Source organism: Dichotomopilus funicola (assembly GCF_033296635.1).
Source record: "Dichotomopilus funicola strain CBS 141.50 unplaced genomic scaffold C8A04scaffold_42, whole genome shotgun sequence".
Taxonomy (NCBI): domain Eukaryota; kingdom Fungi; phylum Ascomycota; class Sordariomycetes; order Sordariales; family Chaetomiaceae; genus Dichotomopilus; species Dichotomopilus funicola.
Genome location: NW_026944063.1, coordinates 85,479 through 222,275, shown reverse-complemented (window position 1 = coordinate 222,275; position 136,797 = coordinate 85,479). Strand labels below are relative to the sequence as shown.

General features: G+C 54.9%; 28 protein-coding genes and 1 non-coding gene across 29 annotated transcripts in view; 15 read left to right on the top strand and 14 right to left on the bottom strand.

The window, feature by feature from the left end:
* Positions 1–432, top strand: part of C8A04DRAFT_13099 (lipase) — a gene marked incomplete at both ends in the record, with an annotated part of 1,793 nt that extends 1,361 nt beyond the window's left edge. Inside the window, 2 exons of the mRNA XM_062777579.1 lie at positions 1–127; positions 194–432. The exon at positions 1–127 is cut by the window's left edge and continues 697 nt beyond it. Of these exons, the coding sequence (XP_062636004.1) occupies positions 1–127; positions 194–432 (366 nt within the window). The remainder of the gene's footprint in view (positions 128–193) is intronic.
* Positions 433–1,385: 953 nt separating this feature from the next.
* On the top strand, positions 1,386–4,787 carry C8A04DRAFT_13084 (Rad17 cell cycle checkpoint protein-domain-containing protein; the record flags this gene model as incomplete). The annotated part of the gene is made up of 3 exons (XM_062777575.1): positions 1,386–4,323; positions 4,381–4,671; positions 4,729–4,787. The coding sequence occupies 3 exons, from the start codon at positions 1,386–1,388 to the stop codon at positions 4,785–4,787; spliced, it is 3,288 nt and encodes a 1,095-aa protein (XP_062636003.1).
* A 1,718-nt stretch (positions 4,788–6,505) lies between these two features.
* On the top strand, positions 6,506–7,980 carry C8A04DRAFT_29762 (kinase-like domain-containing protein; the record flags this gene model as incomplete). The annotated part of the gene is made up of 3 exons (XM_062781122.1): positions 6,506–6,604; positions 6,671–7,287; positions 7,350–7,980. 3 exons carry the CDS (start codon positions 6,506–6,508, stop codon positions 7,978–7,980), a joined length of 1,347 nt encoding a protein of 448 aa, XP_062636002.1.
* Positions 7,981–12,153: 4,173 nt separating this feature from the next.
* C8A04DRAFT_29761 (uncharacterized protein) lies at positions 12,154–14,909 on the bottom strand (the record flags this gene model as incomplete). The annotated part of the gene is made up of 3 exons (XM_062781121.1): positions 12,154–12,838; positions 12,912–13,158; positions 13,280–14,909. The coding sequence occupies 3 exons, from the start codon at positions 14,907–14,909 to the stop codon at positions 12,154–12,156; spliced, it is 2,562 nt and encodes an 853-aa protein (XP_062636001.1).
* Positions 14,910–23,582: 8,673 nt separating this feature from the next.
* C8A04DRAFT_38157 (uncharacterized protein) lies at positions 23,583–27,017 on the bottom strand (the record flags this gene model as incomplete). Its single annotated transcript, XM_062784137.1, has 3 exons — positions 23,583–26,401; positions 26,470–26,585; positions 26,620–27,017. The coding sequence occupies 3 exons, from the start codon at positions 27,015–27,017 to the stop codon at positions 23,583–23,585; spliced, it is 3,333 nt and encodes a 1,110-aa protein (XP_062636000.1).
* Positions 27,018–34,224: 7,207 nt separating this feature from the next.
* C8A04DRAFT_38156 (uncharacterized protein) lies at positions 34,225–35,714 on the bottom strand (the record flags this gene model as incomplete). Its single annotated transcript, XM_062784136.1, has 4 exons — positions 34,225–34,501; positions 34,594–35,081; positions 35,284–35,293; positions 35,407–35,714. 4 exons carry the CDS (start codon positions 35,712–35,714, stop codon positions 34,225–34,227), a joined length of 1,083 nt encoding a protein of 360 aa, XP_062635999.1.
* Positions 35,715–49,153: 13,439 nt separating this feature from the next.
* On the bottom strand, positions 49,154–50,642 carry C8A04DRAFT_29757 (uncharacterized protein; the record flags this gene model as incomplete). The annotated part of the gene is made up of 2 exons (XM_062781120.1): positions 49,154–49,990; positions 50,079–50,642. The coding sequence occupies 2 exons, from the start codon at positions 50,640–50,642 to the stop codon at positions 49,154–49,156; spliced, it is 1,401 nt and encodes a 466-aa protein (XP_062635998.1).
* Positions 50,643–50,792: 150 nt separating this feature from the next.
* Positions 50,793–51,745, bottom strand: C8A04DRAFT_29756 (uncharacterized protein; the record flags this gene model as incomplete). The annotated part of the gene is made up of 3 exons (XM_062781119.1): positions 50,793–51,309; positions 51,382–51,656; positions 51,716–51,745. The coding sequence occupies 3 exons, from the start codon at positions 51,743–51,745 to the stop codon at positions 50,793–50,795; spliced, it is 822 nt and encodes a 273-aa protein (XP_062635997.1).
* A 1,567-nt stretch (positions 51,746–53,312) lies between these two features.
* C8A04DRAFT_38155 (ER protein Pkr1-domain-containing protein) lies at positions 53,313–55,147 on the top strand (the record flags this gene model as incomplete). Its single annotated transcript, XM_062784135.1, has 2 exons — positions 53,313–53,857; positions 54,799–55,147. 2 exons carry the CDS (start codon positions 53,313–53,315, stop codon positions 55,145–55,147), a joined length of 894 nt encoding a protein of 297 aa, XP_062635996.1.
* A 521-nt stretch (positions 55,148–55,668) lies between these two features.
* C8A04DRAFT_29753 (methyltransferase domain-containing protein) lies at positions 55,669–56,637 on the bottom strand (the record flags this gene model as incomplete). Its single annotated transcript, XM_062781118.1, has 1 exon — positions 55,669–56,637. The coding sequence occupies one exon, from the start codon at positions 56,635–56,637 to the stop codon at positions 55,669–55,671; it is 969 nt and encodes a 322-aa protein (XP_062635995.1).
* A 637-nt stretch (positions 56,638–57,274) lies between these two features.
* On the bottom strand, positions 57,275–57,696 carry C8A04DRAFT_13058 (uncharacterized protein; the record flags this gene model as incomplete). The annotated part of the gene is made up of 2 exons (XM_062777566.1): positions 57,275–57,401; positions 57,527–57,696. 2 exons carry the CDS (start codon positions 57,694–57,696, stop codon positions 57,275–57,277), a joined length of 297 nt encoding a protein of 98 aa, XP_062635994.1.
* Positions 57,697–58,239: 543 nt separating this feature from the next.
* C8A04DRAFT_13060 (calcium channel YVC1) lies at positions 58,240–61,375 on the bottom strand (the record flags this gene model as incomplete). The annotated part of the gene is made up of 7 exons (XM_062777567.1): positions 58,240–58,350; positions 58,411–59,532; positions 59,595–59,658; positions 59,708–60,025; positions 60,096–60,410; positions 60,486–60,996; positions 61,069–61,375. The coding sequence occupies 7 exons, from the start codon at positions 61,373–61,375 to the stop codon at positions 58,240–58,242; spliced, it is 2,748 nt and encodes a 915-aa protein (XP_062635993.1).
* Positions 61,376–62,241: 866 nt separating this feature from the next.
* C8A04DRAFT_38153 (uncharacterized protein) lies at positions 62,242–63,310 on the bottom strand (the record flags this gene model as incomplete). The annotated part of the gene is made up of 4 exons (XM_062784134.1): positions 62,242–62,267; positions 62,328–62,550; positions 62,630–63,096; positions 63,280–63,310. 4 exons carry the CDS (start codon positions 63,308–63,310, stop codon positions 62,242–62,244), a joined length of 747 nt encoding a protein of 248 aa, XP_062635992.1.
* Positions 63,311–63,632: 322 nt separating this feature from the next.
* C8A04DRAFT_13083 (CBF/Mak21 family-domain-containing protein) lies at positions 63,633–65,404 on the top strand (the record flags this gene model as incomplete). Its single annotated transcript, XM_062777574.1, has 3 exons — positions 63,633–64,249; positions 64,322–65,204; positions 65,258–65,404. The coding sequence occupies 3 exons, from the start codon at positions 63,633–63,635 to the stop codon at positions 65,402–65,404; spliced, it is 1,647 nt and encodes a 548-aa protein (XP_062635991.1).
* Positions 65,405–76,149: 10,745 nt separating this feature from the next.
* C8A04DRAFT_29748 (uncharacterized protein) lies at positions 76,150–78,112 on the top strand (the record flags this gene model as incomplete). Its single annotated transcript, XM_062781117.1, has 2 exons — positions 76,150–76,952; positions 77,008–78,112. 2 exons carry the CDS (start codon positions 76,150–76,152, stop codon positions 78,110–78,112), a joined length of 1,908 nt encoding a protein of 635 aa, XP_062635990.1.
* Positions 78,113–81,571: 3,459 nt separating this feature from the next.
* Positions 81,572–82,609, bottom strand: C8A04DRAFT_29747 (glutathione S-transferase; the record flags this gene model as incomplete). Its single annotated transcript, XM_062781116.1, has 5 exons — positions 81,572–81,786; positions 81,847–82,014; positions 82,083–82,140; positions 82,217–82,441; positions 82,514–82,609. The coding sequence occupies 5 exons, from the start codon at positions 82,607–82,609 to the stop codon at positions 81,572–81,574; spliced, it is 762 nt and encodes a 253-aa protein (XP_062635989.1).
* A 926-nt stretch (positions 82,610–83,535) lies between these two features.
* Positions 83,536–86,873, top strand: C8A04DRAFT_38149 (uncharacterized protein; the record flags this gene model as incomplete). The annotated part of the gene is made up of 8 exons (XM_062784133.1): positions 83,536–84,165; positions 84,239–84,360; positions 84,422–85,117; positions 85,604–85,769; positions 85,894–85,974; positions 86,086–86,246; positions 86,361–86,437; positions 86,515–86,873. The coding sequence occupies 8 exons, from the start codon at positions 83,536–83,538 to the stop codon at positions 86,871–86,873; spliced, it is 2,292 nt and encodes a 763-aa protein (XP_062635988.1).
* A 4,904-nt stretch (positions 86,874–91,777) lies between these two features.
* Positions 91,778–94,136, bottom strand: C8A04DRAFT_38148 (uncharacterized protein; the record flags this gene model as incomplete). The annotated part of the gene is made up of 6 exons (XM_062784132.1): positions 91,778–91,820; positions 92,455–92,519; positions 92,779–92,837; positions 92,918–92,951; positions 93,050–93,263; positions 93,439–94,136. The coding sequence occupies 6 exons, from the start codon at positions 94,134–94,136 to the stop codon at positions 91,778–91,780; spliced, it is 1,113 nt and encodes a 370-aa protein (XP_062635987.1).
* Positions 94,137–94,692: 556 nt separating this feature from the next.
* C8A04DRAFT_t98 lies at positions 94,693–94,787 on the top strand. Its single transcript has one exon. It is a non-coding gene; the product is annotated as a tRNA-Ile (tRNA).
* Positions 94,788–97,391: 2,604 nt separating this feature from the next.
* C8A04DRAFT_38147 (uncharacterized protein) lies at positions 97,392–100,382 on the bottom strand (the record flags this gene model as incomplete). The annotated part of the gene is made up of 2 exons (XM_062784131.1): positions 97,392–100,284; positions 100,366–100,382. 2 exons carry the CDS (start codon positions 100,380–100,382, stop codon positions 97,392–97,394), a joined length of 2,910 nt encoding a protein of 969 aa, XP_062635986.1.
* Positions 100,383–100,844: 462 nt separating this feature from the next.
* C8A04DRAFT_29742 (Arp2/3 complex, 34 kd subunit p34-Arc-domain-containing protein) lies at positions 100,845–102,164 on the top strand (the record flags this gene model as incomplete). The annotated part of the gene is made up of 6 exons (XM_062781115.1): positions 100,845–100,906; positions 101,025–101,266; positions 101,358–101,780; positions 101,836–101,936; positions 101,986–102,034; positions 102,085–102,164. 6 exons carry the CDS (start codon positions 100,845–100,847, stop codon positions 102,162–102,164), a joined length of 957 nt encoding a protein of 318 aa, XP_062635985.1.
* Positions 102,165–102,612: 448 nt separating this feature from the next.
* Positions 102,613–102,909, bottom strand: C8A04DRAFT_29741 (uncharacterized protein; the record flags this gene model as incomplete). Its single annotated transcript, XM_062781114.1, has 2 exons — positions 102,613–102,658; positions 102,716–102,909. The coding sequence occupies 2 exons, from the start codon at positions 102,907–102,909 to the stop codon at positions 102,613–102,615; spliced, it is 240 nt and encodes a 79-aa protein (XP_062635984.1).
* Positions 102,910–104,190: 1,281 nt separating this feature from the next.
* On the bottom strand, positions 104,191–105,738 carry C8A04DRAFT_38146 (uncharacterized protein; the record flags this gene model as incomplete). Its single annotated transcript, XM_062784130.1, has 3 exons — positions 104,191–105,050; positions 105,105–105,560; positions 105,615–105,738. 3 exons carry the CDS (start codon positions 105,736–105,738, stop codon positions 104,191–104,193), a joined length of 1,440 nt encoding a protein of 479 aa, XP_062635983.1.
* Positions 105,739–106,399: 661 nt separating this feature from the next.
* On the top strand, positions 106,400–107,630 carry C8A04DRAFT_29739 (transcription initiation factor IIF, beta subunit-domain-containing protein; the record flags this gene model as incomplete). Its single annotated transcript, XM_062781113.1, has 4 exons — positions 106,400–106,633; positions 106,700–106,967; positions 107,030–107,214; positions 107,277–107,630. 4 exons carry the CDS (start codon positions 106,400–106,402, stop codon positions 107,628–107,630), a joined length of 1,041 nt encoding a protein of 346 aa, XP_062635982.1.
* Positions 107,631–108,136: 506 nt separating this feature from the next.
* Positions 108,137–109,156, top strand: C8A04DRAFT_13100 (uncharacterized protein; the record flags this gene model as incomplete). Its single annotated transcript, XM_062777580.1, has 1 exon — positions 108,137–109,156. The coding sequence occupies one exon, from the start codon at positions 108,137–108,139 to the stop codon at positions 109,154–109,156; it is 1,020 nt and encodes a 339-aa protein (XP_062635981.1).
* Positions 109,157–109,551: 395 nt separating this feature from the next.
* Positions 109,552–110,040, top strand: C8A04DRAFT_13066 (uncharacterized protein; the record flags this gene model as incomplete). Its single annotated transcript, XM_062777570.1, has 1 exon — positions 109,552–110,040. The coding sequence occupies one exon, from the start codon at positions 109,552–109,554 to the stop codon at positions 110,038–110,040; it is 489 nt and encodes a 162-aa protein (XP_062635980.1).
* A 1,112-nt stretch (positions 110,041–111,152) lies between these two features.
* C8A04DRAFT_13103 (uncharacterized protein) lies at positions 111,153–112,130 on the top strand (the record flags this gene model as incomplete). Its single annotated transcript, XM_062777582.1, has 2 exons — positions 111,153–111,527; positions 111,642–112,130. The coding sequence occupies 2 exons, from the start codon at positions 111,153–111,155 to the stop codon at positions 112,128–112,130; spliced, it is 864 nt and encodes a 287-aa protein (XP_062635979.1).
* A 2,791-nt stretch (positions 112,131–114,921) lies between these two features.
* Positions 114,922–118,698, top strand: C8A04DRAFT_13080 (cortical protein marker for cell polarity-domain-containing protein; the record flags this gene model as incomplete). The annotated part of the gene is made up of 1 exon (XM_062777573.1): positions 114,922–118,698. One exon carries the CDS (start codon positions 114,922–114,924, stop codon positions 118,696–118,698), a length of 3,777 nt encoding a protein of 1,258 aa, XP_062635978.1.
* A 14,803-nt stretch (positions 118,699–133,501) lies between these two features.
* On the top strand, positions 133,502–134,815 carry C8A04DRAFT_38143 (uncharacterized protein; the record flags this gene model as incomplete). The annotated part of the gene is made up of 3 exons (XM_062784129.1): positions 133,502–134,106; positions 134,164–134,618; positions 134,682–134,815. 3 exons carry the CDS (start codon positions 133,502–133,504, stop codon positions 134,813–134,815), a joined length of 1,194 nt encoding a protein of 397 aa, XP_062635977.1.
* Positions 134,816–136,797: the final 1,982 nt, after the last annotated feature.

Below are 136,797 nucleotides of genomic sequence, written 5' to 3'. Positions count from 1 at the left end.
GCGTGGGATTGGACGACGGATGTGGTGTTTGCGTGTAATGCGTTTAATTTGGCGAGGGGGTTGCCGGGGAAGGCGAGGAGGTATATTATGTCGACGCCGCCGGCGACGCATGGGGAGGATTTGCTGTGTATGTTTTGCATCTAAAGTGTTTCCCCCCTAAGAAGAGAGTGAGCCAGCTAACACAAAGGAACAGATTACTTCTACGTCGACGACGAACAGACCCCCGTGAGCGACCCGCAGCTGGTCGAGCCGTTCCAGACGAAGCTGCTGGCTTTCTTGCATGGCGAGGACCCCCAGTGGCCGGTGTATGGGGACGATGAGCGTCTGTTCAACATTACGGACTCGTTTGAGGCGACTACGCTGCCGGATTCGCTGCGGGCGCGTTGTGATTTGGTTAATAAGCTGGTGTTTGACCCAGCGAATGGGGCGTAATGAGGTGTTGTGATGATTGTGGCTGATTCTCGTTTCCTTCTTTGTTGAGGTTGAATTTCAAGATTGTTTTGTCCAGTAATCGACAGACTAGTTGACGGAACAAAGACTGTAATCGGTCTCCTTGGAAATTAGTAACATTTCGAGTCTTCCCTAGCTATCCTATCCGGCCATAGAGAAAAGATGAAAAGTGTTGGCCAAATTTTGGGAACAGTAAATGTGATATATAACTCCCTCTGTGACGAAAAGAGGAAAGTTGCAGTTGAGTAAGAGATAAGATCAATACTGATAATCTCAGCCTGGCTTATACCCACTTTCGTTCCTTCCTCCCTTTCAACTCCAACAGCCCTTATAACCCACCTTTCCGCTACCAATTCCCAACAGCTCCCCCATCCGGCAAATGCCCAACCGCGGATGGCGCATTTGGGGGGGCGCGGGCAGCACCGGGCGTGCCCGCTTTCTCCCCTTCGTGAGTTTGACTCACGGTGGGAGCACCATATTAGTAAAATTCTTCGGGATTTTCGTAGCTGTCCACAACCTTAGGGGAGAAATTGGGCAGTGAGCTTTTTGGCTTTTCTTTTTCATTTCCACTTTTCTATTTCTCATCTTAGAGAGCGCCGACAATGGATAAAGTAATTAATTAGTTGTTGTGATACACCCATACTTACACAGTACAGAGCGACGTTCCAGGGTTAGGGTTAATATCAGACGGACCCTGGCTCGCCTGTAACAAGATCCCTGCAGCTGGCCTTACCCCTGCAACGGTTCCCTTTCAGCTCCCCGCCTGCCTGGAGCCTTCTGCATCCATTGGCCTCCCCAAAAAACATCCAACTTCGACCGAACATCAACTCGCAACCTTTCGCCATTGAACCCGCCACCGACCCAAACCGCCGATTCCGCATCCGATCCCATGTAAAGCCAATGCCAACCGACTTTTTTGACCCTCAAGCGTCGTCATGGCGCCGCCTCCCAAGCGACGCAAGCGCGCCATTGTCGAATCCGACTCCGATGACAATGATCACAATAACGAGACGACCACCCCCCAAAACAAAAACACCATCCAACGCTTCCTCTTTTCCTCGCCCTCCAAACCCCAGAATTCACCCTCAAAACCCACCGCCACAACCCCCTCCTCATCATCCCTAAATACCAAGAAAAACCCAACCCTCCTCTCCCCAACTCCAGCCCGCAAACGACCAACCACAACCACCTCCTTCTCCCAAGGCAGCCCGTCCCCAAGCCCCCGCAAACCATCCACCGCCGCCGGCAACAACACCCCCCTCAAATCCCGCACACGCGCCGGCACCCAGCGGAAACGCAAAGCAGCGGCCGAAGATGCGGCCGAAGCCGGCGGACGGTCGGGGAATTTGTTGACGCTGTTTTCGAAACAGGCACGGGCGCAGCAGTTGGCTAGGGATGAGGCGGGGGGTTCATCACAGCAGGGGAATGGGATTGGTAGTGGGGGTAATAATAATAATGGGATTGGGAATGGGAAAGGAAGACGGGATGAGATTGTTAGTGATCCGATTTCGGAGGGGAATGGGAATGGGAATGGAGATGGGCAGAAAGAGGAGGATGACGATGACGTGCCGCTGATGGTGTCGTCGGCGTCGGCGGCTGCGTCGAGTTTGGTTGGGAGGGCTAAGGCTGCGCAGAGACGGTTTGGTGCGCCGGCTGGGACTGCGAATGGGAGTGGGAATGGAAATGGGTCTGTGGTTGGGAAAAAGAGTGCGGGTAGGAATGGGAATGGGGATGGTGCGTCCGAAAACTCGCAGTCGTTTGGGTCGCAGGGCTCAGTTAAGAGTGGGGGACAGCGGTTTCTGCGGCCGACGCTGTCTGCTAATAATTCATCTACGACGATGGCTACGACGACGACCAAGACGAAGCCGGTGGATATTAACGATAACGACGCCCGTCCCTGGTCGGAGCGGTTCGCGCCCGTTAATTTGGACGAGCTGGCGGTGCACAAGAGGAAAGTGCAGGATGTTAGGCGGTGGTTGGACGATGTCTTTTCCGGGCGTATCAGGCAGCGACTGCTGATTCTCAAGGGCGCCGCGGGGTCCGGGAAGACGACGACGGTGAGGCTGCTGGCGCGGGATATGCGGTGCGAGGTGCTCGAGTGGCGGAACCCGGCCAACTCGTACGGGCTGGCCGGGCATGGGTACCAGTCTGCTGCTGCGCAGTTTGAGGAGTTTCTCGGCAGGGGCGGGAAGTTTGGGCAGCTGGATTTCGAATCGGACGACGCGGGTACACCGCCCCCCACGGCACCTCCGCCGGCACCGGCCAGCGGAACGAGCGGGAGTAGCACCGCGGAGAAGCGGCTGATCCTGGTGGAGGAGTTCCCCAACACCTTCATGCGCTCGTCGACCGGGCTGACGGGGTTCCGCAACGCCATCATCCAGTTCCTCGCCGCCAACATGCCCGCGCTGTCCGGGTTTGGCTCGCGCTACAACGCTGAGCCCGTCACCCCGATCGTCATGGTCATCTCCGAGACCCTGCTGACCACAACGTCGGCGTCTGCGGATAGCTTCACTGCTCATCGACTGCTGGGGCCCGAGATCCTGCGACACCCAGGCACGGGCGTAATCGAGTTTAATCCTGTTGCACCGACTTTTCTCAGCAAGGCGCTCGAATTGATCGTGCAGAAAGAAGCGCGCAAATCGGGACGACGGCGGACACCCGGGCCCTTGGTCCTGCAGCGGCTGGGAGAAATCGGCGACATCCGCAACGCCATCTCGTCGCTTGAGTTCCTCTGCCTCAAGGGTGATGGCGAGGCCGACTGGGGGTCCAAGATCGCTTTCACGAAACCTAAGCGCGGCGCCAAGGACGTGCCGGCCCTGACCAAGGGCGAGCAGGACAGCCTCGAGCTGGTCTCGCAGCGTGAGGCCACCCTCGGCATTTTCCACGCCGTCGGCAAAGTCGTCTACAACAAACGCGGCGGCGCACTGAATTCCGCAGAGTCCGAAGAAGCCAACGCAGCAGCCAACGCCGAAATCCTCCCCAGCTACATGACCCACCTCGCCCGCCCGAAACGCTCCGAAGTAGCCGTCGACTCCCTCATCGGCGAGATCGGCACCGACACGCATACCTTCATCTCCGCACTACACGAGAACTACGCGCTCTCGTGCGAGCAGACCAGCCCCGCCGACCCCAACTCCTCCATGGACTACCTCAATGGCTGTCTCGACTACCTCTCTGACAGCGACCTGCTCTACCCGTCGTGGGATATCTTTTTCGGCGGAGGCAGTGGTAAAGGTAGTCTAGGCGGGAACGGTGGGGGCGGCTACGCGGGAAAGGACTCTGGGAGTCATGTCCTGCGACAGGATGAGATGGCGTTTCAGGTTGCGGTGAGGGGGTTGTTGTTCTCGTTGCCGTCTCCTGTGAAGCGGAAGACGCATCCGACGCCGACGGGGGGTGGGGGGTATCGAGGAGGCGGCGGCGGCGGCGGTGGTGGTGCGGGGGATGCGCACAAGATGTTTTATCCGACGTATTTGAAGCTGTGGCGGAGCAAGGAGGAGTTGGAGGGGTTGGTGGATATGTGGGCGACGAGGATGCTCAAAGGGGATTCCTCCTCATCTGCTTCCACCTCATCCGGATCGGGATCAGCGTCGGGGTCGACTGCGTTCCGTCGACCTGTACCGAACGGGACAAATGGGTTCTCCGCGGGGAATAAATCACAAACCTCCATCAACGTATTCGGCTCTCCTCGCAAGAACGCCCCTCTCAACACCCAGCAACAACCCCAATCTCAACTCCAACAGCAACAAACTACCCCCCTCCTCTCCCTAGGCAGCGCAGCCCGCCAGGAACTCCTCCTCGAACGCCTGCCCTACATGGCACACATCGCCCGCCGTCCACGCCCACCCACCGCACGCTCGCTGTTCAACTCCGCCAGTACCACCACCGCCAACGGTAGTAACGCCAATAATAGTTACGCATCCACAATCCTAGGCTCATCAATCCACGCCCGTGACCTCGACCGGATTGTCTCCTTCCAGGGTATCGGCGCTCTCGGCGCGAGTGAGGCGGACGAGGATGATGAAGCCGATGCCGGTGATGAAAACGTACAAGCCAGCGGTCGGGACCCAGGAAGTGGTGGTGGTGATTCGGTATGGGCTACGGATCGGCCGAATGAAGATGGTGGGACGCCGAGGAAGAAGAGGAACGTGAGGAGGGTTGGGTTGGGGGGGTTGTTGGGAGGGAGGGGGAATGGGAGTGGGAGTGGGAATGGGAATAGTGGCAGTGGGAGGGGGGTGGTAAATGAAGAGGATGAAGGGGAACAGGCGGGGGGATTGGGAGGGGGGTTGGGGGGGATGCAGAGTTTGGTGATTAGTGATGATGATATTGAGGATGATTAGGGGGGGGGATTACTGGGAGGAGAAAGAAGGGAAGTATAGGGAGAAGAAAGAGGAAGAGCGGAGAAATGTACCTTATTACGTCGCTGAGATTGCTGGGGCAAATTTTCCCTGCCGGTTTAACCTAGCCTTTTTTTTGCTTTGCTTGAGAGCAATGGGCCACGGACAGAGGGGAGTGATTGATTTGGACGGCGTTTGGTTTGGGTTCGGTTCGGTCTGGTGGGGGGTTGGGGGGATAATCAAAGGTTGTGAGATAGATCGCAGGCAGGCTTTGATATTCGCTACTTAGCTCTCAGCTCTAACGTTATATGTTTCGGTGCATCTTTTGGTACGGTTTCTTCGTGTGTGTTCTCTCCGACGTGAACTTGAATGGCCAGACACTTCCCATCTGTTCCATGGAATGAATGGCTACAGTGCTCCTCTGAAACCTCGAGTGTGGTCTTGTTGCTGTGTATGTAACCAATCTCCAACCGCGCACCCTGACGGCCACCCACCAAATCCCGGCCCCACCGCGATAAGCCCCTCGATAAGCCCAACCCCACCCGTTCCCCACACCCTCCCCACCCCCAGCCAATCAAAACCCTTCCTTTCAAACGCCCCTTTATAACCCCCCAATTCCGGTCCTGCCAAACGGAGTAGGCCCGCTCAGACCGAACTCATTTCCTGCCTTTTACCGGATGTGACCGTGAGTTGGCCTAAAATACTCCATATCCCCAATCTTTGGAATCACAACCTCTCTGGGTGTCCCAGATTCGAATCATATTTTTGGCGGGTTGCGAAATGGGTTTTTGTTTTTTAGCTGAGGGCGGCAGGGGGTTTAAGGGGGAGTTGAGGGTGGTTTGGGATGTTTTGGGGGGGTTTGAGAGGGTTTTGGGTGAACTTGCGGGGGAGTGGTTGTAGGAGTGGTAGTGGTGTTGATGGTGATGTGACGGTCGGTATGGTATGGTATGGTACGGATGGTGTTGAGTTGATTGAAACAGGTCACGGCCCAAAACTGTGTAATTATTCGCCCCGTCTGAACATGACTTTCAAAGCACACTCAATCGAAAGTGCAAACCCATCTCCATTCTTCATTCTCTACCATCCCCTCCAAATGCATTCATCGACGCTTGACAGCAACCCAAAAGATGGGAGCACAGTAAAGTAACGAGCGGGGCACGCGACTGCTCTCACCCCTGCAACCTCGGCTCGGGAAGGTCTTTTATGCACCGGCGGCACATCAAGCACACCCGCCAGCGCCAATGCCAGCGCCAAGTGCCTCGGCCACCTCGGTTTTGGTTTCCCGCCCGAGGACGATAGTCAACAATACCTCCCTCAGTAACATGCAGTGAAGCCACCCGAGACGAGGACAAAACAACAGCAACAACAACACTTGCTACTGCCCATACCGGAAACAAAAAGAGTTCAACTCGCCACCAATTGACAGACTTTGCCCAGTCAATTGGCTTTGCTGTGGTCGCCTCGAGTTGTGCACGCGGGCGAATCAGCTAACTAGCGGTGGCGGGGGATCCAACCTAGTAGCCTAGTAGGCCCGGTCGGACAACAAGTCCAAAAGTGGTCGGGGGTTTGGCCGACAGCACATCTCACATCCGTCATCACATTGGACTGCTGCGAGACGAAACACGGAAACTTGGACGAACACTCGATCTACCTTTGTTCGCTGATATTGGGGTGAATACTGGACTGAGAAGATACCGACAAGACGACCGAGATCCAGCAAGATGGCCGGACGGGTGCGCCAGCCCATTGACGTCGGCGCGCTGGAGCGATGGATCGCCAAGAATGTGCCCCGGATTGAGGTGCCGCTGGACGTGAAGCAGGTAGGTTGAGCGACAGATACGGATACAGTAGAGACACAAAGAAACAGAAAATACTGACCCCAGCAGTTCGGCTTCGGCCAGTCGAACCCAACCTACCAACTGACAGCCGCCGACGGGCAGCGCTACGTGCTCCGCAAGAAGCCGCCCGGCCGACTCCTCTCCAAGACGGCGCACAAGGTCGAGCGCGAGTACCGCATCATCCACGCCCTCGAGCACACCGACGTCCCGGTCCCGCGCGCCTACTGCCTGTGCGAAGACACCGCCGTCCTCGGCACCGCCTTCTACATCATGGAGTTCCTCGACGGCCGCATCTTCGAGGACCCCATCATCCCTTCCGTTTTACCGGAACACCGCCTCGCCATCTGGACCGACGCCGTGCGCACCCTCGCCAAACTGCACCGCATCGACCCGCGCGCGATCGGTCTGGAGGCGTTTGGGAAGCCGACCGGGTTTTATAATCGGCAGGTGGCCACTTGGCGGTCGGTGTGTGATGCTCAGGCTGCTGTGCGCGATGTTGAGACCCGCGTGGCTGTCGGGCCGCTGCCGCATTTCGCCGATCTCATGGCTTTTTTTGCCGATGAGAACCAGCAGCCGGCTGATCGGGGCACGCTCATCCATGGCGATTTCAAGATTGATAACCTTGTCTTTCACAAGACTGAGCCGCGCGTCATTGGCATTCTTGAGTGCGTCCTCTCTTCCTCCCCTTCCCCGTAAAATTAAGTAGCACAGATACTGACAACCACAGCTGGGAAATGTCCACAATCGGCCACCCCCTCTCCGACATCTCCAACCTCCTGACCCCCTACTTCACCGCCCGCCTCGACCCCCGCCGCTCCGTCAACGTCCACCCGGGCTTCCGCCCCCGCGCCACCCGCGGCCTGCCCACCCCAGACGAAATCACCTCCCTCTACTTCACCGTCGCCTCCTTGCCCTCCCCCACCTCCCCGCGCCCATCCTCCTCTCTCGAACTCACCCTCCACCGTCACAACCACAACCACCACGACGACGACCACATTCACCACAGCTCAGGAGGACGAAGCACCAACATCTCCCCGGAACGTCGCCGTGAACTGCAGTGGGCGCAGGCGTTTAATATTTTTCGGCTGGCTGCGATTTGTCAGGGGATTGCGGCGCGCCAGGCGGGGAGGCAGGCGAGTAGTGAGCAGGCGAGACGGTATGGGGATGCGAGGGGGCCGTTGGCCGAGTTTGCTTGGCAGTTGGTGCAGAGTGCTAGGTCGGAGGGGAGGTCGGCTTCTGGATCGGGATCGGGGGTAAGGGGTGATGTGGGAAGGAGAGGAGATGAGCGGGGTGAGGATGAAGGGGGTGATGGTGAAGAGGAGAGGAAGAGGGAGGATGGGGAGAAGTCGAAGTTGTGAGTGAGGGTTGGGGTAGTGTATGTTGTTGTGGGGCGTACATATTTCGGTATATTTTGTTTACTTGCATTTTCCATTTTCTTTCGTCTTTTGCATCGTACAAAGCTTGGCAGTCACGGGCTAGTAGCATCAAAGCGTGGTCAGGTAGCATGAGCATGTTCGTACTGTACGCAGACAGGCCTCGGTCCTGAGTCTCTCCGGGCATCATTCGCACCAGCCTTGACCCCTATAGCCACATCAAAATGTGTTCCATAGCTAGACCACTGATGCAGTATCCACCCATCGCCCCAACTATGACCGCTTCAACTTCAAACACTCTTCCGGCAGGCCCTTAACTCCCCAATTCCCCAGCTATGGCCGCTTCCACACAGACTCACCTACAGGTAATTACCCGACTTCAGACACGTGGTCAGCTTGCTTTTCCGCTTGACGACGCTCACCTAGCTGCATGACTCTCGAAGTCTTAACCCGAACCCGAACATTAGATCCATGTTGTCATGCAAGTGCGGAGGCAAAGACGACCCGCAACTTAGTGGCACTCCGTGGACGTCCCACGGATATCATAATGATTTTATTTATTCTCACTAACTGGCTACCCCTAGTCGCTTTAACCGGGCTCAGACCCTTTCGTACTCCCCTTGAAACTATTCCTTCACAAGGTCAACCGAGCTGACCATCAAAGTCTCGATGTCAACATGCAGATATGAATACATTGTAAAAGTTTGGGCTATTCTTCTCTCTGACTTCCCCGTACCCCCACCAATGAAATAACCTAGAATTACCTGGCATACAGGACTGCGAGTACTTAACTTATTTAATGCGCCCCATCGTTTCGTAGGTGGTCATGACTAAGTGCTAGGATGTTGTGCCCCCTTTATCGTTGTTTGCTATTCACCGATTCCAGACTTGATAACTATACATGCACACTTGCAAACACACACACACCCACGCAACCCAGGACAATAAGAACAACCCTCGAGCGACCCAACCGCTCCAAATGTATGAAAATCTAAGCTACATAGCTGATCATCACAAACTTAGTAACCCCCTTGCCCAAGTCACATTCCCCCCACAGACCACCACCGTCAAGTACAGTTTATCCTCCACTCCAGCTATCTATTATCCATCTCGTTATCCGACCGTCTCTGATAAGTCCCGACATCGTTAGTCCCCGTCCGAACAAAACATCACTCCCAACCCAACCAATCACATCATATAACCATTCCCTTCTCATCACTACGACAACCGAGACTTTCTTGACGGTGTACTCGGGCATCACAGTGCAATCTAGACCTACATATCTTACCTGCCTCCATACTACATACACCACATACTGACTGACACTTGATAACACCTAGACCGCACCACACCTACCTCCATCACACCTACATACCTGTATCACTCAAACAGACCGCACCACACAGGAATTCCCAACACAGAACAACCAACTTGACTCTACGAAAAAAAGACATGTTCACCAAAGCACATTGCAGTCATCAAAATTATTAATAAGCAAGGGAGATTACCTCCATAGTAAACACCAATAATCGATACGTCACCCGTACAGAAGCCAGTGCGAAATACTGCATCGTACATAGTCCCCCAACCAAACTTGTAATTACAACAAAATCATCACCAAAGCACCATCCCGTCAACAAGAACATAGCAATTGAAAGAATAAATGTACAAGATCCTCTCAACAACCACTAATAATAACCTCACACCGCATTGTGTTACCACATCGGGCCCAACCAAACGAGGTAAAAAGCCAAAGATAATCAAGAAATAATCAATCACCCTCAAGCGTCATGTCATGCACAAGCACTGAAGAAATTCCCCTAACTAACACCCCCCACATGCATCTACAGAAGTGAGTCAAGATTATACAGGCGGACGGACACACGGACAGACAGATGGAGCCAGCCAGCCAGCCAGCCAGATATCCCGATATCCAGATGTCCAGATAGATCGATAAATTTACAGATGAGCGGGACCATTTCGATGAACGGGACCTTTGACATGAATGGAATCCTCAAGATGACCTGTATCATCACAATACCAAAGATGAGCAGATGAGCAGATGCAAAGTGCAAATTGTATTCCCTATTCCCTATTCCGTACGTCCCCCTCCTTCTCTCTCTCGCTCGCTGGCAACTGACTGACTACGTTAACTACCCACCCCTTAGCTGCGTCAACCCCAGCCCCACTTCCGCTGCAAAGCCAAAGTCAAAGTCAACGTCCAAGTTAAAAAAAAAAAGAGAGAAAAAAAAACCAGAACGGAATGAGGCGAGGAGCCGAATCAAATCGAGTCTGGCGAGACTCAGGCTCAGAATTGAACGGAGGTAAACTCCCCCTATCAACCCCAACCCATGCAAAGCGCACCCCAGCCATCCGTGAGCCCGAGAACATATGCAAATGTAATGAACCCCCCTAAACAACGCCCCAGCCCACCTTGTCCGCCCCCGCCTACGGGATGTGTGGATAGTGATGTGTGCGTGTGTTCGTGTCCGTATTGTCTGTCCTGCCTGTCTGTGTCTTGTGTGTCCTAATGATTTCCATGTTCGCCCCAACACCCAGTTCCCATCCGATCCCATTCGACAAAGGGAGAAGAGAATACGAAGAAAAAAGGGGAAGGAAACAAAGTGGAAGAGAAAAGCACCCCGAGGACCTCATCTGCCGGCTCCCTCTCACGCGCGTCACCGGTGAGTGGAACACCAGGCGGTGGCTCGAGAAATCCAGGCCAAGGCGAAGGTGAAGATCACGATGTGGTAGGCCGATCCTCGTGTCCGCCATTCCCCTCTGGAAGCTAAAGCAAAGAACCCCAGTCAAAGCACTACCACCGTACCCTGCGTCGAAAAGCAAACCGGCCTCCTAACGTAAACAATGGAGAAACGCCGACTCCATATGGTTGTCCCATCCCAGCGCATGCCATTCCATCCACTCCATGTTATGCCATTATGTGAGGGGTCAAAATGCCCAGCCCAATCCGCCGTTGTGTATCGAGGGGAAGAAAGAGAAGAGAAAATCAAAAAAGCCCGAAATCAGGAAAAAAGGCAAACGCTCTATAGTGCAATGCAACGTATGCGTTCATGTCGTAATCATCAACGAGAATCGAAAGTAGAGAACCCCAAATAGAAAAGGGGGGCAAGGAAAAAAATGGAGGGGAGTGGAAAGAGAAATACCGAGAAAACGCTTCATGATGAGAGAAAGGAAAAACAACCCGGCAGCCTAAAGATGAGGCCACTTCGATTGCCCACCACTGGGACGGTCACCGTCGGTCCTGGACTGTGGTGCGGGCCCCGAGCCATCCTGGCGCGGCCAAAATCTGTTGGTTTGTTGAGCGGGGCTTTCGTTATTTGGCTGGGCCTGCATCTGTGATGGTCTCCGGGCCAGCAAAGTTGAGGACGTTGGATCCGGGCGCGGGGGAGGAGGCAGTGTGTTTAGGCTCCGCGATCGGCCCAAACGGCTCGACGCAAAACCCGTCGCCGTGCTTGGAGTCGCCGCCCGCTCCGGTGCTGGATTGTGGCTTGTCGCTGGAAGAGTTTGGTGCCAGTTCGCCCACTCATTGGCCTCGGACAACGGGCTGTGGCTCATAGGTGGCCCTTGCAGCTGTCTTAGTGGCTGTCTTGACGCCAGTGGCTGTCCTGGTGGCTGTCCTGGTGGCTGTCCTAGTGGCTGTCTTGATGCGAGTGGCTGTCCTGGTGGCTTTCTTGGTGGTTGTCCTAGTGGCTGTCTTGACGCCAGTGGCTGTCCTGGTGGCTGTCCTAGTGGCTGTCTTGACGCGAGTGGCTGTTTTGGTGGTTGTCTTGGTGGTTGTCTTGGGTCCTATCCTCCCGGCCTTGTCTGACTTTGCAGTGGCCCCTCCATGTAACCCCTAGGCTCTGTCCAGCTCGGCAGTGGCCAACCCTCATCTCCTCGTGTCCTCGTGATCCGTAACGGATTAATCGGCCGCCCATCCACCCGTGGCACCTCATCTCCCCACGGTTGCTCATCTACCCGTGGTCTCTCATTCAGCCATGCCCATGTTCTCTCAATTCCCGGTGTGCTCACAATCCGTGACGGATTGATCGGCCGCCCATCTACCTGTGGTATCTCATCTTCCCATGCCCTCTCGTCTCCCCGTGGCCTCGCGATCCGTGACGAATCGCTCGGCCTAGCCCTACTCCAAGGGCCCTGCTACTGCACCTGGGCCTCCGGACCGGCAACATGGGGAGCGTTGGCACGCCCGGCTAGCGCATTCTGGAAGCTGGGCGCGCTGATCGGGGGAAGTTGCTGGGATACGGAAGACGGGGCTTGGGTACCGAATGGCGTGTTGGGAAAGTAGCCGTGTTGGTGTTGATGGTTAGGGTTCGGTGGCAGCGGCGGGGGCGCGTTCGTGCTCAGGCGGAAGCTGGACGGTCCCGGATTGGCAGTCGACAGGGCCGAGTCGAACGGAGAAGCAGCCGTAGCAGGAGGGCGGCCTGACTCGGCAGACTGGTAAAACAGGCGTTGGCTCGGGGCGAACTGTCTCGTGTACCTAGACGTCAGCATCCAGTCTGAATCCTCCGCGGGCGGGACAGGCCAGAGCGAGTGGTTGGGGGGCGTTACACGTTCGCTTGTGGGGCTGTGCTGCCCGGACGGGACTGTGGATGATGGTGCACCCGTCGAGCGCGCGGGGCCGCCCGTGAACATGCCACCTGGGTGGACGTAATGACCGCTACTGTGCCTAACACGCGTTCGTCTCCGGTTTTCCGCTTCCGTCGGGGGAGACCGCCGCTGCGAGGGCCGCGGCACCACCGAGCCTTCAGAGCCTCCTTCCAGCCGGGCTCGATGACGCGAGTACTGAGAGTCCTGCGGCGTGAATAGGCGCAAGACCTCATCCCTGGAATGTTGTTAGCGCTAATTACCTCTCCAACGCATCCAGGGAAACAGATTAGATATTAGGGTACACGTACGGTCCAGGGTGTGAGTTGGTTGGAAGACGAGTGCGCATCCGTAGCAGGTTGTTATATCGCGAATTAGGAACCATAGCAAGCTCGCTAGGCACCTTGTCACGGCAATAAGGGCAACTGTCGGACTCCTCAAACCACTTCTTAATGCAGTGGTCGCCAAAAACGTGTTGGCACTTCGGCAACCTTAGAGGGGCCTCGATAATCCCTTCTGGGCTTGCCTGGCCGAAATCGTTGTAGCAGATGACGCAAGCTAGACACAGCGTCAGTATTCATAAACGATAGCACGGGATTTGGTAGCTAGCCAGAAGGAAGTTATGGGCAAGATGAGAAGGGGGATAAAAGGGCTCGGGGAAACCGAATAGCTTGCTTACTTCTCTCCGTCTCGGGGAGACTGTCCGGATCCACACTCTGGAGCTGCTGCACTGCAATCTTCGACGCCACACGTTTGTTAGTTATCTGGCCACGAAGCACTTGACTGGCGCGTAGATGGTCCTCGGCAAACGTGGCTCTAATATGCGCCAGGTTGATCCCGGACCCGTCGATGAGTCGTAGCATTTGCTCTGCTTCGTCTGCAGACGAGCCAAGATCTTCGTCACTATCCTGGTCTGGCTGTGGCGGACGGCGCGCCGACGCGCTTTGGTGACGCCGGTGTGCTGATGAAAGGGCCGCGGGGTCGGAAGCCATGGCTTGCGACCGATATATGCTCCCAGACGTCCCGTCCGCGCGCCTGAAATCCCCAAGGTGGAAGGCCAGCCAGTCTGCGGAACCGGGCTGCGATATGCCCGGAGTTGTGTGAGAGGAACCGGGGCGCTGGGAAATCTGCGGGAAGCGGGTTGATGTCGGGTCCGATGGAACGGCGCTAGGCGGGGTCACTTCTTGAGAGCTCGAAGAGGGTAGCTGGGGGTTCGGGTGCGAGCCGGAAGATAGGCCCTGGTTCGTATTGGGGTTCAGAGACGGTAGCGTGAAACCCTGCCTGCCGGCAGAGGGCGCGTCCCGATCAGCGCTCATCGTGCTTGAGGGAGACTGGGAAGTCGGGGAGCGGCTCGACTGGTTCGTCTGGGCTGCCTGGCCCGGCGTACTCGGCTGGTTTGTTTGGTTCGGGGTGTTGTTCGTTGTGGTCGCTTGATTCGCCTGGCTCTCGCCCGAGTGGTCGTGCCGGATGGTTGGGTTCGAGATTTGGGGGGGTATCGGGAGGACGGCGGAGGTTCGCGCGTAGGAAGTCGGCCGCGGGAATCCAGGAAAGCTGTAAGGAGAATAGGTGTGGTGGTGGGAGTGGGGAATATAGGGCTGGTTTGGACCACCAAGAGGCTGCACAGCTCCAGGCCCGCTGCCTGGGCCTCCGAAATGTGAGTCTACACCTGGAAGCCTGGGGCCGGAGGGTTGCTGTCCTGGCCCGTGGTTTGGGTGGAAAGAGGGTATGGGCCACGACGTGCCGGGATTTTGAGTCTGGAACCACGCGCTGCTAGCCGCGTGCGCGTCGTAGTGAGGGGTATGTTGCGGATAGGACTGCGGGAACGGAAGTGTGGGTGGCGGTTGTATAGGAGGAAGATGTTGAGGTTGCAGGGGCTGGGGCTGTTGCGGCAGAGAAGAAGAAGAAGTAGGAGGGGGAGGGGGGGGTTGGTGTGATTGTTGGGGCTGGTTGTGTTGTTGTTGCTGCTGTTGTTGCTGCTGTTGCTGTGGCTGCTGCTGTCCTTGATGGTGGGGGTGTTGTGGCCCGTGGCTTCCTCCATGCGTGTTTCCAGGCCCGTTCCCGGACGAATAAAATGTCGACCGGTCTGGGTGTGGCAGCTGCGAGAAATGTGGCAGCTGGTGGTGCATGGGATTAATGCCGGCATCCAGTTGCGGATGAGGCAAGCTCGACCCATGGTATGGCTGGTGCTGGTGCTGGCTCCGGACATATGGGCATCCTTGGTGCTGCAGCATTCCGTGGAAGCCCGGGCCCGCACTCGGAGCCGGATCAGGCTGGTGCATCACATAATCCATCGGGTCCACGGCCGCCATCGTGCCTTCCCGTCGGTGCGGGTACGGTGTGAGAGAGAGGCAGAGGTCCGGTCCCCGAATGAGATCCGGAATGCACCTGCTCGGTTGAGTAATGGCGGGTGGTTCTTTCCAAGCACGAGTCCCGATTCTTGTCCTTTCACCCCGATTCAAGGTCCCAAAACCCACAAGTTGTCCTATCAAGCGGTTAAACCTTCCTCCTGTGAACTGTTTCCTCCTATGCACCCTTCACAATGGCGCCTAACTTCGGTTCCAGCTGGCCTTGACGTCCTGTGAACCAATTTCGCCTCAACTAGCTTGTGGCCCTTGATCTCCTACAATCCCGCAATAGTCTGAACTCCTCTTTGATAAAGGGCCTCCTCTTTTCCTCTTTGTCCTTAGATGTACCAGGGAGAAAAACAAGCTGGCCTTGTCTTGTTGTCTCCAAATCCACGAGCTAATATTCGAGTCGATTTAGGTCCCGATAGTTGTCGGTTGCAGACGAGACAAAACTGTTTCGGTTGCTGGAAGTCAAGAGTCGAGACTTGACGTCTGCGAGGGGGAAGCGAGGAGGTCGGATGGCCGGCCGTTGCATCCGCCTGTCAGCCAGGAGCAGGGGGTATGGGCGGGTGACCGTGGTCGGTTGCGGGTTTCCTGATCTGCCGCCGGGGAGATCGAAGCAACCTATGCCGTGACTTTAAAGCAACAGCATTAATAGGACCCAAACGAGCCAAATCGGCGATCCTTTCTCATTTGGCCCCGTCTACTCCTCCAGTTTCGACCTTTCCCTCAGCCGTGTTTGTGCGGTCGGCCGTTGTATGTCGTGGGCACGGTGGACGTGGGGATGGTGGTGGGAAACGGCCGATAAGATAATGAGTGACCGAGGATCTCGCTGGCGTGGGCGTATTACAGGGGTGCAGTGGTCGAGTTCATTCGCTTGGCGTGGGTGCGTAGGAACGGCGATGTGGTGGGGAAGACCTCGAGCGGTCAAGCAGCGAGCGAGCAAAAATGGAGGGGAAGAGGAGAGGGAGCGATCTGGGCGGGCTGGGGATGGCATGGGTTTTGTATCATCGAGGAAACCCAGAGAGCATGGGCAGATGGGTGAGGAAGAGGGAAGGAGGGGAAAGGACCACGCCAGGGAGCGGAGCAAAGCAAGGCGCACTCATCTTGGGAGAATCAAGCCCCGTTCGCACACAGTCAAGTCACCACGCTGCCCGCCGTCTTCGCGCACTACGTACATACGGTTCCGTCTGCCCTCGCCAGCTCGCTTTGGGCCACAGGCCGACAGGGAAGTGCAGCCACTCAGACCTGGGACGCTCCGGGCTAGAAGGGATCCTCACAGGTCTCGCATCACTTACCGGGGGGCACCAGTTGGGTTGGGCCGTGGACGGTGGGCTGCGGCGTCGGTGGAGAATGCAACGAACAAGTTGCGGAACTGCGGCCTTGTGGGATGTGTGTGCGGGTGTGAGAGGTCCAGAGACAGCGTCACTGGTCAGCGCCCAGTCGAAGCAGGGGGTTCAAAGAAGGAAGGGCGAGGAAAAAAGGTATGTAACCCTTGCATTTTCGCTCTCGCTCGGCGTCGGCTGGGGCCAAGGGACCGGAAAATGCGGCCAAAGGAGGGGACAACCACCGAAACGCCACTGCGCTGCCCCCAAGACAACGCGCCCAACCGCCCGCAGGGCGCTGGTCGTTTGCTCAGAGTCGTCCCGTCAGAACACTGGCAAACTGGCTAGAGACACAGGGTAACAACGCAGCGGCCGAGGACCCCTGCTGAAATGCAGCAGACCACCGCTTCCCAGTTTCAGCCGATGCTGGGCCGATGTTGGCATGATGACAGGGTGACGGGGTAACAAGTGGAATGGGAGTTGAGGTTGTGCCCAGACACGACGGAGGGGCGAGGGACGCGGTAATTACCGTATTGGTGCAACCCCCAACTCATTATTAGCTGACAAGCTGGCCCGAGAGCCCAGCCGATCGCTGGTGTTTTGTGCGTCTCGTTCGCTCCCCGTCTCCCCGGTCCAAGCGGCCGGCCGGGAAACGATAACTGATTTATTAGAGATCAGAAAGCTTTCATTCTCCAATGCGAGTCTTGCTCAAACGAGGAGAGGGGCTGGGCCTGGAGAAGAGGAAAAAAAGGATCGGGCGTGTTAAGGTCCCGACTGAAGCGCAGTTGCCCGAAGCAGCTTGGGCGCTCGTCCGTTTTCGCCGAGCGCCCGCCTCATCAATGTCGAGAATCGGGTTGCTTTTCCTTTGGGCTTCGCTTCACAACCGCTGACCTATGGTCGCAGGAACGTGCCACTTGCCAGCTCTCGATGTTGGTCGGACCCAGGGTCACCCGTCGGATTGGACACCTGCCGTGCGCGCTGGCCGCGAGGGGAAGGGCACGCCTATAAAAGAACCGGGGTGCAACAGGCATTTTACGCCTTTGTGTCTGAGAGCAGCAACCCGATAGTGGGGGGACGGAAAGGTGTTTTAACCCGCTACTGTGAGGTGGCGCCCCTGGCCGGCAGTCCCGTGGCTGCGACGGCTGGAACGGCGGGAAAAAAGGATAACCGCTTGAGAGAGGAGAGAGAGAGAGAGAGAAAAGATACAGACGGTGAGAAATGCTCGCTTCCGAGGTTCCGGGTGTCTGCGGCAACGGCATCCACCGAGTTCCGCCCTGTCATGCTCGAACGCTCTTGATTCGGACACCTACTAACGACAGCCTTAACCTTCGTTAATACACAGTCAGAAACTTGAGACGGCGTGGGATACAATCCAGCGGCGAATGTGTGGATGGCTCGACGGGTCACACGAATGGGGGCGGCGGGGGACTTTTTGAACCGAATCATCAAAATGGCCTGGCGTGCTTCAACGACAAGGGGAGGGCAAAACGGGCGCAACGCTGGTCGGTCGGACCTGTGCTGGCGATCCCGTCGTTTTGTGCTTTGCCGAGTGTTCCGTTCCATGGTTCCCTTTCATTGAACATGCCAATGCCCAACCGAGGCAAGGAATAAAACGGAAGAGAAGTCCCAAATTTAGTCAGATTGAAATCGCCAAACCACAAACACCAAAACTTTCGAAACCAACCTGGAACTTGTGGATAAAAGTGACGAATGCTGACCGCACCATGCCTCGGTGTACTGATACGTAAGGACGGTCGGTATCTTACACAGGCAAGTCCAGGTTGGGCAGGTGGGGTTAAGCCTACGAGCTGCCAGGCGCTTTCCCTCGCCCTAAACTTCAGTTCACCCCAGCGCACCTTCCCTCGCGCTCTCAACGCCCCAAACGGAAGTTCCCATCCAGGATAATAACTCAAGTCAGAGGGTCCACCGCCCGTCCGCGGGTGATGTATCACGCACGTCGCCGAACTCCCCCGAAACTGCAAGTTGGCTTCGCACAGCGCCAACATGTCTCGTATCTCCTGGCTCCCGACCTGCTGCGTCCGTCAAAAGGAAAACGACCGCAGTCACAGTGGCACAATCACGCACCGGTGTTATCGGCCCCATTATCCCGAAACCCAACACTGCCTCCAGTCCACAGGCCAAGTCGGAGACTGGACACAGTAATAATTCTATATTCGGAACACAGTACCTTAAACGACCTCAAGCGCCCAACCTCTGTCGGTTTCCATTCTTCACACGGCACCAACACCAAACGCTTCATGTTGGTCCGCCGCTTCAGCACCCAACGACCGCCGAACCGCCTTGCCGCCTAAGCCCGCGTATGGGAGTCTCTATCGCCGTCGACCCTTGGAGAGCGCGGAGCCTGCGGGGTTCTCTCGTCAGTTCCGCCTGGTCGATGCTGATCAACGCCTATCAGCGGCGTGTTTCATTCCACTTAAGGACACCTGCCGATGTCGGGTACCGGTCTTGAACTAAATTCAAGAACTAATCAATTCGTTTACTGCAGGGCCAAACGATCTCATAGGGCTGTTTTACTCAGTCTTTTGTCAATTTCCTTCTACGTTTCTTCGGCTTCGCCCCCGATGTTGTTTCACAAGCGGCTGCTTTCAGCATGCCAGATGGCATCTTCCCAAGCCAGTCTTGATCCCTCTTGCTTGACAAACGCAGACACAGTATGGCGAGTGTCCTGGAGAAGCTGCCCCTTGCTTGCGCTCGTGGCTGACATGGGTTACCCATGCGATTAGGACTTCGATAATTGGCTGTTTGCAAAGCCAAGGCCGCGTCAGGCTTCCTGATTCGTTTAAGGCACTTCACACCCCAGTGCTGATCGCCAACCCCTGCCTTCTGGACGAAGTGCCCTTCTCTTATCGACATCGAAATCGTATTCTTTGATGACGACGAAAGTTATCCAGTTCCATAGTCTCGATTCGAGCAAGCTGGCAGTGGCAACGAAAGTGGGAAGGTTACCGAAGTTTCCGTATCACTGGCTTGCTGGTGACAGCCAAATTCCCGGCCCTCTTCCCACTGCGGTTACCGAAAGCCCCAAACCCTCCGACAAAAGCGAGTAGTGCTGTGCCGGTGTTTGATGCTCACCCGAAGTTACCCCTCCGCGACCCAACTCCGCAGCCCCTCTCGCCGGTTTTAATGGGCCTAGAACCCAGCTCCCTGCGAGACGGAAGTTCTCAGAGCCTAGACAGCCCAGACAGCCCAGACAACCAAGCCTTCAAATCAGTGGCGCCATTGGCGAACCGAATGACCAGCCTGCAGCAGATGACTTGATCATGGCTGCGTCGAACGCCGACTCTGTTGGTTCGGCTGCCTGCCTCGATCGAACCAGCCTAGCATCGTACTGGCCCTCCAGCTTCCATGAACGGCAATCAAGCGCCAATTTCACCCAAGTGCGGGCAGAGGGTCTCGTTGGAGCCAAGTGTCCACCTCACTCATTACCCGCCTTGCCCGCTCACGCCGCCTCAACAACCCCTCGCCAGCCACGGACTGAGCAGAGCCGCTGCGAGCAAAACCCATCTCCGCTTGCACGCTTTTGGTGGGCACCGCAGGCATGTTTGAACGAACACGCATCCCGGGCCATGAAGGCCGGTCAGGCGAAAATCAATCCCGCCAAAGAGAGATTATGCCGACGTCGGGATCCAGGCGTGAAAAAGCCGTCATCCATGGCTGGGAACGGAAAAGAACAACCGACACCGTTTGCTCTGCTTAGAATCTTTTCATTGCTTTTTTTGGACCGTTTCCCGACGTCGCACCACCCCCACCCGCTTCCACACCACGGCCCTGCAAACAGCCCCAGCCAAAAAGTTATATATCACACCCGAAGCGCCCTTTGTGTTCCAGCATGCTCGCGGAGCCCCGAGCCAGCCCCGATCCCGCGCGACTTGTTGCATATGCTTGCCACCATCAAACACCCGCTGACCGCATCCCCGCTCGACGCCAGGCTGGAGCCTATCTCCGGGAGCAAGAATCCATTACCCGACGAAAAAGCTCGGAGGCTGACCGGAACATCCGGGGATGAAGAAGTAGCCTTGCTTACGACAAAAACTCGTCTTGGGAGGGCTTGGGAGGCGGGCGTTTGACAAACCAGGCTAAACTTACTTAATTACTGATCTCCTCTCAACATGGTTGCAGCTCCCGGCCGTTTCTCCCGACCGCCATCGTCGATGGTCCCGAGCTCCAACCAAAAACCTGACGAAAGCTGACCCGCAAGCAGCGACATGACGCAAGTACGCCCGCATCAACGCCACAAAACGGGCCCCCAACTTGGATCCAGAACATTGAGATCCTAAGCCTGATTCACCACTTTGCAAACGGCCGTTGACCGTCGTATCCTAAAAAACAAAAAAGGCGTGCATATGAAACAAACTCGTTTCTTTTTCTTTCGCATTTTCAGTATCCTGTTTCCTTCCATTCTTACCTTTTTTGTAGCAGCAGCTGGCCGAGGGCCCGGTAATCCTGGCAAACTAACCATCAAGGTCTTCGGGACGCGGGGCCGGCCGACTTTCCCAAAACGGGCCCGTCCCCAGCGCCGGACTTCCGGGTACAAGTGGAGCCCGGTGAGCCCCCGCTGTGCTGACCCCCGAACATGCCCCGGAGCCGAATCAATTACTCAGGTACTTGGTCACCGCATCTGCACGGCGATGACAATTGGTAGCGATCATTTAATGAGGTAAGGCCCGTTGTCATTTATTTTGCCTTCGGGTAATATTCAGAAGCCGAAGCCTCGGTGAGTAAGTAAGCGAGTGAATGAGCAGGTGAGTGGGTAAGTGAGTGAGTCAATGACAGCGGAACTCTGTGAGAGAATGAATACCCCAAAAAGAGTCATGATAAGTCATGCGTTCCAAGTCATGCGTCATCGCCAACAAAAACTAAAGAGGGGAATCAAAACATAATTATCCACACACGCATACATACACAGACACACACAGAAAGATAGCCATAGCTGACCGATCGGCCCGCGTCATGAACTCATGAACCGAAAAATGCCAAATGCCAAAATCAGACACGTAGTCAGTCAGTCAGTCAGTCCCGGTTCCATCAGGCCGCGCTGCCGATGGGGTGGTAACACCATCGATCAACCTGTCAAGCTGTCACGCCTGGCTTGCCTGGCCACTTGCACTCGCTTGCGTTATGGAGCGGGGTGAGGCAGGCAAGGCGGGGCAGTTTGAACCAGCTCTCGCCTTGTCGCCTCTTGCTTTCGCACTCTTTCGCCTGATTGGGAATTTGGCGTGTTTTGGCTTTGGGGAAGTTGATTAGAATGGAGAGGAGGTGTTGAGATTTAGGGAAGAGAGGCTGGGAGGTGTTATAACGTTGTTATGACGCCTAGACTACTATGTAGACAACGGTTTGCCTACCTGACTTATGGATAGAAAGGGCTAATTATTTATTGGCTGTGTGGAGTGTGGAGACAGTGCTGATTGTTGGTTACTCCGTCCTTGAAGTGTGCTCGAGATTTATCTTCCTGTTTACTCTAACTGCGGGAAAACGCGGGAAGTTGATAAGATGATCGGATGATGTAGAGATTTCCAATACGCAATAACAAATTAACTTGTCTACCTTCCTTTCTCCATGCTTTAATCAGGCTCTAGAAGATGCTGCGTTGATGATCACAAGTAACGAAACTGGCTGGGTGCCTTTGGGTTTCGGTTGAGGGGTTGCAAGAGAGCTGTTAGATGACTTGGGTGGTCAATATATGTAGCTAAGCAGATCCATGAGACAGCTCTTCACAGTGAACAATCACATATAGAAGTTAATGTTATTCATCACCGGGTTCAACGTGGCATGACCTAAAGATCTAAACACTCCGAGCTCTGGTGAGGCAGGTCTAAGCAGCGTAACGAGTTATCTCGAGACGAGGTTCTCTTAACAGCGCTGGGATGTTGAAAAATGCTCAAATACATTATCCCAACCCATCTTCATTGCATTCTTTATGACTTTGCCCCTCCCCCCGTCTCTCTATCTCTCTTTTCCCCTTCCCTTCCCCCCACGTTGTGCCTAGCTCCGAGTTCCCCCCTTCTCCCCTTTTCTCAAACCACACACTCACCGCATAGAATAACATACTAAGAACACCTCCTCCAGGAATACTAACCCCTCAAAACAACAGCAACAACAACAACAACAACAACCACCCCACCCCCCTGTCAATCCAACTCAGTTCGACCTATCAAGGACTCCACCATCAATCCTCCAAGGCACACACCCTGAGTAGCCCGACCGGACTTGGTGTCCAGCCTTTCAAGCACCTCTTTCTCCACGCTCCAACACACACGCACATACAAACGCCATAAAACAACGAAATAAACGGCTGGTTGGCTGAGCACGCTACACACACTGATGGTATTCGCCGTGAGAATAGTAATGTACTTGTCACCGAAATGTGTGTGGAAGTGGCTCTCAAATTGTATCTTATGCCCGTTCAATTACTTCTAGATGTAATTTCTTGCATTCGAACCTGAAGGGATTATGTCTACCTATCACAGTTCAAACAAGTGGTTTGCTAATTTGCTTTGACAAAAACTGAACCTCTTTTGTCTGTCATCGTCTTATCAATTCCTTAAAACAACCGAATAGTCTCAGGCCCCCCTGAAGTGCACTAGGTTGGTAACGTTAACGAGCGAGTGAGCGAGCGAATCAGCCAAGTACAAATTCCCATTTTTTTCTCTCACTCTTGTTTTCTGGAAATTTTCTGTATTTGAGTGCACTTATCCATCCCGTACCTCACTCTTCTTCCCTTCCCTAATCCCCTTCCCCTTCCAACGACCAAAACAGATCCCTTGTTTGTCTCTTCCCCCATGTCCACGACCAAAACAAAAGCCAACCGACAAGCAGCGGTCTCCTCGACTAAAGATGTTCCCAGCACACTTACACTCTGTTTCTGCATCTCAGCATCGAAACAAGAGTTCAAAATTTTAGTTACAGGTCCCATTTACAATGCACACAACACACCCACACACCTACATGTACAAACAAGGAGGATGAATACATGGCACCAGAGACTTTCGCAGGTATGGCCTAGACGCCGGTGGTACTTCCGCATCACTCCCTTAATCCCGTCCCGTAGGACACTCACACACACACGATTCCGTCCACTTAGGCGCACCCCCATGAAACGGTAATGGTTCATAAATACTTCTCCATTCTCACCATGCCTACTACCATGCCATGCATGTACACTAACAAACAAATCAGTCCGCCCGCTCCTGACTGGGCCCAGGCTCCTCAGCCTTTTCTCAACCCTCCCATCACCCCCCCAACCATAACCTCCCCAAAGCATACCCCCCTACCTACAAAGGTATCTACACCCCTATTTCTTAAGCCTATACTTCCCCCCCACAATCTCCATCTCCCCCCCAGCAACCTTCTCCCCCAAAAACTCCTGCAGCTCATCATTACTCCAGGGAAACCCCTCCGGAATCAACATCTTCATCATCATGGCCACCTGGAACAGCGGCATGCTCGCGCTCGCATTCGTCAGCATCCCCTGGATATACCGCCAGTACATCTCGCGGCGTTCGCGTTCTTTGGCCGATAGTCCGTCTCCTTGTTTTGTAGTCCCTGCAGCAGACTCATCGGCAGTCTCAGCGTCCATAGGCCGGTTACCATCTCCGTCATCGTCGCCGGCGGGTTGGTCTGTCGTGGAAGAGGTGGGTTCGTGGAGGGTTTCGGCGACGACGTAGACATTGCCGTGAGCACCACCCACGCGGCGGAGCACGCCCTTGCCGACCCAGAACTGCAACGCAGCCTGGATAAGATCCTCATCCATCTGCAGCTGCGCATACAAGTCATCGAGATCCTTCCGCATCGGCTCATCGCTCTCGTCACCCCCCTGGAAAGCATGGACAACAGTCGCTTCCAGCGTAGTGCAATCCACAGTAACCGTGCGATCCTTCAACTCAATCTCCACCCTCGCCTTGCCCATGTGGTTCAACCACGTCAACGTCCGCCTTGACTTGAGCGCCTCATACCCAGCCTCGTACCGTGTCTGCTGATCCAGTACTTCCTGCGGGAGAAGGAAATGCTCCCGGTCCAAGCCCGGCCAAAACAACCGGCTCAGGATCCTCGCGTGATACTCCATGCCCCCCGTATCCCGGCCCACAAGCTCCTTCATGCCCTCCTCCTCCCGCGTGATGAATTCGTCCATCTTCCTAGAATAGATCACGTCCATGACCATGACGTCGCAGGCCTGTAAGCTCGCCTCGCCAAACCGCCGCTTAAGCAGGTTAAGCACTCGCAGCTCCTGATCGAACTGCTCTGTCGTCCCGCCTGCGAGCAACCGATCGGCCATGACGGTTGAGAATTCCTTGATGAACACGTCCTCGCTCCCGAGCGCCGAGATCAGCGTGCCGATGACGTCCTCGCTGCGCTTGGGGCGTTTGTAGTTGGCGCCCGCGTCGATGGGGTCGGGAAGCCAGGAGAGGTCTTGCCAGTCTAGGTCTCCGTCCTCGGACGCCATAGCTGCAGCGCGGCGGGATTGTGTCGAAGGGTCATTATTGAGAAGGAGGGCGAGTTCGACGAGTTTCGCGGGGGCTGCGTAGCGGGGTGGCTTAGAAGAGGGTGTCCCTGCTCCCGTCGGTGTCCCTGTTGGTGTAGACGTGATATGAGAAGGCGTGGCTTCCGTTCCGGGCGTCACGACTGGTGTTCTCTCGGCACGCGAGGTCCGATTCGACGGACCAGGCGTCGTAAAAGGGTCAACATCCCTCCTTTGGTGCTTCACCTGACCCCCCTCACCTCGCTTCGACTGCTGTCCACGTTGCCGCTTCCACGCATCTTTAGCCTTCCTCGCTGCACGCATCTCCTCATGACTGGCGAGCAGACCCGCAACAACAACACGCACAGCATCCTCGCGCTGGCAAAGATACAACCGCAGATCCGACTCGACACGACTTAACAACACCTTGCTGGGGTCAAGCGCGTGCAGCGTCCGGATAATAGAGATGTACGTCTGCAGAATCTGGAGAGTACTACAACCAGGATGCAACAGCCGGGTGCGTAGGGCCCGCGAGAAGCTATCCGTCAGTTGTTTCCGTCGAGCAGCGGTAGTAAGAGTAGCTTTCAAGTCATCTAACGCCGGTCGTGATGCCGGCCAAGCCAGGACGATATCAAACAACTCTTGAATCCGCAATACCGCCAAACGACCCTGGGCTAGGGACTGGTACATCTTGAGGTCTGCTAGTGTTACTGGCAACGGCCCTGGCCCCATGGGGTTCTCCGAGGCACAACTCAAGACCTCCGACGTCAACCGGGCGAAGTGGTTCTCGACCCAGTCGTTCAAAGCTACAAGGCACGGCGAGAGAGTAGGCAACGACACGTTGCGTGATACGGAATCCATCGCAGCCGAGAACGAGCGAGGGTCCGACGCGGACCATAAACCGCCATATGCCCCATCAACAAAGTCGGACATCAGCGTGCCCATGGCCTCCGCGAACAGAGCCTGGAACTGCTCGCCTGTAAGCCCAACATTATGCAGCTGCTGGACAAGCTCCAGCAGCTGTCCTCTCGCAGCCTGCGCTTTGATATCGTCGGGCCCTGGTGGCGCGGGACGAGCCGGTTGTGCTTCTGTCCCGTCATGAACTAAGGCCCCCAGTATAGTCCCCGCCAAACGTGCCAGGACAGCTCGTAGAGAGGGCACCAGTCCTTCGAACGCTGACGCGCTCACAAGGGCATGGAGATCTTTTCGGAAGCGGGAATTCAATAGTTCAGCATCTTTGGCTGCATCGGGGACAGCTTCAGCAAGGCGGGCAAACCCAGACAACAGCTGATTTAGCCCGTGAAAATAGAGACGCAGCGCAGCCTCAAGCGTGCGTATACTGCTCACGACAACCACCAGATGCCGTTCATACGGATCTCTCTTGGCCTTTCCTTTTCTTTTCTCCTCCCTACTTGGCCTTCCCCCATCAGGATCATCATCCTCATCTTCTTCTCCGCCCTCACCACTGCCAACAGCCGCAGCTTCATCAAAACACCCCTTTAGGAGAGGTATCACGTGTTGAGCAAAATGTCGTCGTGTCTGGAGCGCATGCCAAGCCACCACATCCCCCGTGCGTGTGGCTTGGGGCAGCATGGATCCGGCGCTTGCCAGGAGGGCAAAGGCGGAATGGAAATCGGCGTCACTAACACTGCCCCCTTCAATGTTGCTGCCTGTGCCAAGACCTGAACCCGACTCCAATTCTGAGCCCGGTCCTGGGCCCAACCCCAAGCCAGAGCCCGATGAGGCGGTAGCGGCCCGGGCTCCATCCCGATTCCGGTCTCGCCTCCTCGATGTGGTCGAGCGCGGCGCTTGCTGCTGCTGCTGGTGATGTGGTCGCTGCTGGGGTTGGTGCTGCGTGTCGGTCACACCAAACACTCCAGTGCCGCCGCCCTCGGAAGACACCCCGAAGGATTCGTTTGCCGTGGCAGATGAGGGGAGGGCGATCCGAGCGGTTACGATCTGCCAAGCTCGATTGTATGCCGCTTGATGGTCGCCTCCCACATCGGTGATGGGATGAAATGGTGGCTGTGCTGGGGTCTGAGTGTGGAGAGTCTGCTCCTCAGGCGCATGTTGGTGATACTGGCCATAGCTTTCCGAGTGATACTGCTGGCCAGACAAAGACGCCGCTGGCCCTCTGAATGGGTGTCCTGGCCCTGACAAGACGCCGCCGGGTGTTGTCTGGGGCGTAGATCGGGCAGGATCCGTCTGGAAGACAGACTCAAAGACCCGCCGCTGACGGCCCCGCCATTGTGATGATACTGCAACCGGCATCCTCGAACACACCCTCCTCTTGTTGCAAGCTCGCCAACCAAATTACGGGCTCTAGAGGGGCGGCCCAACTGAGCCGTCAAATCCCAGCTGAGAACTGCTGCAGCGAGGCGGGCTAGGCGCGTGGTGACACTGGTGAAGCACAATATCAGGCTCTGTGTCCGTCACCAGCCGCCGTGACAACAGACGCAACTGCAAGGGGCCTCCAATAAGGTAGCACAGAGCACCCCAAACCCTTCTTCCCGCCCGTAGAAGCACCAGCCTTCTTTCTCCCAGCGTGGGCCGCAGATTCGGCCTCACACAGATCCGCAACTACCGGGTGGCGTGGCCTTCTGAGTGGCCGCTCTACACCTTAACCAGGTCCGGCTAAGCCAAACCCAACCCGGCCCGAAACGCTGACCCAACAAGCAAAGACGAAATCGATTTCGATCGATGGAAACGAGAGAAAATTCCCGTCAAACAGCGGGCGGCTGGAACGGTGGCCCAATATGACGGCCACGGTACCGAGCCACGGGAATTACACGTGGTGAGCGTGGCGTCTGTGTCTCCTATGGCCGCGCACTTCTTGGCCCCGCTTCGCTTGTGTCCGTTTGCTGTTGGTCGTTTGTCGGTAGAAAAATCCCCTCTCCCTCGCCTAGTAAGTGGGTCGTCGACTGGCCTCAGCACGCAGAACGGCTAGATTTGCCGCCGCACCAAGGTATTCCGAATTCAGAGTTGCTGCCGAGGACAGGGTGTGGATGTACTGTACACAGTCGAGTAGAAGGGCGAGATTGCCTTCTTGGCCCCCACTGAAACAGTACAAGTTGCAAGGGGTGGGAAAGCTTGTGGGTGGGCAAGGACTGGTGAGATTTGTCACCAGAAACAGCCGGCGACAGGTAAGCGTTGCGTACGCGGATGCGCGCCAGTGCGTCTGTGGGTGTGGGCGTGTTTGTGGTGTGCGTGAGCAGGTGCTGTGAAGGGGTGCGCTAGCTCAGAACGTAAGTGACACGTCCCTGCGGCGAGCCCAAAGTGGTGGAGGGCGGGGAAGGGTGGTTAGAGGGGTCTCGAGGACACCAATGTTTCGCGTGCTGGTCAGCGGCGTATAATTTTTCCCGGAATCCTTCGGCGTGACCGTGGAAACCGGAACGTCGTTTGAGTGCCGGTCTGCGATGAGGTGGGTTGGTGTGACTCGCACCTACGTCTCCTGCGTCTGGGTTGGATGGATGCCGTTGCTGCACAGAAGCCGAAGAAGGTGGGAAGAGGGGCCAGACCGGGGCCCTTGCACTCGTGCTGGAATCAAGGGGGGAAATTCCATGGAATTTTCGATGGCGTCTCCTGCGGGTTGGTCGAAGCGATGGAGGGGAGCGAGGGGTCCTTCTCGATCGGCAGAGTCACCTGCAGGAGTGCGATAACTGGGCGGGCAAGATGTGTGGTCGTCGTGGTCGCCGACTGGGTAGTCAAAGGCAGTTACGACCCTGGGGTTTGTGGCCATGGACTTGTGGCATCCAATCTGTTGTTGAGCGCGCCTGCTGTGTTGCACTGGTCGCGCGGTCCCTGCGCGTTAGGCGCCGGAAGGATCAAAAGGTGCACGTGGAAGCGGCCAATGGGAGCGGCCAACCTGTGCAACTCGAATGGAAAGAACGCGGGATGGAGGGTCCGTGGTGCGCATTCCCCCTGCAACGCGCTTGTTGAGTGAAATGACAGCGTTGCAAGAGAGACGCAATCGACCTAGCCGCGGTAACGCGCGCTAGCGGCGCGTGAAATGAATGCACGAATCCTTCCGAGACGTCCGAATCATATGCGACCCGATACTGCGGTAGACTTTCTATGCATTTACCATAAAGCCTCAACAGATGCATATCCCCATCGAGGTCTCAACCTGGGACAATCCATGAACCGAATTCCAAATCCCCCCAATCCACAAATCCATACATTCTCTTCAACCCTGCCCCTTCTCCCCTCAAACCACGACAAAAGCAGTCAAGTGGGACATGAAGCCCTGCCGCCAAGTGTGCACTTACGGAGACACCTGCAATCTTTAACTATTTTCCTTCAATTCTCAAGAGCCTTCAGCATACACTATGAGAACGCTCGGCTGCGTGGCCCAATTATTCCCGAGCGCATTCCCGCACAACGGCCCCAGGGCTTCCACCCTCGGGATCCCCGCCCCTCATCAACGACGGTACACTAGCATGCTTTTTCCACTACGACGGACATCGGAACTCATGAGTCCCGGTGCGGATTCGTCAGCAGTCCCGGCGATAACGTTACATCTTTTTACTAGTATCCCTTCCGCACCAATGGGTTTTCTCTTTGTGGTAACTCGATCGTTGAGCTAATGGCCGCGGAGTCCTTGTGGGCCGTCGAAGAGCAAGCAAGTCCTTGATTCAGGGACAGGCTATCCTAGCTTCCCGAGAGAGAGGAGAGTGGAGTAAAGGGGGGGGTGGGCGACGGGGAGGTGTGCGCTGAGACGGCACAAGAAAGCGAAGCCGCCTGGCAGACAGACGGGAAGCCCCAAAGTCTGTTCATCCTTCCCAGCCCGTGGTGAGAAAGATCTCTTCTCACTACGCTATTTCCCCCCCGCCGCGCCCGTTTCAACCTGTCCTTTTTTGGAAGTGCAAAGCCTTGTTCTGTTTCTCACCGAACCCCAAAACACGGGGTTGTTCGTTCGTTTTCGCTTCCATACGCGCGTGTCTGGTCTTCTCAACCCCGGACTCTCTCGGTAGCTCCGAGCGATACACGAGTCTACACTACGACAAGACGGGCCCGGAGTTCATCAGTTATTTGTCAGTCGTCGTCACTCTTTACTAGAGGCGGACATATTGTCCAAAAACCTGGCTCGGTCGGGGCCGGAACCCCAATTTGCGAATTGGAGACAAGCGGACGCCGCTCCGCAGAACCCTGTCAGCCCGTGGTCCTGGTTTTTGCCGGATTACCCTTCCCGGCAACCCAAGCACCCCCTGGCCCTGACTCCAGCTCCATGGCGTATCTGCCCCGAGATTTCCTCGGACTCAAACACCCCAAACGCGGCCTTGGCTCGGCAACTTAACGTTATATAATATTTTTGTAACTTCATGACATGATGTGATAATGGGGTATCTGTGCCGTGCCAAGGAAACGTGCCATTCTCGGGTCCTCTCCGGGGGTTTTTGGTCCCTTATACTGTGTATCTATTAGGTGTTGCTGCTACAAAGCAATTGGTAACAAGTGTTAGCTTCGGAGACGAGAGATCTTGAACAAGATATCCAAAAATCCCTCGCATACCGGCCGCGTCACTCAGCTACCTCATTTGAGTTGTATCGGGCTATCCAACCGTCAAACCCCCAAATTCAAGCACTGTGCAGCACGCAAGAAATCCACGAACACCAAAACCAACCACGTGCCGATGAAGCTTGCGGCACAGACCAAGGGACTCTTTCGCGACCAACCACCGAAAGCCAAAAACGGACGTCTTTTCCGCCAATCACCCCGTCGCTTCACGGGCCGGATTGGGCCTTTACCGGCCTTTCTGCTGTCAAAAAACGCCCGTCTGCGGCGTCAAGCCTTCCAGAAGGAAAACAAAAAACAGAAGTCTCAACAAGGCGAGACCCCCGTTACTACCCCGCCATCGGTGATGTGTTTCAGATTGTAGTGTGCGGCCCAGCGACACCCGAAACTTATCATGCTCCGTGTGTTGTATCCGTAGTCGGGGAAGCTCTTACACCAACTTGAGGCTGTGCACTTCTCGCTAGTCTCTCCCTGTTTGTGGTCTTTTTTTCCGTTTGGTCAATGTCGCGGTGAGAGAGAAGAGGTCTTGTGTTGTTGTTGTGAAGTTCGAGGTTCGATTGTGGCTGCGCAATGCCCCACGACCGGGGTCAATTCTTGCTGCCTATATAAAAATATGCCCAACCCCAGTTTGACCCGTTTGACCCCAACCTCTCCCATCGTCTTGATTTCCCCGGAGTTAAAATCTCCTTTCCGTTTCGGCCGAACACCCGGGGCGATGTTTGCCCCCTCGCCCGGTGTCTGTCATGTTTTGTTCCGTGCCGTCACGGCCGGTTGAAGTGGGGTTTGTGCGGCCGCTCACAGCCGGGGGTGCCCGGCCTGGCCGCCATCAAATGCTGTTTTTTCCGTCATGGCAAAGCTATTTTCGGCTCCTGTCAGTGGTGCTTGCGGGAATTGTGGGAATAATTCTGGCCGATAATTACAATTGGTGCTTCGTTGGCGGCGACATCACCAACACCATCGAGACTGGCAAACTGCGCAGCATTACCTAAGCCCATTTGTTTTACAAAGTACATGCCCAGAAACGGAATGAGTGCGACACGCACCGTAGCCGTAGCTGTTGGGTCTTTGTGAAAGTGAGGCGAAGAGTCCGAACATGGAGGTCCATCTTTAGGACAACAGTTAATGTTGAAGGACTCTCGGACGTGTGTAACAAGTCTGGTCGTTCCCTTTCCAATCACACAAGGCGTTGCTGGGAAGCGAGCAGCGGCACGCCTTGCCCGTTCGACTGTCTTGCACCCAGGGCCGTGCGCCGGGGACAAAGTCGGCCCCTGCATGGGTCCATCGATCCGGCTCCGTGGGAGTGGACGAACCTCGACCGGGGAGGGGTGACCCCAGCCAGAAGTTGGGGGTGGACCAACCACAAACCAGGGCAGCCAAGCGAACTTGTTTCCTCGTCTCTTCGTCGTCCTCTGTCAGACCATTTGACCATCAGGACGCCAACAACGAACATAATCCAAGCCTCTTGAGCTTAGTTCTGCAGTTGATGTGTAGATGTCATATCCGTGCCCAGATATACAAGCCGGAAAACCCTTCCCAGTCAAGTTTGGCCCGCAACGGCTACCCCTGCCGGTCATAGAGGCCTGGTCGAATGAGATTGGCGACTAGAATGCCGGGGGAAGCCGTAGCGGCCCGGCGGGTTACCCTCCGGAAGATTGCCCGAGCGCGACCGGGAGGCCCGGAATGGAGGTATCCCCGACGGTGACCAGTCTCTCCGAAGCCGGGCGGAAAAACCACGAGCAAGAAAACAAGAATAATTGTCGACCAGCCGCTTACGTGATGGGTCGATGGTTTTTGACACTGAGATAGTTGAATCGAAAGAGTTCTCAAGACCCTGATCGCGCACACCATGCTTCGTCCATGTTTCAAGGATGAACCATCATAGGCTAGGCTGTGCTCTCCCTTTGCGGCCCCGGCGAGCGACAACCCCGTTGCGGCGCCCAAGATCACAAGCTCACCGACACGGCGCCGGCCCAGCGGTTTGCGTTTGGCTCATTTGTTGATCGCAAATTCTCTCGTGCCCGAGGTGACATCGGTTCAAATCGGCTACACTCAACTGAAGAGACCCACACTAGAAAGCGAGTCTCCATCGGTGATTTCCTGTAGCGGGAAGTGGGGGCGGGCCTTGCTGTCTTACTATTTCCAGCGAGGCTGTGTTCGTGGGAGCGCGGCCAACCGACTTGCTCGAGCCTTTAAAGACCCGCGAAATGAAGCAGATTGTTTTGAAACAGATTTCCTGGGGTTTTCGTGGCGGATTCAGTCAACAGCATTCTCTCAATCCCCATTGGTCGCTATAACTTCTCCCAACCGTGCGGCTCCTCATGAGCCTCACTCGACATCAGAACATGGGGCGGGCGCTCTCTTGAACCTTCCCGTTGTCGACATCGGGCCCCATACCATCGTGAACAAACTCTTTCGGTTCGCTACCCCCCTGCCTTTGTCACAGGATCACGGATGCACCCCTCGATACGGCAGTTCTGGGCTATGCCGGTTCACCCAAAATAGACCATGTCGTGAATCTCGAGATCATACTGGGCGTTAAGATGCCGGGGTTAGAATGGCGCCGTGTCGAAGATCCTCGTTACTTGGACGTCAACAATTCAGCCAATTCCAAAGCAAACTTACTTCGGTACTCCGTATCCGTACCGCCTCTCGTGTATCGATGGTTGTTGCCGGGATGCTGCTGTGGTTGGGTTTCCCGGGTCGGGATTCCATGTGGCTCGGCCAAGACATCTAGCGATTCTCTCATAGCACACACCACACCCATGGAGCTGAGCCGGCCGTGCGAATAGCCGGCCGGGAAGCAGGATTACCTGTATTCGCTGGAGGTCCAAAGTAATTTCAATATCTCGCAGCGGTTGCTGGTGTGGACAAGTAGGATAGGTGGGTTATTGATGGCCGCATTTGTTGGCCGCCCATGCATGCTAAGCGCTGGGGCACCTGGATACAATCTGAAAAATGAAGACGACTGCTCCAATAGGGGTCTGGATAGCCATGATCCCCTTCAACTTGCAGTTCTAGCACCTTTCTGCATACGCACTGCGTCTGCAACATGCGTCTTGTACCGCGAATGAGATGAAGGTCTTTGGTCGCAGGCTCGCAGCAGCGGGCGTGTTGGGCCAACAGCGAGGTGGCATTCTCCCGGTCTGGTGGGATGGCGGTCGGCAATGGTCGGTAATTGGGCAGGTCTTGCGTTCTTTTCCATGGTGTGTTGGCGGGCTGCTGTCGTGTTGGTGCAGAACTTAACCGCTTCGTCCCGGGCGAAGGTCATCTGGAAGGGCCCGTCCGATATGATACGGATTCGGTTACGTGGCCAAAAACCTCGAAAGAGCTTGAGCATACGCTACTACCGTAGGTAAGACTGTCTTGATGGCTCTTGCCGGTTGTCGTATTCTCGAAAGGCAGGAGCTACTAAGGCTGCACGGGGTCAAATTTTCACAGGTCCCTGCACGTAACTCGTAATTTGGAGCGTTCTATTTCACCTTTGAGGTGTAATGTAATAACTTGGTAGCAATACCATGGTAGGTTTATCCCATCCTGCCATTTCCGCCCAGCCGTGCCCAGTCATGACGCTCTGATATAAGCGAGAAACAAAAAGTGAAAAACGAAGGACATTTTCGCCTTGATATGTTCCCTGTACCTGGTATTTCCCATTCCCTTCCTGATGTGAATCCCAATCAAAAAACCCAGCCCCAGTTTCCCCCGAGGTCTAGTAACAAAAACCCCAAGCAAAATAAATACATCTCCCCCACTGAACGAAAGACAGCCTGGTGGCTAAAAAATAATTGCCCTGTCGAAAAATTTATACATCCCCAAAAAAGAATACGGAAGTTGAGATGGTCGAGTAATTGAAGAAAGCGCGAAGTGAAGAGGGGGCGCTGAGGCGGTAATGATGATTTATCTGCCTCTCGAATCGCCGGTGGGTGAGGAGGGGACATCGGACCTGCTGGGACCAAGTCGAGATCGTTTAGTTGGAGCCCTTCTTCTTGCACTTGTCGTGGAGTAAGTGGCCGTTCCTAGCCGTCGTTCGTGTGAATTCGGCCCCACAGTTGGGACATGTCGCCTTCGCCGCTTGCCCCGACTTCTCCCGTTGATGCCTGAGAAGGTTGCTGAAGGTCGAGAACTGCCTCCCGTTGCACCCGTGCTCCCAGCATTGCGGCTTCGGCCGGCTGTGCACCACCCGAACCTGTCCATTGGCGTCTGGGCCCGGTGGAATGACGGGAGGAACAGGGTACATGCCCATACTAGGATCTTGTACAAGGGGCCTGCTGCTCATCTAAAATCAGTACTTGCGCTTCGATATTGAAAGAGTTGGGGGCCGGGGGTGAACACATACCCGTAGTGTGGCGGAAGACCCGGAGCAGTTGAAGTTGGGTAGGACGAATAGTCGGCGAGGTAGCTTTGAGAGTTGTATGAGTTTGTGAACATGGCGGCTTGGTTTTGGTCCTGCAATGGTGGCGAGAATGGAGGCATGTATTGCGGGACTGAAGGTTCGGCGAGTAGGGGAAGCTGAGATGGCGCGGTTGTGTATACGGGCATGCTGGATGCAGCGGAGGTCATATCGGCGAGGGAAACGGGTGGCGAGTAAACAGAAGATGCGCTGTCCGTCCTCCGGCCGCGAGCCTGCATTTTGGAGTTGTGCCGTGCCTGATCGCGCTGCCTCTTCAGTTCCCGCTGCTCCGCCGTGAGCGCTGTCCTGGGCGGGCTCGCTGTAACCGATCGTGACCCGCTGGGTGGTGTGAGGCTGACATCCGAACCATATGCGCCGAGATCGTGGGGAGGCATAAGACCACTGCTGGACTCCATCACTGTTTCGAGTAAGCACTGGACTTGTATCGCGATGGGAAGGTGACGTGGGTGTGATGGCGTACCTGGCCAGGTGAATGACGATCTAGCGGCCATGTTGAACGTCGGGTCGTACGAAACGGCAACGGCACTATTCTCAGGTAAGTAGCTGTTAGGGAGTAGGCCGAGGCCGACGGGGGGTTGCGGCTCGAGAGGTGATGTTGTTGTTGGAGTTAGTTACCTCATAGCTCCTGTTTCAACTGACGAGAGCGGGGGTGATGATGTTAAAACGCCGGGATGGTCGTGCACAGGTTGAAGCCTTAGTAGTGGCGCGCCGTGGGTGTGGGTATGTTCCGTGTCGAACCACTCTGCGTCCGAGATGGTGGTTTCGGATGACAAAGGTGGGAAGGATGAATGTGGTTGACCAAGAGGGGTGGTCAGGTAGCCGGGCGAGTGGGATAGGCTCGGACTTAAGTATGTGGGTGAGGCTAACCCCTGCGAAGACGGGGGTCTGCTGGTGGTATAGGACTCTGTCTCGAAGGAACCGGTCTCGGCAAGATGCAAGTTCTGGAGCAACCCTTCTGTGGTAGAGATTCGATTACCAGCTCTTGATCTGGGCGTTTGTGAGTATGTGTCCTCGAATTGTTGGCTTGATGAGTGTGTTGGGTCCATTGTCTGCTTCAATGTACTTGAAAGAGGGAGAGGTCGACGAGGAGAGACGAGGAGATAAGAAAGAAAGACTTGAACTTGAAAACAGGTTACATACGCTGCTGACTGTCCTGGCGATGTCGATAATGGGGATCCGTTCGTGAAGGCGTGTGATGGGTTATATGAAGTCGAGACGAATGTAGATGCTTCGTTTCGAGGCTGCGTACCAGGTTGCAAGATTTAAACAACGCCGTAGATCTATCTTTGGGGGTTTTAGAATCTCTTGAATGCACCTCAGCCTCGGTGGTCGTGGAGAAGGGGGTACGGACGAGCTTAGCTTATAACTTCAGAGAGGCGGTACCTCCCCACAAGCCATGGTGGTGCATGCGAGGGAGGGGGCCCGGTCAGGGCCGTTAGCCGGGGGTGAATTAGAGTGTGTTCGGTGGGCAAGGGACATGCATGTCAGTCGACGACCAGGGAGAATTCATGGATGCCCATGACAGGGGATACAAGCAGTACATCCAGACCAGGGTATGTCCACAGGGGGTGGGGACCTCTTTCCAGGGGTGTAGTGGGGGAGGGTGTGCCACCTAGCAAAACGCACGCCCCTCTCCCACATTCCTCTCCTACCCTACCCCATGCGATGGATGGTTTGGACACTGTCAAACGGCTTGGAGGAGGGTAATCTAGGCGAATGCATGCAAGTCCCATCCTGCAAACTGGTAAAAGTTGTTTGCAGTGCATTTGTGTTATGAACCGACAAGAGCAAGTGTAATGTACCTACACGTCAAGTGTAGTTGATTGAGGAGAAACTTTGAAAAAAGGCGTATTAGGGATCTGGAACTCGATCTCGGGAGTCTTCTGAGGTCAGGCCATCCGTGTCCGTACCTACCCCCTTGGGGTGTGTACTTTTCTCAGTCGCCCTTTTTGGTTAACCCAGCACAGCGCCGGTTGATTGGATGTTCCCCAGGGCAGGAGGAACACATGAGAGAGGTCGGCGGAGCGGCGGGGGGGCGAAACGACCGTGGCTGCTCTTAGGCTCCAGCTTTTCTCACACTCGCCTGTGGACAGCTGTGCCGCTCGCCGTGCTTGGAACAAGTGAACCCAAAATGTGCCGTGGGCCAAGCAGGGCCGCCCGGCAAGGAGCGAGTGGGTGCAGTGGGTGCCAACTCCAGGGCCCATCGCCCCAGTCCACTGTTGCACGTTGCCCACACATGGCGCGGCTCACGCCGTTCTTCCGAAGCCAGCCGGGGGAACCACCGACCTAGAAAGAGCGTTTTGTTAGGTCGTCCCCAAACAGACGCGCAAAGGTCACCTGTCAGCAGCGTCGGCAAACCCCCTCGCGGCTGTTTGTTCGTCTGGCGCGGCTCGCGTCTGTCCACATTGTTGCTTCTTCCTCTTCTTCTCCTCATCGCAACCCTCCCGCTCTCGGCGGTGTGCTACCTCGACCTGCAGGACTTCCATGAACAGGGATGAACAAGAACTCACACACACCGGTGGATGAAGATGCGAACCCGAAGAGGGGACAGTCATATAACGGGGCAGGATCAAGCGACAGCAGGGGGCGGCAGTCGAGCAAGTTGGGAACGCGTTGGGAAGGTTGGGCAGTTCGAGAACATTGTTCCCCCAGTAGCCCGTCGCGCCAACCAAACCTGCCGCACGTGATAAAAGCGAGGGGTGGGAAAAGGAGAAAAACGCCCAACGATCATCACCAAGATGGTAAACTTAACGAAGTTGTGGAGGTTAGTTTTGCGGCTTACGCAGTAGAACGCCGAATCTCTCCGTATGATATCCTGTTGCCTCATCAAGGGCGGTTCGCTCGAGCTGAGTGCTTTTCTCCCAATGAGGGAAAACAACGTGCTCTGCGGTAGTGGGTAAGAAGGTGGGTGCTGAGCGGCCAGAGCGGGGGGCAAACAATTGGAGGTGAAGAGATGAAGCTGCGAGATTGACGCGGTGCAAAGGATTCAAAACCCTGTCGTCGGGGTCGGGTTGCGCTTGCCCGCCGTGCCGCCGTGCCCGCTTAATTGCATGAACTGATTAAGTGAAATCTCCTGGCCTTTGCAGACTGACTAAAATTCTGACAAAGCATCGGCTGGGGCACGGGCCAATGACGGCAACGGAAAGGCCACCAACACCTTTGCAGTGGGAAAGTGGGTGAGGCGGCAGGGGCAGCCAAGGGCACCCTCACCACCCCTTCCTTGCAAATGAGAACCCGCGCTTGCTTCCCTTTACAGATGCACAAGCAGGTAGGCGCAGCTAGGCCACCACATTTCGCAAGGCTTTTTGAGGGGTAATTTGGCGCGCTGCATGATGGAGACGCCCAAGCGACATTCACGGCACCAACAAACACGAGCACTTCACCACAAACGCCCGGCACTGGTGTCGCTCGGCGCTGATACGCGCGACGGGCGCCGATGGCCGACCTAATCGGGGATGGGAACGCCAAGAATCCCGACCCGCCGTGTCGCTCGGCCCTTAGATGTTTCCACATTCCCCCGTCAGCGTCGCGTTTCTTCGACTACTTGTTCTGGAAGCCAGCCAGGCCTGCCAGGGTCCGGCGCAGCGTGTGCCAGAGTCTGTCTCTTGGCGGCGCGCTCACCTCCTCAAACCTCCACGTCTCCTCCACCGCTCGTCTCGGACTGTTGCGGTTCGCCCAGGTTTACAAATTTAACTACAAAACCTGTGCCATTCACCAGTTCAAAAAAGAAGGTTGCTCCGGCTGACATCTGGAGAACAGAATGCCCCCACAGCGGGTTGTAAGAACAACTTCCCAGAACCTCGGTGGGTATTGCCCCCGGAGCTGGATCCGGTGACTTGACGGCAGTTCTCATAGGCCCCCGAAGAGGTCCCAGGTCCTGCGTATCCATCTTCGCGCTTTAGTTATCCCCGCAGTGGAAATAGGGAGAGAGAAAAGCTCGACGACAAAGCACCACCCTACACGAGACCTGCCTAATGTGGTTGAGTCTTCGGGCACAATGGACAATTGTTCATCAACCGGGCGGTCCTGACAATCACTGGGACTTGTGGCCCTTTTTGAGCCATCCCCCGCTTGAACGGAAGAAGAGGGCCAATAAGAACACGAGCTCCTGCTGACATTGCCTGCCGGAAACGCCGGCGCTTGTCGTGGCCGTTTATTGCTCCTCCCGGACCGGGTTGTGCGCAACAACTGGGGTTTCCCCAGCCTGGGCACGTGAATGTCGAAGGGCAGAACCAGTGCAGATGTCTTCGCGTTTTCGGCAGACACCAGGTGAGAGACGGCGCGTGCATGAACGAAGGCCTTGACGCCGAATTGCGGCTCCTGTCCGTCTTAAATGAATGCTATAGCTCGGTCACTGCACAATAAGTAGCTCACCCACAGGGCAGAGCCGGGCACCGGAGACGGGAGCGTAGGCGAAGACGGTGCCGGTCGGGTCCGAATCGGCTGGCTATGTTGTGCCGATCTCCGGGCTGTCCACTGCTTCCCTGATTGAAATACCACAAGGTCCGCTAACTAACCACAGAAGAAGTCAAGCCCGCAATGATGTCTCAAGTCCAGTGTGACGCTATGAGCTGCTGAAAAATTGCACTCATGGGCAGGGTTCGCCAAGCCTCCCTTTTCATTTCCTTCGAACAGACGATCTCGGTATATGCATATCTGCAAACCCCGTTCCTAACCCAATTGTTGGCCGTGCTTCCACCCGACACCTGCAGTCCACTAACTACACAGTATGAATAACGTTATATCGACAGGTTACAGCCCCGCCGCTCCTTGAGCCCGCCGACCATTGCCGTGGGACTCCCACGTTGCACTACGGCCCCCCGACCGTATTCCCGGATACAGGCCGTCTAGCCTTTTTAGCTTTTTCTCGGAAATCGCGTAGCCCTACCTCCCGCCGGACAAAGGAAGACATTTCTTGACAAAAAGCAGTTTTAAACCCCACAAACGCATATCCCAGCGGTGTCGGTTGGAGGAAGCCAAATCATATCCACAGTGCCGGGGGAACCCCGTCTCGATCTGATATGGGCCTCCCCCATCGTCACCCGCCAAGGGATGGCTTGAAGACAGGGTTCGAATACGGAATGCCACAGCCGCATGGGATACCAATATGGAACAGATTCGGCGCACGAGATTTGAATCGCCCCAGGAATATAGTGGGGCCCCTAGCTGCCCAAAGCAAGCCTCAGCCCAGCTCGAGCGAGGGACGCCACAACCCCCGTCGCGGTTGAGAGGCCTGTTTATTCTGCTGCCTGGCGGCAATCTCCCCAGATCGGAGCAGATCTGAGGAGTCGGACTCGCCAACGGCGCGGGATCCCAAGTGAGAACCCAAAACTTGGGACCAAGGCGGCACAGTGCCGCATTTCTTTGTCTCAGAAACCGGCCCTACGCCGTGGATTCGATGGCTGTGCTGGACGACAACATGAACACCGGCGCCGAATCTTTGCGGGGACCCGGGTTTCCGGCATCACGAGTATGATAGCTACCGGCAGCACAGCACAGCGACGCCCCCCACTCCCTTTGCAATTGATTCGTGGACCCTATCTTCGTGTTTTTCTCTCTTCATTTTTCTCACTCCCATCTTACGAGTTTTTCCCTTTCTCCCCTGTCTTGTCCTGCATGGCGTCTGCAAAGATAATCAAGATGGCACGCTAAGGTCTGATGCACCATGAGGTGGCTCCATTCCGGCGGCTACCAGTCCAATAGCAAGCGCACCGGGCCAGCATCAATTTCGCTGAGCGTTGGTTCACCCACCACTTCGACCTCAGACACGCATGTTGATGCATGGCGCTAGTCTCGAGAGCACCAAGCGCAGCAAGCGCGCGTGTCACGGTACTTCAGAAAGGAAGGACTGTCCACCATTCCACATTGGGGGACGGCACATTACTAGGCGGTGAGAGAATGACTAGGGGTCGTCACCACGCCATCATCACTCATCCGCGTGAAGCCGTGATTCCTGTAGAAATACTACCCAGTGAGCGCTCATCGAGCGGTGCAAGACAAGTGTCTCCCGGGCCGAGGAGCCTTCGGGCTCACTCATTCGGTTTTCCGCCAAGGTCAGCATGCTGTGGGGGCGAAAACGGCTTCCCGAGACGGGAGTAGCGTGAACATGTAATTTCTTCCGATTGGTCCAGTATTCGTCGCGACTGCTCATTGGGGAAGGGACGTGCTGCTGTCGCGGAGATCGAATTGGGCCTTCCCGGTTCCGAACTGAATTCGGGCCCGCGGCACATCCTTATCCCCTCACAATCGGAAGGCGCGGATGGCAACAGAGCGAATTCTCTCACGGTTTTATAACAATATTACGTGTGATCTCTAACCCCATGAACCTCGCCGCTCATTCTCTAATCATTTCTAACCCTTTTCTCTGCGATTTAACCACCGACCTCCGTCGGGTCAAACGACCCCTTCCCTTCGGGCCGGTGGTGCAGGAGACGTTGAGCTGGGCATATTTCTCCGCAAGGCCAGCGCCGCACGAGCGCTTCCGACCCAAGGCGCATCAACTGGTAGACACGAAGATCGCCTCATCAAGGACGAACACCAAGGCAGAAAACGTGACTACGTCGTCCCCCGTCTATTGAATCATTGAAGTGTCGAGAGACAAGCCAGTATGTCCCGTATTGGACATTCCTCCGCTTTTTCGCTTCACCGACTCCCCTGGGGACATTCGACAGTCGCGACGAAGTTGCATTCAGCTGCAAAGTACTTGCAGGCACAATGCAGGAGTGGCAGCAGAGTCAACCCTCCCCGCACCGAGTACGACGGTCGCGCATCGGCGTTCTTCGAATTTGGGATTCTTGGTTGTCGGAAACCATGACGCATACTCGCTTCGGCTTGCCAATGAGAAAAGCCCTCCACGCGGAATGACGCTCAAGGCGTTTTTTATTTTCATCCACTGAAATCTCTCCCCTCTCGCCCTCCGCTATCATCGTCGAAGGATTCACCGGGGAGTCTCGGAAATGCAGTTCAAGTCTGACTACCGAGTAAATCCTGTCCTATCTATCTCACAATCCGGTGCGCCGGTAGAAACTCATTCGCAATCATCATCGCCAACCCTGGAAATGACCGTTGCGAAGACCCATAGTGCCAGAAATGCAGGACACGGTTCTGATTCCGTGTTAAGCCCGATTTCAGCCTGATGACTTCCCAGCTTGTTAGTCTTGTCAGCACATGATCTTCCCTCCACCCGGAAGTCGTAAGTAGACCGATGAAATCGACGCGGCTACGGTTAGCTCATCACTTACAAGCACTCCGGGCGTGCCCATTGGACTGGTGCCAGGCGTACAGCGGCCATTCATCGGCCATCTTTCACTAACACGGCGGACGTTGTGCAAGACTATGGATACACAGTATGAAATCCCCAAAAGGCGCCCGCTAGGATTGTCTTCGGTCGAGGCGCCCTCAAGGTGCCCCAATTACGGTCCCCGCGCGGCTTTGCAAAAATGCTCAAGTGCACACGCATCTTTGGCCATTCATCGGGCCTTCTCCGCTTGCACCGTTGCACCGAGGTCACACCAGCCCTATCATGGAGTGCAATGCAAGGCTGCCCCGCGTTACAGGTTCCGAACGATCCCGGCGGAAACCGCGGAAGCACGGAAGCACGGCGGGAGAGGGGCCGACTATCTCACTCAATCTCAAAAGCAACTACTTCTCGAGATTTCTCCTAATATATTCCCAGATGCTAAGCCGAATAATATCTCTAATCCGCCCAACCGAGGTAAGGAAAGCGAGAATTTGCCATGCCATGTTGCTCTAATGTGCTAGCCCGCTGACTCTCAGCGCTTTTAGCAGAGTTAGCCATTCAATTCCAGGAACATCCACTCCCATTGCCCCCCTCTTGACACATCAGTAGAGAGAGGTAAACCTTGGCAAGTAACGAAACGAACGTGCCCACGACAAGTCCGAGTCAATGTAGAGCTGCGACGTTGCGGTGGCATACATTAGATCTGACGCGCGCCGTGGCCGCATGACCAAAGGGACTCAACCAGCCAGGTCAGCACGCTAACATCCTTCCCGCGACGCAACCTCTGCCGTGTACCGTGGGGCCGACATATCATCCGTCGCCACAAAACGAAGAACCTTGCATATCAAGTCGAACGAAGCGGTGAAACAGGGCTTGTTCCACTCTTCCGCGATGCAAGATCGGGCGATGAGGAACTTGTTCCTTGGGGAAGATGATGGCTCAGCCCTATGAGACGACGGGAAGGGACACGAGAGGTGATGAGCGAGATCATCAACTCCGCCCCCCAATCAATGGCCCGCCCCTCAGCATTTCTTGTCCTTCTTGCCCCGGCTGACTGTGCTCTCGTCAGCGCGCATTGGCGTCCCATCTCTTGGCTTGTTTTGGCGAAAGCAAGTCACTGAGTTTTGTTACAATTGCTCGTCAATCACGTGGCGATTAGCTACGGGGTGACTTGTTGTATCCTTATCGAGGGTAACGTTAGTCTCATTTTGTTTGAACTGTCTCGGACTAGGCGACCCTAGCGAATGAGACTCTTCGCTTCGGCAACCCCATTTCGACAGAGACGTCCGTTGCTTTGTCACTCTCAGTTCCGAGGGTTGTCGGAATAAAATCGAGTCTGTCTTTTTGCCTCTCTTATCGTTGCATCGCAGTAAGATCTTGTCAGATCATTTCAATAGACGAGATCATGTTACAAACTGCGGATAGCGCAAGATGTTACACTGAATGGTTCTCTTCCAGCAACAGGGTTGGCACAAACGATAGCCATACACCCCAGTAGCATACTGAACATCTCAACTCTCTTCCTTTCTCATGCAAGTAAAAGGAAAAGGCCGGTTAACTAGCATCAGGGGATCTAAACTACAACAACCAAACAAAAATAAAAAAGACAAAAAAAAAAGGCCTTTCCCCCACTAACTCCCGGGATGAAACCTCAAAGTCCCCAGATCGCCCACCCAAGAACACGTCCACCGGTACGCACTTACACGCCGCTTCGCTTTGCTCGAGCCCAACAACAGCCACCTCCTGGGCGGGCATGGTGGCACAGGCGGCAAGCGTGTCCAGAGCACCGGCGTAGAAAACGTGTGTGGAATATTTTTGATGGGCTTCTAGAAGGAAACTGGGCCGCTCGGGTAAAACCATCAATGAGCGGCACAGCAACTGACAAGACAACAAGACTCAGATATTCACCGCTCTGGGTCACACGTACACACACATATCTACACTACATGCATACATACAATAACAAACGAACGAATCACGATCCCAATCCTACGGAGGTGACGAATCCGGCGGAAACTGCGGAATCCACGGCAACGTACCCCGGAGGACGCTCACGCAGCGGGATGTGGTGCACCACCACTCGGATGATGACCACGGCAGTACACTACACTAGATTTGTTTTACAAGTAGGCCAGCGCGGGAAGGAACCGCCAAGCATCCCGTCTGTCTGTCTGTCCGTCTATCTTCCTGTCCGTCAATTGGGGCTGTTGTCTCGAAGGACACGACAGAGGATGATGTGTGATACGATCGAATAGGGAACGGGAGCGGGATGGGATGGGATGGGATTGGGTAGGTTGGTAAGGTAGGATATGGTTGGTTGTAAGCGGTTTAGGGGGTTGTTGATGATGACGGCTATTGGTGCTGGGGAAAGGGCAGTGTCGTAGTGAAGTGTGTTGCCCCTATTCTGAGGTCATTCGTCTGTATGATCTCAGATGATCGTCCTGGATTCTGGGGTTCTTCCTCTGCATAGGAGGGAACAACGTTGCGTCTACTATGTGGCTACGTAGGGCTGCTCGTACTGTGGCGTTCAGCTACACAGTACAGAACCTAGGTATGTACGAGGGGAGGATCATAGACAAGCAAGGAAGTGTGCTGGATAACTTGGCAAGCTCCCTGTGACGTCGAAACCTGTGACCCCCCCTCTCCAAAATTCCTACGGCCTGCGTTGTGACTATCAGCCACGAATGAAGCCGTTGGGAGGCCAAGATGCAATGTTCGAAAGGAAGGCTAAAGCTCGTCTATTCGTGGCTGTTCGGTTCGAACACGAGGGGATCGCCATCATGGCGGTGGGACAGATGGGAATTAAGCCCAGTGATGATGATCCCATCCAACTTTCTCTCATCTCCAACCCTCAATCGCCCATTCAGTATTTTGGGTGGGGAGCAGAATGCATTGGATTGGACTGGACTGAACCGGACCAGATTGGGACTACGACGGAACTGCAAAGGGACGGGCCCTTGCATGGGAAGGAGCAATCGTACTGCTGGCTTCTGCTGGCTGCTGGCTTCTCCCCAAAGAAATCCTTCCTCGTGATCCTTCCCGCTAACCGAAGGATTCTTGTCCCTGGTCTGCCGCGACTTGGCTTTGGAGTGTAACCGTTTTTTGTTTCTTGCTTTTTTTTAAACGTTAGCGGAAGCAGGAAGAACCGGAAAACCTTTTTCCGGTGTGTTCGTGTTCGGAGTTATTGTTAAGTCCCTGATTAAAGCTGCCGTTGCGGTAGGATCCTAGACCCGGCAACAACATTTGACTTTCCCGTTTTCTGGGATTGCATCGACTACTTAGCAAAATGTATGGGCTTTTGCAGGGACCGGAAAAGGGCCGTACAGAACTTGAGGGGGCATGGAATGTACACGGCCCGAGGAGAGACAGGGGACATGCTTCTCAAGCGAGGACAGGAGACACGTATGCTGTACACAACGCGTGGAAATGCATGCTGTTACTTTGTCATCGACGACTAGTTCGATGGGAAGGTTATTCGCGGGTTAGGGGGCTGGGTAGCTGGCCGGTAGGCTCCCACATGCCGTGTTCTATGGAGAGGTTGAAACACATGCCGGAAACGGGGGGTCAGTTACTCGTGCATGCCCGGGGCTAGATTGAGGCTGGGGATTGACGGTTCGTGTTTCTGGACTCGCTTCGCTTTACCGATCTTGCTGCCTCGCCTTGGCTTGCATTAAGCTGCACCAACAAACCAATAAACTCTTCCTCGCGACTCCAACAAGACGACATCAACGGATGGTTGACCCGAGATGCAGATTGGCGAGCATGGGAAGGAGCATTTCTATGTGGCTGAGAAACCTTAATGGTCCTACTCGCCTGTCTTTCTCCCACATTCCGGTGTGTTATCTACGTGTAGCGTATCGCTCTCTCTATCCTCTCCACACTATGTTTGTTGTCGAAACACCGGTTCCAATCCTCCATCCGATGTTGACCCTTGTGTTCCACTGCTGCGGATGCCGACCCGTTGTTAGCTCATAGCAAGGGTTGCCAGCTATTTTGAGAAAGAAAAGGCACCGGGACATGGGATGGCTAGGGTTTAGCAAAGAGAAACTCCCGACTCTCGACTTCTTTGGGACACGCTAACACGGCACGGTTCATCAAAACGGCTTGAGACGAATCCTGACGCAGCGGCGTTGGCACTTTTCGAGGACCACTTCTATGACTCGGCCAACCCTAGCCCAGAAAAATTCCCGAAAGTTCTTTTGAAGGATGAATTGGTGGAGACACAACTACGGAACATATCCACCGTCTCATGAGTCCTGAGTATAGTGGATCTCGTCACACCTGTACAGCCCTTCCGCAGTCTTCTAGACCTGTTGGAGATCTCACAAGAAGCTTTAAGGTGATGACGATAGGGCTCAAACATCAGCCGGCGACCTGCGCCACATCGGTCTCTTGTCAAAATTAGATCCACCTGTAGTTTCAGTTCGAGACAGTCTCGAGCTAGCAGCCGACCTCCACAGCGGGCTGTTAGCCCTCAGTGTCACAGGATGGTGGTGGCTTTGTCATGGGGCTTTGATTCCCCTTGTCCAACCCCAATCATGGGGAATCGAGACATCTCGACGTGCCTCTTGACGTCAAGACGGATTCAATGGCCACCACCACGGTTAAGCCCCTTATCTGAACCACATACTCGTGAAACCCACGGGTATCCGGCCATCTCCGCCGCAAATTTGGCTTCAACAAACGAGGCACACCCACCCAAAGCCACTGCCGGCCTTCTCCTCAAGCTTCCCCCAAGCCCATCCATCCCAAGTGAACAATCTAGTCCTGCCGTCCAGCTGTCCTACCCTCCTATCGTCCTACGTCCTACCGTCCTCCCTCATAGCCATAGCCATAGCCATAGCCATGTTTCTTCGAATTCCATCTCCATCCCCATTCCATATTCCTCTATCTCCCTACCCCCTATAGCCACCAACCATATCAAAACCCTCCCCAGCCAGCTCCCGATCCCAATCCCAGCACTCTCAAACAGACAGAAACCCCGTATAAGCCCCGCTATAGCCCTCTATCCCGTCCCTATCCCGTCCCTCTCCCTAGGTCACAGACACACGCGCGCGCGCGCATCCAACAGCCACCTCGTTAAAGTTTCGGCCACACGCCACACGCCCCGCCACCACCCGTTCTCGAAGGATTCCTCCCGAGCCGGCTGGCCTGAGGCCAGAGAGAGAGGCGAGGTGGAGAGGGGGCGTGATCTCCCAAGTGAAGGGTGCGAGAGAGATAGAGGGAAAGCGAGAGTGGCCAGGTCAGGTCAAATCAGGCCAAACCAAGCGAGGCCAGGTCGGCCAGGTCGGCCAGTTTGTCCCACCCAAAACAAACTTGGGCCGACCAAACTAGACAGACCAGACCAAATGGGACCAACCCAGACCAACCTGAGCCAGATTTACCAGACCAAAACCAACCCAGGCCAGCCGACGGCTTAACCCAAAGGCAAAGCCAAAACCACAAACCAATGAGGTCAACCAACCGACAGCTTAACCCAGTGGCAAAGCCAAAGAAGACCAAGCCAATGAGACCCCCCAACCGTGCCTCTCTATTCTGTTCTCCCCAGTCCCCCTCGGAAGCATCTATCCCGGTGTGAGTAGCTGTGGGGTGTGCGGATGGCTCACCGGTGGGTAGGTGTGTGGCACAAACCTTGATTGACAACGGGTTCGAACAGACAGGGCAGGGCAGGGCAGGGTCGGTTAACCGTATCTAGTGTAGCTGGGGATGGATGTGTGTGTGTTGCCACTTTGAGCTCTCTCTGCCTCAGGCTCATACTCGTACTCATGTTCAAGTGCAGGTCCAGGGGGGAAGGGGGGGTATCCACTGTTCATGCCGTACTTCAGGGGCTCAGGGGGCCGCCGTGTACTATTTCTGCCCGCGTGGGATTGTTCAGTCGGGGGGTAAAGCGGGTGACGCGCGTGCGCGGGGGAATGGTCCGGTGTTCCCGGAAAGGGGGTAATTTACTCTAGTTAGTCGAGGGGGGGATTAGTAAAGGAGAATGAGGGGGGGATTATGCTCTGCTCTCTTCAGGGAGCGGGAAGATGAGGAGGAAATGAGAGTGAGTTGGCAGTTAAGGGGTCGTTGAGCCGTGAGACAGCATGCTCTTCTCCCGGGTGATCTGTGTCAAATGGCCGCTTTCCAGGTGAGTTACTAAGATTTGTTGGCCTGGTCATGCGTGCGTTGTTATGTATATTGTTGCTATTGGAAGAGGCCGGAACGCTACGCCGTGGGTGTTCACAGAGTATCAGGGGAGAGATTGAGGACTGCGCTGGACTAACAAACGTATCCGGCTCAACCATACCGAAAGCTAATGGAATAGATTGTTTAAATCTAGCCAAGTCTTTTTCTTCAAAAAAGTACTCTCATTAGTAAACTGAATGTCATTAGCAGACTACCAAAGTGAGCCGAACCCAACCCAAACGTTCAGTGATGCTACTCGTCTTAACACTCACAGCTTTCTCAGACACAAAAAGTAGTGATATACGCCTTGTAGAATTGTAAACAACTAAGCTGAACTCTTTTTACGAACGTGCATTTTGGAATTGAGCCTGTTTCCTATTTTCCTTTTCCTTCTGTAAAGAAGAAGTACATACTTGTCCTAGTCTCAACCCTTTAACCTACTCCAACCCATTGTGATACCCCTATCAACAGACCTCATAGACATGTACCCCTATCAACAGCCCCCATAAACATGGCTTACTCCTGTAAATCAAATGTCTCAAACCCACCATATCAACCCCCAATCCAAGCCAAGCCCTTTGTCTTCTCGCTACCTTCACTCATTACCACATGTTTACAGTTACTCAATACAACCACAGCAAGTAACAATGACCACAGTTAAGCTTCGAGCACAAAACACGCTGGTTCCATGTCTCATCAACGAGGATCCCCTTTTCGGCAGGCTACACGCATGGCTCTATTACACTGTAGACGCACCCTTACCAACGAACTCTATATTGATGTTTACTATGGACGAGGAGGCAGCCCGGGAAGGAGATTGGCAAATATGGATTATCCCATGAACACCATTAGCACCACACAAACAACGTAACATGTGGTGAATACCTACCCTAGGTTCCAATAACGCGATGATTCCAGAACGCACGACGCTGCACAATGTGTAATTATCTAACACTACAACTCAATTTCTACAGAAAAGACTCGCTGAAACTATCCGCTGTCCCACATAATGAACCCGTCCTGTCGGATGGAGAAGAGGAGGGAAGGAAAAGAAAAGCCATGATAAGCTTTCCCCAAATTACCTCAATCCAACTCACCAGCCCACGCCTTGAAAACGGTCGGTTTATCACCGGGCTGGATGCTCCTCAACTTGTACACGATATCCCTTTTGTCGACCGGCTTCTCATGCAAGTTATGAGAAGAACTGATCCATTTGTGAGAACTGTGTACCTCGCTGTTGTTGCCTCCGTGATCCCCTTCCTGCTGTTCCTGCTGCTGGTGACCATCGCCATCTCCTTGCTGCTGCTGCTGCTGCTGCTGGGGGTCGTGGTCCTGTCGGTCGGGGTTGTCGATTCCATCCTGACCCCCGTGGGCTGCAATTTCAGAAAGTGTGGCAAGTCTGGCCGCCCCGGACGTGCTCCCGCCCTCAAGAACATTACCGTATTCCACTGTAAGGGCTGGAGCCCAGAGTTCCGCTTCTTCTAGCCCGCGCGGGCCAGTATCACCGCCCGGGGCATTATCACCGCCTCCGGCCAACCACCGTCGCAAACCAGAACCCGCCGGCAAAGTGTGGCGCCGGGGAGAGAAGTCAATGTGCCCACCATTGCCGCCCTCTCCTTCAGAAACAGGATTACCGTCGCCAGTATCAGGCTGGGCCTCCGTAACCACATTTCCTTCCACCTCTCCCGTTCTCCGCCTCCCCTCCGGGACTGGCTCCTCCCCAATCTCATAGCACTTGCCCATTGACCCGATATAACGCAGCCTCTTCATCTTCTCGGGATGGCGCGTGATGAGTTCGAGTATCTTGTCCAGAACAACACCGGCATAGCACACCGCGCGGCTGCCTGGGTAGTTGTAGACATACTGAATTTGAAGGGCGCGCAGTTCCGGAATGTTTTTGAAACGGGCATATAGGCCATTCTGGAGAAGGCGGGCGAGGTCAGTATTTCCCCATGGCTCTGGGTGCAGAATAGTACATGCCAGCGATCAACAGGCAAGGGAAACGTACCAAATTATTGTTATCTAGCGCAAGTGAGAGTTCGCGCAAGTTCACCATGCTCCCGCTGCTGAGATAGGAAAGCAGCTCAGATTCCAAGGGGAAGTACTGAGGAAAATCAAAATTTGGCTTCAGCTGGTAGCTTCCTTCGAGATAAAGCTTCTGTAGGCTACCTGAGTGGTACATGATCGCACCATGAAGCTCTCTATTGAGCTCGGAAGTGGATTCACGGCCTTCTGAGAGTCTATGCAAGAACAGAGCTTCGAGCGTGTTTGGGGCAAGGGTGGCTTTGACGAATTTGAGCAAGGAGAAGCACGCAAAGTCGGTGCGTATTTCCTTGAGGGCGAGGTGGTATTTGCGTGGAGTGTCGGAGGGCGGCGTGTCCTCTGCTGTTGATAGTACCGTGGGCCCGAACTCATTACGCAACGTAGTCCAGAGGGGATTGAGAAAGGGGGTGCCGATCAGGGTGAGGCTGGTCAAAACGGACCAGTCAAGGGCATGTCGGCAAACCTTATTCACAAACTTATTCCCCTGAAACTCAAACTTTCGCAGCTTTAGTGGCTCCGCAGAGGGCATCCCGTCAGAGGGTAACATAGCCCTGGAAAGTGGTCGAAGGTCGTAAACCTTGCCAAACAGCACGCCCAGAGCACCTCCCAAGCGGCGATCTCCAATAGTACTTTCGCCTGGCCATTGCGCGTGGTGATCGACCTGGGTCGATTGGCCGTCCTACGGCTCCGCAAAATGTTGGAATGACGCCTTTTCAGAAATGCGGACAGTGAGTTCCTCCAGGGTCTCCTTGGAGCGTCCGATGAAGGTCGCCATCTCGTCCAAGTAGCCTAGCTCGTCAACATCGGTGACGGTCAGCCTCTTGAGAGGTGGGAGAACGCTGAAGGTCGGGTATTCGCAATGGTATTCAGAGTAGCGAACTGGCCCCCCGGGGGGCGGGAGGTCCTCATGCGGTCTTGGAAGGTGTCCAAGATAGGTCATGGAATGGATACCTGGATTGAATCTCTTGAAAACCGCAGAATGACCCGGGAGGCCCGCTAGCCTCCGGCGCATGGTATTGTCGTCACAACGCACCCATACGTTGCTTAATTTACAGTCGTTCCCGGGCTGGTGGGCGAGCGAGGACAAGGCCTCAAAGATACAAGACGAGGCACCGGTTGGTATGTCCCAGACGAAGGTCTCCAAATTGACCATCTTGCGGATGGCGCCAGCGACGAGGATACTTAACAGCTCACCACTCCCTCGAAGTCCGTCGTGGCCATATTTCTAGTTGGCACGAACTTCGCGAATGGAAAACTCTTTGACATACTTGGCAAAGTCGTTGTCCGGAAGCCTATGCTGTTGATGTTGTTGCTCGCCGGGAATGGTACGGCTCCTGTTTACGGTACGGGCAAAACTGCTCCCGATACAGAGAGTCGACAAGCCCCGGGTTAATGCATCGGAGCCGGATTCCTCGCGAATCTCAGGATGCCCTAGCGCCCCTGGCCAATTGAGCTCGAAGCGGGAGTAGAGTCGCGGGATGACTAGGTCATAGAACACCGGGTGAGTCCGTACTAGCATTGCCAGGTCCCTGCGTGCTTTGATCTAACGAGTCGAGGGTGGTTAGCGGCCTTCACGGTCTAGAGGGACGGCCACATACGTACATTGGAAACAATGGGGCAAAGGATATCCATGGGCAGGCTCAGGAGGGTTAGGGGGCGGTTATCGTTGCATGGGCCTGGCGGTTGGGTGGGCTGCGGGAGATCTGCCCCCTAGACTGAATCCGGGGTACCGCCTTGAGATGCCATGGCGAACGAAGGTCCACCTCAGGGAAGGCGGAGCGTAAGAACAAAGGGTGTTGGGTATGTGGTGGATGGATGAGGTAAAAAAATAAAGGCGAGTCCCACGAGGTCGTGTCGTAAATAGAGCGGCTGTTCCTTCGCTTTAAGGCTGTCAAGTGGTGGGCATTGGGTCCCCGGCTCCCTGAGCTCCAGGACATTGTTTAATGTTGTGGATAGGTAAGGTAGTCCCTTCTTACACACATGTAAGTACAATAGGTACCTGGTTAGTTGTGAGAAGACTGCAGAAAGGCAGTGGAGATGCCGCACTTCTAGCTGGCAAGAAGCGGAAGGTGGGGTTTGACAGGTTAGGTGGGGACGTCATTGTCCCCGCAATGGTTGGCTCAAAGCTCCGGTGATTGCCCAAAACAGCGAGTTCGCGCTTTGGGGGGTCATGGGCAACTTCCCTTACAGTCCCTATTTCTCTCTTTCAGCGAATTAACAATAATGACCTCCAAACCCCCACACTTTAGGAAGCATCTTCTCGCTTGCTCTATTTTAGTCACCTCCTCACGAGACACTCTGTCGTACTCATACGTCCGTTGGTCCGTCACTCTCCTCCCCACCGTTGCATCGGGTCTTGCGGGCAACGGCAACAGCGGCCCAAATCCCCCGCGTGCGCAAAAAGTGCCGCGCTACCCTGATATTAACTGCGCCTGGTCATGTATTGAAGATCACATTGGCCCCTCCCGTTCTCTCTTTGTTCGCTTGTTCATAAAGAGCGCTCATTTTAAGGCGGTGTTTGGACAGTCGCTTGTGACCCGTCATTGCTCTCACTTACATACCCCTGGAGCCCTGCAGTGCCCTGGTCGGATCCTGTTGCTCCAGCAGCAGCTGCACGCAAGACCCTGAGTCTTGGCACGGCGAAGTAACCCGTTTTCCTTGTTGGAAGTACAAACCGACTTGCCGACCTTGTTCGCGTCGTCATCTCTGCCCGACCATCTCGGCCTACCCCCCCATTCATCCGCCCATCACTAGGTACCGGCCCTTTGTAACTTGACACGCTGTCGTTTGGGCGCAAATCTACACACCACGTTGCCAAAACCCCAAGGTACGTCTACGCAATTCGCTACCGTGTCAACCACTGCCTTTCCAGGCTGCCGTTTCGGGGGAGGATATCTGTACTTAATTGACGTCTTGGCCGCCGGTTTAAAATGACCGCACCTCCGCCAACCCGTGATCACACGCTGACATTGTTACCTCCAGCGCGCTATTTGAACCACAACTTAGTTTAGTGCTCCCGAACCCCCGCGCGCAAAATCGCAATACTGTGCAACGTACTTCCAACACAACGACAAGCTCGATCAATCGATCCTTTTCCCCCGCCTCGCAAGGCTCTCGTTGCGCGAACTGTTCCCGATCCTAAACTGCCTGTACCGATTCCAAACTACCTGTCCCCGTAAAGCAACCCAACCCAAACACCATGGCGTCCTTCATTGAGGACCTCTGGCAGTCCATCTTCACGCCAGGGCCAACACCAACCCTTCTCGTAGCGACCAACGCGACCTTTGCCGCGCTACAAATCATCCTTGCCGCTCTCCTCTACGCAACCTTCAGCATCCACTTCCTCGTCCTCTCGGTCCTCTCAGGGGGGCTATGGGCTGCCATCAATTGGTTTGCTCGCGAGCTCAAGGCGCACCAACAACAAGAAGCGGCAGCGGCGGAGGCGGAGGAGAGGAAGAAGACGAAGAAGCGGGTGTCACCACCACGACTATTGTCGTCGGATGATAGCGAGACGGAGGTCGAGGGGACGGTTAACAAACCCAAGACGGGCTTGCGTAAAAGCGCTGCGGCTGCGACTCCTGCTGTAGCTGCGGTAGTAGCCGAGGTACCGACCGAGTCCCCCGCGGCGGTCAGCACCGAAGTGGAAGCGGCCGAGACGCATGGGGAGCTGAAGCACAGGGCGGTGGAGGAAGAGGTGCCGAGCCCGAGTCAGGGGTCGAGGAGCACGGTTAGCACGGAGGATGAGTGGGAGAAGGTGTCGGAGAATGAGAAGGATAAATAGGTGGATATAGATGCATTTACAGCCTAATTTTGAGGATAACTGCGGGTGGGCGAGACTATGTATGGGGAGCATAGCATGGCATGGCATTGGATTTCATTGTACATAGGAACAACAGAAGTCTAGAGAGAGGTTCTCTGACTCCGGCGGCCGATTTGGGGGCCGAAATGACAGCTCGAGAAGCGTTGCGTCACTCAAGCTTTGGTTAGAGCCGAGGTATTTCGTGGTTGTTTACGCTACTGGGTCGGATGTGACTCGAATACCACGGAGCCCATCTATGGTGGCCATAATACCACTTCCCACATGCTACGAGCCCGTTAGGCTAGCTAAAGCCCCGGGGTGGGCTCCTGTCTTAATCAATCACCAAGAGTGCCGTAATCTCGAAACCAAGCACGCCAAAAGCTCACGAGCTCATGGCGGGGCGCGCAGCTGAGCAGCCCCACTTTCAAGCCCAAGCTTCAAGGCACCGGCACGTGACCCAAATTTTCATATCCAAAAACGCAGGGAGCTCCACCAGCCTTCCATCAACGGGAGAAGCAGGCGCGAGGTCCATCCAAGTCGGTAAAGTTGACGACCCAACACCGACCGACCGTCAACAAATTCCAACCTCCACCAAAGCCACCTCAACCCGCATTGACGTTGGAGTAGGCCGTTTGCCTCTCTACGAGTACGTCGAGATGAAGCTGGTTAGGTAAGTTTTGATTTTTTTTTTTTCTTTTTGGGGGGTGTTTGTGTTTGGGAGGATGAAGGAAGCACTGCACCGTGATTGCGGCCTTGCCTTGGGAGAACACGCTCGAGAAAACATTGCCCATCGCGACGGTCGATTGATACTACGCTTCCCAACCCATCTCACCCTCCGGATACCATCAAGATCCTCCCAACACTGACCCTCTGCTTACTGTACTAGATTCCTAATGAAATGCGCCAACGAAACCGTCACAATCGAGCTCAAAAACGGCACCATCGTCCACGGCACCATCGCCTCCGTCTCGCCTCAAATGAACACCGCCCTGCGCAACGTCAAAATGACGCCCCGCGGCCAAGACGCTATCCCCCTCGAGACTCTAAATGTTCGCGGCAGCACCATCCGATATTATATCCTGCCTGACTCGCTGCCGCTGGATACCCTGCTGATTGATGACGCGCCGAAGCCAAAGAATAAGGCACGGAAAGAGGCGGATCGGGGTGCGGGTGGTGGACGGGGAGGACGTGGGGGGGGAAGGGGGGGACGGGGACGGGGGAGGGGGAGGGGTTAATAAATGAGGAGACAAAAGGTTGTTTGGGTTCTCTCGAGACTTTGGGGTGGGTGGAATGGGGGCTGGGTCATTTGTCTGCCGTGTGTGTAGAACGAGCGGAAGGGTGTGGTTATTGGTACGCCCTTGTTGTAGGGCTGACCGGGTGGGTGTTAGGCTGAAGGAGAGGACGCAAACGGCCTGGTGAACCAGAGGAATGGCCCTTGATGCATCCTGGTCGAAGGAAACCGGGCCCGACTGGTTAAGTTATGCCAGTCCGCATGGTCGACACAGAAGCTGGCGATTGATCTAGACTTCAAACGGTACTACATCTGGCGTTCTAGGGAAAGGCGAAACCAAAATGAAAAAAAGGTCAACGGGTCTGTCTGCTTGATGTGGCATATGATGGGCATGTATGTAACCATTGGCGCTAGCAGCTAAAATAATAACCAACCCCAACGAATAAACCAGCCCCATCTCATCACCATTTGACATCCATCCCCCTTACCCCCATCATATCCCCCCATCACCACTTAAACTCCCCCCTAATCCCTCCATATCCTCACAATCTGCAACTTCTCCCACCCCGCCTGTCTCCCACTCGTTCCCACCGTCTCTGCCCTCCATTCTCTCACATCTCCTCCCTCTCCCCCCATCCCCCGAATCCTCCCCTTCACCTCCTCCGGCTTGTTCTGCGCACACAACAGTAAATACGCCACGCCGCGCTCTGACAACACCTCCGGCAGCGCATCAATCAGTCGATCGGTGACTTCCATGCCGTCCCGGCCGCCAGCGTAGGAAAGGGCGAGGAGGCGGGAGTCTTCTTCAAAGGCGCTGCTTGTGCTGCTGCTGGTGCCGGTGGTGCTGCTGATGGTGTTGCTGGCGGTGGTGGTGGTGGTGGTGGTGATGGTGGTGGTGCTAGCAAGCATCGGCGGGACGTCAGGAGTCGGGACATATGGCGGGTTGAACACGAGTACGTCGACTGAGTGTGGGCGGACGGCGGTGGTGAGGTCGCCTTGGGCCGTGCCTAGGTGGTAGCCGGTGCCTGCTTTGGGCTTCCCTTCCTTATCTTCTGGTTCTGCTGCTGAATCGGAAGCGCTAGTAGTAGTCTCTTCAGCTTCGGGCTCAGCCTCATCAACAGCCCTCCGCACCGTCTCCCGCGTCGCCTCACACGCCACACGGTTCACATCCACCCCCAGCGTCAGCACATCCCGACGGCCGCCAAACAGATGAGAGGCGTGGGCGGTGAGGAAGGCGAGGACGACGCCGGAGCCGGGACCGACTTCGAGGATGAGGAGGGTGGGTGAACTAGCAACAGGTGTGGTAGTAGACGTAGTGGTTGAGGTAGTGGTTGAGGTAATGGTTGAGGTAGTGGAGGGAGGTGAGGAGAAACGGCCAGCGAGAAAGGCGGTTTCGGAGGCGGAGGAGAGGGTGTCGAGGAAGAGGAAGGAGTCCTCGGCGGGTTCGTAGACGCGGGCGTAAGGGACGTGGGAGGTGGAGGGCGTGGGGAGCATCGTGGGTGTGGGTTTCCCTTTTGGGGATGGAAGAAGGGAGTATAAAACTGAAAAGAGAGGCAAATGGTGGTGATGGCTTCACTTTTGACCGATTTGGCAAAAGGGATTTGGCAAGAAGGTGCGAGTTGTTGAGTGAGCGAGGTAGGCAGGAACAGAAAAAATAAATGTGGGGCGTTTGATGTGGACGTCTGTCGAAAGACCATAGCTCCGTGAGTAACTTCAGAATCACACGAAAGCATATGTAGGAGACGGATCCTAATTGTGTACACGTTTAGTCGTGTAGGTGGGCGTGCTCGCAGATAGTTCAATGTTTCAAAATGTAGTCTATACCGGGTGCCCGACCTCCATCATTATGCCACTCACAGCTAATCTACCACGACTAAATATTCTGCGCTATATGGAAACGCGAGTTAGGAATTTTAATATGTCACTAGGCCACTAAGCAGGTTTCACTGTCGGCCAACACAAATTCCAGAAAAAGAAGACACTTGCACCCAATATCAGTTCAAGACAACACACACCTCGCGGTACAACCAAATCTTCCCACATCTCCCATTTTTGTAACCCAACATCGTCCAACACCCCCATTCTCCCTGCCATAATCTCTCTCCCGGTTCTTCAACATACCAACCCACGCTCACATCACACAACACACAAAATCACACCCCGGATCCGTCTCACTCGGCCCCAGTCCCCAACGAACCCCATACGACACCCTCTTGACCATGCGAATCCGATTCCGATCATACTCATTAGCGAGGTCGCTGCAATAACCACGTCAGTGAACACCCCCTTCCCACAAACAATCAAGAACTGTTGAGAAAAGCTCGAATCCTCACACAAGGACAGAAAAACGGGTAAAGGAAAGGAAGGAAAAAAAAAAACAAACCACTTAGGACACCTCTCCCCAAGCGCAACCAACCGTTTCGGCAACGGGTGTGCTTGACCTTCGAAAAAGGACGGGCAGTTGTCGAAGCCCATGCCTGGGAAACACGGTGTGGTGATGACGGCCCAGTGGTGGTTGCAGTGGAAGTCGCGGTAGTGGGTTACGAGGCACATTTTCTTTTTTCTCTCTCGCTCTCCTTCCTTCTTTTTGAACCCTTGGTTTTGCGTGAGTCTCGGTTTGAATTCTGTGGATGGGTGTTGGTTTTAGGGTTGGGTTTGGTTTGTGATGTTTTTGCTTGGGTTGGGTGTGTCGTTGCTTGGTCGGGGATGGTTTCTGTGGGTGGGTTGATGGGGAAATGAGGTTGGTGTTGAGTTTGCGATGGGTAAATTTGGTGGTGGGAACGAGGTGTGCGTGAGGTTGTCGGAATGCAGTGGATGGGCAAGTTTAGGGTATAGTGTGATCGTGTACATTTGGGAAGGAGCGGAGAGAAAAGATACTTCGTACCTTTTTGACAGCATCGCGAGATGCCAACACCACATCCCCGCCAGTTAACAACCTCTTCAATCTCATATGCTGTATATTCTATACCATCAAGAAACTATCCCCACACTTGCTATGCACACAACACCCCAAAACCAACAACGCAGTCCTTTCCACCCCCCAACTCCACGCAATGTAGTACCCCCTTAATCAATAAACCCCCCATGATGACATAATCACTCCTCCTCAGCCTCCCGATTCAACTCGGCCAAAGACATCGACCTCCTCCTCCCCCCAACCGGCACCCTATCCCGTTCTCCCCCTTCCTCATTCTCCTCCTCCTCATCCTCAACAGCAACATCACCCGCACTACTCATACTCATGTCCATCCCTAACCCTATACCAACCCCCGCATCATCCATATTCCCACCCACACCGTGATCACCACCATTCCCACCACCCATCTCATCTGTGTTACCACCCATTCCGGCTCTATTACCACCACCCCCCACAAACCGAACCAACAACCCCTCCATCCTTGCCATACTCGCCTCCAACGCCTCCAGCCTCGAGGTAATATCACTCACTTCATCACTCTCGCTCAGCACCCCCTGCAGCTCGGCACGCAACCCGGGAAAGGGTGCAATACTGTCGCGGCGTTTGAGGGTTGTTGTTGTGGCTGTTGGGGTTGGGGTTGTGCCCAGGGGTAAGCTGCCTGGGATGAAGCCTGGGGTTGGGAGGGGTTGTTGGTGTTGGTGTTGGGTTAGGCCGGGGGTTGGGGGTTGTGGTTGAGAGGTGCGAGGTTGAGATTGGGACTGCGGTTGGGTAGGTTTGGTTAGGGCCGGTGAGGAGGATGCAGACGGGCCGAGTCCAGGCCGCGGATGTGGTAGCGGCTGCTGAATATGCACATGCATCTGGTGCTGCGGATCCAGCTTCGGCGCCGCAGCCGTGAACTGTCTGCGGATCAAGTGGCGGGTCATATCGTCGTCTGCGGCAATATCGCCGAGCACGGAATCAGGCGGGTCGATCTCAAAGACGGTCGAGATATCGCTGTGGGTGGTAATCCGCCAGCGATCCCAGAACCGACGGCGGATGCGGAGGACCGGGTGGTGGTTGATCGACTTGGACACGCTGGGGACTGACGAGAGGACAGAGGAGGGGAACAGGCTGTGCGGGGAGAGTGAACGGCGCTCGGCTACGGCGATGACGAGGAGGATGGGCAGGTTGATGAGGCGGACGGAGAGGACGTGGATTTTGTGGAACCAGCGGGCGGAGACGCAGAATTTGAGCGGGACTAGCACGAGGATGGCGAGGACGTTGAAGGGAGGTGGGTACGCGAAGATGGCGTCGCCTTTGACGCCCTCGAGGGTCATGACGGCGCGGCGGAACTGGATCTCGGCGGGGGCGTTGTTGACGATGTGGCTAAAGGTGGTCGAGAGCATGGACACGAGGATGGTTAGGAAGAGGGTGTTGCCGAGGAAGGCAAAGGTGATCATCAGCGCGGGACCCAGGATCTGGTGGAAGTCGGCCTGCATCAATTAGTCGACTATAGTCCAAGGTTTAACCAGTGTGATACCAAACAGGGACTCACCGAGCGCGAAATGCCAGAGCCATCCAGGCCAAACCAGATGTAAATCATCCACTTGCTGATCGTCCTGCTCACAGTTAGCATTGTAAAATTTTATACTAAAAAAACCCACTCACCCAGCACCAAAATGTCCATTCCCCAGCCAGACGAGCGACAGCAAGAAGCCCAAAAAGCACCAGATCGCCAAGGCCGAGAGCACCGCAAAATCCGACATCATAGACCGCAGCGACAAAAACACCAGATTGTCAGACAGCAGATTGAACGCCAACCGCGGGATCAGCACGGGAGCGCCGATGGCCAGCACATCCAGGGCCTGCTGTCCCGCTTCGAAACTGTCCGCGCCCCAGCTGTACAGCCGGAGGACAAAGTAGACGCCGTAGATGACGCCGAATGTGACGTCTAGAAAGGACCACAGGTTTTGCGCGTAGACGTCCCTATGTTTCTGTTAGCTGTACCCACACAACACACCACACGCAGTTACCCATAGCTAGGGTAGGTACTTACCATCCATGCTCGAGCAGTGTAGCAAACTGATCCAGCACCCACCCCATCGCATACACGGTAAAGCACACCTCCAGCTTGGTAATCCGCTTCGCCTCACGCTCGCTCATGAAAGCGAGGTACAGCACCAGCAGCACGACAAAGTGCGTGATCTCGAGGAAGTTGCGCGTCCGGGGTACCACGAGCCGGTAGTGGTTGAGCAGGGGCGCCTCGCGCGGGTTGTATAGCGAGATGGGCCGTTGCTTGTAGCGGTCTGGGATGATGTCCATGAAGCTGGAGGGTGTGTAGACTACCCGGCCTTCGTAGATGGCGTCCACTCTGCGCAAGTCAGTTTCTCTCTCTCTCTTTTTACTTATCATCCGGGGTGTAAAGGAAGAGGCAAGGGGGGCATACATCTTCTGACAACTCGTACTAGCCAAAAACACCCTACTCTCACTCAAAATCGCCACCTCCAACGCCGGCAACGTCCGATGATGCGCCGTCGATGCGCCCACCTCCCGTCTAATCTCCTCGGGCGCATTCTGGAACGGCTCAAACCCGGCAATCAAAATATGCGCCAACACCAACAAATTTCTCGGTCCCTCGTTATCCTCATTAAACCGTCTCAAAATCCGCGTCGCAATCAACTCGCACAACATCGCCCGCGTGAAGTTCACATTCTGCCGGTTGGTCAGATGCGCCTGCTCGCTGAGGAACTGGGCGCGGTTGACGAGGAGGCAGTACACGATGGAGATGTCGTCTTGCTCGTAGAGCTTGTCGACGAGCGGGCGGATGACGGAGATGTTGAGGCGTACGTCGCGGAGTTGGTCCAGGGAGAGGTAGTCTTCGACTACGGAGATGACGTCGCGGCGGATGCGGTGGATGTTGGTGTATACTGGTAATTCACGGTGGGGGGCGTGGGGGGCTGGCGTTACGCTGCCGCTGCCGCTGTTGCTTCCATTCCCAATCCCATTTTCACTCCCACTCCCACTCCCACCGTCCCCCCGCCGCGCGTTATCAGGTATACTCCCATAACTCTCACACGAATAAACGTCCCCATCCAGCGCGTGGACAAACGCCGCGCGGGGCGGGAGTAACGGCCGGCGCTCGGGCGGTTCCTGGATCCGGATCCCTCCTCCTCCTCCTTGGTGGTGGTGGTGGTGGGTGCTGCCGGTGCTGCCGGTGCTGCTGGTCTGGCGCTCGGCGGCACCGGCGGTCGTGGGAGCGACGGTGGTGGAGTGAGGCTCGGCCGCGTTGTCGGGCGCGGAGACGGTGGTGGGCCCTGAGCTGGGTTGGTCGCTCATTGGGCCCGGTTGGATCTTTCTGCCGTATTCTGATGGGGGGTTTTTGGGTTCAATTGATGGGATTGATGGTGGGATTATGGGTCGGTGATGGTGGTGATGGCGGTGATGATGGAGATGATATACTGGGTAATGGTTGTTATTCTGTAATGGAATCCCTCTCAATCAGGCGGTGATGCTCGAGACGGAACTGATAAGCGTTTCAAGTGATCGACGATAAGTAAAATGACACGGATCATTCATGAATCATCATATTTGCAACATCATGACCTCCTGATTTCGTGTAGGTGAGGGTTTATCAAGCTTCATGGTATCGTCATAAAATGCGGGTTCTTCGTTTGAGGGGAAGTCGTGATGACCGGGGTGGGTTGTCTTTGAAGTGTTTGAGATCCTGACATGGGATGAGAGCTCATGGGCTGCGCCCCACTCTCGCCGACGCTCTTTCTTCTAAAGGAGTGCGAGAATTGACGGTGATGAAAATAGTTAGCTGAAATCGTAAAATATGGAATTGGGGTTCGGCAATTCCTTCATTTTCACTTCTAAATACGCTTGGCTTTACAACGGTTCATGCACTCATTTTCTTGCAAGACAGGCCGAGCGAGAGGAAGTGCTTGACATAGGTAGTGTTCACACCCTGCAGACCTAGGCACGCCAGGACGTCCATCATAGAGCTCAGCTAGCGGAGGCTCGGCGGGTCATCCGATCTAAACCCAAGGAGGAGCTTAGGGTCATTGCCTAAGAGTCACCGTGATCCAATCCATACATGTACGAGACTAAGGAGTTATATTGGCACAGAGGTGTGTATAAACACTAGTACAAAGGGAATCTCGCGTAGCAATTCTTTCTAGCTGGCCAACTGACTAGCCCGTCTATTGCGACTTGGTAGAGACGATCCCTGGGATGTGTTAGCGACTCTGTCTCTCTGTCATATTCTTAGGTAAAAAAAAGGACATACGCTCAACATCCGCCACGCTCTGCTGCAGAATCTGCTGCAGCACCTTGGGGTTCTCCAACTCCGCCTTTACCTTGGCAATGACGCTCTCGGCGAGCTCCTTCTGCTGGCGCTGCTTGACCTGGCTCTCGTAGCGCACCCACGAGTCCAGCACCGACTTGGCCTCGGCAGCCAACGCGGTGCGCTGCTCGAGCTCGTACGCCTCAGCCTCCAGCTTGGCGGTTTCCTGTCCGGAGAGAAACAGAGGATGGTTAGCAAACTTGGACCGGCCCCGGCTTGACAAGAGGCCCGAAGAAAAAACCCACCTTGGACACCTCGAACAGGCTCTTGGTCACATCAATGACGCCCGACATCTGCTGGACATCACCAATGCGAGTCTTGACAGCCTGGGTGTGGTCGGCACGCGCAGCGTTAAGGATATCCTTAATCTTCGCGTTCTGACCATCCGCCCACTCGCGGTACAGCGGGCCACCAAACTTGATGAGAGCAGTCCACACGCTGAGCAGGCAGAAGGCGACGACCGTCTCCTCGTTCACGACGTAGTACTCGTTGCTGAGCGCGTAGATGGACGCGCCGGCCGCCGACGAGAGGATGGCCGTCTTGGACACCAGGCTGTTGCCCGGGATGGCGTCGATGAGCGACTGCGCCTTGGTCTTGGGGTCGGTCGTGGGGACGGTGGCCGTCGTCGACGACGAGGTCTGGCGGGCCGTGACGAGCGACGAGATCGCTGGGAGAGCGCGCGGGACGACGGTCGGGCGCAGGCGGGCGGCCCCTGTGATGTGTAACCGTCCTCGGTCAGCCTATGTCTTTCTTTCTTTTTCTCTTTTCCCTGCGTTTCCTTTCCTCTTCCTCTTCCTCATCCTCCTCCCCTCGTTTCCCTCCACTCTTCCCATTTTCCGTGTCGCCTCAATTGGTCCACGACTCCCTGCTTCCTCGCCTCCTTGCTTCAACTTACCGACTGCGCTGCGGGCCAAGCGGGACGCCATTGTGGGTTGTGGAATATCGGGTGCGTGACGGGGCGGGGGTTGACGTTGTCGTCGGAGCTTCTCTGCTGCCAAGTGCGAATTGAGGTTTTAACGGAAACCCTTGCCCGGCTCTTTGCCGTGAAATCACGTGGTCCGTTGTGGGTTGAAGAGCGATGGCCTTGGCGCCCCGCTGAAATACCGCCGATTTGAGAGGGCCCCACTTAAATTTTGCGAACCTTCAAGGATGGAATCTTTGTCGCAGAAAGAAAAGTTGCAAGTCAACACCAGCAACGACGAAGTATCGATATCCCACCCCGGGTGTTGTAGTCGCATTCTCCTGACAATGCCAGAAGCAGTGGGTGATTCCGGCGTAAAGGCCACAGGAAAGAGGAAACATACAGCAAATGGGGATGTGAGCAAGAAGAAGAGGAAGTCCGAAAACACCCACGACGACGACAATGTCCAAACGACGATTGAGCGGCTTGAATCCGAGATCCAAGAGTCCAAAAAGCATTACAACAACATAGCGACAATCCTCAACCTCGCGCAAGCCCACAATGAGAAGCCGAAAGCCGCATTAGCCGCCTCCGAGGCCCTCTGTCGCATCTTCATCCGCCTGCTCGCGGCGGGCAGCCTAGTGAAGCGGAAGGATGCGTCGGAGAAGGATGCCACTGTCACGAATTGGCTGCGCTCGCGCTTGGAGGACTACCGCCGCGCCCTTTTGGCCATGTTCCAGAGCGCAAAGCTGGCGTCGAACGCTCTAATGCTGGCCATGGCCCTGCTGAAGGCCGAAGCCCAGCACCTCAACGACTCGGCTGAGGCCATCTTTCCGCGCTATTTCTTCTCGGATATTGTGGCCACTATTCTTGAGTCCCCTGTTGATCAGGTGATGGAGGAGTTTTCGGAGAAGTTTGTTGATGAGTATCATGACATTCGCTATTACACTTTTGAGGCTATCAAGTTAGTTGCCATACCCCTACCCCCTTGACTAAACTCGACCACTCGGGACGTTTCCCCACTAACGGCCAGTAGGGCTTACATCAACGAGCGAGAACACAACGTCAGCGAAGAAATCCGGGACACGGTGTTTGAGCTGTTGATCTCCATGGAGGACGTGCCAGACTCGAACGACGACCTCGAAGAATTCTACATCGAGCCGCCTCAGAAGAAGAAACACCCCCTGCGGTCCTTGTCCCAGCACAAGAAGCGGGCGCAGGAGGCCTGGCTAGCACTCATGCATCTCGGTCTAAGCAAGGAGCAAAGAAAGAAGGTCCTGGAAGCCATGTCCGGCTCGATCGCCCCCTGGTTCACCCAGCCGGAACTGCTCATGGACTTCCTAACCGACTGCTACAACACGGGCGGTTCCATCTCGCTGCTCGCCCTGTCGGGTGTTTTCTACCTGATCCAAGAACGCAACCTCGACTACCCCGAGTTCTTCTCCAAACTCTACTCGTTGCTCGACGCAGACATCCTCCACTCCAAACACCGCTCGCGCTTCTTTCGCCTCCTCGACACATTCCTCGGCTCGTCACATTTGCCCGCCGTGATGGTGGCAAGCTTTATCAAACGTCTAGCCCGGCTCGCACTCAACGCACCGCCAAGCGCCATCGTGGCCATCGTGCCGTGGTTCTACAACCTCTTCAAGAAGCACCCCCTCACGACCTTCATGATGCACCGGGTACCACGGACGCAGGAAGAGAGGGATCTGCTCGAGAGCCAGGGGTTGGAAGACCCTTTCTTGCCGGATGAGAAAGATCCCATGGAGACACGGGCGATTGATAGCTGTTTGTGGGAAATTGTGCAGCTGCAGTCTCATTACCACCCCAATGTGGCCACGATTGCCAAGATCATCTCGGAGCAGTTCACCAAGCAGGCGTATAGTCTGGAGGACTTTTTGGATCACTCCTATGGAAGTGTAAGTTTTGCATCCGAGTTACTGGAAGGTGGTGGCGGCTAATGATGTGACAGTTGTTGGAAGCGGAAATGGCCAAAGAGGTCAAGAAGCCGCCTGTTGTCGAATACATGATACCCAAAAGGATCTTCACCAAGGCTGGTGACTCCCCCGAGGAGACTGATAGCTTGCTCGTTAGTCTCTGGGACTTTGGGTCGCCATAGTTGTCTCCAACCGTTTCGCCTGATTGAACGAGAAAGCCAAAGGGGGCATTCGAAACGCCCATATCGACGTGCAGCTTTGCCGACCCATCCTGGATGTCAAAGAAAACTATTGTACGACTGCATCACGTTGTGACTGCTGGTGCCATGAGCCATCCATGTGGTAACCCTGAAGCCATGAGGGGAATGGCAAAACGATAACAACTCACGGCTGCCCGCAGACGGCGACTTCCGACGACATCCCCAGTGTTACGGCCGAGGGAGCACAAAATGACACTTTCCCAAATCACGACATGAATTTGGAGCGTTGGCGTTGTCTTCCACGGCAGACGGGTATGGTACCCCCAAGCACGGGAAATTTATGACTGGACGGGTGTATGGATGAATGGCGGGCGTTTGAAGCATTCCGGTGATACACGCGAACCGAGGTTCCACGCATCTGCTGGGCAACCTCTCACGCCTTACTTTCCATGCTGGATGGGCTAACTTGGTGCAACGGAGGTACAGCGTTGATGTCATGCTCCATATTCCCCTCTTTGTGACCACCAGAGCCGCATGCAACGGTCGGTCGTCTAGTCTAGATGGTTTGGTGGGTGTACAAAGCCTAGTCACACGATGGGTTTGGGTGTTTAGGATAAAGGACTTCGCTTACTTCACTTTACAACGCTTAGCTCCTGCTCAAAGAAGAGGAGCAACTGGTCACAACCTCCGTGGGGTAATAGACACCCTTCCCCGTTGCCTAGAGGCCACGCAATCAAGAGAAGAGTTCACACAACACATGTGTAACCGAGTCACGCCTTGGTGTTTCATGCTGCTTCACTCCCGCACGTTCCGCGACCTCCTGCCACAACTTCATGACATGATTCCATTCACTCAATACCTCTCCCTTCCCCCAAAAGCTACTCAAGCAATAAACATATTGTATGCCTAGGTACACATGCACGCTCGAAGCGCCAGGATCATGTCAAACCCCCAACAAGGCTTTCTCCAGCCCGCCAATGGAGTAAAACCTCCCTTCAGATAGAAAACGCCCCCTCATGAGTAATATTCGTCCCCGTTCCCGACCAACAGCCCAGCTAGGCGTCCTTCGCCACAACAACCCCCAACACGAACCGTTTCAACGCCCACCATGACTCCGCCGTGACTCCGCCGGATCGGAACACGATCCGATCCCCTCTACCCCCTTCCACTCCGTAACTCCCCGCTGTCGACCACAAACAAAGGAAACCAAAAAGGGAAAACATAAACATAAACAATCCCGAAAGGTAAAGACTCGCCGGCCGAGCCGGAGATCACATCAGCTGCCCCAGCGGAAACCGTCTTGACTGGTGTTTCTTTCCCCGGAACCGCCTCACTTACCCCATCCCCGCGCCATCCCACTGCCCACTCTCACTTCCACTTGCACACCCACGTTCACTTCCCACTCCCACGCCCATGCACACTCACTACCCACGCCCACACCCGCTCCCGCTCTCACGGGATGATCACAACCCGAGATGATCACAGCCCGGGAAGAGAAAGGCAAAAAAAGACCCGACCAGCCGGTACCTCACTCCCAGGTACCGCCCGTGCCTAGTCCGGTCCAACGTATCAGAACAAACCTCCACACAAGCTCTCGACCATCAACCCTCGGCGCAAGTGAGCCTGAGCCCTTTCCCTTCCCTTGCCCAGACAGCCCGGTCCAGCCGTTGATTCGACATAGCGATGCCAGCTATGTCCCCCTCTTCCCTTGTCCCTTCACCCCCGCATCCGCACGCCTTCCGAAGAAGCTCCCCCCTGGCGTTGGTTTGCCACTGTCCTCGTGATCGCCCCCTTGCTTGTTGCTTGGGAGAGACATCTGCCTGCCTGCCTGCCGGGTTGGGGTCTATCCATTCATCTACCCATCCACCCACTCGTTCGTCTGTTTTGTTCGTATCATGTTTGTTATGATGGTATTCTGGTGTCTTTCTCGACTGGCTCAGTCCCCCGCACGTCTGGACGTTAATCATGATGTCTTTCTTTCTTTCCTTTCCTATCTCTCTCTCTTTCCGGTGTAGGTTCCAGGTTTCATAGGTCCCAGGCCCCCAGACCCATCAACACGAGGCATCAGAGACATAATACATAATACGATCTAGCCAGTTATATACGGTCTTTTGTTTTGATGCGGGGAGGGGATCTTCGAGAAGGACATCATCGTTATCATTCCAGCTAGCTTGCGGCAATGCACTGCACTGCACTCGTACTATCCGACGGCAACAATAACAAGAGCGAGAGCAGCACTGGCTGGCTTTCCATGCACCATATGCCCATCCTTCGCGCTCATCCCATCACAAGCAAACCAGCCCATTCACCCCATTCCTCCAGTCTTGTCTACCCCACGTCCGTATTGAGCTGAGCCAGTTGGCTCACCTACACTCTTCCCTTCCCCATTTCCACTAGTTAGTTGAGTGACCCTCACTCGTCACTCGTCTATTATCCCATCCACGCTCAGCCCACACTCCTCAAGCCATTGCTCAGCCTCCCTGGCCTTGCGCGTCCCCAAGCTCCATTCATCATCAGCAGCAACGATGATATATCCAAAAGAGGCAAGAGAGATGATAACAACCACCCTAATTAGGAAACCGAATTTGAATTCAGCCTCTCGAGGACTGGTATTTTGCTCATTATTTCCAAGCAGTCATTGCTACATAGTAAATTGATTGGCGAGCCTCCAAATGAACCAACATCGAAAATGTCACCGCTCACAAATCCCCTTTCCCATTCATCACCGACTTACCGATCTATCCATTGGGCATCAACACTACCACAACACCAGAAAAAGAGAACCAAAGAACCCCAAAGAACATTCACCTAAGGTTACCTTCGGAACCATCTCCCGGGCGGCCAAACCCCCCCTTCCCACCACGACCCCTGTCAAAATCTCCACGCCTCACGCCGCGTCTAAGTGCGCAGTAATCTTTACCTTTGTAAGTAGCGGTCAAGCCACACCAACGCCGCCCCTCCCCCACCGCCCACCGCCCGCATTTCTCTTCCCCCCTGAATATACCACACACCACACCACACCGCACCGCGTGTGAAAAAGAGAGTAAAGAAAGGAGTCAGAACTTTAAAATCAGGATAGTAAAAATAAAACGCTGCCGAGGGGGCTAAAAGCGTCGGGGGTGACTCCACCTACCTACCCACCTTACCCCGGCCATAACTATAGCTAGTATGCGCGCAGGTGCCTGCTTGTATTAGCCTACCTCCCTGCTCTGCTCGGGAGGCGAACAAAGGCCATGGAGTCGGTCAGTTTCATCTCATCGGCTTGTCCGTCGGTGGGCGGGGATGATTTGAACGAGGAACGAGCCTCAGACGCGGTCATGATCGGGTTGTCCGGGGAAACGAGGGGCGTGGAACCCGAGACCTAGGCGCCTTCACAGCGGTCTTTCTGGTCCAGTATGACGGTGTCAAGGTGAGAAGCCCGCACCCCGAACGAGCGGTTAACAAGTAGAAATTCAGGCAGTTGGACGGCACGGTTCGAAGAAAGGCGCAGCTGCGTGTATCTGGTTCGTGTTTGGTCCGTTTGGTCGTCCGTTGGTTTGCTTGCTTGAACCGTCTGCTGCTTGCTCCCTGCGTCTACGATGGACGTTGGGACTCGGGAGGACAGTGTAATTCCATCCTGCACCCCCGTTTCCGAGGCGCGGGGCCGGGCAGTGCGGTGTTTACATCTCTCTTATCGGGGTTGTGGTTTGTCTTTCCCGCGCGGCTAGCCCAAGGTTCCCGAAAGGAAGAGGCGATGCCTATGCGCCGCCTTGTCGTCCGTGCTCTTGTTATGGTCTCTCTTCTTCCCCGCTAGAGATCTCGGCCGGCCGTAAACAATACCCAAAATGGCCTCGTGATGGAGAAACACACTGGGCTGGACCGCAAGGGGCGTTAATTCCGAGAGAGAGAGAGACACACCCCCAATCCCCCACAACCCGTGGGAAACAGAACCGGCCAGATGCCGGAAGCTGCCCCCCTTTCACGTTCACCGGCTGACTGCCTGCTTCACCCGCCTGCTTGCCCCTCTCTTCTCGCGCTCTCGTTCCCCCTCGCACAGTTCTTGCCTCCACCTTACCCACCCCTGGGCTTCTCTCCCGTTCCCTGCTCCGTCCAGTGGGGTCCGTTCGGGCTCCGGTGCCGGGAGCAGGTTGTTTGGGGGTGGGGCCGCTCGGAGCCGGCGGGCGGCGAACTGAGTGGGTACCAGAGAGAGAGAAAGGGGGTCGGGATCTGTCGAGGCGCGTCTTTAGCTGAGCCGGCTCGGATGGTATCGGGCTGATCGGTGTGGCGAGCTTGAGTAAAAAAACCCGAGAAGAAATTTGAGATTTCATGGCGGTGAGGGAAAAAAGTCGAGCCCGCCTCTTCGCCCTGTCCGTTCACTCGTCCCCCGCTACGCGGTTTTCCCCTCCCCCGCGTTGACCGGCGCACCGATCCCGTTCCGGGCCCGTGAAAATCCGGTCTCTTCCAGCATGGCTTGTCCAGTCCCACGGCCAGTGTCTCAGCCGGTTACGTCGTTCAGAGACAATAACCCCGCGCTCAAAGAGGGGGGTCACCCATGATTTTCAAGACCGTCCGTCCGGCCATCCGACAATCCGGCACTCCCGACCATCCCGGCTCGCGTCCCAAACCCACTCCCCCGAAACCCGCCGGGGGGAGTCATTGGGGGACTCGCCAATTCCATTCCCAAGCGTCCGTCCTGGTACCCCATTCTAGAGATAAGCTAACGTTAGCGTCCCTGCCGGCGCTCCGATCTGTCTGCCCAGGGTATGGACGCGTGCGTCCTCAGTAAACCGAACCCACGCCCAGCAAGGATCGGCTCAAGCCTTCTGCCTCCATCAAGACATGACAAAGACCAGGGCAACCGAAACGAGTGAAGGAAGCAACAAGCAGGGGAGATCAAAGAAAATCAGAAAAAAAAAAGGCCAAAATGCGAGATCCACCAAACCGATCCTCGGGATTGCTTGGCTCCAGGGGTGTCAAACGCCTGGTCGGCGTTGGGGCTTCTTCACCGCTACTCCCGGTCCACGGCGGGCAAATCAACAACAACATGGGTTGGGTATTCTGGACCTCAAAATTTTCGGAAAAAGTGGTTACCTGATCGAAACGGAGGCGAAATCTCGCCAAACGGTCCAGAGCTCCCGAAAAAAGATTTGAGATCATCGCATCGTCTTGCCACAGCCCGGCCGGCCTTGTTGATGTCTTACAAAAGCCCCTTCGCTTTCTTTAGCTCCCGCTGCGATCACTTTGAGGCGGGGTCGGAGAAAGCTCAGACCACAGCTTTAAACAGCCGTCTAGTTATCAACCAAACAATAATTAGGATGGAGAGGAGAGAGAGCGTGAAAAGCCGGCACCGCCGCTGACACCGCGTCAGCGTCGTCGAGGCGGAAGGGGAGTCTCAAAACGCCTCCCGGGAACGCGCTGATGCCCTGCACTGCTCGCTGCATGTTGCACGTTGAGGAGCTGCAGCTTGCCGCCTAGTAGGCGGATACCGCCTGGCGCGAGGTCCTCTGATCCATCCAGTAATGGGGACTTCCCACCTGACTGCGGCCTGCAGGAATCGCAAGACCAGTGACCCAGACTTCCGGATCGAGACGTCAAGCTCGGTCTCGTGAGCCCATTTTGGTCGCGCGTCCGTAAATATCACCGGATAAGGTCATGAGAAGGTGGGGGCGTTACGCCGTTGACAGATCCAACTTCACCGCTTGGGAAAAGACTCGCGGCGGCCTTGGCGATGCTTGACGTCCTTTATCGAGGGTATCATTACAATCTCGCGGTAGACACCAGTGGAGTTGAGAAATGGAGTCGCGAGCCCTCACCGCTCACTCGATCATCTCGCATCTGTGAGATATTGGGCCCGAGGCTGGAGCTTCTGATACTTCCGTAGGAGTTAGCAAGGTTAAGCAAACAGGCTGTGCTTGTGGACGCAAGGGGGAGGAATCCTTCATGTGAACGTCCGTTAGCCCCGGGGCTCATGGAGATATTCGTAAGACGGTTCAAATCAAACCCCACGAAACTTGAAACAATGAACGAAGTGGCCCTGTACACTGGAGCACCCCTGGGGGGAGGGCGGCTGCTGCTGTCTTGAAGCAAGAACCACATCTCTGAGTCATTTGTCCTCTCAAACTGATTTTTCTGCTTGGCCATCAGACACGGAGCTCTGCCTCAGAAATGAGGAGCAAATAGGAGCACACTTCCTTCGTCCCCCTGGCAAGCCGCCAACCAAATCCTCGACCTGCTGCAGCGAGCATGTGGGCATGGCGAAGGAGCTCGTTAACGAGACCGTATTGGCAGAGCCGCGTTGTTGGGCAGAAAGCGGACGCTTGGTTCGATACCAGATGCGCCCCTCGAGATCGATCCGACGGATGGACCAGCCAAAATCCTCGGCAATACAGTTGGGCGTTGGCCGCATGGGAGCCTCGTCTCCGTCATTGCATGCATACTGCGCGGCCGGACGACGTCTGACGGATTGCATGCAGCGCACAGGGACCAAAGACTGTTTTGACACTCAGGACTGGAACCAACAAATACTGCGTCCGCTGATGGAACAATTTACCAGGTCGATCGGTACGGATGCTGCTGTTTGAGATTCCCGGCAGCGTGAGTTTCCCAGAGCGCCGGTACCGCGGCGCCGCGCGTGGCTGACTCACTCGAGGTCTGGGACAGTCCGGCACGGTGAGCTTTGCCGTGGAAATGACGATTGGTCACTTTCGGGACCGGCGGAACGGTCTCGCAATGGAGCCCCGGGCCGGCACCTTTGTTCTCACGGTGGAGCATGGGCTGCTCGCCGTCCACTAGGAAAGGGGGAGAATTCCATGGAGCCGCTGTCGACAAGCCGAGAAACTCGTGTGAAGAAGACCGCTGTCCTGAGCCATACTCTCAGGTCGTCAACTTCATCAAAGACCGCGGTGCAGGGTCGTCTGTCGAGGAGCCTGAATCTAGGGCGGTTTAAGCAGGCATGGGCAGCCCGGCGTCGCAGAAACCTGCAAACTAATGCTCTCGAGTCGCATCTCCGGTGAAGTAAGGTGAATTGTCGAGGGCATCATTGGGCGGGAAGCTCGCCGGCCAGGCGATGTCGTTGACAGCTGACCAGAAGGCAGGCGGACGAAACCAGGGGCGGCCCGCGGGGCTTGCCTGCCCGTGCCCCTGGCGAACTGCTGAAGATGCTTGCTTGCTTGGGCTCGCGCGATCTAGGAGGACGACGGACGCGCGATGCCCTCGCTCGCGTGTTTGAGAACAGAAACACACCGACTCTTTGTTGGGTTGGGACGGACGCGGGGCTTTGTTTGGGTCGACATAGCGCGGGCCTCGAATATGCGGCCAAACGCACACCGGCTCTGGGCAGGCCTCGCGAGTGGCCAGCGGCCGATTGAGCAGCTGCAAGCGCTCCGGGCTCCGTCCAGTCGACAGACAGGAAAGGCCGAAGAGGTGGAGTTGCTGGACCGTCGACGCGCTTTTCCCAGCCACCTCAATTTTTTTGGTGCATGTTTTTGTGCCCGTTGGGATTGAGGATGGACGACCGTTTTCTGCTTTCTGTCAGCCTGTTGGTCCGACAGCCAACCGTGGGAAGCGCGGGTGATTGAAAATAGGAAAGCCGTGATGGATTCAAAACAATGCACCAGAGAGGAAAGAGAAACAGCGACTGCGGTTTCAGGCAGAAGCAGAAAGAGCCTGTCAAAGGTTCCCGTCGCGATGGGGAAAGAGGGACCCTAACGCGGTGTTGCGGCGGAGGTGAGTGTTGGACCTGGGGAAGGGAAGGGGGGAATTGGCTGCTGGGTGCGGCTTCCGTATCAGCAGCAGCTGACAGCTTCTGGAAACTCACCTGGAAGGCGCAACGGGCCAAGTTGTGGGGAGCCTTCACGTGATGACACCGTTTGCAAAAGCTGTGTGACCGTCCCAAAATGTGGGGGTGGGTCGGCGAGATGGCCGCCCGTTTCTCACTCTCACACACTCACTCACCTTTCAACCATGGAACGTTCACTTTTCCCTGACTGGTTGTTCCAGCCGTTCCGGTCTTGCAGTCACATTCACCTGTTTCTGGCACTAGGAATGATTGGATCGCGGAGGTGAGCACGGGTTGCCGCGAGGGCCCGATTTCCCGCTGGTTCCCATCCGCAATCGTCCGTTCTTGAAACAGCAGCAAGGCTCCGTTGATGCGGGCAAACGGATAACGTTGCGGCCACTCGAGGTTGCTTGGAGAGCTGTTGCCCAGCTGCACGCTTCTGCGCGCGTGGTGGAGATTCAGGCTGCTGGCGGGACGACGATGACGGAAAATCGTTCGCATCGCGGCTGAAGCAGTGTCTGGCATTGCATCAGCGAGCAGCTCACCGCTTGGCCACCTCGGACGCCCATGCTCGTGCACCACAGGATCCCGGGTTTTCAGCCCTCAACACCATCACGCCCATCACCACAATACTATGTGCCGTTAGAATGGGTCATGCTGCCCCCCCCACGGTCACGGACCGCGGTGCTTGCGAGAGGAGAAACAGAGACAAGCATCTGCCTTCAGCGACTCGGGCTCATCACAGCGTCAACCCCCACCCCACTTACCGTAGCTGCTTGCGCAATGGAATGACCGCCGTCTCGGATAGCGGCTGGATCTGGATAGGCGGCGGCGACCTTTCGACCAAGTTCGCCCGGGGGCCGTAACGGGATCTTCCTCACGGGGTGCTCCCGCTGCTCACGAGGCTCGGCCAGGCCCTCGCGAGTCCGTTGCTTTGGGTGTGGGAGCAACCGCTGGCCCGCGACAGGCGAGTGGCCCAACTCCTGTCTTGGGTAGCGATGCCCCCAAGGTCCATTTCTGCCCAACCTGCTCTGGGGCGGCCATTCACAGTGATTCTTTTCGCGACAGCCCAATCATGAGGGCAGCGCCCTTCAGCAGCGCTCGTCCTGCGCGCCGTTCGTCGCATCCACCCCCTGCTGGTACCCAGTAGTCTTGTTCCTCTCTGCTTCCTCCCCCCCCAAACGCGAGGGCAAGCCTCTCTGGGCGTCGCCCGCGGACAGTCGGGGGCTTTGACCGTTGACGCCCCCGTCGATGCATCGATTCCGCACGCCGAGCCCCGGTTGGGCCGCTCCGCAACGGCAGCTAAACATTCACACCCGCAACCCGCAACCGGCGGACGATCACTGATTCGATCTCGGATACTACCGTATTTGTCTGCTCAAGGCATCGTGCTCTTCACAGTCGACCAACGTGACGGCCTGCGGCAACATGACGATGGTTCCTATTGGAAATCACCGTCAACCGATCGCCATGGCAAGGCGCTCTCTCTCTTGGGTACCGCCTCAGTCACAGCAGGTCTCCTCCAGGTTTTGCGCACGAAACGGAGGGTGCAAGAGAGAAGATCGCGCAACACGCGGTGCTCCGTTGCGGAAAACGCCCCACGCGGCAGTTTCGCGACTGGCCCAATCTCATCCCGCAGACTCTCTTTGTCTTTGTTGATGACTCCTCAAGAGAGCTTAGTGAGTCGACGGCGCACACCCTGGCTTTGGCTTGTCTCTGAGTCTGACGGAGCAAGCGTCATCAGTTTCGCTCTCTCTTCTCTTGTTTCCCAACAAGGGTGTGCGACGGTGCGCGCTGCCCAGAACGGCACTCTTGAGACCCTCCCCCGGTCCCAGATCGGATGTCTCTGGTCGCACACCCCCATGCCAAGATCAACATGCCACTCCCCCCCTCCACAAGTTCCCGCGCAGAGCAGGTCCTCCGCAACATGCACCCGAGGTACCACGCTTGCCACAGTCCCAAGAGCCCGCTTCCCAAGAGCCCGCCCCGCTGCAATTGGGCGGGCTTCGGATGTGCTCCTGGCTGGGAAGAGGAGCATCCTGCAGCACCGGCCTGACCACGGGCAGAGCACAAAACATACTTATAGAATGAGGACCCGGCGTCCCGTCTGCCCCCTCATCCACCAGCAACCAGACAGTCATTGCCCACCAACAACCGCCTTCGACAGAAGCAGCATTGCACCTGCTTGACTGAAGAAGAGTTTTTTTTTCCATCGTTTCTTTTCTCTGCTTTACGAAACTTACGAGGTACCTTCACACGCCAGCCAGTCGTTGGAGCTCATCTCACAAAACTCTCTTATTACTTACAACAACGCAACAAAAACTCTTCGCTTCACTCGCCATCTTCCACCAACGTCACCAGCTCTTCCAAGGAGTCCGGGCTTTGGTCTCAAAACCCCCTCCTTCCAGAAGGACAACAGCTTTGTGCGACTGACACCCGAAAGAGTGTATGTGACACCTCCCTCTTCTCTTCTTCTTTTCCCGCTTTAAAAACCCTGCCCCTGCCTCCCGCTCTCCCCGCTCCGGGAACTCCCCTCCCCCACTTGCTTCTCTCAACCCACTTTTCCCCTCCTCATTACTATACCGCAGCGCACTCAGTGAGTGCTTGGGTTTTCCCTGTTCTCATCACCCATCACCATCAATATTACCATCACTCTCAAACACATCCAACCCTCGCGATCCAAACGCTTTTAGAAAGGGTACGCACTCTCTCGGAAAGGTCCTCGGTGACTTTTTCCCTACACCCCTTAGTGGTGCATACATCCGCTCGCTCCCGGCCCCTGACCCCCCTGTTCCAACCCTGGCCACTCCGAAAATAAAAAGCCCTCACCGCTCGGCACCCATGCACACTCAGCTCGGCAGCCCACTAACACATAAGATAGGATCTGTTCGCACACTTTTTTCTTCCCTCACGGGATATCAACTCACAACAACCATTCACTCACACAAACACACACATTCAGCGGCCCACCATGGTCTCCGCATTCCAGATGCAGTCCTTCTACAGGACACCGCTATCGGTAGAGACGAACGCTCAGAAGTTCTTCGAGGAGGAGGACGGCAACATTCTTGACGAGAACATCCTCGACCAGAGCGCGCTCGACTCGGGCTTGGAGATGTCCCCGCCGATGGCTGAGAGCAGGCGGGATTCCTTTGGTGTGACCCCGTCGATCTTCTCGCCCAAGACGGAGGACTGGCAGTCGGTCGAGATGCAGTCGGTGCCCTCGAACAACCCTTTCTTCGAGGCGGCTCAGAGCAACAACCCGTTCTTGCGCATGGACCAGAACCAGCAGGCGGCCTACCAGAGCCACGCCAACAACTGGCCCATGACCAGCTCCGGTTCTGCGACCCCGCAGCTGCAGGCGTTCGACGGCCTCCCGGTCGAGTATGATGCCAACAACCTCAACATGTTCCACCGGTCCGGCAACATGCAGACCGCGACGCCCTTCACCACACCGGCGAACCCGGTCGCCATGTTCCAGCAGCTCGGCCACGCCGCGCCTCAGTCGATCCCGACCTCCCCGCAGAAGGAGGCCTGGATGGGACAGGACCTCAAGGCCCAGGCCCTCAAGCGCCCGCGTCCGGCCAGCCCCATCATCCGCTCGCACAACGAGCTCCGTCGTGGTGATGGCATCCGCAAGAAGAACGCGCGCTTCGACATCCCTGCCGAGCGCAACCTCAGCAACATCGACCAGCTCATCTCGCAGTCCACCGACGAGCAGGAGATCAAGGAGCTCAAGCAGCAGAAGCGTCTTTTGCGCAACCGCCAGGCAGCGTACGTATCACTCAAATGATTTCTAGGGAGTTTCATTCACTAACATGACATCCAGGCTTGACTCGAGGCAGCGCAAGAAGCAGCACACGGAGCGCCTCGAAGATGAGAAGAAGCAGTTCACCGAGGTCATCGGCAGCCTCGAGGACACCATCGCCAAGATGGAGCGCGACATGCAGAAGCTCTCGATGGAGAAGCAGAACTACGAGTCGTACATCCACGAGCTCGAGCGCAAGCAGGAGGACATGATCAGCGAGCACACCATCGAGACGGGTGAGCTGCGCAAGAAGATCTCCGTGCTGACCAACGAGGTGCAATCCATGGGCCGTGCCTCCACCACCGCGTCGGGCTTCCCCGGTGCTTTTAGCGAGATGGACGGCATGACCATGGACTGCTCCTGGGACAACATGCCGATGTTTGGCGACTTCCCCATGGAGCAGGGCACCCCCGAGGTCAAGCAAGAGATGCAGATTGTGGCGGCGAACAAGAAGTCCGAGGTGTCGCTGTCCGACTCCGAGAAGCCCGCCCAGCAAGGTGGTCTGCTCTTCATGCTCTTCCTTGTTGGCGCCTTTGTGCTCTCGAGCCGGTCGTCGACCCCGAGCATCCCGCGCGTCTCCGAGGATGTGCGCGCCGCGTCCGCCACCCTCCTGGAGAACGTGCTCAAGGATGCCGGCGTCTCGCAGGTCGCCTCCAGCCTCCAGGCCATGGCCCCTCAGCCGTCGGGCACCGCCGCCGCCAACTGGGCCCAGGCCTCAGCAGCCGCGCAGCAGTCCTCGTCTCTGTCCATGTCCGCGCCGATGGTCGACAACGCCGTCGCTCCGTCGGTGCTGGGCGAGATGGCGGACGCGCTGACGCGCCCTTCCGAGCAACAGACCAACGAGCAGATCTTCTCGCTGTCGGCTGCGCAATACAATGACCTGACCTCCCAAGATTTCCTCCAGCAGGCTGCCACGTCCGCCGAAAGGTCGACGAGCCAAGGGAGACGCAATCTTGCCGAGGCCCTGGCCACCATGCGCAGCTCCGGCAAGCAGTCGTCTGCTGCCGAGGTCTACACTCGGTCGCTGCTCTGGGACCAGATCCCCGGCGACGTCGTCCGCACCTTTGCCAGGATGGTCGCGGAGAGTAACAACGCCGCGGCCGTCTCTGGTGAGGACCGCGCTTAACTGTGCTCTTCTTTTTAACGCACCCTCTCCGATTTGATGACCCGTTTTACGAAGTTACGACCCCGTTTATGACCAAAACCAAACCCTTACCTCAACCTCGTCACGACCATGACGAGCGTTTGAGCACGATATAATCTGCGCCCCATGACCCCCAACAATTCCACGACACACAGCATGAACAGAATGAAGGCATGCAACAGCACTCCCCGGTCTTGATTTTCAGCGTTTATTTCCTCGAGCGGTTATTTCCTCATCTCCTTCCTCTCTTCTCCTTTGGACCACACAATACACTTGATCCGCTCTCGCGACCACAACACCATCACGACACAGACATCCGCAGCTCACGCACCGGATGTTTGTTGTTTCGATCCCCCCTTCCTCCATCAGTTTGATCGACTTGGCTTCAGTTTTGCTCTTTTAGCCTTTTCCTTCCACAAAGAGTTCTAGCGAGCGAGCATTGGCTTTTCTGATTTCGACTTGGCTTTGCGTTTTGGCTTTTGTCGGCGGCGCACCCTCCTCCTCACTCCCCCCTAATCTTGTTGATTTTTCCGATTTCTTCGACTCTTGTCTCCTTTTGCTTTTGGCGCTGGGTACGGGATATTGGAAATGGTTCTGGGCAGATGTCTTGGCTGCGAAGGTTCGACACGGGTTAAGGGAAGCCGGCAACGGCGAACGGATTTTTTGCACTGCTTTAATTTTTTCCTTGTTTCTTCATTAATTTTGGCGGAAAGACTTTTTTGGGGCGACCGGCGACTGTGACGGATCACCAACCCTCGCATCACCACCATCTTCTTCTACTTTCTCCTTATTGTACCGACGCTGCTTGTTGAAGAACGGCCTGGCTTTTTCGATCATGTCTAGCTCCACGGGCGGAGAAATCTCTCGTCGACACACAGACACAAGACGTCTCGCCACACGCCTTCTACTCACTCCAGACCAGGAGCAAAAGGGGAACACAGGAAAGGGATTTTACCAACATCGTCACGCGAACTTGGCGGACACCGAGCGGGGAGGAAGAGCCCAGCTTGGTCGAACCCATCTCGCACACACCACCACACGTCCTTGACGAAGAAACCCTTTCCTTTGTGGAAACCAAAACACCTTTTTCCCTCTTCTCTTCTCTTCTCTTTTTTCACATCAACCAACCAACACACTCGTTTGCAAACGACAAAATCCGATTCGACCCGGGCGACCACCATCACAAACGGCGCCTGATTACCCTTGGTTTGCGAACTCCTCGCGGGCAACCGTGGGTGATGGGTAATGGGAGATAATGGATGGGGAAAGCCGCGACATCGCCCAAACGATGCGATCTCGTGTGCGAATACCCAACTAGCCCTACCCACCACCTAACAACAGCCCGCGAGCCACTTCACAAACAAGGCCCTTGTTTTCCACAGAACACGCCCACGCCCTAGCCAGCCACATACATCATGGACTGAGCGACAGACGCGGACATGTTTTGTCTTCTTCTCAACAAACCGACAAGAAAAAGAAAACCGAAAAAAAAACCATGTCACCATCACCACCATAGTTGAGGGCATGGAAACACCACCTAGGAGGGAAGAAACTCGCAATACCTTCCGGCGAAGGGGACTTGGAACAGCCCCTCTGCTCTGCAAACGCCACTCATTACGGTTATTCACAACAACAAACAAAACAAACAAAAACACCAAAAAAATATTTTGACAACTTCTTCGACTTTTTTTCTTACCTTTTTTTCACTTCTCATGGCATGGCATCCCTTCCCGTTGGAAGATCTTTGGTAGCTTAGGCAGATGGTACAGAACCGAGGAGGACAGGCAGTTGGTAGTGGTGGAACGCACGTACATATTTGACAACACACACACAAAAATTGGTGATATAGCTTGGAGAGTATTTCCTTTTTGAGTTTTGGCAATTTTTCTTAGAATCTTTTTATATTAAAATGACATCTTTTGCTTTGACGCACTTTTGGCCCTACTCGACTTGACGTGACTTGACTTGATGCGATGCTTGATGCGATGCTTGATCTGTGGTGTTGTGACTTGATCATGATGGTGACTTGGTGATGACGGTGATTTCGCAAACGAGGGGCCTCAGAACACAGCCCTACCCCTCACTTCGTTCTCCCACAGCATCAAATCAAGTCATCAATCAGCCTCTGAGCGAATGAGCGAGTGGGCAAACCCCGGACCTTCCGGAGTTGGGTACTTTCCCCGTCTCACCACCCTCCATTTTCTCGAGGAGGGGAAATGTGTGACCTCCCACCTGCGAGGCCAACTCATCAATCACCTCTCGGACTCGGCCGTCACATACTTCCCAGAACCTACCGAACCTACCGTAGCACACCATCCCACCTTATCCGGGCCGTCAGCCCACCCACCCGAGCCACACCCCTTGCTTTGGTTTGCGTTGCGTTGCCTGCCCGGGGAGGCTTGTTTGAGCTTGGTTTGTGGCCTAAGTCTGGGTCTTGCTTTGCCCCGCGGCCTTTCCCCGCGGTTTTGGGCCATGTGGATGGGCAGCGATGCATTTATTGGTTTCTGATTTCTTTTGGGGGTTGTTACCTACTGACCTGGGTACGATAGCTGGCTAGCTAGTTTACAGCCTGACCTGGGATCGACTGATCGAGGTTACTTTCATGGCTTGATTACGAATACTTACGCTCCTTACCTTTTGGTTTTCTTAGGGGAGAATAAGGAGACGCGGGCTTTGGAGTTTGCAGTTTGGATTTGAGTTTGGGTTTGGGTTTGCGTTTTGGGTCAGGGCCGACCGGGCCGGTGATGGCGGTCGGTTTGCTCTCGGAAAAGTTGGAGAAGGGGATGGAGATTCGCATTTTCGGTGAGGAAAGGGTGGTGATTGGAGGCCACGTTTTGGTGATGGGGTTTGAGTTTGTCTCTGCTCTTTTTCGCCCCTTTTTCGGTTAATTTTCTGGGGAACCCGCACGTCTAGACCAGGTCCCGCTTGACTTCCTCGCCGTTGAAACAATACAGTAATTTTTCGGGGAGAGCGGCCAATGCAACGGAGGTCGCGTGGAAATCGTGATGGGCGTATTGAAGATGTGATATGGGCTTCTTGGAGAACGTCGCAAAAGACAAATATCTCTGGCTGCAGCAAATGGGGGCCCTTTTATATTGTGACAGAGAAGAGAAATGCAGTACTGTGAAGAACGAAGGGAAGGGTGCGGTTGCACCAAGTCTAACTACATGCTATCGCTAGATCTCATGCGCGCCACAGATCCACCACATCGCGATACATGGTCTTGTCCAACTCTTGAACAGCCAGTGCCGTTCTCGAGTCGCTGGCATGAGACGCGCACCCCAATGTTTAGGGTAACTGAAAGAGAAGAAAGTAGCACGCAAACCATCATATCCACCGCTGGCCCGAAGAGAGCGAGAAATAGAGAGAAGACAAAAAGCTCGCGTTGTGTTCCCCGCCCTAGTTCAATACTGACTGCCCAGATGTTGATATTCCCTGAAATCAGGCATCGGCGTCCCTCTTCATGGTCTCTGCGATCCACTCCCTAGTGGGCTCCGAGATTTTGTTAATCTCCTCCTCCGTCATCTCGTTGGTGGCGAGATACTTGTTCGGGCCCGGGGTATTGGCACCTTTCTTAAAACCCGGACGCTCGAGCAGTCCCCAGAACCACTTGGAAACACTCGGGTAGTCTTCGATAGAGCGTAATCCAGAGTACCCTATAACCGGTCAATGAAGAGATCCCATGGCCTATGTGAGACTGGGCAGTCAACACTTACTAATCGCAGACACCCACGGCCAAATGGCAATATCAGCAATCGTGACCCGATCACCGACCACGAACTTGGCTCCTTTCTTCTCCAGATGACCATCCAGGACCCGGAGCAAGCGGCGGCTCTCGTTGACATAACGGTCGATAGAATACTGGTGGACGCCCACCGTAGAACCTATAGTAGTAAAACGTCAGACATGATTCCCGGCCTTCCGCGATGTTTTTGTGCGGTACGGTACGTACGAGTGAAGACGTTGGCCTGGCCCATCATAGGCCCGAGGCCACTCATCTGCCACATCAACTAGGCACGGAAGAGTTAGCCAGAGGCAATTTCACCTGGATAAGTTGGGCCCGTTCGGAATATTTGAGTCCCTTACCCAGCTAATGGTCTCCCAGTGCTCCTTGGTCCCGTAAGGATACGAGATCAGGTGGTTCTTGTCGTACGTCGCCACCAGATACTCTAGGACCGCGCCCGACTCGAAGATCTTGAGCTCCACGCCGTTGGCTGTTTTGTCAGTGATGGCTGGGATACGCCCGTTGGGGTTGATCTCCGTGAACCACGGCTCCTTTTGCTCGTTTTTGAACAGAGCGATTGGCACCAGCTGTGTCATATTTATGTCAGGTTCGTCATTCAGCCGGGCGTCGGAGAGAGAAGGAGCTGTCATGACACGAACCTTGTAATCGAGCCCGAGCTCTGCCAGGGCGATGTGAAGTTTCAATCCGTTAGGCGTGCCCTCGCTGTAGGCAACGATATCCGTCTTGGTCGTCATCCTGAATTATGCTGGCTCGCTCGCTTCTAAGTTCAGGATCTCAGGGCAAAATTTTGGGTGTCAAGGTGTAGCTGATATTTGTTTGTGAGAAGGTTTCGACAACAACCTCGGTGTGCCAGAACTACGAACATAAATACTTCAAACATCATCGTCCTGGTTTGTAATGTGTTGGCATTGACCTGGTCTTCGCAAAACGTCTGTTTGGAGTCTGACAAATTGGAGGACACGGTCGGAACATCATTTGCGTCTCAATTAATAATGAAGGTGTTAGACGTCGGGATCCATCTTCAGTATCTCATGATGAATTGTCGTTTCCTTGCGAAGAGTGTCCGAGACAAGCAAAAGGTCTCGGTCTGAGGAGCTGTAAGATCTCAGGGACCTGATGCCCGATTAGGCAAAGAAAAGTACATGACCGGGTTTTCAGCGTGGTGGGAAATCACGAGGAAGGCATTGGCTACCGGAGTGCTATGGGCTAGGATTGACTCGATTTGAGGCCGTGAACTCGTTTTTCCTGAGCGGTGATATCAAAATCCGAAGTCATGTTCTTCCTGCAAAACACCAGGGACCAAATGCCCAATTGGGAAAGCCCCCAATAACACCGCCAGAACTGGGGCCGCACGGAAGAGTTCCTGCAAGATGCCAGGGACCAAATACCTAATTAGGAAAGGCGGGACCCGGCCGGCACGTGGGTGGACCCGGCACGGCGCCGGTGTGGAGCCGGCAGGAGATCTCAAACACACACTTCCAATCTCCGATGCTGACTAACAACCTTTAACGACGGTCATTCTCAGTCCCGAGAAGCAACACCACCAGAAACCTCTGTAGCTCTCCTTTTGTTCCCTCCTGTTTCTCTCCTTCGCTTCGGATTCTGTCTCCTGACCCCTTGTCACACCCCAATGCGAGCCATACCACATGATACCACCACCATGAGCCCCGTCAAGCAGCAACGACTCCTTTGGGTGCATTGCACCGAACCGACAGGAGGCATTCGCCGTCGGGATAAACCCACCATGACGAAGATCCGTCGCCATATCATGGAAGACATTGGACGATCACGACGCAAGCCCAAACGCAATCCGCAGTTCGCCGTCGAAGCTGGGTCTCCTCCTTCTCCTCCTCTTCCTGCGTCTGCCAATCACCCAGAGACAAACTCTCTCTTGCCGCCATTCTGGAGCCAGGATCCACTCGAATTTCTAGAACAGCAGTGGGGGATGGATGTCTTCTCGGCGTACGGGCTATCGTTATTGGCTGCCGAGGGCAAACGACTACTACTCCGCAGCAATGCAGACGATGCATTGACTTCCGAGGGTTTCTCATTCCCGTTTGCTTTCACATCGTCTGTATTCCTCCGCCACTTCAGGGCCATTGGGATCTTCTCCGACCCGTCTGTGCTTAAGGGGATCTACCACCAGTCATCTGGGAAGGTCAAAGTTATGGCACTGGAGCGTTCCATGGGGACAATCTCGTGCATAGAAGCGGCCTTGGCGAATCCTAGTTTTGAGCTGGCCACAGCAGATCGAGTCATTTCTGCCGTTCTGTCAGTTATTTGTTACAACGTAAGTGAGACGCCTGCGTGCGTGGCTTGTCACCGTCACTCTAACCGTCCCACTAATGATCCTTCCGCGCAAGCTCTTGAGCCTCGAGTTTGACCAAGCACGTCTCCATTTGGACGGCCTCGGAAGCTTGATTGCTGCCAGAGGCGAGATAGCGTCCCTGAAGAATAACAATGAGCTGAGATTAATGATTTTCTGGTACGGCTAATCGGATCTGGCCCTTCGATTGCAGGCAGCTAATAATTAATCTGGGTCCAAGGGTCGACGTCACGATGTGCTTGCTGTTCAACACGAGCCCACGGTATTCGCTGCCCCTGGACCTTACCCCGGCAATGTTCCCCATGGGACCATGTCCCTCAAAGGGTTTACCGAGACCGCTCTCGAGAATTCTCACGGCTGCCGGGGCTGAAGGCGGGGTGCAGTTGGCTCACATCCCGGCTTGTGTCGCCGGCTTGAGCCAAGTAGCCCTTACCATTGAGTCGGAACTGGCTGTGAGAGGGGATGCCTTGTGGAATGATGAGATCTTCCTGGGGCTACGTATCAACCCCCTCGCGCATCGTTTGTTTGACCACGCAGGACAAACCACACGCACCAGATTTTCTTCTCACTTAGATCACCTCTTGGCATCCATCCGGCTCGGGATTATCGTCTGGATTATCTGGGCGAAACGGATGTGTCGATCCTGGCCCGGCTCTCCCATGGCATACGTGCCCGAGTTGCTGGACATGCTCAGTATGGAGTCCGAGTGGACGGCAGACACCGCCTCGGGTGGTGCGTCGGATGACGTCCTGTCTGTGAGGCTCTGGCTCAGTGTTCTCTGCGGGATTTCATCCCGTCGCGGGTCACGCGAACGAGAAACGGCTGTAAGCCTGATTGCAGAGGATATGCATCGACTAAGCCGGAAAGAATGGAGTGAAGTCATGCGGAGGGTACGGCAGATGCCATGGATCAGCTCGTTTGAGACACCTTTGGCTGAAGTAAGAAGTCATATTGAGCTGCTTCATGTGTTGTAATAGCCACATTTGAGTTGGTAGCTTGCTGGAAAATAGTAGGACCGGAACTCCTTCTTCTCACCAAAACGAGAACGAAACAAGTATCTTTTTAGGCATTATCCAGCTTTGTCATCATCAACCATGCTCATGGGCAAAATCCGAGCAGCATATTCGTAGATGCACAGTATCCCCGAAAGGAATGGGTGTGTGCAAAAAGGGGTGAATCCTAGAGTGCAAGGGTGGCTACCGCAACGGCCCAGAAATTTAGCTCCAGAAAGGACCCAAAAGAAAAACTGGGGATGGTATGTGCATCTGTATTTGTAATCTACCATATCTAGTTGTGGTGTTCCTAAATCGCCGAGCCATCGACTACATATAAGCAACGATATATCTGCTCCTCTGGGCAACTTCGACTTCGTCCCTCAAACACTTGGAACATCTTTTCTTAGAGATCCCTTGTCAGACATCTCTAAATTCTCCTCTCAATCCCAACACGGCTGCGTATCTAATCAGTCTTATCCTCAACATGTCAACCTCCTCAAGTCACCCAAGAATCATCGTCGTTCTCGGAGCCACAGGGAACCAAGGCGGTGGCGTCGTCCGGGCACTGCTCAAGTCCAAATCATGGATCGTCCGAGCCGGCACCAGTGACCCAACCTCGCCCAAAGCCCAAAAGTTTCTGGCCGAAGAACAGACCAGTGACAACCGGCTGGAGCTTGTCGCCGCACACGTCTACCAGATCGAAACTCTGCGGACAGCCTTTGCTGGCGCCTACGGAGTCTTCGCCATCACCAGCGAGCGGCACCCGGACAAGGAGATCGTTGACGAAGCGGATATGCAGCACGAAGTTGAGGCCGGCCGCAACATTGTTCTCGCTGCCAAGGAGTCCAATGTTCAGCATTTTGTCTTTAGCAGTCTGCCCGATATGCAGCTGGCCACGTCGGGCCGGTATCCTCAGCTATACCACATGAACAATAAGTATGCCGTCGAGAAGATTGCTAGAGAAGAGCTCCCGGGGAAAGCCACTTTTCTCATACCGGGTTTCTTCTACACGAATCTACAATGGCGGCAGTATTCTCGGCGTTTGGGTATGTCGAGCTACATCTCATCTGAACCCCCTTTCCCCTCTTATTCCACCCATGACTCTGGGCGATTGATTAAAACTAACATGGGTTCCCCCCACAACGTAGATAACGGCGTGGTGAGGTTCTGCTTCCCACTTCCGTCAAACCAGGTGTGCCAGTGGACGGACCCAGAACACGACATGGGCGCTTTCGCAGCAAGTGAGTCCAACATCCCATCTCAACCCCAAAACCCCCTACCGTATACCTTCTGTCTAACCAGCCCCACTACAAAACAGGAGTATTCGACCTCGGCATCGACCTCACCCACGACAAGACCTACCTCGCCATGACCCCCCCAACCACATCACAAGAGATAGCAGACACCTTCACACGAGTCACAGGACAACCAGCCATCCACGACCCAGAATCAGCCGAAGAGTTTGCCGAGCTCACGGTCCCACTCGTCGGACGGGGTTTTAAAGAAGATGCTAAGCAGATGATGGAATGGGCTGCCATCGCTCCGAAGGACAAGGTTGCCTATGGAGCGCTGGATCGCCGGGAACTTGACCGTTCTGTTGAGGAATTGGGAGTGGTTGCGAGCTCGTTTGAGGGGTGGTTGAAGAGGAGTGGCTGGACGGGGCCGGAGCGTGGGTGAGGTGGTTGGTGTTGAGCTGGTGGTTTAGTGATATGTTTTCTTGGATGGAAACGGTGACGGTTGAGAATGTGAATGGATTGTTAGAGAAGTCATCGAGTCTTTTGTTAGTTCAAAGAGGATATTTCTTCTTTCAAGCAATTGAGAGCATCGGGGCACGAAGCTCAGAAGCAGCAGAATAAGTATCATCGTTTTGATTCTTCGTAAAGAAGATCTGTATGTTTGAGAGACCTGTTACGGATTAACTTAACGCAATAAATTGCTCGACTTGCTTTGATCAACTGGCTTTGAAGTCGCAAGGCACTCAAAAGGGGCTCACCGCCTACTGTGTCTCAGGCGGTTACAGCGGACTTTCTGCCGGGCAGAACCACTGTACTTTACGAGGCGGTGAACCATTTCTCCCGTGACCAAATCTCCATCGGGACTCCAACCGCTGGCTCACCGGCGCTCACCCTGCTTCGGAGGTCATTACCCAACCACCAGTTACAGTAGGTAGGTATGTCCATGTACCCGGACGCAAGCCAAAAGCGCAGCGAGGCTCTGGTCCATTCAACCGTATCTTGCCCTTGCTAGATAGAGGTGGAAACGGCTTATACATCGCAGCCTACCTCAGAGGCTATATCAAGATACAGGAACCATTGGGGGTGGGTTTGTCTGCGCATCCGCGCAAGCCCACCATTCTCCTCCAAAACCTTCACATCCCCTCTTCATGTGCTTCGTCTGTGCCTTGCTCATGCAGGAGAGACATGCATCAATACATCCATACTTACCTACATAAAATGCAGGAAAAAAGGCATTTTCCCTCACATTCATCCATCCAACCATCCATACAAACGCTTCCATGCTGCCCCTCCCCCACACCATTCATTCTTCAGGGAAAGCTAGAGGGGAAAGGAGGGGCACATGCGCTGCAATGCCAACTCACCCAACCACCACCGCCGCCCACTTTCTATTGCTCACGAGGTGGTATGTAGGGGGTCATTACCACCACGGAATGGGTATTTTTTTGACCTTTTTATTATCACCGGGTGATTTGTTTGTTGGGGAATGCTGGTATGGATTGTGATGAGATGTCGTCATGGATGGTAAAATGGAGAGATTGTTGAAGAGTCTCCGTGTAAAAGGGAGGGTCGCGGGGTTTCGGAGGCCGTCCACCTGCGTGGGCGGAACGGCGTAAGTTCAATCGCTTCGGATACTGTACAGTACCTAGGTATCCTTTCCCTATTTTCGCGATCTTATTATCACCCATTTGAGTCACACTACGGCTAAACATCCCCTCGCATCGGGAAACTCCAATTCCCCCGATCCTGTCCCGTCCCGTAAAGATCTCAAGTGAGGCGAACGGTATCACACACCAAATTCATGCAAAAAACAAACGATTCGACCACAGAGCCTCCCTTTGAACCGTTGTGAGGCTTTCCCACAGATATATTGCTCAAGGCAGACTTTTCCCGTAGGTCTCAGGAGGACTGGCCTGCGGCTGCGTGTGCTTGCTACGTGAGATCCATGTTATTGGGGGATTGGGCAGCGAAAGGTGCAGGGTCGGGTTGTGGTTCATTGGTACGCTGGTGTTGACTGGCTAGTGGCTCTCGAGAAGGTGCTCAATGGGAAGTGATGGTTTCGTGGGGGGTTGTGCAGCCTCGTCTCTTTCTCAACTCCGGGGAAAAGATGGGTGGTAAGGCAAGGTTCGATTGCGCGGGGACACAGGGCATGGGTAAGAACCATTCGAGATCCAACGGCCTCGAGGCTTCATACACTTTCCCCATATCACCGATTTCAACGCTTGACTGAGACGAGAGCCGAGCCCAGCGAATCAAGACACTGAACCCCGCAATAGTCGCATGCCTCTTTCCTGCTTGCCCCGTCACACGGCACATGTCGTATGACTAGATCGAGATGCTGGCAAATTACAATGTACGACCGTGGTGCGATCTCCAGAAGCAATGTGCTTGCGAAGCGTGGGGTTCATGCTTGTGGGGTGATGTTGAGTAACGGCCGAGCCCGGAGGTTCAAAGATGGATACCGTAGTTCAAGATCAACGGCGGGGGACAGACACAGGAACCTTTTGCGGAAGTGATAAGTCGGATATAACAGTCACTATCGTGCGTGCTTCGTATCTGATCGTAGTTTGTCATCAGATAGAGGGGAACTGAGACTGGGATTGGGACTGATGCAGTGCGTTGATGTTGACGACGAGTGTCTCATTACCACTTTCACACCATCAGACCATGCTTAGCACCTACTGCTTTGAGATTTCTCTAGCTGTTATATTTGACTCCTCATTAGGTGTCAATCAACAGATCTCATACGATGGCCGCAACCTTTTCGAGGTGGTCGATCATCTCAGGGGTAATCAGGGGTAGCCGCGACCGATAGCAGGACGGTGGCGAAAGTCACGAATCACACCGATGATAACGAGTATCGGCTTAAATTGATTTGCTCCTCATTCGGTGCCCAAGGTGTGGCCGGGTATCTCACCTCACTCGCCGGCATCAGGCTTTGGCCGCAGATGCCCAATCTTGCTCTTTTGCCCGGCCAGAGTCTTTCCAGGGACACAATCTCACCAGTCAGTAGTCAATGTAAACACGGATAGGAACAAAGAAAGTCCATCTCTTCAATCTTGCTGATTATTGATCTCAACAGCGATACCATAATCCTTCACGCCTAGCATAATCGTACACCACAAGCTGAAGCCAGTAAACAGCATCTCTCCTCTCAAGCCCTCCGTTTTCTCCCTTCCAAAACGGAGCTGCCCCTCCAGTCTCTCCAAGATACCTTCCCTCAACACCACGGTACTTCCTTCAAGAGCCGTGTCTCTCAGGAGAGGAGCGTGCATGCAAAACGTCCTGCAATGCAGACGCAATGCGGGGGGGTAGGCAGACCAGACCAAAACACAGAACAGGGCCCTTCTCACCCTATCTCTCTTGTCTCTCTTCCCTCTCTCTCCCATGCCCCCACCATCGTGGCCCAATAACCTCCACTCATCAACCCCCGAGCCCAATGTCCACTCCTTATCCCATCGTCTTATTCGAACCAAACAGCATCAAGCACCCCCCTTATTTGACAGAAATTCCCTTTCTTATCCCGGGGATCCGGCATACCCCCTCTAGTAAATATGGAGAACCAATCCACAAACCAAAACCCAACACCAAACAGATAAAGAGAAAAAAAAAGGGTCCCAAAGGGGGTCCCTACCTTACCCAAAAGAAGAGAGACAAGACTAAAGCAAGCCAAGAAGGCCCCTCCAAGCCAGCTGGTTCCTACCGCAGTCCGATCTCGCCATCCAAATTGAACCAAACAGCTAAACAAGGACCCTGGAACCCAAGTAAAGAATCTGAGACATAAACAGAACAGCAAATCCCCCACTGCATTGACAACGCTGACACTAAATGATGACGGATGGTGATGACGACTACTATGGCGGGAAGCTCGAGCGACGACGACTGGGGACGACGGGGACGACGACGGCAATGATGGGGATGGGGGATAACCGACGAACGAACGCTAACTAATGTCATCATCACTAACCAAAACAACAAAAGAAAATAACCTAAAATGAAAAACCATAACAACAACAATTCCAATGACAGGCTCAGCGAATTCCTCAGCTCCGATAATAGGCACTAAGGGGAACCATCCGCTTGGCAGAGACAGACCCTTCAAAATCCCCAAACATAAGCATAAACATTCGACATCAACAAGTGAGCCAACCAGCATGAGAACTAAACCTAAACCAAAGCAAAACATAAACACAAAAGTGCAGAAATGTCACGCTGCTCCTAGGGGCCCAACCCAAAAGAGAGCAAAAGGAAAGGTCAGAGAGGCAGGTAGGTAGGTGTATGTCTGCCCGAGCAAGCAGCAAACCACCCACAAGAGCAGAAAAAAATAAAAACACCAACATCAAAACAATAAACCACACACAACAGGCCGAGCACAACCACTCAGAACCAAACCGATGGCGAGCAGCAGATGCAGAAGTAGTGTAAGCTTCTGGTTTCTCGGTACCCAATACCATCTCCAGATCAAAACCGTTCAAAACCGTTGATTTGATTGTGTCTTTTTTCTCCCATCTCACTCCCGGAGTGAGGATTTACACGTGTAGTGTTTTGTTTATTCGAGATTCGAGAGGCCAGAGGCCGGAGGGGGAAAATAGGTCCAGTCAAACACGGAGACATTTGGAAGTTCCCCACAGCTCAGAGTCCACACAAAATCCCCTTTGACAATGAGTACATACCGGCCAAGTACCACTTCCCGAGCACCCGCCCCCCGAGAGCGGATCCCCCGAGTTCGACCGGACCAGAGAGATCAAGACATACCGAACTAAGACAATAACAGCCGGAGCAAAACACTGCGTTAGTTTAGCCAGTCATGGCGCTGGAATTGGAAAATTTTAGAGTTCTCGGGATCTCGGGGTGCTTTTGGGTTGGTCTTCCACTTCTTAGACCATGACGGCAAACGATGGCGACCGTCCTCTCTCTTCACAGTGACTCACTCACTCACTCTCTCCCCACCATGACTCGCAGTCTTCTCTCGCTCTCGCCCTCTCTGACCTTTGGTTCGTTTGCCCCTTGTTGTGCTTACCGAACGATGGATACGGAATTGGATATGAATATGGTTGTATGAATAATCATGTGGTAAACAGAGGTGTATCCCTTGACCAATAACCTCAACTCCAAAACAGGTGATCTCGCGATCGCCAAGAAAACAAACACGATCAAAGACAAAGAACTCGCCCTTGCCGCGTATCCAAACAGCTGATCTTGCCTGTTGCCGCTCCAAAAATGGTCCTGTGGCAACATTACACCCCAATCGGGGACGCCGAAACCCCATATCCAAAGTCCAGAACGGGTTGCGTACCCTAGCCATAGCCGTTGGGAGGTGAATCGTGGGGGGGTACATGGCGAATCCTACTTCTTGCCATGCCCCGGTTCGTACTTGTCCTTCCATATCCTATTCACGGGGAACAAGGACAAAGATTCGTCATGATCAGCTTCGGCGATTCCAAAAACAATGGCCCCCCACGAGACGGATGACATGAAAGCCAACAGTAATGAGACACAATTAACACAGCCACGGAGAAAGCCATGGAGAAATAACGACAGAACTCGGGGGGCACAACACCAACGGTTGGTTCCTTCAGCGAAACACAAAACAACCGTAAACGGCGACCTCTCCCGGCCAAGGACGACGACAGCAACGCATTTGACCAAATCAAGCGCCATTGCCGCCCACCCGCTCGCTTGGGCGGGGCCGAATGGGGAGAAACCCCGGCCCGGCCGCCAAAGCGGGCCGGCGGTCTCGGGTTGTGAGTGGGTAAGAGTCAAAGGGAAGTGGGAACGGGACTCGTCCAGTTGAAACAAACGAAGAGAAAAAACAGGGCGAGCGAGAAAAACGTGGTTGGACGGCCTATCGCATTCCCACCTGGGGATGCAAGGCAAGGCAAACGCAAGGGTGATGTTGATGCAGTCGGCAGCCGGCAAGTCATCGGGAGAGGCCCACGGTCCGACTCGGCCCACGCCGCCGTCGTTGCGGAGAAAGCAGATCCGCCATAACAAAGAGAGTGGAAGCGAGAAATTGAACGTACCAAGAATTACCAATAATTTTGTTCCCATTCTTCTCCGCCAGCCGGTAATACTTGGCTGCCGCAAACTAATGTGTTGTTGAAGTGTCAGTCAAGCGACCCAGTCATGAGGACATTGATTGCGTCGTCGGGAAATGCTGTTTCGGAGCTGTGATTCGTCGCCCAGACACGGAATCCCGTTGGTGCCCAATGTCCCGGATAGAGTAGCGCCCGCGCAACGAGGTCTGACCCGGAGAACCCGGAATAGGCGAGCCGCTGATAGAAACAACTATGCAGTGGCCGACGGGGACATGTCATGGAGATAGAGATAGTAAAGACCGAACTGACCTTGTCCTTTTTTGTGCCAAATCCTTCAAAATAGCACCAAGCGACCTCGTTCATGGCATCTATCACAACGTCATGTTAGACTCAAGCTCAATGGAGGGACGGGTGCGGTCACGGGCCAGGAGTTCGGGTGGTGGCATGCCTGTGTCCCCCAGATTCGCGGCCGTCTCGTAATACTGCCAGTTCTCGGTCAGCGATGGAAGCTCTCCAAGCCCCTGGATGGCGCATATCCGGCGCTAATCTTCTTCTTCGTTAGACGAGGGGGCGAACCCACCTGCTTTGCGGCAATTGGGTCTTTAGGAATCCCCCATCCGTGACGGAAGCAATTGGCCAATTCGAAGATGGCCAGCACGAGCTCGCCCTTCGCAGCACCACCCTTCTTGAGCCCCGCCTGCAGAGCGAGTTGCTCGACGTCGGCTGCATTAGATGCCGCGGCAGAGAGAAAGGTTACAGCCTTTGCCGTGTCTGGCTGGCAACCCCATCCGTGCCTAGGTCCCTTTATTAGTTCGCGATCATGACGATTATTGGACAATGGAGTGGCCGCGTGGCGAGCATAACAACCAAACAGTGAGTCCTCCCGAGGGAAGACACCATCCGTGTCGGCCGGGACGGTCATGCGTGATGCCCATGTGCTCCGGATGACCCCAAAACGAGTGGACATACCTCAGCGCAAGCCCATACAAGACCTGACTTAGGGGGTTGTTTGCCCCCTTAGGATCCGCCAGCCGCGCAAACAATGCGGTCGATTGATCAAGGTCCCCCGCTTCATGTAACCGAATCGCCTCCTGGATATCCTCGTCGATCGCCTTAGAGGAGACGGCCTTGCTTTGCGAGTCGGAAGACGAGTTGCTCGGCCCGCCGCCCAAGCTGAGCTGCGGGATCACGGGGGCCGCAGAGCCGTGAACGGGAGTAGAGGGCCGACTGCGGTGCTTCTCATTCTCGCGGGCGAGGATTGTCGCGCGCTTCTCCCACTGCGATTCGGTGCCGTCCTTGTCGTCTACGCCTTCAGCCGTCAGGATCTCGGGAAGATCTTCCGGCACGTTCTCAGAACTTGCGGGACTGCGGCTCAGGTGAAGGCGTTGGGAGAGGCGCCTGCCGGAGCTCTGGTGGCTCGACGCAGAGGCGCTCCGACTCCGGTTTCCGCGAAAAACATCGAGGCTAAGGCGCTGCTTGCTATCCGTTTTAGGCTCCGCAGAGAGAAACTGGCCGGGTTCTCGATTGGGGCCCGCACTGGGAGGATAGATAATCTCGGCGTTGTGCGTATCGGTGCGGATAAAGGTAAACTCGGGGCTCGAGGGGTTCGCATCAACGGGCTCCTCTTCTGAGTCGTGCTTCTTCCTAAATTTGTCACGGAGGCCCATGGTCTCGGCGTCGACGCTGGCGCGGCTTGGTGGGGTCGAAGACGGAACAGCGGCTCACAGAAAACGCACGCGGGGTCAATGGGGACTAGCTCGGATGGGTGGAAGCTTCGGGGACAAAGACATATGATTGAAAGAACGACTATAGATGCTTCCCAGCCTGGCGGTTAGAGGAGACGACATTTTGGGGGAACTCAAAAAGCCTGCCCGTCGGCGACGCGCCTCGAGATTGCAGGAGTCAACTGGATTCGGAATGGAGCGGGGCAGTGCCTCAGCTGTTCAGTCGGTTGGCGGGGGTGGGCGGTTCGCCTTGGCGGTTCAGCCGCCCAGCGCACTCAGGCCAGCCAACATCGCGCGCATTCGCAATGAGGTTCGAAATCCGGGATTTTGGTGTTTCACTTTACAGGTGGACAGTTGAGGGCTCGAGTAGGAGAGAGGGGTATTGGGAAATATCGATAAGTCAAAGAACAGCAGGAGCAAAGGGCCGAACTGTGCAATCGCATCCCCACGGTCCTCCAAAAAGGGAAGGTACGTGACACAGTAGGCATGAAACATTGGAGCCCGGTTAGCTCAGCTGGTTAGAGCGTCGTACTAATACCGGTAATACCCGTATATGGTATGCGAAGGTCAACAGTTCAATCCTGTTACTGGGCATTCAGTTTCACTTTTGGCATTTCCTCAATTTTTTTATTCTGCTTCGTCGTCTTCAGTCTTCAATTCTTTAAGTGGGTACGCAGTCATCGCCATCATTCTTATTGTCCCCGGACATCCCGCCCATGGGTACTTTCAACAACGGGGAAGGAAGGAACTGCCTGAACCGACTTGGGCTTGCACTGACAACAGCCACCCAGTTTATTACGGTAAACACGACTTCAACGATATTGACCTTAGAACAGCAAGCCGCCCACAACGGCTATGCAGCAAAAAGGCCCATGCCGAGCATGAACCCCTCTAAGCAGCCGAGGGCTGGGAGGCAGGTGCCCAACGCCCAACCTCGAGCTGCTCCAGTTGCATGGCTCCTAGACGCACCAACGACGTGACGCGATTGGTATTGTGTGTTACGCGGATACGTCTTCACAAGATATCTAAAGGATGGCCTTGACAACAATGCGAGACATTGGGCTTCGCAAAGGCCCCTATTTTGGGTGCTTAAAGTAGCCGTGATACCCGCGCCGTCCAGCACCTGGTCTCCCGCAATATACTTACCCTCAGATTGAATCCGCCCTAGGGGGTAGCAAGAGCCCTCCGGGCAAAAACAAGAATCAGGAACTGGGCACATACTAAATCACCCAATCTCACAGCCCAAACGAATTTCCGAATACAGAAACTGAGAAGCCCGACTTCGGCGCCCGATGCCGGGCACACAAATGCCACTGCCCAACCGGCACCAGACGACTCCAGGAAGTCCCCGGCCTCCGCGATATCTAGCCAAGGGCGCTACCTAAGGAATGCGAGGGGCCTGTCGGTCTCGTATCACAACATCTGCTTTGGGCTTCGAAATCTAGAACTTCGATCCGCCACCAAGCCCCAGCATGCACCTCAAGACCCCAGCACTTCCCAACCATCCCTCCGGGTTTGTTGTGAAACCCTATTCCCAAATTCTAAGGCAAGTTCATTGGGGGGGAGACCATTTCTCACGCACCACACTTGTGGCTCGACTCCTATCGCGCCGTGATCATCCCGTAATGCCACATGGCTCGTACAAAGACATGTCTTAAGCCCCTGAAGAGACACCCCTCTCCACAACATACCAGAAGCGAAGGGGGCAGGATGTTTCACAGTCCCCAGCCCAGTCCCTGGCTACGATACGCACAGCATGTTTTGACTTCTGAGAAGGTGCCCGAGTGGGACAGACCAAACTGGGCGCCACATACAACCCCTTCTCTCCACAGCCACCCCCAGAAAACCGAGAAAAGGTCAAAACATTGCCGCCATCAACCTTTCCGCCGGCGCCACATACACAGACAACGGACGTGCTCAGGTAAACAGTATCCCTTGCATCGGCGAGGCCGAACCAACCACCGGGCAGTCAACGATATCTGATGGATGGCGAGACTCGATCATCACTGCGGTTATCGAGCCAGTGAACGCTCATAAAGCGAGGTATAAACAAAACACACAAACTAAAAGGAAAACAAGAAACATAATCAAAAACAAAAACAAAAACCACAGTAATAACAACAGCAGGAGTAGCAATAGGAGTAGTCGTTAAACCCGGTCCAGACCGTAAGCGAGCGATCGGGCGTGTCAGAGCCCGACACTGATGGCTGCCCAGCGTGGAGATAGATGATCGAGCTAAGATTAGATCAAGAGAGAGACGGCGAGATGTGTGGCGACCATCTCGAGATATGCCAACACCCGGGGGAAGAAAGCAATGATAACAACCCAGGAGGACGGTACCCAAAATCCGGTTTTTGAGGGTAACCAACGATGATTTGTCACGATTTTTGCCACACATTTTGAAGAGCACCGCGACGATGACTTGTGCATGCTTTCTCTCGCCCCTTCCCTCTTTCCATCCTCCACCACCTCCCACGGTTTATAACCCACCTTCCGGCAGCTCCTTCCAACCGCCTCCCCAAAACCAACACCAGCCCCGGCCGGATGGCGTAGTGGGGAGGCTGTGGATGTTTGAACTAGTACACCACAGAATCTGTGCGCCCGGGTTCGAGCCCGGTTGTTGCACTTTGTAAAACCCGCTTGCGGGTTTTCGTAGCTGTCATACTATGCCTCGCCCCCTGTATAGGGGGGACCGTGAGAGGTAGGCGGTGAGCTTTTTGGCTGATTCTTTTCTTTTTCACCATAGTTATAGAACTGAGCGCGGCAGAATATTACCGGCAATGTTAGGTGGAAGTACAGACTTTTATGTGTAAACCCGATTACTCATTTATTGATCATGTCCATGTATGTACGGGGGTGGAAGGAAACTTGTGTAACATGAGGGACAAATGGCCTGGTGTTGAGGTAAATAGGGGTTTGTTTACTTCTCCGGTCGTAGCCACAGCAGCAGGAAAAGGAGGCCGGCCCGCAAGTGTCAGGGGTAATTTCTCCCGTTGTTTTTTCAACATCTTAGAAACAACCAGTTTTCATCGCCACAGTGATGAAACAACCCTTGAGCCGTGATTGTGAGAAACAAGTTACATTCAAATGACCCTTTTTCTACCCCCCAAACTCCAACCAAAGTCACCTAATTACATCCAAGATTACCCGCACACACAAGTTCCCGTCTGTCACATCGTCACAACCATCATCGCCCCATCACGAAACATCCACAAACCCCCTCTTCTTCCCCCCATTTCCCCCCTCCCCACCCTGCTTCTCCTCCTCCCAATTCTCATCCACATACTCCTTCACACTCCGATCCCTCAACTGCATCCCCACCACTCGCAACGCCGCCAAATTATACCCCATCTCATCCTTCTGCCGCCTCAGCGCCGCGCGCAAACTAGCCCGCAACCGCTCCAGCGCTGCCCGCATCGTGCGGCTCGCCACAATCTGCCGGTGGTGGGTGCGTAGCATGAAGAAAAGAATACGGCAGGTCAGCGGGATGTTCATCTCGCGCTGGGCGAAGAGGTGGAGGAAGGTGAAGAGGGGAGGGACGGAGGCGAAGGGGAGCACGAGGAGGGCGTCGTGCAGGGAGGCGGGTTTGATTTTTTGGAGCGTGTTGAGCACGTAGGTTTCGGCGGAGATGTTGCCGAGGGCGATGAAGATGGGGTTGCGTTGGGGCGGGGCTGTTGAACCTGTGATTTGCTTGGCGGCTTCCCATTCGCGGATGGTGTTGAGGTCGGCGGTGGCGAGGTCGAGGGCTTCGGCGATGCGCTCGCCGGCCATGAGGGTTTCGACGGTTTGTTTGGAAGCGGCGGCGACTTCGCGGTCGGCGTCTTGGGAGTCGGGGTCTTGTTCGAGGGAGGTGGTGAGGGTGGATTCGTACAGCTCTTCGAGTTCTTTTTCGCGCTCTTCTTCGAGGAAGATTTGCTCGTCGGTTTCTTCCCAAATGCGGATGCTCTTGTCGTGGGAGGCCGAGAGGAGGGTGGTGCCGCTGTGGCTGATGGCCAAGGCCCAGATCTCGCCGTGGTGGCCGTCGATGCGCTGGATCTGCTCGAACTTGTCGGCGTCCCAGTATTTGATCGTGCGGTCCTTGCTGGCGCTGAAGAAGTGGTGGCCGTTGCCGTCTGAGTTGTGGGGGATGAAGGCAACTTGCAGGATGCTGTCTTGGTGGCCGAAGAGGGCCTTGTGGCAATCGCCAAAGTCGAGACCCCAGATGCGGATGTTCTTGTCTGCCGAGCTCGTTACGATGAGCTTGCTGTCGTAGGAGATGTCCATGCTGAGCACGGGCAGTTTGTGGCCGTAGAGATTGAGGTAAAGCTTCAAACTATCGACAAAGAAGACCTTGACGGTACTGTCGAGAAGCGCCACAGCTAGTAGTTTGGCATCAGGGGATAATCTCAAACTCAAAATATCATCCGACACCTTGAGTATCCTCGACTGCACCAGCTTCAGTTTTGGTGTTGTCCGCGTGGTGCCCAGGACCTGCTCTTGGACAATCTTGAAGTCCCAGAACTTGGCCGTCTTGTCCGCGCCACCCGACACGACCGACTTGCCGTCTGGGTGAACCTGTAGCGACCAGACGGCGTGGCCCTCGTGTGCGTTGACTGTCTCGAGGAGCGCAGCCGAGGCAACATCGTACAGCTGGAGATCGCCCTCCTTGGTTCCGACCACCACCACTTTGTCCCCAGGCAAGAATGCGCAGCAGAGGGCATAACCGCAGTCGAACGTCCGGATGCATGTTTGTGTTTTGATGTTCCAGATTTTGAGAGATCCGTTAGCCGCGGAAGCCAGCATCTTGTCGTCGGAGCTGATGGACAATGAGCGGATGTCTGTCCGGTGCCCCGGGAGCTCAATGCCCAAGGCTTTGTTGTAGTCTGGAACGTCGCCCTTCGATTTCAGCTTGTCCTTCCCGAGTACCGAGTACAACTCTAGCAGATTGTTTGTTGACCCGACCAGCAGCTGCAACTCTTTGTTCCCTGGGTTAGTAGCCCAATCAACGGACCGAACCTTGCCCGTTGTCCTGAGGATAACGTGCTGAACAATGACGTCGGAAATGTCGGCTTCTGTGATATCGTCCGGCTTGTCCTCGGCATCGTCCATCTCCTGGTCTGCAGCCCCCTTCTTATCCTTGGCCTGTTTCTCTCTCCTCCTCTTCTTTTTCCTGGCCAAACTCTTTTTAATCTCCGCCTCGTTCCGTATCCGCCAGACCTCTACCGATTTCTCTACCCCATGTACCGCAAAGTAGTCTCGCCTTGGGTGGAAAATCACCTCGACAGCTCGCTCCTTGCTGTTCCTGTGTAATGTCCCCCGGTCGCGGAGGAAGTTGATGGATTGTGTCAAGTCGACCGCCTGCGCAGACGAGGCGAGAGCGGCTACATCAAGCGCCCAAACAGTCATTTCCCCGTCGTTCCCAGCCGTGACGCACCCGCTAAAGTCAGGGGTCACGCCCAGAGCCCAACACTCGCCATTCGTCTGCGCAACGTGCGTCTCGATACAGTGGCGCGATCCAAGGTCCCAAAGCTTGATCAACGCGTCCTTTCCCGTCGTCAAGAGGAACCCCTCAGCCGCTTCGGTATCGACGGCCATCAGAGCCTGCTCATCCTCCTCACCCTCACCTTCCAGTATCGGATCTGGCTCGACGAAATGCAAGCCCGTAATCTGATCCTTGTGTCCACGCAGCTTGTACTGTCCCACCTCGGCAACAAGATCCCAAACGATAACATCGGTATCCTTGGCGCCACTGGCAAGGCGCACGCCGGTCTTGTCGAAGGCTAGGGTCGTGATGGCCGACTTGTGCCCATTGAAGCTCACCACCGAAGTGGCAATCTTGCTGTCCCAGATACGTATGCTGCCATCTTCGTAACCGACGGCAAACAGGTCAGGGTCGTTCCGGCTCTGGGCGATCGCTGTCACCTTCGCCCGGCAATTCTCATCGCGCCAATGCCCTAGCAGCTCGCCCTTCTTGATGTCCCAGACTAGAACCTCCTCATTCGAGCCGACGATAGCTTGCCCTGCGCCGGTGCCGGCCTTGCCTCTGGGGGACCAGACGAGATTCGAATTGCTGGATGCGACGACGCCGAAGGATTTGGAGGGCTCGAATTTGCTAAAGATCGAGAGTGCGGTTAGGAGATGCGGAAAGGAAAGGAAAGAAATTTGACGGGGAAATCAAAACAAAATGACTTACAGGTATGACTTGACCATCTTTGCGACCGGGCGCTATCCGCGTACAGCCCACCTCAAAACGGGATTCGTCTTGTCCGTCTCTCGGTCTCAATGGGTCGTGGCGTCGCGAGTGTGGTGGGCTATTCGCGGCCTCGACTTTTTTTGGCGGCGATAAGATAAAAAAGATTCAGGGCCCTGGTCGCTGCCGCCAAGACAAGGGAAGACACTGGCGAAGCACGAGCCACATCTCCCCCCTGCGCTGTGGCTGCCAACTTGGAATGCGGGGCAATCTCCCCAGCTCAAGGTGCCAAGAATGCTGGCGGTGCTTCAACTGCTTGGCTTCCCACGCCGCCACAACGTCAGCTCCCCCAGTTGCAGCCCCACCACAAGTAGCTGCGCCAACCTCGACCACGACCACACGACAGCCACACGACAACTCCAGGAACTCGATCGCCACCAGGTGTTTTCAGGGCAACCCATTGAACTAGGCGGCAGTCCACCATGCTGCTGCTCGACTACCAGAATGTGCTGATACAGTCGGTGCTCACGGAGCGCTTTTCTGGGTGAGTAGTGTGCCTTGTAACTAACCCCTTGCGAGGACAACGACAACAACGACGAGGAACGAGGATGATAGGGATTCTAAGAGTGATGATGGCTAACAACCATGCCACCCTTTCTCAGAGCCGCACCCGTGTCCATCGACCAAACCGTCTCCGATTTCGATGGCGTCACCTTCCACATCTCGACTCCCGAAGTCAAGACCAAGATCCAGGTCTCGATCCAGATCCGTTGCTTCCCAGATCTCCTGCGATACGGTGCCGAGGAGGTGCTCAACCGCGAGTATGGGTCTTACGTGGTGCCCCCAGAGCCGGGCTACGATTTCTCGATAGTAGTCGACTTGGAGAGCCTACCCGCCGAGCAAGGTTCGTAACATACCCAATCTATCCCGCAGCCCACACCGCGTCCACACTCCATATTCGACCCCAAGCTGACACAAGTTCCAACACCATACAGAAGCGCGCGACGAGCTGATCAAGAAGGTCTCGCTCCTCAAGCGCAACGCCATGGCAGCCCCGTTCGAGCAAGCCTACCAGGAGCACTACGCGCTCAAGCAAGAAGCGGCCAAGTTCACGTCGGAGGAAGCGCCACAGGGCGTGCGCGAGGGCGGCGAGGTCAAGGCGATCCACTACCGCGAAGAGGAGGCCATCTACGTCAAGGCCAGCCACGACCGTGTGACTGTCATCTTCAGCACCATCTTCCGCGAGGAGACGGACCGCGTGTTCGGCAAGGTCTTTATTCAGGAGTTTGTCGACGCCCGCCGGCGGGCTATCCAGAACGCGCCCCAGGTGCTGTTCCGCAATGACCCGCCGCTGGAGCTGCAGGGTGTGCCAGGGGTTAAGGATACGGGGGCGGGGGAGATTGGTTATGTTACGTTTGGTATGAGATGTCTTGCTGGAGAGGAACCTGTTTGGCTAGGTGCTGACTTTTGCAGTGCTCTTCCCCCGTCACCTCACTCCGCAGCGGATGCCGGATGTCATTTCGCACATCCAGACCTTCCGCGACTACTTCCACTATCACATCAAGGCGTCCAAGGTATGGTTTTCTCGGGGCATTACAACCCGCAGCATGCTGACTTGTGTAGGCCTATATCCACTCCCGTATGAGACGGCGGACAGCAGACTTCCTCCAGGGTAAGGGCCCTCCTTCGCGCCATGAGCTTTCTCAGCTAATTGTTTTCCAGTTCTCCGCAGAGCCAGGCCAGACAGCGAAGAGAAGGAGCGCAAGACGGCGAGCGGGAGGACCTTCAAGGTGGGGAGCTAAGCGATTGGGTGCGTATAGAAGGACACAGCAGCCGACGAAAATACACATCATTATACTTCTCCAGGAGAATCATCTCACGGTGCCAAGCATACTGTTACTCCGCTATGTAATGCATGTCAAATCACTTACATCACAGGTCCGTCTCTCTCTCCCAAACATCTCAGACTCGTCCCACTCGCAGTACTCGACCTGATGACGTGTTTTGATGAACCTTGTCGCCCCAAATCTCTCAGCTACGTCCTGGACGTACTGCTGGATCTCGCTTCCAGGAGCATAGAGGTTGCTCCAGTTAGGATTGGGAGCGAACGAGTATTGGTATGAGTGTGCTAAAATGACTCGTTAATTTGGACCTCGTCATACTTACAGAGTTGGGGCACTCACATGGGATATCACAAGCGACCCCTAGTTAAGAGTTGCCAAGTGAGCATCGAAAACGTATCATTCAAGCCTAGGAATTCTTCCTCCGTAACTGACCCGGATACCTGTTCGACCACCTACAACCTCCAAGTCAGCATCTACCCACCAACCAAGAACCAAACGAAAGTCCATACCACACCCCGCCAACCCCCTCGTTCTTGTCATACACCACCAGTTCCACATTCCTCAGCCGCTCTGGTATCCCGATGGCCGCCAGAATCCCCGAAAACCCAGTGCCCACCACAATAACTCGGAACGGCCGCAGGTTCTCAACAGGCGCGTCTTTGATGGTAAATTTCCCTTGGTGTTTGGTACTGTAGTCGCCCATGTTTACTGTAGCAAAGAGTCTATTTTCTCATGTAAAAGTCGTCGGAGTCGCAAGCTGATATCTCGCCGTATTGCACCCACGCAAGGAGCATATGGACAGCCAGAAGTGAACAATACGACAAGAAACCCAAGAGGGAACGAGGACCCCAGCACGACAAACATTCTTATAAGCAAAGACAGTCCGTATATATGTACCACCCTCCCGACCTCCACAACACAAACAAATAACCCACCCGCCGTTATCCGCGACGACCCACCCTGACATTCCTCGCTCTCACAGCTCAACCAGTCCCAACCTTCCTTACACTACATAAGGTAGGTAGTAGACATGGTCAACCCCCCAATATTTAAATCACATTTCCTTGACATACCCCTCCCAAAAGCCCTCAGCAGCCCAGATCCACACACAACTTCTCACATAATTACCAGCTCAAGACCGACAACAAGATAACAACGACACACGGGATCACAACCCGCCATTATCGTTACCCCTCTGGCAGGTTGCGACACCTACATTCCAGCTGAATACTTTACCCGTTCAGTAGATTGGTCCCTCGTTCACACTCGGACACCGCAGACCAAGAGAAGAGCGGTTTGCCCGGTGAGGTGGGGTGTGACACGGTTCCAGATTGCCGCTACCTTTCCAAATCCAGATTCAGGTCTGGAATCTCTGGAATCTGAGATACGTTTCACACCAAGTCGGGCTTATTATTGAGAAAAGAACGTGTGATATAGGCTATATGTATACGACCAAATAAAGCTAAACGGCCCCCAAGATAGGTATTTAGTGGCACACACAGACGAAGCAACCCACACTCGCATGGGTCGGTGTGATGAGGTCTGTTGCTCAAGGAGGTAGGTCACTAGCTGCTGGATACACATTCCACTAGAGAGGTGGATATTCCGGGTAGGATTCCTGAGCACATTCAATCGATCAAACCCTCCAAAGAGGCTGTGTGAACTATTATTCATCTACAGGGAATAATTTTGTATGGACAAACAGGACTTGTTCAACATTATGACATCCAACCCGTAAGGCCGATGTCTTCCCACCATCATCACCCCCAACTATGGCTACACTAACACTCGTTTTTTCCTTTTTTTTTCTAAATTTCTTATCCTTTCCCCCCCATCTTCTGTTTCTTTTTTTTTTCCTCCTCCTCTTTCCAGGGAATCCGGACGCAAAATGGGTATCAGGCAAAAGGAGACGCACGCGCCGGGCAATGCAACGAGAGAAAAAGAAGGGATGATCAAGGTAGCAGGAGCAAAAAGCAAAGCATCATCATAGCTCGATGAAGTCCTTTTGCTCCACGAAATCAAGACCCCCGTTCTCGTCGTGGCCGATGAACTCGTCCACCTCGTCCGAGTCGACGTCGTCCTCGTCAATTGACTCGCCATCGTCGTCGCTGGAGAGATCTTCCATCTCCTCATCATGCTGTGCCAAGCCGGCGCTCTTGCGGAGGACGCTTGCCCTCTCCCGATGCGCCAGCTTACACCCCTTGATCTTACACACTCCCGTGTTGCTGAAGTTGGGGCATTCGAATACGTGCCGATCTGGGCATTCGGCACCTTTCTGGCAGTAGCCGTAGAAGCCGAAATCCCGGCACACCGGAGCAGCTGGTGACACTTTTACGTGAGCATACTTGCAGTCAGGCTTGGTGCAGCTATCGCGGGCAAAGTGCAGGCACGCTGGTGTTCGCTCGGGGGTGGGGTCATGCGAGAGATCGCAGTTGGCGCCGCTGGGACATTCACCCTGTTGCAGGAAATCCTTGCAAATGGCGACCCTGTGCGCGTCGTGGGCGTAGCGGCACCGAGGGACTGCACAGGAACCTGTTGCGCGGTTAGTAAATCTTCGTTGGCCGACCACGGCCCGACCGGAGATGAATCGTTCGGGATGTCGGTTGGGGAAAATGGAGTTACCCGTCATAGAAAACTGTTTGCAAGGCACGTCGAGCTTCTTGACCGTGCCGGATTGCCTGCCAAAAATTCCTGGGGTTAGTGGCCCGGCTACGGAGTCCCAGGAGACATACCGCTGCGCCTTCACAACGCCGTGGCGGTAGAGGTTGCCGTTCTTGCTGCGGTGAAACTTGACGCCCCCAATAAGTGCCGATTTAGGAGTCGCCTTTGCCGAGTTGCCATCACCTGTATGGAGATTAGTATGATGGTGATCGTCGCGTACACCCGGTCGCGACGCACCGGGTACTTTGATAAGCTTGCTGCCGTTTTTGGCGACAGTGAACCGAACACCTTGGACAGCGATTTCGTACTTGTCGGTTGCGACCTGCTGGTTAGCTGCGCCAAATGCCCCGCTATTTACCATATGATGCAGGTGGTTGACTAGCTTGGCCCGCTCCCGTTTGTCCCTCAAAGCAATCTTTTGGCGCCGCGTCTGCTCGATTGCGGCCGTCCGCGCCTCCGCGTTCTTCTTGTATACATTTGTGTTGATCAGCTGCCTGTGACGGTCGGTCTTGGTCACCCACGACGAGTTGGAGGAGTCTGAAGGGCTGCCAGTCTCGCCATCAGCAGACTGGGCCTGTTGAGCGCCGCCATTGAGCACGAGCGTCCTGTTCCGGTAAACAGGCATTCGAGCGGCGGGGTGGCTGCCGCGATGAGAGAACCCGCCGCGGCGCCATGCGCTCGAGTATCCGGAATCTTGAAATCCATTAGCCCTACTGTGGCCGGCGGTCGGTCGGTCGATGAACACACGATGGTGATGCGACGAGGCGTGTCGAACAGGGCCGACACCGGCTTGCTGATTTCGGTGTCGATTAATTTGACCGGCCAAACGGCCGATCCTCTCCATCATCTCCCGATCCTCCGCAGACGACATTTTGATATCCAGAAGTTGTTGCGCTATAAGTCCTGCGGGTGTTGCAAATATGAAGAACGGCGGAGAATGTGGTTGCAGAGGAAGAGCCAGCGATGTTATATGCGAGGGAAATGACGATTGGTGTTGTGGCGGGATTTGAAAGGAAGTGGCGACCCAAGGAAACCGCACGTGCCAAGCCCCGCGATTGCCGTTTCTGGTCGGCGCGCTAAACCAAGCCAGTCGGTTGACCTTCGATTGCACTTCTCGCCCTGCAACAGTGTGATCAGAGTGAGCAAATCGATTGTTGACGCTTTGATTCAAACTCCGAGGCAAACGGCAACGAAGCTCTTTTGTCATCTTTAGGGAGAACTGACACAACCCAGACGTCTTGTGAGTTGTGGACTGCAGTTCGCGGTTACCAGGAGACCTACCTGCAAGCGGCAAAATTATGCCAAGACTAAGCCTGCCAAGAGTGCTGGTGCCCCAGTTTATTTCGCTGGGCCTCCTCGCTGACCTCATGCGGGAAGGCTGCAACACTTGCATCACAAAATCCATCCATTTCTTCTTTGTGCGCCATCCATCGCTCCATCCGCTCCCCGAATTCTCCCTCGAAGGCCAAGACTGAATCCCCGATCTATCCTCATCCACCCAGCCTCCAGAGCGCCAAAAATCATCGCGAGCCATGTCGGAGCCAATAATTAAGCCGGAGCCTGACACCGGCGCCTCATTCGTCGACGAGGTCGATGAAACTCCCGATCTCGAGTTCTTCGACAAGCTTCCTGATGCCGACGCCTATAATCGCATGTATCTTACGAGGTTACCGAATTACGTCTGGGAAGCGTGGTCGAAGCTTGACGACGACGACGAGATTGAGATTGGCACGGTCCGCCAATGGACCGATGAGACCGGGAAGATAGTTGGTTTTCCTGTTGGAAGTTTGCCGTTGTTCCACCACGGCTAACGTGCGCCGCTACGTTTCTAGAGACTTCAAATGCGCCTCAGACCGGAGATCGATGCCCACAAGGAACTACCCAAGGAATACGACATGGACGTGACGAATCACGAGGTCAACAACACATTCGTCTTCAGTGAGCAAGACCTACCAAGTTACGCGGCGAAAAATAAAGAGAGGGCCAACGCGCTCGCCCAGGGGATTCCCGCCCACCTGTTGCGGAAACAACAAAAGCAGATGGAGGCACCAGCTGAGCGAGGGAAAAAGAGCGCGCCGTACTCGCGCCGCCCGATTCCAAGTCTGTTCCCCCTTCCCACGGTCTGATGCCATCGGGCCAAACTGTGCTGACTCCCAACAAAGAAAAAACCAAGGTGGCGGGTCGCATTAAGCACGAGGTCGTCTGCACCCCTGTCCGGAATGCAGAGGCCGACAGATTCTTGTCCATTCGCGCCGAGCGCGCGGCGCAGCCCCAGAAGAAGGTGACGATGCTCACCGGGTTCCCGACCGGCGATACCACGAACCCCATTGAGTGGGATGATTTCCTCGTGCGTGACCCCTTTTCATTATCTTCTCTGGCTTCCGCAAGCCCTCCTGACACGCTTGGTAGAAAACACGTGAGAAGCCGACCAAGGCGAAGAAGATGGAGAACAAGGCGACCCGCTGGCCAGAAAATAAGCTTCTCGATGCCATCACCAAGTGTTTCTCCGAGCACAAGTACTGGTCTATTAAGGCGTTCCGGGGCAAGATCCCACAGCCGGAGGCATACTTGCGTGAGACACTCGAGAAGATCGCCCTGCTCCACCGATCCGGCACGTTTGCCAACCACTGGTCGCTCAAGCCCGAGTACCAAGACATGATGGCCACGCTGCCCAAGCCCGCTGATGACGCGGCGGTCCCGAAAGCCGATGTGCCGTCTGAGGACGAGGACGAGGAAGACATCAAGATGGAGGATGTTTTGTAGATTGTCTCGGGCATCCTCATTGTCCGGGAAGGACCGAGCGTAATGGCATCGGTGAGCTCTTTCTCAGAGTGAGCTTTTCCTTGGAGTGGCGTTACCGGTGGTACCGGAAGATACGTGGGTTTGCATTTCACGGGGAACTTCAGGGCTAGATGATACCATTGATTAGAAAACGAAGCGGAAAATGTGGGATTGTGTACCGTATGTTTCCTGTGATCGCCAACTCTCAGCCTCTTCCAGCCCGGCAGCCCGGGTCCTGTGACATTACGGTGACCAACCTTTACAAGTTTCAGCAATTGTGGAGTCGTCCAAATCAAGTAAACGTGCAGCAACCACTTCCAAGGTCAACTAACATGAGCCCCTTCCAGTGTCTCTTCCGTTTCCGCAACTCGTCTTCAACAAGGTTAAATTACATCCACTTCTCCCATTTCCAAGGCATACAAACCAAACCCCTCCCAGTTTCAACCCCCAACAACCATAAGATCCACAACCCCTCCCCAACCTCCAAAATGACGCACCGCCTTCTCCTCCTCGACTTCGACGGCACCATCACCAGCCACGACACCCTCTCCTCCCTCATCACCCTCGCCATCGAAACCACCTCCACCGACGCCCCCAACTCCCCCAATAAAACAACAAGAACAACAACCCTCAAAACCAACTGGCACTCCATCGTGACCTCATACCTCGCCTCCCACAAAGCGCACGTCGCATCCTACCGGCCGCGCGCAGAAGACCGTACCACGCTGGCCGAGGAACTTGCATTTCTGGAGAGCGCGGGGGATGTAGAACGGGCGTCAGTTGAGAGGGTGGGGAGGGCGGGGTTTTTTGGGGGCGGATTTGATTGTTCCCGGGAAGGGGAAACCCCGGAGGGAGGGGGGGAGCAAGAGGGAGAGGGTCAAGAGGGGGGAGAGGGGAAAAGGGGGTTGGTGGGGCTTGGACGGGTGGCTTTTGAGAGGGGGGTTGGTGGTGGTGATGGTGATGAACCCAGGGAGCGAGAGGATGGGGCGGTCAGACTGCGAAAAGGGTTTGGGAAGTTTCTAGAGCGGCAGGCGAAAGACGGGTGGGATCTGGCTGTTGTCAGTGTCAACTGGTCTGGGGAGTTTATCCGGGGGGTTGTGGAAGCGGCTTGTGAAGCGGGAGGTGGAGAAGGTGAGAAAAAGGTGAGAAGGATTATGGCGAACAGAGTCACACTTCCGGAGGGGACGGTTCAGGGGCCGGAAGAGCTTGGTGGGGAACCGCTTACTACGGCTGGGGATAAACTGAGGGCTATGGAGTCGTTGAGGGGGGGGTTGGGGGAGGAGAAGGTGGTGGTGTATTTTGGGGATTCGACGACTGATTTGGCGTGTTTGGTGGAGGCGGATTTGGGGGTGGTTATGGCTGATGATGGGGGGAGTAAGTTGTTGAAGACGTTGGAGAGGGTGGGGTATGAGGTGCCGCATGTGATGGACGCTGGGGGGGAGAGTGGGCTTGTTTGGGCGAGGGACTTTGAGGAGGTTCTTGAAAGTAGTGTGTTACAAAGGATATGAAGTTTGGTCGGGTGTAAGTCACTTGGCGGGTGGTATCACTCCAGGTGTTTCAATACAGTATCGTATTAGCCATATTCCCTTTCTCGTGTTGACCAAACATACTACGAGGCCCTGATTAACAGCAGACAAGGCTTGACAAACTACCCTGCCACAGAAACCCTAAAGTTCGGGACAAAGCGGTATACTATGGGAAACGACTACCAAGTTCTTCGCAAACAAAGGAACAACAATTCCAGCTTCTTGGTCCACACAGGGCACAATGATTGTGGATTGTCAAACATACGCCGGCGAAACCCCAAATTCTCCTAATTTAACCCAATGTCCGACCCCATCCTCGCATGATCAAGACTTACCTTATGACACCCAACACAACCCCCAACTACTCAACAACCACCATGTGTTTCCACCGCCGCCTCGTCTTCACCTGTTCCCACCACGCCTGGCTCAACCTAACCAAAGCCTGCGACACAGAAGCGTCCTTCGAGCGCGGCAACACCGACACAGGCTGCAGCATCCGATGGTCACACGGCTACGATACGATACGAGTCCAAGACAAATGTGCCAAGTGTGCCGGCACGCAGCAAGGCGACTCCTACCGGTTTGGCGTCGTCAAGGACCAAATCCAGGCGCTCAAGGAGCATTTGAAGTTGATAAAGGGGGACCGGCAGATTAAGGAGGAGGCGTGGCTTAGTGGGGAGGTTGAGCCGGGACGGTCGGGGGAGGAGGATGGTGGGGAGGGTGATCGTGATGAGAAGGGGCAAGATGCTGGCGGTTCCCTTTCTTCTTTTTCTTTTTCTCCTGGTGGGACGGGGAGGCTTAGTGGGGGTACGATGGTTGGTGAGGAAGAGTATTTAATTAAGATCAACTCTGAACAACAACAGTAAAAAGGAGAAAAAATGACGATGCCCTAAATATTGAAAAAGAATCAAGACCAAAAAGCTCACCACAGAACCCTATCCCCATCCGGAGGGATAACGGTCTGTGGTTACGAAAAGCCCGCCGGGGGGGCTTTTTCTTCGCTGGCCCCGGGAATCGAACCCGGGGCCACTTCGATTTACGGCGGAGTGGCGTGGTGCTCCTCCCAACGCCGCTACGCCAAACACGCTGTTTGGCGAATTAGGAGGAACTGGTGACAGTGTGAGCGAGCCGGGGACTTATATGGTGTGGTCGGGAAGGAAGGCGCCGTAAGTTCGATTCCGACTCTGGCGGGTTCTTCCTTGTGGTCAGGTCGGTCATGCATCGGGTAATATATGATTTTAAATAGCAAGCTAACATGGTTTTACATCGGGATAGAGACAAACAGTTGGGATTATAAACAGCATACGAGGTGTCTACACTTCCTGACATATCCGGGTTGTTGTGGTTTACCAAACCTAAGTCCCAGGCAATGCCACTCCCCGAACACCGAGATCAATCTGCTTGCTTATCAGCTAATGCAAAGAAAAATTTCCTGCTCTGACCACTCAATCAAACCAAAAAAACAACCTCCTGTCAAAGCGGAGTGTAAATCGCCCTGTTCAACAACCCCTCTGCACGAGTCGTTCGTCTTCCGGGTCGGGAATTTGGGCATTAACAAACTCATATCAAATAATAGAATGTATCTCTCCGGCTTCCCTATTGACAGCGACAACGCTTCCTTATCCCCCTCGAGAACTGCTAGCTGCACAAGAGAGATGTTGTTGAGGAATCCGTTTTTGGAAACTGCCCCACCTGACTTACAACTGGGAGTACGCCCGGCTGTTGGCAGCTGTCAACCAATCTTCAGTAACCAGGAAGCCCATGCGTGGATCGGCTGACGGGCAGTCTTTGAGCGCCGATGCACGGCCTTCAACATCCCACAGATGCATTTGCCGGCTGCAACCGTCACCCGAAACACCCAAGAATCCCAGACCGCCACGCAGAGAGGGACGGTCAAAGCATCATGCCATGGGGTTTCTTTCGCAGCAAAGATGAAGACGGAGCCCTCAGATCCGATCACAAAACCAGCTGGCTGCCAATGACCAAAGATGACGACGGCGGCCGGGGGAAGGGCTGGTTCTCGGCCAAAAACGGCAATGGCACCGGCCACGGCGACTCCTGGACCGACGCCGCTCAGAATTATCTAGACGTCCCGGGCAATTGGATTGCGCCCGTCGCCGCCGCCGTTCTCACCCTCGGCGCCTATTCCTTCTACCAATCCTACCTGCGCCGCTTTCCCACCCCGCACCACATCGCCCCGGGCGTCTTCCGAAATCGCAGCCTATTCGGCAAGGTCACGAGCGTTGGCGATGGCGATGGCTTCCACCTCTACCACACTCCGGGCGGCCGTCTCGCCGGCTGGGGCTGGTTGCGCCGTGTGCCCACAGATCGGAAGCAACTCAAGGGCCAGACGGTAAGTTCAAGATCTAAAATCCAACCCCGCAAACCACCCAAAAAAATCCACCCCACCAACCCCGCCCTCCGTTCACCTTCCTCAAAAACCTCATCTAACAAAACGTTCGCTCAGATCTCCATCCGCCTCGCCGGCGTAGACGCCCCCGAAGCAGCCCACTTCGGCCGCCCCGCCCAGCCCTTCTCCGCCGAAGCGCTCTCCTTCCTCGAGAACTACGTCCTCCACCGACGCGTGCGCGCCTACGTCTACAAGCGCGACCAATACGAGCGCGTAGTGGCCACCGTCTACCTCCGCCGCGCACCCTTTTTCTTCCCGCGCCGTGACGTCGGGCTCGAACTCCTCCGGCACGGCCTCGCTGTTGCGTACGAGGGCAAGACGGGCGCGGAGTTTGGCGGGGATAAGATGGAGGCTGTGTATCGTGAGGCGGAGGAGACGGCGAAGAGGAAGAGGGTGGGCATGTGGGGGTCGGCGGCGGGGAGAGGGGTCGGGAAGAAGTTGTTGGCGAAGGCGGTTGGGGGGTCGGCGTCGGCTGCGGCCGTGGGGAAGTCGGAGACGCCGATGGAGTATAAGCGGCGGATGAAGGCGCTTGAGGGTGGGGAGTAGTTGGAGGTGGGGGGAGGGGGGTTGATGTCTTATGATACCCATGATAATGTGGTTAGGATTTTCTCGGGAGGTGGAGATGATGATATGGATGGATGCATACACTTTGCGAGCGACTAAGCTGAGCAAGTATCATGACATAGAAGCCAGTCTGCAAATCAAGAGCATTTGTTTATTTAATTCTTTAGGACCTGCTGAAACATACAATGGGTATGTAACCTTGAGTCTTTTTACGTCTACAACCTAGGCATCCGTTGCTCTTTAAGGGAATTCCAACTCGAAGTGCGAGATGATTAAGACGAAAGAGGATCCCCATATGGAGTTTCGGGATCCGGCTCGCCGGTCATGCTTGGGCTTGCTTGGCTCCATGTTTCGTATGACGTGCAGGGCTAGCGAGCTTTCCGGGTTATCACCACTTGTTTATGGCAGCCAACGTATGATCTCCAGAGATTCAGTTATAATTCATGAGTTATTGGAACCGGGCACGTGCGCGGATAGAGATGTCGTTGTTTGAATTACAACCTCTTTCCGGAGCTGTGCTCTGTTTGGTCACATGTGATATGAAGCTCGATCTGGCCAAGTGCCAAGCTGGATGCTCTTGAATTTGCTGTGAATTACAGTTTTGATGTTCTTTGACTTGAACATCAACGACAATGCGGGTGCGGGGTGGTGTTGATAAGATACGTGTAGAGAAGAGGAAGGAAGAGCTTGTCGTTGAAAGCCTGAGGAATCCTGTGATCATTTTGATGGTATGTACAAAGCAAGAAGATATCACGAGTTTGATGTCAACCCTGACGCTTGTTCGCCTTCACCGCTTCTCATCTCGTGTTGAAGTCCTGCATTCGAGCCGCCGGGTTAACCGATGGTGGAGCGACGACCACGTTGTCCGCCAATGCAAGCTGCAAGGGGTTTGCCCAAGATCGCCCCTGTCCAGATGCGTGCCGCCCAATGGCGTCGCATCGTCGGATCCTGAGATGCAGGAACGGCCCCTGAATTCAACTGTTGACGGGCCAGGCCCAGATGTCAAAGCTCACTCTCGTGCGCATGTTTTTGAGGGGATTTGGTGGTTTCTTCTCTTCTGTTATTCTTTCCCATTTTCAGGCGCTGTGACAAGAAACAACATTGGGTGTTTGGGTGACCGCAAAGGACGGTATCAACGACGCTCATTTTCCCATACCGAGTTTCCCCAACTCTGGTTTCACTAATTTATTTCCTGATACCTCTCAAACCCGGGTTTGGAAGCCCACCGTCCCATACACTCTCTTTTAGTGGTTTGTGTTTTGGTGGTAGAGCCGCCCGACACACTCCAATCGAACTTGACAGCGAAACGGTGTGTGCCCCTGATTCCCTCTCCCCAGACCGGAGGCTACTACGACAGAATCTCTGATAGAAAATCACCAGACTCCAGCCCTCCATTAACCAACTCATTGCACCGCTCAACCGCTCTGCACTACCTGTTGGTACCCGTTCCGAAAGCGACACACTCATTTTTTGCCCTTTGTTAGATCACCAGGACGTTCATTCGACCAGCCACTGAGCATCGCAATTATATCATTCGACCGCGGCAAACAGAACGCCAGCCACCGAATCGCAGGCCGGTATCTCCTTGTGTCTCCCGTTGTGTAACGCGGGACGCGGGGAACTGCAGTTGTCAAGATCCAGAGAAAGGGAGGTCGGGGTCAACCCGGATTGGATGAGTTTGGGTTTCGCAACAAAACCTGACGGGAGCGTTGAACGGTATTCGTACCCCACCAAGATCCAGTCTTTGATCCGAATTCTCCAGTTGTGGATTGCGTTCGCCCAAGGAAACATTTCATTATTCGCCTGCGAACTGGGGGTAGGTGCACGGCTTCGTCCGATTTCCCGTTTTATTTTCAACCGGGAACCGTCATTATTACGCTGCGCGAACAATATCGAGCCGCTCCCGGGCATTGTCGCCGGCCAGGTTTCCCGTTTGCATTGACGTTGAGACAATAATTGTTTTCTGGGGTTGCTAGTTGCGCATGGCGTGTTTCGTTGCTTGAATTTCGGGAAACAAGGAGAGAGAAGAAGAGGCAGGTCATTGACGTTGTGTCTCACAGTTTGCCAGGTACGAGCCCATCCGTTGCATTCGCATTTTTCTGGAATCGTGCCTAGCCCGTTGTGGAAAGGCGCCGTCCAGCCCGGCCACTCAGGAGCCAGCATCGCAAGCTTGCCAGACCCAGAGGGACTCCGCCCAATCTCGGAGAGCACTGAGCAAGTTCGGAGGAGCCACTCCTGGCCGCGAAAACAGGCGACGAAGGCCCAACTTGCGAACCTCGAGTCTGGAGATTCAACCAAACAATTCTCGACACCTCAACCCATCCGCTCGCTTTTCCCACGCCCCGTGGCCGGCCTCGTCACCGCCCGCCGCGCACCCCCTCCATTTTCGCGCAAAGGACGCAGAAAAACAAAATTAATCGAAGAACACCATCCACCACGCTCGTTTAATCGAACCCGACCACACGACCGCAACCGACCGATTTTGTGGATATTCACAGCTCACTATTCACAACCGACATAACTACTTTCGCGTTTCGGCCGAGCGTTTTGTACGACCGGCTTCATTTCCGGCCACACGAATTGCCCCAGCCACGCCCGAGAAAAGAGAGCAAATATTTTCGATAACATCTCGAGAGCTACTTTGCTATGGACTGCCGGTGCTGACAGGCTAAGAACCGACCGGATTTAATTTGAGCACCCCGTTTGCTCGTCGGTCCACGCGCGGCAGCTCTTCAAGTTCAGATTCTCGACCAAAGAGACGCGCAACAACGCAATGCGGTTACCTTTCGGGCGGCGGCACGCCGCTCGCAGCGATTCCTTTTCTTCACGCCTCTCACTCTTTTCTCTCTGCGCGTTAGCAGCATCACCAGCAGCCGCCATCTCCTTTACCCCCGTACCCTCGCCGAATCTCGACCTCTCCCAGCTCGGCCGTGTCGTCCTAGCAGGCGACTTCTCAGGGATATCCCTCTACCAGTTTGAAGAGCAGAACGTCCACGCGACGCGGAACAACAATGGCAGCGAGCAGCTCCTTGCGCGGATGCCTAACGCCCTCTTCGCCCCCATCGCGAACACCGACGCGACAATACGTACCATGTGTACACTCGACACGGACAACGGGACCGTGGTTATCCTAGGCGGAAATTTCACTAGTATCAGAGGCCCCGACGAGGACGCGAAAGCGTTACAATCGAATGCCATCGCTCTCTTCAACCCCGACACAGCTGCGGTGACGCCCCTCCCGGGCCTATCAGGACAGGTTAACTCCCTGTTGTGCGACCAGGATAAAAAGAGGGTGTATCTTGGGGGCAGTTTTGTGGGTGCTAACTCAACCAACGCGCTGGCATGGGAGGCGGGCAAGAACTGGGTCAATCTGCCCTTTGCAGGGTTTAATGGACCTGTGACGTCTATCGCGAAGGCGTCCAACGGGAACATCATTTTCGGAGGCAGCTTTACCGGCCTGGGGAACGCGAGCACTCCGAGCACGCCCGACGGTCAAATCATTAACCTGTCGACAGCGAGCATTACCACTGGGTCGTCAGCCACCACGGCCGGCTTCAGCGATCCAAAGAACATCATTTGCAAGACGGGTGGTGAAGATGGCTCAGGAAACACGTGGCTGCTCCAAGACAACGCCCCGGGTTTCTGGGACGCCAAGTTCCGACACGGTTTCCGGCCGACCAAGTTACGCCTGTACAACACGCACCAGGATGGTCGGGGCACCAAGACATGGAGGTTCACAGCCATGCCCATCAACGGAATCATGAACTTTACCTACATCGACCCGGTGACGCATAAGAATGCGACATGCACCAGCGAGTGCCCGTTGAGCGACGACAAGTCCGTCGAGTTCCAGGACTTCCACTTTGTCAACCTCGTTGGCATGAACCAGTTCCGGTTTGATATCTCGGCTTTTTACGGCAATGGCGGTGGCTTGGATGGCCTCGAGCTTTTCGCCGACGATATTTCCTCGTATGCCGTGGACGACTTCAACGAGCCCACGTGTGCCGGCCTCGAGTTCCCATCGACAGCAACCAGTACGGGGCCGTGGACCGTCACGCCTTCGTACTCAAGCACCGCCGAGTATCTCTCCGCCCTACTTACGGCCCCCATCTCTAATAACTCAGCCTCCGTTGTGTTCTCGCCCGACATTCGGGAGTCCGGCCATTACTCGGTTGATCTGTATACCCCCGGCTGTCTCCAAGACAACACTTGTGCTACCCGCGGCCAGGTAAAGATCAGCGGGCAAATGACTGCCGACCCGACGAAGAGCGTCCCGATCGATGTCGACCTGTACCAGACCAACAACTTTGACAAATACGACCAGGTCTACTTCGGGTTTATCGACGCCAGCTCCGGCGGGTTCCGCCCCAGCGTTACCTTGACCCCTCGGGCCGGCCAGGATCTTGCGCAGATGACCATCGTTGCGCAGCGCATCGGCTTCACCTTGATTAACAGCACAGGTGGCCTCAACGGCCTGTACGAATACGCACCCGGGGCCGCTGTTAATGCCAGCGACTTCATGAAATCCAAGTTCAACCGCCTCGGAGGTAGCTTCGACACGGGCTCAACTGTCAAAGCCTTGGGAACGGTCGGCGACGCTACGTATATCGCGGGCAACTTTACCGGTGACCGCGGCGTGCGCAACATTGTGGCGCTCGAGGGTGACGATGAGAAGACTCTGTCGCTCGATGGCGGTCTTGATGGCGCGGTCAACACCTTGTTCATTAACGGAACCAACATTTTTGTCGGCGGGGCCTTCGCCGCTACCTCAGACGGGTCGACCAAGGACCTGCACAATGTCGCTATCTACGACACCTCCAAGAAGACCTGGAAATCACTCGGTGCGGGTGTCAGCGGCACGGTATCGCGGGTGGTGGGCATGACCATGAACGTTACCAGCACGACACCCGAGGTGGTTGTCAGCGTCAACGGAGAGTTTGACGAGCTCCGTGCTTTTGGCGGGCGCCCGGCCGTCAAGGTGAACGGGTTCGGTATCTGGGTGCCGTCGCAGAACAACTGGCTGCAGAATCTGGAGGGCTTGGCCGTCGAGTCGGTCGACGGCATCCTATCCGCGTCGATTCTCAACTTGGCCGGCCAGTCGCTGTATGCTGGCTCGCTTTCGGCTTCTAGCCTGGGCGTGAACGGCGCTGCTTCGCTTGGCAGCGACACGCTCGGCCGTCTTCCCGTGGACATTCAGCCGTCCACTGATTCTTCCTCGAGTGGTGTCACCAAGCGCGCCGATACGAGTGCGGCCACGAGCGATATCCGTGGTGTCACGACCGGTGTCTTTGACGTTGACAACGGCCGGAATCTGACCATTCTGGGCGGTCACTTTACTGCCAAGGCCAGCGATGGCTCGACCATCCACAATCTTCTCATCAGTGACGGCGCGGACAAGGACAGTGTGAAGGGGCTGGGCGATGGAATCTCGGCCAACTCGACATTCTTGGCCCTGGCGGTGGAGGGCGATATCCTGTTTGCTGGTGGCAAGGTCGAGGGCACTGTGAACGGTGACGCCGTCAGTGGCTTGGTCACTTACAACCTCGCCAGTCGGTCGTTCAACACTCAGCCTCCAGCGCTCTCTGGGGGGAACAGCACTGTTTCGTCCATCGCCGTTCGCTCGGCCACCAAGGACGTCTATGTCGCCGGTTCCTTCACCTCGGCCGGCTCTCTCGGCTGCAACAGCATCTGCTTCTTCAGCACCACCGCCTCGCAGTGGAATCAGGCCGGCCGCAATCTTGATGGCACTATCAGCTCGCTTCTCTGGGCCAGCGACAACATCCTCCTCGCCGGTGGCAGCCTCACCATCAATAGCACGGCCACCGCCTTCCTCGGCCGCTACGACACCAGCACCCAAACCTGGAATATCTTCCCCGGTGCCGAGAAACTCCCCGGGCCCGTCACCGTCCTAACCGCCGGAACCAGCGACGGCAACCAGATCTGGGCCGCAGGCACTTCCGCCCAGGACGGGTCCGCCTACCTCATGAAGTACGACGGCTCAGCCTGGCAGCGCGCCGGCGAATCCGCCCTGCAGCCCGGAACCGACATCCGCGGCCTCCAGATCTTCTCCCTCGCCGCTTCGCACGACGAGTCCCCGCTCCTAAATAAAGACGAGGCCCTTCTCATCACGGGTTCTATCGTCCTCGCCGACTTCGGTCCCGCCTCAGCCGTCCTCTACACCGGCAACAAGAAATTCACCCCCTTCGCCCTCACCACCACCTCATCTTCCTCCTCTTCCAGCGACAGCGACACCAGCTCCAACGGCGGTAGCATCGCCCGCGTCTTCTCCGAGCGCAATAGCTTCTTCTCCAAGAGCAACGCCAACTCCATGCCGCTCGGCTTCGTCGTGCTCATCGGCCTGGCCATCGCCCTCGGCCTGATGTTGCTGCTTGTCGTCGGCGGGCTGGCGCTCGACCGCCTGCGGAAACGCCGTGAAGGGTATGTGCCTGCGCCCACGTCGATGATTGATCGTGGGAATGGTATGGCGAGGATCCCGCCGCATGAGCTGTTGGAGGGGTTGGGGAGGAGAGGGGGGGTGCCGCAGGTTTGATTCGAGGGTCATGGGATAGATTTGCTTGGTTTGACTGAAGGGAGAAAAGGAACGGATAAACAGACCGACAGGCAAGACAGACAGGGCAACTTTGGGATGGGGTTATTTCGTTAAAAGACGGGTTGGGGAATATTGGCGTTCTATCTGCTGCTCTTTTTCTTTTTTTCTGTTTCTCGGGTGGGCGGGAAGATCACTTTACACGGGGATAAGGTGTTTAAACGGTTCTTATTTTTTTTTCCCTCGTACTCCCCCTTACAGCTGGGAGAGAGAAGGCGGGCGGGCAAGCGAGCAGCGAAGAAGGTTCACCCCCTTCCTCCACGCATACTCGCTCGCTTACCCTGCCTTGCGTTTGCTGCGTTGCTTTTTACTTTTCTTTTTCAACTCCTTCCCCATTTTCTTTCTCGCTCTCCCTAATTCCCTCTTCTTTTTCATTTTTTTTGTACCGAATATTAGTCGTCGTCGTCGCTTGTTTTCGCTGCTGCATGTTAGGCGTTTTGGCATACCATACAGCGGTTATACTCTTTTTTTTCTTCTGTTATTGTTCATTCTTCTGGTGGGTTGAGTTGGGAGGGGGGAGCGAGGGATGGAATGAGAGGGGGCGGGTGAGGAGAACATGGACAGACTGCGAGTGAGGGGGATTGAAGGTTCCCGGGTGTAGGAAAGGGACGGAACGGGAAGCGGGGTGTAGGAACAGGGAGATCAGGGTTGTGGTTGACTGTGTTGGTTCATGTTGCTAAGGATTCAAATAGCCCCGTGTGCTGGCTGTGTTGTTGTTGTGTTGTGGTGTTCGGTGTATCTAGTTTCGCTTCTCGAACTCGAAGATGGACTTGGACTTGGACTGGGCTTGCTTGACGGGCTGGGAGTAGGGACAGAGTCAGTCAGTCAGTTAGTCAGTCAGTCAGTCAGTCAGTCATCTATCTAAACTTCAGCGAAAGAACAAGTTTACCTTGCATTTATTTATTGTGGTAAGGAGATGTGTTGAACTTTGGCTCAGGTTTACTTTTCCCTCCTTTTCGGCAATCCCCAATGTCGTGTTGGAGTCGTGCCAGAACTGTTTCGTGTTAACTTTCACAGGAACATTTGCTGCGTACTGCGTGCCTCATATGTATTTGTCCAATTACTGTGAGATGGAAAGCTTCTACATCACATAAGGGCGGTTAATATGGGTAGCAATGAGGAAGTAGAGCCAGATATGTTACTACGAGTCTTACCCCTCCCTATCCTTTTCTTTACGTAGTCCTCGCGAGTGTGAGGTAGGTGAGACTGTGAGGGGGAAGCTAGGCTAGTTAGACCTGAGGAGTTGAAGAACGTATTAACACCCAGATACCGTTGCCTCATGTGAGAAGTTCCCTACAAATATGTCATAATGGGTTTAGCTAGGTGTCTATGTGCCTCGTGTTCTACCACTGTACTATTCGGGCGTGATATAATGTGTGTTAGGTCGTGGGTAGCAGTGTTTGTGATATGAACAATGGTTACTATGGCTTTGGATAATCGGTTTTCCGGTTGATATTATTCTGTTTCTCTAGGAACCATTACATGAAGTTTCAACAAACCACCCGTTATAGCTTCCCATAGCCAGCGAGGTGTATAAGTTCATTTATGCTGATAGAAGTTAGTGTCATGGATGAGCCTCCTGTTATCAATAGTCTCTGTTTCCCATCAAAACCCAGCGTAGAGAGGAATGGGGATAGAAGACGAAGGGAAATATCTTCCACTGCATCGGTTCCGAGTAAGAAGAATAGCCAAGGTAAATTCACCGTCTAAATCCTAAAGCCACAGCCTCGCGGTTGGTTCGAGTATCCGTGTCTACAATGCGCAGCTATCAACTACTCCACCACCTACCTACCCTTTATAACTTACGCTCATTACTACTCCTATGTAGACAGACATGAATGATTTGTTACCTCGATCACCCATGACGATGTCATGCCGCAAGCTCAGGATCCAAGCTCTTGATCATTTAAACTTCAAGCAATGAGGATGTTCCTGAAATAACCACGAAGTTGTCGCGAAGACAACCTAAATTCCAACATCCCTACGAAGCAAAGGATACGGAGCCCCAAGGTATACAAACTTGGACAACATACATCGGCTTTTATATACGTGTATTTCCAGCCCTGTCTCCCAATGAGCACGAGGACCAACGGGACTTTGTCTTCACAGTGGCCTCCTACCACCCCATGCCACTGGTCTCCATACACCACCGAATAATTCAATCCGTATCGTCACGTCCAAGGGAAGCACCCTTCTACGTAAAGATGCGCCTGTGATGCGTTCAGCATCCACTCGCTTCCTTTGCCCCGGACATATCAACCAAGTCATGCTCACTATGCTTTCTCTATCGCCGATGATTCATGAGCATTGACAGTCACTGGTCAGAATGTTCACATGTTGCCTTCGTCGAGACGTATACAAGACTGTTTAGTAGCCCGCCCCTTGGTCGCGAGGTAACTGCTGAAACTGACTCGTGAATGTCAAGGACATGACTACCTGGAAGTCACCATGCAGGGTAGTTCTCCCATGGCTCTCACATCATTATTCCCGAGTAGGGGCCGAGGGAGAGGAGAAGCAAATACGTTGCGGTAGAGTCACGTTGGAGTCACGACTCCAAGGACTCCAATCTCGAATCGGTCTGCCCCTTTTGTCCGTCTCGGTGGTCCTCAGGCTAATCAGTCCGGCCCTGCATTGGGAGCAGGCTAGATGCCTGTAACATTGGAGGCTGAATCTACGATGTCGAGTTGAGACGACTCCAACTCCCCGTCTGTCTCCCGGTCGCCTCATTCCGATGTCAACAACCGACCGTCACCGGAAAAGAGTGGTACGCCAACTTTTTTCCTTGTTATCCTCCGCACCGGCCCATTACAGGATGCCTGCTCCACGATCTGATGTGATGTTTATCAGGGTCGTTCCACTCGTTCATCAAACACGGCAATCACATTACCACCCCACAAACAACTCGATGGGCGCGTGGAGTATCATCGTCTAATGTGACTCTGTCGTTCCCACAGTCCCTTCCCGCCGGGAGGCAGCTCACCAAACCTTGGTTGTTGTCTCCAGACGGACCCCTTTTCATCCACATGTTACAGGCCACACGTTTCCCATTCGGTGTGCCCTGAGCTAAAGTGGAGTGAGACCCCAAAGACATGCATTGCCGCCCTGGAATTTCCCGTTGACCCCACCTGCCGAATATCTCGTTCGTCCTGTTCGGGGAGGAGGAAAGGGAGAACATGGAGCACCCGCGAAGCGCACCCATTACGTCGTCCACACCAAACAGCACGAAACAAGGAAAACAGAGAGAGATAATGGTTCGCCGAAAACAAGAGGCAGGAAACATACACCCCCCTCCCCCCTTCCCTTTCTTCCCCCTTCCCAGGAATCGGCTCATTTCGTCATACCCTCTTCCTTCTTCGGGCCTCAACCCCTGTCATCAGGCCACCACACCATGCCGCACCTTCCCTCAGGCCATGATGCCGGCCGGCCCCATTCTGCGGCCCATCTCCCGGCCCATCACCGGGAAGGAGCAAACAAAACACATCACAGCGCACGTGCAACACCTGTGACGTCTTTGGCCCCAATCCGCGAGATGAGTCGGGCATCCAGCTAGTTAATTACCAAGCTCGCTAAGTCGGGTATGTACACTTCCTGTGTATGTTGGCTGTTGACTCCTTACCCGGAAGCTCGGAAGAAAAGACCGCGGAGTGGGTGTGTAAGTGAGACTGACGAAAAGAGTTTTGTTCCCCCTCGCATCTGACTACACATCGCATCGCTATCCGACAGACTCTCACCCTCCGACCAAGATAATGCAAGAAACCCAAGCGAAGCGAGGCAAGACACGCCCTGTCGCCCCCCTCCTTTCCCCCCTCACTTTCCCTCCTTTTTTCTCACTCGCTCGCCCATTTATCAATCCTATCATTGGCCAACCTACCCATCTACACTCCCTATGTCCTCCCCACGACTTGTCCGCCACCCTTCCACCGGGACGAAGGCCGAGACAAAAACCGCCTCACGGCGGCTCCTGCGAGAGGAAAAAAACGAAAGGGACACACCCCCACAAACCACACACACACAAACTTGTGCCGTGCCGTGGCGTCTCGTTAAATTCCAAATTCCGCATCCCGGATTCTTCCCGTCTACCCGTTCTTCCGTATTGGGAAACTTCCTTTCTCTCTTCGCCTACGCTTTTGGGAACCCCATACCGTTATGGTATCTGCGGCTTTCGTTTGCGCATCGCTTAGAGCGGGGGTGACAAAGCCATTGTATGGAACTCGGATCACCACATGCTCTGCCCCCCTTTGCTAGATTCTCGGCCCATTGTGCTGGAGATAAGTGACATGCCTACCTTCAAGGGAAGTTACCAGGACAATGTTACAAGTACACTCGGCGACGCTAGTGTTTACTCCTCAACTACTAAGCGGAAACCGCCGCCTTGGGAACCCGGGTCATGGTAACAGTTAATACCGATGTTTGGCTCCTTTTAAGTAATAGTTATTGATATTGGTAATTGAACCACTAACACACTACCGGACTTGGATTTTCCATTTTGTTTTGTTAGCCGGTCAGTTCTGGGATTCTGATACACAATGCCAGTTCGTAAGAAATTAGTGTCAGTTAGCCTCACTGGCCTCAGCCTCGAGTTGTTGCGTACAATATTACCGAGCCTGACCGTCCTGTTAGTAAACTGTCTTTGTAAGTGGGTGAGTTTTATCAGCGTATTCCTAAACCAAGACACGCATGAGATTCATGTCTCTCCCACCGAGCGGGTTCGGCCCCCTCTCTTTGCTTCTCCTGTACAACATAATAACGTTAAGGTTACTCGCCCTCAGTATCATTGGTCGAAGCAGCTGAAGAGAGGTTCGCCCAGATCAGGAGCTGAACTGAATCTAGATGACTTGAGTGGAGAGAGAAAAAAACGAAGCTCAGAATTGGCTGAGCAGTCTCTCTGCCCTCTCTCCAGATTGGTCGTAAACACAAATCTTCCGTCCCCCCTCTCGTCCCTTTTTCCTCATAGGGGGCGACTGAGACCCTTTTTCTTCACGCGAGTGGAGACAAATGTGTGTGATAGCGGTCGCCTGCGTCGTGGTCACACGGCAGTTTGACGCCCATTGTCTCGCGCCCGCTTTGTGCACAGAAGGATAAGAAAAAAAGGAAAGGAGACAAGAGTGCTCACATCGCATCGCATCGCATCGCATTGCTGGAACTGGTATTATTGGTGGAGATAGTTAGTGGGCAAGGCGAAATCAAGCTCCTTCGTCGTCCACCACCATACAGTTCGTCCGTCTTCGCACTCCAAGAGCGAATTACCAATTTCTCTTTCATCCGGCCTGATGACATACGAGGATGGGTCCATCCCACGCCATTTCCCCCGTCATGGATCGTCCGTTCCCGTCCAAACGGAAGAAGCCGATCAAATAGTCAACACCCCCCCAAAACCTCACCAACGTCACCCAAGCGAAATCGCCGAATCGACGCCCCCAGCTGCAAGATGGCGTTGCGCGGAGGATCCCCATGATTGATCGTCGGCTCAGGGGAAGGGAGGATCCAGGGAGCTAGCTCCAGGGCGCACTCGGCACTCGTTAGGGGGGTGTGCGGTGTGTTAGCGTGCGGTGTCGTGTGGATCCCCAACGGGAGAGGAGCATTAACAATTGCACATCACCGCAAAAGCGCACATCTCTTTGCGAACCTCCCAACCCACCGCCATGGCACGCCTGCCCACCCGCCAGCCGCGCCGCCCGCCACGCCGAGTGTGGGGCCATCTCACGATGATGGACTTGGCTAACTAACCGGCTTGAGCCCTGATCTCTTGAAGTGAGGTGTGTCCCGACGGACGCCACCGTTGGGCTCGAAGGGCTAGTCAGTTTGCGAGCTAGTCGGTGGTTGAAACTCATGTCGAACCCTGGAATGGAGAAGGGAATCTCCCGTCCTTGGTCCTTGGTTCGTAGTGTACCTTGGGCAAGCGCTCATTATCAGAATCACCAACCTTTCCCCTGGTCCTTCTTTGGGACAATACCCGGCAAATGAAACATCCGCTCACTTTCACACTAAAAAACTTAGTAGACACAAAAACGTGCGTCGCTTGCGTCGCTGGGAGAGACACGGCTCCACAGCCTGTCCCGAAGAGGCCCATGGACGACGCAGCTTGCAGAGGAAGGGGCGTGGAAGAGGGAGAATCACGACTCGGGACTCCCGCTCCTCTTACCATCCTAGAATCATAGGCGACGTCAAGCCGTGTCGAGGATCCTCCAGAGACTTCGACAATAAGACAGTGCAAAGAGATGGATGGAAGGAAGGAATGCATGATACGTGAGCTCTGCCCCCAGCTGCCTATCCGTATCTGCATTCACATGCATAACGATATGGGATTCATGCACAGGCTCTTGTTCTCAGCTGCCAAGAGAGGAGAGGGAGGGAGAAAAGCCTGACGAGGTGTTGTCGTCTTCTCTTCGGCCAATTTTTCAAATGCTTGGTGTTTCTCCTTGACCCTCAACCTTCACCTTGCCTTGTCCATCTGGCTTGGCTGCTTGATGGCCGCAGGGATCTAGTTCAGTGGGACGATGGAACGGGATGGAGTGAAGTGTGAAAGCGCATTCCACATCCTTGAGGGAAGAGGTGGTGTGTGAATGTGGGTGTGCCAGTCTGCGGCCGGCCTCGTACGGATATCCTGCTAGTGTAGAGCAATTTGCTCTTTGAGGGGAGAGAGGCCCTTCCTCAGGTCCCTCGACTCACGCCCAGCTGAGCGGTTGGGAAAGAGGGGGTGCGAGACCAGAAATCATCAGCAAGGCGCAGGGTTCCCGCGTGCGCGTCGTCGTCGCTCGTCGACGTCTCTGCCGCATTCACCGCTTGTGCCCCCCTGTCAGCCCGCGGACTGTCTCCCGAGGGGCGTAAAGGAAAACCCATGCATGCCATGGTTGGCCCGGGTGGTCGCAACTCGCAAGGGCAGACACCCGTGCGGTCAGCTAACGTTAAGGACCTTCCTTTCTCGTCATGCCGGGCAAGCTGGGGGTTTGCCTCGTCGTTGCCGGTTGGTGTGAACGCCTGGTGCTTGCTTGCTTGCTGCGTGCCTTGCTTTGCCTTGCTTGTTGAGAGGCCTAGCGGGTGCCGTGTGTTCGAGTAACTCAGTCGAGGTAGGCCAGAGGTCTGCAAGGCGGAGCGAAGGATTGGGCACAACACGGCCAAGACAGCGTGACTGGTGGAAGGCTCTGCGTGTGTGGTCGACCGCAAGCGGCATGACCCATGTCTCGGAGCATCTTGTAGGGCAGAGGAGGGTGAGGGCGAAGAGAAACCCCGGGTGGTTCGGGTTGCCTGGTTGGGTTGTGTGCACGAGTTCGCGGGGCTGTAGAGGGAAATGCACCACTGGAGTTCTGGGCTCCCGCTGTGCAGCGTCTTTCCGGCCCCATGGCTCCCCCAGGCAATGTCTCTGTGCACAGCGGATCACCGCCCCTGCACAGCGCACATGAACCCTCGTTGGCGGGGCGCCGATCACTATCCACGATGTTTCCTGCGTCAAACCGTCGACTTGGGATCCCGTAGAGAGAAACTCACGCCAGACCGCGCTTGTTCCTGTCGCTCTTTCTTGTTGGCCCTTGCGTGATCTCCCGCGATGGAATCTCTCCGACCAGCCGACAGACAGGCTAGGCCACGTGTGATTCTCCGTCGCGCAGGGACGGTTGTGGTGTGGTGAGAACGGGGCCGCGAAAATACGGGAGTGCTATCGCGGAGAATTCCGTCTGTTGAGAACAGAAACGCGGCTCTGTAAGCCCATTGCCAAGCAGCCGCCTCACGGGTTGTTCGGAGCGAGCAAATGAAAGGGATGCCTCAATGTCAACGTCAACCGACGTTGGGAACGGGGCCAAGGGAGGGCGAGATAGGTTTGTCGCAATTCGCAAGAATGTTGTCACCGCGTGACAAGCACTGCTTCTTGCTCCCCACGAAATTCACGATCGGCTGGTGGAAAATCATGGTAACATCGGCCGGTGGTGGGCAATGGGCAATTGGCAGAGAGACCCACCCCCACACGGCATGAATGATGTGCGTGCCTAACCTTTGAACTACCGGCTCCGAGCAGAGAAAGGTCACAAGGTGTCGCCCAAAGAAAAAGAGACTCGGCGCTAGTGTAGAGACAGCTCGAGTCTGAGGTCGCCGAGTGGTGTTTGCTGTTGTTGTTTTCCGAAACTCCATAAACTCCATATGTTTATTGCTGGCGGAAAATGACGGCGCTCAGGGTGCGTATGGTGCTGGGGTAGGTGTCCCGGCATGATACTGGAAGGCGCTGCTCCTCACCGCATTGTCCTCCACCCCTTGCAGCTGCCGAAAACCTTAATAATCCGGTCATGCACAAAGCAAGCAAGCCCCGAAGCTGGGCGCTGTTAGCGGCGAGGAGCCAAACGACAAGTCGAGTCTTGGCAGCGACCCGCCTCAGCGGAAGCGACGGGGACGTTTGAGGATCTTCAATTCGAGGGTCTCGCTATGGCCAAAAAAGCGGCAGACCGGCCTGGAAGTCCCTGGATAACTTACTTTGCTACAAAAGTGAAAAAAGACCAAAAAGAATAAACCAAAAAATGAAAGAAGACAAAAAAGAATAAATCTAGAAAGTGAAAAAAGACAAAAAAGCGTAAATCAATCAAAATTTGCCAAGATTTGATCGAATGTTAATGGATTGGATTTGAACTATCTGTTTGAGCGTGCCGCTTTTTTCGGCCACAGCGACCTAGGGAGTGTACTTCGTACTTGTGAGAGGACGACGAAAAAACTCGCTCGCAACAGAGGATCGAAGAAGGCACCTGCATTGCCCGAAGGCTCCCTCAACGCAATAATGGAAGGGCCATGTCTTATGAGTGTCGGGGTGTTCTTTCCAAATTGCATGTTGGTTGGGTCAGCCCCCGCGGCTGCCGTTTATGTTTTGCTCCCACATGCATTGTTTTTCCTCTGACAAAAAGGAGGGTCAGGTGGTTGACAGATATTCGCCGAGCCCTGCCCGCACTCGTTGGGACACGAAATGAGAAAAAAATTTAGCGTAGGTTTAGTTGTTGGTGTGCTTTGGGCGCGAGCTCAACAAGAGCTGCACAACAGATCTTGACAGATGCGCCGCATGTCGATCAGGATGCGAGGGTGCTCACCGGGGTTGCGTCGATATGCCGGGCCTTGGCAGCGCAAAAGTCTGAAAGGGGAAAGGCGAAGGAAAGGGGCCCCTGCCAAGCCAAGCAGGAGACCACCTCGGGGGATCTGTTGTGGGCTGCGGGAGGATGCAGATGGGCAAAGCTAGCGCCAAGGTAACAGAGCAATAAAAATGATCGAATATAATAATACGGAACTTAACGTTAGTGTAGTGTAGTTAACGACCCTTAGCAATGAGCCCAGCATTCGCATTATTCCCGATGCCATTCGACTGTTGACACTGTTCCAGTGTATGCCATTCCGACGCTTGAGCTTTACAGTTGAATAAGATCCCTTCAGCTTCAGGAACTAGTAGTAACGAGAGGGCGCCATTGGGCGTCAGTCTTTTCTTTTCGATCGAAGGGCCGAATTCGTCGCGGCCAGATGCAGAATGGCGTCGTTGCTGAACAGGCCCACGACGCAGATCCCTTGGAGGCTTGAGGAGCCGGCGCCATCCCGTGATGCTCCCCAGACCCGAGCGTGCAGACAGGCGTCGGCTAGACTGGGCTTTGTAAAAGCACCCCACTTCCACACCCCTGGGAATCCCATCCAGGTTGGCGGGTTCGCAAGTGTGGACGGCGGTTGATCAGAAGATGAGCATGCAGCCATCACGACAGAGGAACCCTGGTGTAGTTAGTGTAGTCTACACGTAGTGTGTGCAATGGTAATTTACCCTCTGCGGTCTAGTATTATGAGCTCCTCGTATCGTGATATGAAAAGTCGCCCTTTGCAGAAAAGGATTCTTGGCAGAGAACAGAATGAGAGAGCTTGTCGTCAATTGACTCCGGAGCCTCCTCTAGTGTATCCTTCCTTAACTATATGTTCCAGCACGATTACGAACTTAGTCAAAACGTTGGTTAATTTTGCTGATGCCGGCCGGCGGGCAGAATATCAGATCAACGATATTGTTGTCGTGAGATTTGTCGTTTGCGCTGGGTGTCCACTGCAGGAGTCTTGCCGCCCGATGCACTTGTTGTGCCGTCTCGGTTCTTGCTTGCTTGATATTGTACGCCAGTAGATTTCTGTTGGCGAAGCCACATTCCATGATGCATGTTGATGGCGCGCCTCCCGGCTCTTCTTCGCTCAAATTTCACGGGTTCCGACCGCCGGGTTCGCAGCCGGGCGCGACCGTTGAGTGCTGGGGTTTGATAAATTGCCCATGCGCGGGAAAATTACCGTAATGTTAATTACACACGCGATATCGTAAGACAATTTAACTGCATGTTAGCTAACATGACGTCGCCCGTGGTACGCAGAACGGAGAGAAACGGTCGCAGAGGATGAAAAAGCTGTATTTGGGGCCGTCATTGAGGCAGAGAAATTAACTGCCGCAGCGAAGAGCTTCCTCCTAAACGAATGTCAATGAATGTTAGCGAAATCTCATGAGAGCAACTAGAACCGGCATCGGACGGGACGCTCGGAAAATCTCCATTCTGACCCTGGGCCGTGCGTTCCCCCGGCACATGGGCAGCTGGCTCCATGTAACGACGTCCACTGCACCTTCGTCTCCATGTTGACAGGACCCCGAGCTTGCTGGCCCCACGCACGGTCCTGCTAATTTCTTTCCTCCCCCTTCCGAGATGACTTGTTGCTTTCTGCGAGTCAACTCCTCCTGGGTACACTCCACCAAGTTTTTGCATTTTCAAGATCTCAAGATCCATTCACCCGGAGCACCGAGAATCGGAAAACCGACTCTCGGCACGTGAGACTGACACGCCAGGATCTGGGATCGTCACTTTTGTCACCGCACGGCACCGTGGATGTCGATCGAAACGGTCCCTGATCCGCGCCAGGTGCCTGACAATCACTGATCCAGTCGAAGCCGAGTCGAGCTTTCGACATCATTTTCCAATTTCCCGTTTTGATACGAAGGTAAATTCCGGGATAACGACTGCGCTTCCCTGCGGTTGCGAAATTTACTTCAGTCTTGAAGTTTGCGGAGGAACTCCACTGGGCAGTCGCACTGCCGCACTCGCGACTTGTTCTCATTGTTAGCCGTCGCTGGGGGGATGGTGTACACTACACTACATACACACACTCGTACGTGGAATGGTATTCAGGATGCTTGTCTCTGGGAGGTGCAGAAGCAGCCAATGTCGGGCTTGTATCGAAGGATATCGCCGACCTACAAGGGACCCCCTGTCCGGCTTTCAGTTTCGTCCCACCGGTTCCGGTTTAGTTCAAGTCGCAATTCGAGGGTCCCCCAAAAGCCCGTCCTTCTGTTGCCGGCAACGGTTTGTTGTTGCCACCATCGCGAGGCGGAAGAACAAGCTCGCGGAGAAAAATTGGATGACAAGTGTACTGTTTTTGTGGTTACATGGGTTGAATGGAGCGAAGGTCACGGCGGGATCGATGTTTTCTTCGGCGTAAGTGTAAGGCTGTGACGAATGAAGGGCCGATGGCAGCTCTGAATGGTTTGTGCGGGTTGGATACCGCGCGGTCAAGGTGTGGTTGCGACACCCAACAGCAAGACAGCTGAGGTCATCGGTCGTTTTTCTTCTCACCAGGCGCCCCGAGATGGTTGTGCGGGGCTGGCGGGATCTGTCAGGGACTCCGGTCCCGCTTCGTCTGCCGTGATTGGCCACCAGCTGCCGTGTCTCGCACAGGTCAGGCTGTTCTTCCCTTGCTTTTGGGTGGGAGAAAGTGGGTCCGTTCGCGATGTTGCTTTCTTCATTGCTGCGTGTTCCCGGTGCGGACTCATCACCGGTTGCGTAGGGTGTTGTGACGAAGACGTCGTGGAGGAGGCGCGGTATTGCAACTACGAATACACCACCTCGCTCCAGCTGGGAGAGGTGAAATTTCGGTACCACAGTCAGCTAGCGTACATATGTACGTGCAAAGGCTGGGGGGTGGAGCATCGTAATGCGGTGGTTCATCAAGTGATATCGCGGCCCTGCGGGCTTTTTTCCTCGCGTGGAGCAAAAGCATCAATGTTATCCGTATCGACGAGGAGTGTCCCGGGGGCGAATATCTGACTTCTACCACAAAATTTCTGGTTCAGAGGGCGTCCGTGTTTCTCTGATGGGTGGCGGTGAGAGCTGCTCTGAACGCACGGCAGTAACTTACTCGAGGCGGGCGAAATGACCTTCGTTCCGAACCCGGCTGGAGTTTGATGTTGGGGTTTCGTGTCTGTGCTGTGTGACGGTTTCCCGGGGCCGGGCTCACCCCGCGTCCAAACTTCGGGTTTGGAGCCACGGAGCTCAAGTGCTTGCCGCGGTCGTTCCGGTTCGCTGGCGGCGCTCTCATGTGCCCGGGAAATGCTTCGGGTTGCGTCATGCCGGTAGAGGCTAGGATGGCGCCAAACATAATAATGAAACCATGGAAACTGAGGAGCGCTCGGAGTGGACAACATTATACAAGTCGGAGCCCGAACGACGTCACTGCGCTTGACTTGCAACAAAAGCCCTGCTCAGGCGCCCCGCTCCTTCATGTCGTTGACAGCCGGGAAATGAGCACTCGGTGCCACCCTCTTGCCGTACCAAGTTTCTTCCGTCTTTGCGCGAGGGATAGGCTCGTCTTCCTTTCTTGTCAAAGACAGCTGGTAAATTTTTAAACTGACCTCGATGCTGTTTTATAAGATGTAAAAAGGGCGAAAGGGCCGGCCGGCCTTCCATTTTCCTGAAAAAAATAAGATGCACACTTCGTACCTGGGCGGGTGAGTTGCCCTGAGCTTGGATGCATGTCCGGAGTACATTCCTCTCGAGCAAGGTACTTCCCTAACGGGATTAGAACACAGTTTGCAAAAGCGAGCTCCACCCACAAAAAATCTGGACGTTAATTTGCCGGCAATGCTCTTGGCTCCTGCCAATTCAGGCCCAGCTCCAAGCGTCAGCATGCAATTCCAACAGAATTCGATACCCGCTTCTTCTTTTTTGCCGCGCCTAGGGCAACAAGACAAAAGACGCACGAAGTTCAGCAAACGAACTCGCCGTTTTGTTTTTCTTTTGCCGATGAGGCGATGTACTGAGTGCAGTCTACGAGTAAGAAAGCAATGGCACCGCACTAGTTTCTGCTCTTCGCGAGTTTAATGACCTCTGCCGGCGAGACGCAGGCCCGGAGCGTCACCGCAGGACTGGGAGAGTATCACGCCACAAGTAGGAGACCCTGCATGACACGACGACCCCAAAACCAACACATCGAAGCATACCTACGCAGTCGATGAAGAACACTTGGTGTTGTCGTTGTCATCGCAAATCTTTACTTTTCGCGTTTTGGGGTTCTCTCCTTGAAGACAACCAGCCTTCTTTTGCCACTCACTTTGACGAAACAAGAGGAAGACGTTGCCATTCACCTCTCCGATGTTGGGCTGGTAATTCTAACGTAGTGTATGCCTCCCGGCGAGCTGTTGTCCTCGATGACCTGACCCTGCTAGTCGGCAATATCTTATAGCTCCGCTTGAACGCGTCGTCCCCACCGGCCCACCTCAGAGGACTGCAAGACGGTTCACACCCTCACATCCTCACATCCACACCCCTCTCCCCCCGGCCCCCGGCCACAGCCGGACGCACCCCCATCTTTTTGCCTCTTGGAGGCTCAGGTCCCAAGGGTCAGACCAGGGGTCCTCATTTCAACCCTCGCTGGCTCCGGCTCTTGCCTGCTCCCTGGCTCGTCACTGACCGCTGACTTCATCGTTCCCCTTTTCTTCCGCCCCTTTCGTTTGTCCCCGCCCCGGAAAGTCGCTCGCCCGATGAAAGTCATCCACAAGCAGAGGAGCATAAATCGGATGGCTGATTGGAGTGGGACTTTATCTTTAAGCAAACTGCACGGATGGATGGAATAGCAGCAGTGCCTCAGTGACCTCAGTGACAGGTTTGATTGCCAAACTGCTCACCAAGGTGCCGGCACCTTCACGCACATCTTACAGCATACACTACTCTCACGCAGGAGGAGTGTATCGACGCAGCACACAAAAAATTACCCACGCCCCAAATTTCCCCGTCGATTCCCCCGGATCGTCTCACACCAGCCCTGTTTAAGTTTGGTTTATTAGCCTCGTTGCCGCCTAGTCAGGCTAGTCAGGTGCAGTTTTGATCTCATTTGTGACCCCTCTCGTCGCCAGGTACCGGACCCCACAGCCGTGGTTTGAGCTTCCCGGCATCAAGCATCACCGGATCTCCCACATCTCATCGGGGGCTTTGCTGATCCTCGAAGAGGACGGCTTGCATGAGTGCCACCCGCTGCATTCACACCTTCGTGCCTTCCCACCCCCCGGCTGCAAGCCCTGCTCCGCGGGCTGTTCAGATGGGTCCCACACTCATCCCAATTGGCAAGCGTGCCCTGGCAACACCCCTTGAGAAGGATATTTCGACTGTCGATCCCTCTGCCGGGCAGTCGTCAGAGCTGCTTGAAACCACCTCCCAATCCCCACACCCAGTCCCGCACACCCAAGAGGGCAATAAGGTTCGGACGACACTGCACTTGGTGGTGAACCGGATTAGGCCCTAGCGTAGACCAGCTCCCGTTCCCTGCACATGGATGCCATCCCGTCTCAACTCTGTTGCACCCTCAAAGACACATAAGGCCGCTGATCCGTCCTTCTCGATTCTCGGCTCCCACACTTTGATCAGCATCGATAACTCTGGTTGATCTCACTTCCACCTTGATCCGGAAGAGAGACAAACTCATCGACCACATTCTTTGAAATCTCACCATGACTCTGACGATGTCCGATGACCACAGCCGGCGCCGCTTCGGTCCCTTGAGTTTTCAGCATATGCCTTCATACTCTAGCCAGCCTCACTTCTCTGACCCTTGGAACTCGTCGTCGCCAACAGGACCGGCACCCCCAAGTGGAAGTCAACCGCACGGCCTCTATACCAGCAACCAAGACAGCTCGGGACTTCCTCACCTGAACATCAGCGCCATCCCCAGGCAGCCGCCCAACTCTCAACACCCACCGCACTCGCAACAGGGCCAACACTCGAGCAGCTCCGGCCCAAGTACCTCGATGGCGACATACGGCTCCCTTCCGGTCACCGCGGCCTCGGGCAGCGGCAGCGCCCCTCTCTCAAGCGTCTACAGGCAACCTGACCTGCTTTCCCTGCCCTCAGATCCCTACAACGTGAACGGGCTACGGCAGCCGACCAGTTCGGCGGCCTACGACACCACGACCTACGCGAGCACTGCTTCGCCCGTGAACCCCTCCTACCCATCCACGTCGGCCTCGGGTTACGACCAACTCAGCTACACGCCCGCACAGATGAGGGGGACGTTTGCTCTTGGGCCCGACGACAACGCCAGGAGATATTCACAGCAGTCAGTAGCAGGCCACGCCACAGCAGGCGAACGCGTAAAATCTGACCGTGATGACAGGCCTGTGCAACCTGACGATCGGAGGAGCTTTCAAGATGCGTTGGAGGCGAGCCACGGCATGCTCTCCATGAGCCAAGACACACCCCGAAACATTTACGACGTGCGCAACCGTGCTCGGGGGTCAGGAGATTCTTACGGTTTCCCCTCGACGCACTCTTCCACGTCTAGCATGTCGTCCGCTGGCTTCAGCAACTACTATGGAGGTTCTGTCGATGGCTCTGTGAGCGACTACTCTGCGGCTGGGTCCGACATCGAATCAATCTCGGGCCGAGCATTGCCCCGGCCTCAAGGCCTCATGTCGAACCAGCCACCCGCTCCGCAATCAATGATGGGGTCCTTCAGCTCTCGGGTGTCGTCGAGCGCCCAGAAAAAGCACAAGTGCAAGGTCTGCGACAAGCGATTCACCCGGCCTAGTTCCCTCCAGACGCATATGTACAGCCACACCGGCGAGAAACGTAAGCAGCACCCAGTTGCCTTCTTTTGTATCATATAGGACGACGGCTAACTCACTTCTCCAGCGTTCGGGTGCGAGGTCGATGGTTGCGGGCGTCGGTTCTCGGTTGTTTCAAACCTGAGGCGCCATAAGAAGGTCCACAAGCGCGGGGGCGAGACACCTTCCGATACGGGTTCCGAGACGCACGAGTCCCCGTAAATCCAACCACAAGACTCGACTTTTCACCTTCACCACAGCCGCGATAGATTTGACATACGACTTCTTTTTAATTTCGCTTCGATCGATCGCTCCATGTGCGCGTTGCCGAAGACAACTACCACCGGGTACACTTTCTAAATGCTCGGTCGTGGCCATTCTCTCATTCAATATCGCTTGCCGTTAATACCTTTAATCAACTTCACATTTGGGGTTCTCATGATCTGGGTGGGCGGGGGGAAGGGGGCAGGTGGCAAACCCCTAAATGGCGGTCGGGGGGGGGGGGGTTCCTTTGGGTGGGATACCCTTGCGAATTGGCGTTCAGGTTCTTTCTCACGGGAATGTTGTCCGGCTTTCTGACAACATGGAGTTTGATTGTTCGGGGGCTACGGACCGCACTTTTGCGCTCTGCTTAACGCCCTCGGTGTACGTTATCGCTTTCCTACGCTGACCACTAAAACGGCTCTCGGGACGGGGTCTTCGGTTTGGGGAATAAGGAAAGGTGGTAGGCCGCAGTGTACACAAGGTATTGCCTTGAACGATTGGGCAGAGATGCCATCAGGTTCATGGCGCGACGACGATTTGTTGCGGCAGGGTAGGGTGTGGGAGGACATGTACACCAATGTACACGCGCAACTTAGATGTATCTTCATACCCATGTATTGTGAGGGCTACGAAGTAACTTAATCATGTACACTTAGCGAACTTGGCTATTATGCTGTTGCGCATGGCAGCAAGCAATGACAAGAAATCAAGATGATATTTGGGCGAATCAATCCATTCTGAAAAGGTCCTTCTTTCCCCGGCTTCCACTCTTTCCTTTCCGCTGTCACCGAGGCACCTCGGGGCAGGACCGCGGTTTCCACTCCTTTCAAACCTTCCCTTTCCGTCTCGCTCTTTCCCTTGCTGATCTCCATGCCGCGCCCGACACATCTTTCCGGGGAAGCTGCACCCTCCGCTCCACGTCCCCGATCCTTCCTTCCGCCAGGCTTCGAGAACGAATAATCCACGTCCCATTTTGGTCTGGCCCGGATCTGCTTCCATCGTTTACTCTCCATTACCGAACCCAGATTATAGCCAGAGCGAATGATCGTCTCCAATAGCACGGCACGTATAACGCCTGTATACGACTTGGTTGCAGTTCGGTTGAAGAACTGCCGCCCATCACTTCATTTCATCCCACTCTTCTGTTTCAAAACAATTACATACTTCATGTGAGTACACCCCCTCTGCTTTAAGGCACGTGTGACCCCGACGCCACCTCGCCGGTGGCCGTCGTTCACCGCAACGCGATCCTAAGGAATGAGCAGCCATCTGAAAGCGCCCATTCCCCGAACAGGTCGCTCTGGTTGGACCTTTTCCGTGCAGCAACTCGATTCTGCGAGGATCGGCGACCGCTATGCACCCCCCTCCGACTAACTAGCAACATCGCCGGGGCTGGGACACTACACTACTGCAAGCGGGTTCCCTTCGACCCCAACTCTCAACCACCCCCTCTCAGAGTCCCCCAACCGGTGGAAGGCCCGGTCGCAATACCACCAGGGCATCTGCTCTAGCCGCGGCACTTTCATTTCATCTGCCGGCTCGGCTCTCTCGTCCCCTGCAGTAAAGCAAGCCCACCTCCTTGACCAGCAGGGGAACGAGAGCTCGCATGGAGATAGATGAGCACTCGCACCACGCGAGGGAGAGCCGAGTTGACCTCTTGCTATGTAATAATTTCCAGTGTTGAGACCGGTTTCCACATCCGCAGCTCTTTCCACGCTCAAGACGTACAACCTCTCAAGCCTGCACATGCAATCTAAAATCATGGTTACACACACGTGCTCGCCCGCACTCACCAACGGCCACAGAGAAGCAAGGGCTTGATGGCGAGATACAAGGAACGATTCAACGGAGGGCTGGCTATGCGTCCTGCGAAGGTGAAAAGGCAGCAACATTTGGGGACGACTCGTTCGGCCGGTTCAAAGAAAATGCCCGGGCTGCAG